Source organism: Struthio camelus, chromosome Z, assembly GCF_040807025.1.
Source record: "Struthio camelus isolate bStrCam1 chromosome Z, bStrCam1.hap1, whole genome shotgun sequence".
Classification (NCBI taxonomy): domain Eukaryota; kingdom Metazoa; phylum Chordata; class Aves; order Struthioniformes; family Struthionidae; genus Struthio; species Struthio camelus.
The window spans coordinates 88,912,679-89,021,824 of NC_090982.1; the positions used below are offsets into that span (position 1 = coordinate 88,912,679).

Here is a 109,146-nt window from a genome sequence, read left to right on the forward strand (position 1 = left end):
CTCTGGTTCATGAAGAGCCTTGTACAGCACTTCTTCCAGTTTACGTTAGCTCATGGCCTCTTCCACGATCGGGCTCCTCATTTTGCCTCTAGTAATTGTCCTCTCCTCCAAGGGCCACCTCCATCCCCTGTAACCCGGGTTATTCCCACCTCTGTGGACAGTCCTTAGGCTTCGAGGTTACGCTGGGTCTGGAAAGGGAAGGACATGGCCCCTGCCAGTAACACAGCACGCAGATGTACAGTGTTAATAGAGCAACATCAATATAAACGGTCTGTATCAAAATCCAGAAGGTCCAGGGGTCGAGGTCGAGGGTACCAAAGGTCCGCAGAGCATCTTCAGCTCTTGGTGAACCGTTCTGTCATCTGCCCTCTTTACGTGAGAAAGGCAGAAGCACAGCCACAGCAAAGGGGCAACAAAACCGAGTTCACCCTCTTTTGTCTCTCCGTTGAGTACGTTAAAGAGGGACCAGAGGTGCGCAGACTCAATTCAGGGAAAACAGATTATTGGCCAGGCTTTGCCCCTGCAAAAGCACATTTAACTGGAATTTTTTTAAATGTTGTTTTTATTTGTGTTTATGATGGGAGGTATTTTCACATGAGCTTTTACTGACAAAAACAAGTTTGACTGAAGTCAACACACACACACACACACACACACACACACACACACACACACACACAGGTGAAAGTAAAGCAGGGAAGGAGGGAGGAAAGCAGGGAGGGCGGGAGGCTTCAGTTTGGGAAGGACGCTCCAGTAGGGCAGCGCCTACTCGGAAACGGTGCTGAGCGCTCCACAGGGTCACGCGTGCAAGCAGCGCAGCAACGCGGCTGTAGCAAAGCAACGTCTACTCCTAGGCCTTTATTTACCCCTGCACTCGTACACCTTTCCGATGACCACAGGAAAAGTACTAGCCAGAACATGATATTTACTTAAACACATCTGATAAAATTACAGCGCGAGAAACAGCAAGCACAACAAGCGCCTTCCCGCCCTGAGGCTGCAGTAACTTCTGCAGCGCTTGGCACAAGCTGCCCACCGTAAGCGGGAGCGCACCACAGCCCGCGGGGCTTGGTCCGTGAGCAGTAGCGCGGCCTGGCCCGAGCGGGGCCGCAGGCTGGCGACCTGCCTGCACTCCGAAACGCAATGAACGCCTTGGTCTCGGCCCAACGCACACGGAAAAAAAATGGTTATTTACTGCGACTGCACTTCTGTGTTCTGCAGGCTGCAATCTTCTCTAACGCATAGACAGATCAGACGTTTCAAAGCGCAAATTCGGTCTTTGACAGGGCACAGGAGGAAAGCTCTGCAACGCAGCTGCACGTTGCACACACAGATACGCGCTGTGTTTACAGTCTGCATCATTTACGAGGAGATTTTCTTCACATGCTGGGAGGAACAGAGTTTCTCTGCTGGGAGGCAGATATCCACAGACCTTGATTTATGACCACCAGCACCTCCGCGCACCATTACAAAGCAACTTGTTTCTCCATTATACCGACACCCTCATGGCATTTGTGGATGTTATGAATCAAAGGCAGCGTGTTCAGTCAGACAGGGACGTACTCTTGGCCTTGCTACTGCCTTGCTCTTGCGCACTTTCAGGCGCTCGCTTCTTGTTCTAACGCTGTATTCCTTCCACCCCTTTTTCCGCATCCTAAATTTAGCCAGCAAAATGTTAGGACGTGTGCATATGCAGCAATGTAACTTGGGCAAGCTCCAGCTCACGGGGAACGCCACAGCTACCGCAGTTATAGAACAGATAGCAACAGCCTGCACCAAGGCAGGAGCTAAGCTCTGTGTCGGGGCTCTCGGCCCTTCAAGCGCACCGGTGCAGACATGCAAAGCTTGCCTGGTAACCTCCGCTCCCTGTACAAACACTAAGGAACAAATATCTGACAAATTAGGCTGCTCATTGATATCTAATTTGAATCCCACATCTTCTAGCAGCAGCTTAAGAAATTGCTCCATGAACAGCTTAAGGAGGCAAGGAAGGGATCCAGGGGGATGAAGTACGCATATTTGCTGACTACAGCTCCTACAGCGAAGACCTTTCTCAAAGCCCGTCTCAATGTTTTCAGGCTTACGCGTGTGCACACCCACCTGTCACTGGGCTGCGTTCAGCCCTGATAGACACGGGTGCTTTGCATTTGCCCTTCGTACGGCTGCATCCACTTATTCCAGCGCAGACCGGGCTAGAAGCTCAGCAAGTTAATTCCTCATTTTGGGATGACTCATTTATACGAAAGCAAAACCTTATGTTAATATATTCCCTACTGGTTTGAAAGTCCCCACGCCTGATAAAATTCTGAGCTGTCCATAAACTTGTGCTCGTCTCGAAGGTGGGAGGCAGAGCGTTTAGCTGCTCATTGCACAGTCCGGCACAACCCAGTCCTGCTTCCTGCCTCCAGTTTATCCATAGTGCCGGATGGGAAGTTAAAGGTGGGATATAACCACCAAACAGGCACCTGGGCAGAACAGCAGGGAACACTGAAGCACGCAGCCAAAGCAGTTGGTTTTGTTCAGGCAGGTCGGTGCCGCTGCCCCACGGAGCAGATGCTAAGCAGTTCTCCATGGTGGCACTGGGGAACGCAGCTGCAGTGGGCAGTGATGGTGGGTGAAAGGACCCCCGAGGGTCCCTGACACCAGGTGATCCAATTGACGTTTCGTTAGCAAGAACATGCTTCTGCCACCTCAGCTTCACAGCACTGGTCTAGGGTTTGGTACCAGTCTTAACTGACAGGTTCTTCAGAAGTTTGTTATTCAAACGAAGACCCAGTTCTCTTCTGTTTGTGAGACTCTCAGCAACCACTCAGTAACCCCAGGGCTGCACTACCAGCAGTTTATCTAAACACCCGCGCTTTCTTTTTGTTCTTCCAGTGACCTGTGAAATTCTCCATGAACAATTGAGCTTGGAAGCAGATTTCAGGCTGCCCCGCAGAGGGCTGAAGCCCGGACTGCCAAGGTAGTACTCTGATGTCCTGCCAGGTCCACAAGCGCGGCCCGAGGTCAGGTTCAATGAGTGGATGAGACAGTGGCATAGGGAGGGGGAACGTAGGCATATCAGAAACTAGAAAATCTTTGGGGACAGAGAAGAAAGAGAAACAAAAACCAAGAAATGTTGTTTATTTCTCAATTAATTTATTTTTTTTAACAAATAAAGGCCTGAGTTGTGCCTAGGCCATAAACCAGGGACTACACCAATCCTATTTAACACAGAGGTTTGTTTTGAAACAATACTTTACCACGTGCCTATCCACTAGGTTTTAATGGTTGGCTAAGACATTGGTCCTTAATAATCCACCAACAGGCTTACACAGCCTTTTGCTTAATTCAGGGATCCTTCTCATGCAGGAGCTGGCCCAGCACCGTCTCTGCACCCGAAGCAGATCAGGGAACTCCACAGCATTCCCTATGAAGTGAGATTCGATGGCATCTTTCATTCCAGTCACCTTTTAACCTCCTTGTCTGATCCGCCTCTTCCACTAGCATCTTTCAAGTCCTGAGACTCCTATAGGAGAACTAGAGGAGCTCTTTCCCAGGCTTCCCCTTCCCATCACTCCAGTGATTTGAACAAAAATTTCTGATAGAAACCCTTACACGTTCAGAAATTCTCCTTATATATCCATACATTCTTAAGTTTAAACAAATTGTGAATTACAGAAGCCTCTGGAGCGTATCAGCACAAAGCAGTGAAAAATAGCACTGGAAAATAGGTGGAAAGTGTAAACTCAGAGATACATGTAGACAGGAAGGAAAAAACTATCCTTGCAATTCTCATTTATTAGAGCATCTTTCATTCATCCTCAAAGTTTTATTCCTCACATCCCTTCTTCAAAGGCACACCACGGGTCACGCAGCAACGCCACAGTAGTCCCAAAGAAACCCCAAGATGACACACAATCCACACTTAAGAGCAGCTCTGGGCACAACTTCACTGCTTCCAACTACAGCAGGTGCTGTGACGGAGAGATTACATCCACTACAAAAAAAAAAAAAAAAACCTGGCCCTGCTTCTGACCTTGGGCCATCACAGCTGCAAAAGTACTAGATGCTTCAGTTGTCCCAGCAGCCAGAAGTCACGGCCCACTCCCTTGGGAGTTGGTGCCCTGGCAACTAATTATTCAGCACCTTAATTTCTCACTTACTCTCTACAGGATGTTTCTGAGGGGGATTATCCAAGTCATAAACATTCCTGCTTTTATGTTACTGGGGTTTAAGCTTAAAACTAACAAAGCCACAACCCACCTATCACAACACAAAAAGACCTGGTTCAATTTTTTCTAGAAGATGTTTGCTGCACTTAAAATTCACATCTCATGTTCTTCCAGTGTAGATATTGTCTAAGGCAAGATGGAGACTATTAAGCAAGTCTGCTATAAAGGGCCAGGGAAGGGAGGGGAAAAAAAACCCACAAGCATTACAGGTCAAGAACTATTGTCTTGCACACCAACTTTTCCATATTGCCATGAATTTAGTGATTGCTGATTTAGACTAGTTTGTGTATGTAACACGCTAGATGAAGGAAAACACCCAGTCTTTTACTATAAAAATACAGACATGAGACAGCTCAAGAGCAATTTTATGAATGGCAAATCCAGACAAAAATTTCGGTTCAAGCAGCAAATGATACACCTACTCATTTTTTTTCCCCCCACTGTAGTAAAAGGACTTAGTTTATTTATGGCTAAAAAGCATTCAGTGACTCAACAGGTTAAATATTTAATTAATTCTATTTGATAACCTGATTACAGCAGAGAATTTGCTAAGAAGCAGCAGCAGAAGAGTACAATGGGCCAGCTGGGAAACATGGGACTGCTCTACTAAAGCGTTCTTCAGCATGAAATGGGAAAGCACTGCTTAAACTACAATTCATCTAGAGAGGACAGTAATTCAGTCAGCATACAATGCTAGAAACCAATTCTATTTCACAGTTACCAATTTCTCCAAGTCATCAATCCGTCATTTCTTGTTTGAAACAGTGGGAAGAACCTTAGTTTTAAAGGCAACGCAAACATCCAGGTGTCTAACAGAACAGTAACTAGAACGGTGATTCAGCACGTTAGGTGTGCATGGTCCCACTATTGTGCTCTGTCTGCAAGAACCAGGGACAACTAACAGTGTGCCTCACAATCAGTCTCAATTTCTGACAATAATTAGAAAAAAAGTACCTTTCTTGCAGTGGAATTTTGCATTCAATACAACATACCTTGCTACTGAATAAATTCAAATAAAACTTTCTTTAAAAGCAGCAGGAGCTAAAAAGTGCAGCGCTTAATATATTTATTCTTAATTGATACTTCATTGAGCTATTTAGATGATAACATCTTCATAACATTCTCAAAAGTCAATATTTGGGAATTTAGAGAGCTTGACCTTCTGATTTCTCCAACAAGAAACCACAAAAGAGAGAACAGAGGTCAAAAAAGAAAAATTACACGCCCCAAGTATTTTAGTCTTAAACCACAGAAATTAAAGGGAGAAATGTTTCTGCTGCTTTTTAAATGCTAGCTTAGGATCTTTGTTTTATGGTGACTTGAGAGTATATATACACCAAAAAAATTTTGTAAAGTGTTCTTGCAGTTAATTAATAGCATTTTCCTTTAAAAAGGGTTCCCTCCCTTTTCAACTAAATTAGTGATTGCATTAACAACAAGCTGCAGTAAGTCTTGTTCTCAGGCAGGCCATAGCATGGTGGTGTGAATCGTTCCTTTCCAGTCATCAGTTGCTTGATTTTCTAGCATTTCATCACAAGGATGGCTACGGTTTGCAGCGCTGGACAAAGCGTGGATAGAGACAGACATCTCTGATATGGTGCCTGTTCAGAATCCAGGTCAGGAATCGTTCTAACCCCAAACCATATCCACCATGAGGACAGGTGCCATATTTCCTCTGTGAAATTAAAAGTAGAAAGAAGATACTAAACATGCAATTATCTAAATAACAAGCTAAATAACACCAGCAGGAAAAAAAAAAAACAGAAAAATCATTTTCTGAATGAATGATGGGGAAACTGGATTATGGTCTTCCCAGGCAAGATATTTCTGTTCAGTTTCTGAGGGGGAAAGACTAGAAAAGGAAGCTGAAAAAGAAGTCTTAATGACTCTTTTTCAATCTCATCCTTCTCTCCTCCTGTTAAACTAGGTAGAACTATTCAAATTTGAAGAGACCGACCTGTCTTTATCTAATGACAAGGGCCTCACAAAGGCAGTGAGTGCATTGCAGAAGGCATTACAAGAGGCACATACCAGCATAAGCCTAATGTCTAATGAAGGTGATCTGGAAGGGCAGGGTGCACTGCAGCAAACAAAAGCAATTTCAACAGAACAGAAGCTGTTACTCCATTTTGCAAATGGCTAAACAATCATCTACTTCTGGCCATAAAACTGATTCCAATTTAGACAGCATCATTTTAAAAGGAGTTTAAAAAAATTCAGATACCACGTTCCCCGACAAGCAGCACGTGGACTATTTTACGCACCTGATCAGTGTACCAGTAGTACGGTGTGGGATCGATGCCCTCTCTCTTATAGCCTTCTATTAGCTCATCACTGTCCCAGATACGCATAGAGCCTCCAACAATCTCACCAACGTTAGGCATCAACACATCAACCTACAGCACACAACATGAGATCAAGCTAGCATAAATAAGCTGTCTACAGAAGGTGGAGGAAAAATAGCCCAAACTCAAAAGCATATTTCCGTAACACTTTTTACCATATAATTTTAACTCTCTATGAGGGAGGAAGGGAAGGCAGCTCCTATTTAACTCAACTTATAGACAGAAGAAATCAACTGACCCAGGTTCTCTAATTTTATCTCCAATACCCCTGACAATACTGAACTACAAAAATGCAAGAACAGTAGCATTGCTGAGAACAACGTCCACTCCTCCTGGCTGCCAAACAGCTAGTTTTCAGACAGACTTCGAGAACAGTCAGAGGAGTATTGTCTTTAGATTATTTACGAGCACTTTAGAGTTGCTTTGCTTATTTCTTTTAGCACCAACAAGCCATGCTAACAGACTCCCAAAACGAAATTTGATAAGAATTCTTCAAGTTTTTGCTGTAATTCTCATTCATTTTATGCTCATTCACACAGACGTTCTCATTCTGTTTAGGGGCCTGTAACACTAGGTAAAACACCAACTTACAGATTCCGTAAGCCGGGAATCCTCAGAACAACGCAGCATATAAAAGGACTTTATCTCTGCAGGAAATCGACACAACAGGATTGGCTCATTAATGGTGTCCGTCATTAATCTCTCAGGAGCTTCAGGAATATCCTATGATTAAAGACTTTATTATGCAAAACCAAGTCCCGCAACATATCAGGCAAGAAAGAAACAAAGATAGTTTCAGAGCACTCATACCCACACATTCACCCATTGTACCTAAATTTTGATAACAACCTTATCTTAGAACTCAAGAAACTTTATATAAATAATCATCCCAATGTGTCAGACAAAAAGCTGAGGGGAAGAAACCTAACCTGGAGGGAGATGACTAGTAAACACTGAGGAGCCTCCATTCCTTCCTCCCCAAAACTGTTTTCTGCAAACCTTAAAACTAAGAAGTTTAAGTGCTTCCTTGTTATGCATACAGGCTTACTTATTAAATTCAACTGACCACTTACAGCCATGAGAGTATTTTGTTTTTAAAATTTTCTGACTGAAATTTGATAAACTGTGAAACATCTAGCAAAGTATTTAATCAGAAATTTCATTTTGACCAAATCAGCAGCTTTAGTGTTTAAGAGAGGGGAGGTGGGAAGGATGACGCCACAGTTACACAGATAAGACACAAAACACCAGTGATGATGTAACCATGGCTTGTTAAAACAAACATTGTGTGTTCACCTAAAAAACCTCCTCCTATCCCCCAAAGGTTTAACTCTTTCAGCCAATGGTAACACACATTTCTTAGACTCTGAGTTAAAGTCAGAATATTAGAGGGTTTTTAAAAAAAGAAAAAGAAAAACCACAGTCACACCTGCTAGTTACTTGTTTTTAATCCAGCCAAACACTGCATTGCAGCACTGACTTGTTGTACGCAGCAAGGAAAGGGTAAGGAAGGAATAGGAACATAATCCTTCTCACAAAGAAAGCATCCATCTGAAACAGGGTGGGGAGAGGAGAGCAGAATCCTTATTTCCCTATGGAAAAGCCTTCAAACTGCATTGAATGTAGGGCTCCTTCTCTTCATCTCCCTAATCCTTTCATACAGACGGGAAAAAAAACAGCAGAAAAAATACAAAACAAAAAAAAAAGCACAGAGATTTTGGGCAATCAGTTTTTCTTCAGACTTTACTCTGTAGGTTTTAAAGTTAAGAAAATTATATATTCTCTCCCTACCAACCCTGCTTCTCTTAAATCCTTTTATGACTATGGTGACACCAAGTCCTACTGAGCTCCTTCAAGGCATTCTGCCTTACATAGTGGCAAAAAAGTGAGGCAGGGAACAGATGGACAGATGACAAAAGAGATTTCTATGCCAGTGTTCAAAGATATTGCATGAAAACCCAAGCCCTGCTTACATCCCCCCAGTGCAACTGCAATACAGCATCACTACATCTCCCAGCACAGTCCAGGCCTGAGTTTTACAGCAAAATCCACTTTGACTTAAATGGGACTAGAATTTCACTCATCAGTATCACTCAAAACAGAACAGATTCCACACAGCAACAAGTCCAGTAGATTTATGGCTCAAACACATTGTTCTTCCAGTCACTGACTATTGCTATTTAGTGCAGGGCTATGGGCTTTTGTTTAATTGCTCAAGAGCCTCACAAATAATTACCTCTCCAAACTCATAGTAAGTGCCATCGTCCTTCTTCACATCATGTTCCTTTAACCATGCGATGGCATCAGTATAGTTCATTCGTCGGAAAGGACGTTTAGGGGGCTGGAAGCCCTGCAAATAAGGACAGACATAAAAACGATTAAAAGCCTATCTTTAAGAAAGATATTTTTCTAATTGATCAGCAAGTCTATTTCCAAATTTATACACGACTCTTTCCAGCTCATGCATCAATAAATGGTTAATTAAAAGATCAAGCTCAGAGAAGTGCTGAAGCAAGAACCAAAACACAACTGTCTACCAAATGCAGTAAAGTTCACAGAACAGATGCTGAAAAAGATGGTAGGAGAAGGAGAAGAAAGTGTTTTCAAGGCTGGTGCCTTTTGTGAATCCATTGCATACATGGTCAGTTTAACACCTATTCTGCAGAGGCTCCACACACAGGGCCACAGGGTACTAAGCCACGACAGAACGTTCACACCTTCCTGCACACAGAACTGTTTCAGAACCTGCCACAGCTGTACATTTGTGAGACGTTCACAGGGTGGCTTGTGCCTGTGCTATTTCCTACCGCTTGCCCCCATCTCAGCCCAAATTTAAAACTGAACCCAGCAGTAAGAATGTAGTGTTTATCAGGAAAATAATTCATAACAGCTGGGGATGACAGAGCCTCTAAAGCCTATGAGAGAAGAGTTAGAGATGGAGATAACATGGTTTAAGAGACTGCTGACTTTCTTTGCAGAGACGCAGACAGTGCATCTCTAACAAAGCAAGACAGATTTACAGAGCTCCAATTTTCACAACAGAAAGTAAAACACTGGAGTTGTGCGATTGCTCCCTTGTGCTCAATCTGCAAGTACCTGCTGGTCAACACTACAAGCTCTGGGACAGGTTTTTGTTCCACTGGTACAGTGCACATTACAATAAAATCCTAGCACGTGTGGCTCCTGGACCTTACCAGCCCACAACTTCTCACACCACAGGCCCCTGCTCCTGGAAGCATAGTTATCAACCTTGCAGTATCATCACTCTTTTGATATCTCTGAACACTGCTACAGAAGTAAGCAGAGCTCCCTGCCTTTTCCAAACGGACAGGCGTGCTGACCACGAAAGGCTAAAAGATCAGGCTTTCTTGTCTATTCATGACTGTTTTCCACGCTGCTGCCTACCGGGTTTATGTCAAACAGTAAGCTTGCTGCAGGTGATTTCAGAACTCTGTCCACTACATCACAAACCAAGTTCTCCAGACGGTCCAGCAGGTCCTCAAAACTTATAAAAGGACATTCAGCTTCAATGTGAGTGTATCTGAAACACAAGGCCATCCCATTACAAAACCACACATAAACAAGTTATCTTCAGCTATGGAAAAAAAGCCTCAAGAGAAAGAGCCTCCTTTGCCCCCTTTCCATTTCTCTCGCTTCTAAGTTGTAAAGGAAATAAGGCTGTAAAAAAAACTGTCAATGAAACAACAGTATCAACTGTTGCTTCTAAATAGCATTTTTAAGAAGTTTTTTCCAGCCACCCTGTTTAGCCCAAGTCTTCACTCAGTAGATGTCAACACATTATGACCTGCTGGTCATTCACTGAGACAAGATGCTGCCCCAAAATCACTTCTGATCAGTCCTTCCCTATTAGCCTAATGCCATCTTCTTACTGTACGTTCCATCATCCAACTGTCTGCTGCTTCCCTGCTTTATAAATTCACTTATACATGCATAATAAATATGTGCATTTTCTTCATACTCTGCCAAGTGTCTGCGTGTCCTGGATTGCTCAGCTCTGTATGACTGAGCAATACAAAAAACATCTCCTAATGCTGGAAGGCAGGTCTCCAGGTAGAGCTGGGATGATTGCGTCAAGAATGCCTCTTCACCAAAATAATCCAGCTTGAATAGGGTTGAGCCTCCTTCAACCTGTGTTTGGACTAACGTTGGTGGTGTCACCTGTTAAAGAACAGGACCGTCATTACTTCAGTGAAGAATTAAGTACAACGATGATAACGTGCAAGGGCAGTGATGTAAGACACATTCTTCCACAGCACCATCTAGCAGCTTTTGTATGTAAGCATACAAGTACTTCATTCTGATATCCTTCAGTAGCCTAAAAAGTAGCATGCAGGTTTTTCATGAATCATGCTGTAACACTTCTATGTAGACACTTCTGGGGCACATCTTTGGAGATCTCAGGCTATGCCTATAAAAGCAATCATAGTTTCCTAACAAACAGTTTTTCTTTTGCCTATTTTAGGTCAATCAGAAAGTCTATACTGTTCTTCTAAGAATAAGATGACTCTGAAGAAAGGCGATTAAAGAAGTCATTTGCAGACAAAGAAAAAGATACTTACTTCATAATATCCATTGGCAAAGAAGTGATCCCTGAAGGCTTGTACTACCATGGAGCGCACCTTGAAGATTTTGGACATATTCTCGCCTCGAATCATCATATGCCTGTTGTTAAGCTGCACATCAACCTCCGAATCCTCATTGAGCAGATTGTCAGCTCCTCCTGCTGGGGCTAGACCGATAAGCTCCCAGTAGTCACAGTTCAGCTCATGGCCTCCTGGAGCCTGCCAATTTGAAGAGCAGTAACAATTTTAGAAGTCCACTTTTTGCCACTTGGATGTCACCATGTGGCATCTTGACAGAGATGTTAATCCTTCCAGTTTAAACCAAAGATGCCAAAACCCTTCTAAATGCAGTCATTTTCAAAGCGGCTGGTTCATAACCCAGTTGTACCACTCTAGTCATACCACCTTGAAAAGCACCATTTGTAACCAACCCATCACGAGTCTTTCAGACTTAACTGCAGGATTGAGTGCTATTGCCAGATAATTAAAAGATAAACAGAACACATCTAGAACCTTAAGTGTAATGTATCATAGAGAACGGGGTTCATTCAGCAGGAAGAACAGAATGCTAAGCGGACAGGGGGAGCTCCTTACTATCTTCAACTACTTAATGGGTGGTTATAAAGAAGATGGAGCCAGGCTCTTTTTGGATGTATCCAGCAAAAGGACAACAGTCACGAATTGCAGTAAGGTGCTTTCAATTGGATATAAAGAAAAAAAATCTTCACAACAAGGATGGTCAAACTCTAGAGCATGGGCCTAGAGAGACTGTGCAATCTCAATCCTTGGAGAGTTTCACAAACTCACTTAGAGCCTGTGTTAGGCCAGGTTGTCCTCTTTAAGCAGGAGTTGGGCCAGATGACCTTCAGAGGTCCCCCCTGCAACCAGAATCATTCTATGTTAGCTTACGCAGGCACAAATATCTTCCCATATGCCTTTAGGAACATCACACCACACACAGTGAAGAGTCCTCCCATATATTAGAAGACAGCGCCGATTCAAGATTGCAGTACAACATTTGAAATATTTGGTTCTTTGTACTAGTCGAGACACATTCTGGACAGCAAACTCCAAAAGAAGTTAAAAAAAAAAAAAAAAGCTGCTTTGATCAGGACAGGGGAAGAATTAGCTCACTATGTATATGGGTACCTTTGAGTTTGCCTGTCAGAGACACCCGAGCAATCTTTCTGCACTAGGCAACATTTCACTGCTATGTGAGAGCAAGAAATTTCATACTAATTTCCCCCATTCTCGTCCCTACTACATAAGAAACAGAGGTCCCAGACCCAGGGCTGAGCCCTGTCCGGCTGCCTGGGCTACAGAACTGACCTCTGCACTTCTGGTGCCAAAAGTTCCCCTGTCTGAACCACAGGAGAGCATGCATTCATTCCCCAAAATGCACCCTTCCTCCATATTTTCAAGATATAAATGCAGTTTTACAAAAATCTAACGAACAGATTTTTGACTCACTGCAAACAACATACAAATCTGGTGTTTTTGTGCACTGAAAGCATTATACTCTTGTGATGAGACAAGAACACATAAGCAATGGACTCTAGTTAAACTGAGCTTGTCGCTCTAACCTTAAGTAGAGCTCTTGGGGATAGGACCTGAGTGGCAGGGAGAACTAGAAAAATTAAGCCTATCCAAGTCTCATTTGGAAGACCTGCCAGTAATGACCAACAGTACATGGCTTGCAAAACAATCATCTACAAAATACCACACAAGAGTTCCGCTTTGACCGCATATTATGTACTATGCAAAGCCACAGAGGGAACTACTTTGCTCAAATACTGTCTAATGCCTCTTGGGAACACTGTCTGAAACTGCACAACAATGCTCCAAGATGTGATTTTGTCCAAATATACTTTTCTCTTATCTTCTGAGAGTTAGTAAACTTACTCAAAAGAACTATAGACTATAGAGTGTCGATCCACAAGAAAGGGAAACTAACTCTCACTGCTATAGGTGATGACAGTTTTGAGCATATATCTAAAGGAAGAGGTAAGCTTACAGAACAGCAAGATTAAATGTTGAGATTTACAGAATAGATGTACATTACTGCTTTGCTTTCTCTTTCAGAAAAAAAATAGTGCCACAATTAGCTATCAAAAGTCCATGTCTTAAAGAAGACTACTTAAGATTTAATAAAACAAATGTGTCCTCAGCTTCCTTGCTGTTTCTGCATTATAACCTAGGTTTTGCAACACAGATGCACATTTACTTTTGTCTTTCAGTCACCTGTGTCAGTTAAGACAGAAGCCTTAAGGTAATTTTGACTAAACACCCTGATATAGGCCTATGTGTTCTGATGAGTATTTTGAGTCACTATCCCAGATAAGGGGTCCCAAAAGCTTCTCTGGTGCCTTGTTTGAATGCTTTTTATGGGTCATTCTTCACACATAGTTCCTTAACATGGCTTTAGCCAGATTCAAACAATTTCCTGAACAGTAACAGTCTGTAGATCGCAACTATGAGAGAGGTATGAAGCATAAGGACCATCATATTTTGAGGGTTAAAAATCACATCTGCCCAGTTGCTAATCTGAGACCACCATTAGGAACAGTGTTACAAAGCAAGTTAACAAATCGCCTTGCTCATACTCCTGCACTGGAGGACAAATGAATATCCTTACAACAAACAACATATTGAGATGTGCTTGTAGGCTCTTCACCAAGAGCTAAGCCCAAGTTCTTGATCTCATAAAATAAAAACTGAATACACCTTATTCACTAACCTTTCCTAGGAAAAATTAAACAATGCCATTTGTTTAATATAATTTTCCATTGATATACATCCTGTAGATATTTTATAGTTATAGAGTATCAGTGGAAAATTGTTTCAGGCGAAAGGTAAAGTGGAACAGTTGCTTGGTTCACACCCAATCACACACACACTGAACTGCAGGTGTCAGCAGCAGCTTTAGGAGGTTTGGGTTTTTGGTGTGTTTTTTTGGCTTTGTTTTTTCAACAAATTCCCACTGAACTCAACCAATAATTATGTCCACCTCTGCTTCTAATCCCATCAGGAAGATGATAAACTGTTACAGAGCAGAAGAACCCAAACACACAGCCTTATCTAACACCCATACCTGCTTGCCTTCAGGAACAAGGTTCAGCATCCCATACACTGCAACACTGCTCTCTGTAGAGAGAAGTAGCCCATTGTAACACTGACACTACAGACAGAAAAAGAAACAAAGACACAGTTGAGATAATTTTTTACTTTTCCTCCGCAATCTAACTGAATCATGGACAAGATTAAGTCATAATCACTTCTATTTAGTTTTCACACTGACAAAAAAAACTCTAGTGGTAGGAGACAGAATTTAACAACAGTAAGATTTAATCAGTAAGTTTAGGACAGTTTCCAATGGTCTATATAAAAGAAAAACAGATGAGGTATGAACTGTTCATGTATTTAAAAACAGAACAGAATTAAATCATGGCAACTCACCAGTTCATCTGAAAGGACACACTGTAGAAATCCTGTGCCGTCTCTCAAAACAACAAACATCAAATTTTTTCCTAGTTAAAAACAGAACAAATGCAGAGAGCCTCAGATTTATTCACTGATCCATTGAACAGACTCACTCCAAGAAACATCACTTACTGGCATACATCTTACTACCAAAGGACTGTGATCATGTTAAAACAAACAAAAAAGATGCTCTAGGTAAACACTGAAGCGTTAACTCAGTTATAGGAGCCTTTCACCGAATCACAGAATGGCCAAGGTGGGCAGGGGCCTCTGGAGATCGTCTAGTCCAACCTCCCTGCTCCAGCAGGGTCACCTAGAGCATATTGCCCAGGATCACGTCCAGGCGGGTTGTGAATATCTCCAGCCAAGGAGACTCCACTACCTCTCTGGGCAACCTGTTCCAATGCTCTGTCACCCTCACAGGAAAGAATTTTTTTCTCGGGTTTAGATGGAACTTGCTGTGGTTCAGGTTCAGTTTCTGCCCATTGCCTCTTGTCCTGCTGCTGGGCACCATGGAGAAGAGATTGGCCTCATCCTCTTGACAACCCCCCCCTTCAGATACTTATACACGTTGGTCAGATCACCTCTCAGTCTTCTAAGAGGTGATCTTCTTTCACAAAACTGCATTTTATATAACTTGAGCTAAAACAAGCTTCAGCTAAAACAAGCTTCAAACAAACATCAAGACTAAAGCCTGCTCCAGCCCCAACGGGGTTGGGATTGCACTGCCATACCATGACCTCAGCAAATGCGCTCAGGTCCAGAGGGACTACAAGTGTGTTTGACAGAACTGATGAATGCACAGGCCCAAGTCACCGCTCACATGGGGAAAGTGATGTCACCCTGGTTATCCAATCTTCACAAAAGCATCCAATTAAAAAAAAAATCTTTTTTCTAGGAACCAGAATCATCAAAAGAAGCAGAACCAAAGATAATTAACTGGTCAGGAGGAATCAAACAGCATTTATGCTAAGTTTCCAGATTTTGATAGCTACTGAATTTTTCCATCTTTTTGCATAGCTTTGATAACCTTTAAGTGCTTGTGGTTTACCTTGCCTACGTAATCTGTGAATCCAACCAAAAATCTTCACTCTTTGGCCTCTGTAAGCCTCCAGAGCACCAATCTTTACCTGCAGAGCAAGGAATAAAAACAAACAGTCACCTGGAGAAGAGTAAATCACCATTTAGATGGCGTTTTCCACATAATTACTTAGAATACATATAGATATGACATTCCCCTCCCCAAGACATCTCCTCGCAGCACTTGAAGGGAAGTTCCATTCAAGGTATGAGCTCAGCTGGCAACTCTAAACAGCTGTTTAGGAAGGAAAGAGTATTCTATCCAGTTACATCAAAGGCAGCACGTTTGGGCAATACTTGCAGACTTCACATTGAGCCTATTCTATTCAGCAGGCTTACTCTGCCATGAAGAGACTAGAGACTGTAAAGTCCTCGATCAGTCAAGAAGCTCACTTCGCCTTTGGCCAAACAGAGAAGTCAAAACACTTTAACAGCTCACACCTGAAGACCAGAGTGTTCAGGTACTACTGGAACTCCAAGATACATTAAGTCACCAGATAACTTAGAAAGGATTCCCAAGAAACATTTTCCAGGGCTCTGAAGCGTGAGTGGACTTCCCTGGAAGAATCTCTAAAAACATTCAATAGTCAAGTTCAGTTAGCAGTTCAAGAAGCAGAGGACGTCAAATCTGGATCTGACATAGGTACATCTACACACGTAGCTGAGGTACTAACACTGCTATGGTCAGAACAATTAATCCAACAGGCACCTTTGAAAGACCAGGCCTTACTAAGACTGCTGGATTCTGGCAGTCTAGAAGAGCTGGCAACTGATTTCAGCACAGCTGGCTACAGCTGCCCCTTTCACAAACAGCAGCCATGAGAGCGCAAGGCTCAAACCTTCCACACATGCTGCACCGAGCCTGTCCAGAAACATCACTCAGCAGCACATGTAATATCTGCTTACTAAAATTAAGGCCTGCACAGCGCCACCAAATCCAGCAGGACTGTAGAAATAACCACATAAGAACTGTACTCCATATCTCAACAACTTATGTTCTCTAGCTAGCAGTGTTTCTGCACTCTCTACTACATCAATGATCAACTAATGGGAGCAAAACTAATTAACTTTTTCAAACAGAAGCATGGTCTCTACCAGTAGACAGATATGGACACAAAAACCTGAGGCACGAACCGATGAAGCTCAGGCAGCCGTGAAAAAGATGAAAGCCATATACTAGAAGACGCAGATAACCAGAAAAACAAAATTACACTTATGGTTAGCAACAAGATAGCAGCCTTCCACAGCTGCCAGCACCACAAAGCAGGGTCAGAACCAATGTCTGTGCAAACAAAAGGCTGTAACTAAGGCCACGTATCAAGTACACTGGATCTTACTCACACATTTTGGCTCTGGAAGACTAGGATCATTCTTGATAATAACTTTCTTAGCTTCCTCTAGGTTCTTCTCCCTTCTCAAGAGATCTTCTACCTGGTTAAAAAAAAAAAAAAAAGGGAAAAAAATTAAACAACTGTTGCCAGGCTTTATAAGATTCTCACTCTTCGCAGTTACTGGAGACTATAACGTACGCTTACAGACAACACGCATGCTGAAAAGCCTTGACATTAACCCTACTAGGGCCTAACCTAGTAGGGTAATCGTCTCATCAAGTCCACGATGAGGAACTATACACAGATGCATTCCACGTTTTTTTAGAAAGTCTAAAGGCAATAGATTGCAATCATGCAAAACTCATCCAGTTTCAGTCATTTGCTTATCCTAATCTAAAAAAAAAAAAAAAAAAAAAAAAAAAAAGCAAGTTGTAAATAACCTACATAGAAAAAAGAATGATAGAGGGGAGGAACAAACTAAATGTTTTCTTTGGCAGGTAGGACTGTTTAATGTTTTTGGGAAACAAAGACAGCACGCTACTTCCAACTCGGCATCATCTGCAACCTACCTCTTTCTTCTCCTTAGCTTCATTCTTCATTTGTTCCTTCTGCCACAGTTTTTTGGTGTTCTTCATCTGTGACTTTGAAATAATGCTCCATCTCTAAACGAATCCAGAGAGACAGCAGAAAATAACAAATTATGCTTGTGTCCCTTCACACAGAGGAGCATTAAAACAACAATTTCTACTTGAAAGCTCTGTTACAGTACCTCATTTTCTTTTTGCGAATCCACATAAATAGTAGGAAACGGTTCCTTTCCTGCTGTCATTAAAGCCTAAGGGTTGGGGGGAGGAGGGAGGAGAGAGAAGGTGACACAGTGAATAGCACTGTAAGTGAACTAAAGCCATGCTGAAATAGAGCAGACTAAGTCACGAGAGACAGAGAAGATAATCTACTTCTGCTCCTTCTGGCCAGAGTTCAGGGGTAGGGGGAAAAAAGCTATAAGATTTACACCTAGGAGTACATTACATACACAAGGCCAGCCACTTGACCTAAGTGCAACTGAACTGTAACTGAAAAGAAATAGCATATATGTTTTCTGCAGTTACCTTTAAAACAGTTTTGAATGGTTTCTTTTGTGTCCCATCACCAGCGGAATCACTGCCCTCTCGTTCAGAGACATACAGCTCTTCTGTAACACAGGACAAATACAGACGGCTGCTTTAAAAAGTACTGACTATGACTACATTCAGGAAGAAACTGGATGCACACAATGATTTAAAGTCTTCAAGATGATCAGCAGTGATAAACCTTCAAAAACAACTGACAGTATAAGACTTGGTTAACATTTCCCATTTTAAAAAAATCAGCCCATGCAGTAAGTGAATTATGTCAGAGTTTAAGAGACTTCCAAGACACTGAACTCTGAAAAGTTACTGGCTAACATCAGAAACCAAAAGTGAAAGAGCTTCTTATAAAAATAACTTTTTCCTCGGTCAGCAGGAGGACGACAAGTTGAGAGAAGTCAGACAGCTCAGCTAAACGTCCAGCTGACTCATAACCAAGAAACGAATAATGAGTTACAGGAACTGAACATAACTCCTCCTTCTTCCACACCCTAACTACAAAGAAAAAACCAGAGCACAAGATCTACTTGCTCCAGGACCCACAAAGCACTTCCACGATCCCCTGCTCAGGTCTGGGCAGGTGAACCTTTCCTTAGAAACATTCTCCTCAAACGGATGGAAACGCAAGACACACTTATAAGAAGCTGCCATAACAAGTGACATCAGTGTTGTGTTTCCTACTAGCAAAATCTACCCCATTGAGTGAAAAACCGAAACTAATCTTAGCTTTTAACAGGTACATTCTCGGGAAATGCCTATCCTAGGCGGACACAGAACCTAAAACAGGAAAAGGCAAGGAATTTCAGGGCAGCAGGTTGCGCAGACGGTACCTGAACCGGATCAAGGGCACGAGCCGCGCTCCGCAGAAGGGCCCGGCAGCCCCCGGCCCGGCGGGTCCTGCCGCCGCCTCACGGGGCCGCCGCCGCCGCCGCCCAGGGGCCCCGAGCCAGGCTCGGCTCGGCTCGCCCCGCCGCTGCCTGGCCCGGCCCGGCCCGGCGAGCCGCCGCCATCTTCTACCCGACCCCGGCCCCAGTCCCGCGAGCCGCCGCCATCTTCTGCCCAGCCCCGGCCCCCATCGCGCCGCCGCCGCCGCCGCCGCCGCGGCTCCACTGCCCGGGTGCCGGGCCGGGCCAGACCAGACCAGACCAGACCTGCGGCGGCGGCGCCGCCGCCGGAGCACGCGGCCCCCCGGGCCTTACCCATGACGAGCGCCTCCGTCCTGCCGATGACTTCGCCCGCCATGCTGCTGCTGCTGCTGCTGCTGCTGCTGCTGCTGCTGCTGCTGCTGCTGCTGCTGCTGCTGCCGCCGCCGCCGCCGCCGCCGGTTGCGTCAGCCGCCCCGCCCCTTCCGGCCCCGCCCCGGCGCGGGGGGGGGAGGGGAGGGGAAGGGAGGGGCCCTTCAGCAGCGCGCGCCGGAATGGCGGTGGCGCCGCCCGCGGACCGGACCGGACCGCAGCGCTCCGCGCGTCGGCCTCTCGCCTGAGGTCTGATGCTGTCCCTTAGCAGCGACTACGGCTTGCTCAGCAGGCCCGAGGAACGGAGGCATTCTGCACGCTGTTTCCAGGAGTGAATTCAGAGTATTTCCCTGCTAGAATTTACTACCGCCTCAACAGACTCCGGAGGGAAAGAGTCCGTCCCTCTGTTGCACCTGATCTCCAATCTTTGCGTTAGTGCAGAAACCTGTGTAAGTGCCCGTAACCCACCTGGCTCCGCCGGGCTCCTAGAGGTCCGCAGGGGGCTCCAGGCTTCCTTCGTTTCCCCGCGTGTTGTCCTTACCCGCCTGCACAACCCGGGGTTCTCGCCTGGCAGCGCTTGCGGATCCCAGACAAGCTCTTATGAGGGACTTAACTCAGGAGAAGCGACCCGAATCGCTGTCCAAGGCGCACTGGAGTTCAGTCACTTAACCTGCAACCTGGTGAGACTTTCGGCACACTTTATCAGGTCTTCGGACTCATTTGAGGGGAAGGCGGCACCCGATTCTCACAGAGACGTCTTGGTTTTCAGTGGCCATAAATCGTAGCAACCTGTGTCCACTTCTGGGCTCCCCAGCACAAGAGAGACATGGCACCGCTGGAGAGAGTCCAGCGGAGGGCTACAAAGATGACGAGGGGACTGGAGCACCTCTCCTATGAAGAAAGGCTGAGGGAGCTGGGGCTGTTCAGCCTGGAGAAGAGAAGACTGAGAGGGGATCTCATCAACGTGTACAAGTATCTGAAGGGGGAGCGTCAAGAGGATGAGGCCAGTCTCTTTGTGGTGCCCGGCCCTGGGCAGAAACTGAACCACAGCAAGTTCCATCTGAACCTGAGAAAAAACTTCTTCACTGGGAGGGTGACTGAGCACTGGCCCAGGTTGCCCAGAGAGGTAGTGGAGTCTCCTTCCCTGGAGATATTCAAAACCCGCCTGGACGCGATCCTGGGCAATATGCTCTAGAGGACCCTGCTGGAGCAGGGAGGTTGGACGAGATGATCTCCAGAGGTCCCATCCAACCTAAACGATTCTGAGATTCTGTGACCCTGCTGGAGCAGGAAGGTTGGACTAGATTGTCGGAAGCAACGGGAGACATGCTCATCCGATGATGATCACAAGCCTCAGTTTATTTGCACATTTTCATGACTTATATAATAGAGTTAATTAGCTCATACATATTGCAACAGCCAAGCTCCTTATAGGTTGCTAACATTAGTTACTTATCATGCCCGACAGCCAGATACGGTCAGCCTGTTTGTACCGGCATTTTTGCTGATACAAAACCTAGCCTCAACCCCACATCCGCTCAACCAGACACTTCCCCAAATCCACGCGACCCAGGCGCGTTTCACATTGCCTTCTGACACACAGTTACATCCAAGCAGTTCTTGCAGCCGTGTCTTCATGTCTCTCGTCACGTAGCCGACTTCCCAAAATACCTTCCACACTAGATGATCTCCAGAGGCCCCTTCCAAGCTAAACCATTCTGTGATTCTGTGATTTTACCCAGCAGTTCAGCAGGTACCAGCTGTTGGAAGGACGGGTGAGAAAGAGGGTTGAGGCAGAAAGAACAGGAATCTGTCCTGCCAAGGAAAGGGATATTGCTATAGAACAAAAAGCATCATCTTTGCATACCTGCAGAGCCTGAATGGCAAAAGTGAATCCAGTAGGGCTGTTTTGGCCTTGAATGCCACATCTGCTCCTACCTGAATTCTCAGGAATTTAATGAAGCAGAAAGGACTTAACCCACCTGTACGCTTCAGTTAACGTAAATGGCTAAGAGTTTTAACTCAACATGAGATGCAGCAATTTGAGCAAGAGCAATCACTTCAGTACTCTATCGTGTTCAAAGGCACCCTGAAGGGAGAAGGTACCTGATGCAGTCAGCTTTTTCCAGCAAGTGTGCCTTCTTTCACGGAGCTCTCTCTCATCAAGTACTGACATTGCCAAATGTGCCAAATCTGACTCGAGCTCAAGATAATGACAAGAAAGATTCTCTCATTAAAAAGTCTCTTTCCATCTCCTAATACAGACCACGCTCCTCAGTATTCTGTTTAAAACGCACTGTCACCTTTTCAATACTACCTGTTCTTCTCAGGTAACATCCTCATCTTGCACTTGGAGATGCAGGGCACTGAGTATTTGGAATATTCATTTATGGTAGTTCCACTGCAGACACTTCACCTCAACGTTGTGTTTGATCACATAAGCTCTGTCTTTTCATAAAATTAAAGCTCACGTCTCAGATTCTGTTTGCAAACACCCTGTGACATTGTCAACTGTTGAATGAGGGACATCTTTAAATATTTGGAAAGTAGGCAGGAAACAGTAAGTGCTTTAGTAAGCTAACTGTTCCAAAAGCGTTCAGGACTCTATTCACACTTCCTTCCACCTCCTTGTTTTTGGAATAACAGACCGTTGCAGGCCTCTGTGGGCTAGGCGGGTATGAGATAATACCTTCCTTCAGCAGCAGAAATAGGAATGCAGTATACCACGAAAATGCAGGAGTGAATAATATAAAAATGAATTGCCACATTAGATAACTGACTTAAGTGATTGTTTTGAGGAATACCAGTCTTTTGGTCTGGTCTTTAGGTGACTTTTTGGTCACTATTCCTTCAAACAATCAAACCTTAGCTAAAGCAGATTCCTAACCTTACTTAGCTTTTGTAAATAGTTATTGCACAGGCCAGATGGCATCTAGAATCAGCATAAACTCACCTGTTGGTTCTCATTTACAACTATTTTGATGGGCTAAATGTAATGGCAGACTTTCTGCTAGAATAGCTGTCTTCCGGAGAGAAAACAAAAAACCTACAAACTATATACTGCAGTAATGAACATAGACTCAAAACCAGTGAAAAAGCTAGCAAGACAGAACAGCAGCAGGCAGAAGCAGCCAGCAAGTTGCTTCTCACTGTAACATTTAAAACCAAAGGCTTTCTTAAGGAAGTATTTTTGTAGCTCTCAGTTGCAGCTATTTGATACAGGACCATTCATCTCTGCATACGTACAAATGCAGTGTCTGCAGGTTGCTGGTTTGCAGGTTGCTGCACCATCTGGGCTGAATTTTCATACCAGGAGAAACTGTGGTTTCCCTGAATAAGCTATTATATTGTAAACAGTCTCTCAAATCCTGGGGTATCTGTCAACACAAACTTGGATTTACTGGAGCAAATCCAGCAAAAGGCCACAAAGACAACTGAGGGCCTGGAGCACCTCTCATACGAGGAGGAGAGCCTGACAGAGCTGGGACCCTTCAGCCAGGAGAAGAAATGGCTCAGGGGACACATATCAATGTGTATAAATATCTGATGGGGAGAGTAGGAAAAGACAGAGCCAATCTGTTCTCAGTGACAGGACAAGAGGCAGTGGACACAAACTGAAATAACGGAACTTCCATTTAGACATTAAAGCAAACAAACAAACTTTTTTTTTTTTTTTTACTGGGAGGGTGGTCAAACACTGGAGCGCGTTGCCCAGAGAGCCTGCAGAGCCTCCGTCCTTGGAGATATTCACAAACCAACCGGACACGGTCCTGAGCAACCTGGTCTAGCTGAGCCTGCTTTGTGCAGAGGGGTTGGACTAGACGATCTCCATAGGTCCCTGCCAACCTCAGTGATTCTGTGATTCTCTGAAACTGGTATAAACTGCTCTGCTTTTCATAACTAATTGAAGCCAAAAGTTATGAAAACAATCATCTATGACAAGTGTTTTTTTTTAATTAAGTCTCATTAGAAATAAAAGGAACATATCCACCTCAATTTGCATATTCAGTATTTCAGTGTCACACCCAGTTTTGGACTGCAATACTTTTTTAAAAAACTACTAACCCCACTTATCTCAAAGGGATTACAGCTATCTCTACTTTTTAAGCCCCTCTCACACTCCCAAACTGTACTATTCTTATCCATATACTTATCAGAAGCGAAACTGTAAGCTTTAGGATATTTATTTCCATTACATTTTTGAAATGTACATTTTCCATTGAAAAAGAACTGTATATCATGTTTTTACTATAAAAAATAGTTCAGTATTTGACCTTACTCCATGAGTCAGAAGTAGGTAAGAGTGAAGCATTCATACACCTCAACTTGAAGAGTGAAAATATGTGCAAATGTAGAGACGGTCATAAAAAACTTTTTACGCTCTAAGAAGAGTATTTATTCACTAGCAAGTGAAATATGTTCAATATAAAAAGCAAACTGTTTTCTAATGAACTATTATTGTTGATTGCTGTATCTAAAACAACTGAAATGAACAAACTTTTGCCAGTTCAAAGGGCAGCTTTCCAAAGATTGAATTACCTCTTCATAAAAATACTGTACAAGAAAGTAGACACAAACATATCCGAGAGAGTTAGAAAAAGACAGACAGACAGAGACAGACAGAGAAAAAAAAAAATCTGTTAACTGTTGACTCAGATCTCCATTCCAGGAATCACCAAGGAATTAGCTATGGAAGGAGTAATGCCATACCTACCACTCTTACTAACAAGGTGCAAAGAAAGATCTCTTCCAGTGTAGTGCAGCAAGTTGTAGTCAACCATTGAAGAAAAAGAAATGAACTGAAACCACACCTATAAATGTCAGAATACCTAACAAAATCTGATGCCGATTAAAGCTTAACACCAGATATATCTTAATCTCAGGTGTACAAGCTCAGATGAGACTATCTAGGTCCTCCTCCAAAGACACAAATCACCTAATTTGCCGTTATCACTGTAAATGGTGCACGCAGGGTAACTGCCTCTCTGCAGTTCACTTCAAAAGTCATGATATGAAATGTAGCTGCAATTTTATTCCAATACATTATTAAAATATGAAAAATTTGCAATTTCAGACATCACTAAAAAGAATTCCAACTTTGGGTTTTCATACCCTAGATTGCATATCCTTCAGTTTCACATTGAACAGAAATAGTTGCACAAGGAATAGTAGCTCTGTAGAAAAATCTTGGCCTTTCTACGTTTCCAGTAGTCCAAAACCAAGAAGTTTTCTGATAAAACTTTACAATCTTCACATCCATATGTCATTTGGTTAAAAAAATATCCTGAGTTTGTTTAAAAAAAAACACCTCTTTTGTGCAATCATTCAAATAAAAAGCTTCTCTCCTAAAACATAGTAAAAATCAGCTTGTTTCATGAGCTTCTCTGACTTCTGTCACACTGTTGCACAGAACCGCATCTAAAGGAGCACGCTTTTTGCGTATGCTGCGTCCAGAAGCAATAAGATCAGCGTATCCCCGCTGATGGGAGAAAGCGTAAGCAGAACGACGTCCAGATATCCCTCGTCGAAAAGTACTCTGTCTTCGCTTCCATTGTTGTTCTTCTGCCATGTACTTCTTACGGTTCTTCTGAATCTTCGTGTGGGCAAAAACAGATTAGATTACAGATACAGTACAACAGACTGGATTATAAGGGAAAAGAGCTTGTTTGCATTTACTGTCTGGGGAAATAACCTGATACTTTTTTACAGCATTAACTGCTTCACAAGAGGGTTTCTTGTTTAAATTTGATTGTGTTAGAAACAAGAATCTATACAGGAACACATCAAAGTTTCAGAAGGACTCACTGTGTTCTTTTTTTGCACTTCAATAATTATTTTCATTTATCTTTAAATGCCTTTCATTAAAGGGGTATTCTGTAGATTGAAGATACATAGGAATAGCTTTCAGTTGTGTTCTCACCCTGGCAACTTCTTTCTTTTTACACAACACTTTATCACAATTCTAACTATTTTTACGCCCACGTACAATTTGTCAGCTCTAGGCGAAATACAAGCAAAACAAAAACTGTCCGCTATATCCTGATACGTAATAATGAAACTCCAGTGTAGTCCAAATAAAAACGAAAGTAGGCTCATGTGGTTTTACAAAGGCAAGTGCTAAGCCAAGAGAAAGGACAAGTTAACTGAACTGTGTGCTGAGCTTGTACACATACTTCTACGTGACACAAGCACTTAAGGAGGATACGGGGCGATGAGAACTCATCGAAGTAACACTCCACTTTGGATGGCAAAATATCCTGGCACCAGTCTTTACACAATTAAAAGTCTGACTTTTGAAGAACCCAGCTGCCACTCTCCCTGGTCACAGGAGCCGAATTCTACAGTCTGGGTGTAATTTTCCATAGGGCACAATTATCTTATCTTATTTGTTTCTGAATATTTGAACTAATACTGGATCCTGTAAGTAAATACAGACCAAATTAACCAAACTACTGTAAGACTTTACTTACTCTATCACTTTCTGAAGGCCAAACTGTCATTGATAAGAAACGCAGAGCAACAGCAGGAAGTAAGCAAACAGCAACGGATAAAATCATGGTCAACCAAAGGTACGGCTGTCTCAGAGCATTTGGAGCAGTTCCTAAGAATAACAAGAGCAGAAATTAGTTTAAGAGCTTACATAGGATATGATCAAGTAAACTAGTCCTAAAACACAGATAACATACTAAAAGCCACAGCTTCTTCCCTGAGGACCTAACACTCAGGTAGGTATGCTGTAGTGTATCACAACATCAAGCTTTTATTTATAGAATCTGCTCTGAAGAGACTGTAATATCACAAAAGGTTACAGAACACTTCCATTACCTTTACAACTTAGCCACATTCCTGTTAAGGCTCTTTTAAGGGCCATGGGAGGCTGTGAGACAAATGCTTGGCTGAGATGCCTGGCTTTCGTACTGCTTTAAAACATACAAAAGCAAGAAAAACTCCTTCTGGTACCATTGCTGTGTATGTGGTCTAGAACATAAGGGATACCTTAATTTGAAAGCCAAACACTCAATCTTACAGAACTTTCTATCAAACTAAGTAGCAGTTACGTCTTTATGTACTTCTGAAATGTGGAAGATATTCAAGTAGAAGGAAGTTACTAAAAACAATTCTAAAACATTACTAAAAGTCAAAGATAAGTATTATATTAGAGGCAACTACCTTTCTTTCAGTTGGGTTTAGCTCAAAATTGAGACCTCATAAAATGAGGGGGTTTGTTTTCTCTTTTTGGAATATTTAGATTCAGGCAACAGAAGAATGTCTTATCACTAGGAAAATTAGGAAGCTCAATTTTCCTAAGAAAAGAATTGCCAAACGGCCTCTAGTATGCCTCATTGGACTTCCAACAAATTCCAACAAGGAGCTGGTAACAACACTTGGCTTTGACCTTTCACTGATCAGTTAGAGGAACTTGGCAGCATGTGAAACACACCCTGTGAGATAATCAGATTCACTTTATTTCAGGCTGATTTTCATTTGCAAACACCTACTGCTGTGCAGTGTCAAGTTCCAGCTCATTTTCACTGAAAGGAAAGAATTATTCCAGGAAAGCAACCTGGCCCCAAACATCAACAAAATCTTTCTTTTAAAGTTGGTTAGTATTTACCACCCTTTACTTTTACAGGCATCAGTTCATGCCATGACATTTTGGCAGTAGTTGTGCTCACAGCTGCTTGAGATGGGAAAAAGACATGCACAAAATAATGACTGACCTGTAAACTGAAAGGCAGAAGGAAAGAGAACATGGATTCCAGCACTGTGAAAGTCAAATGTGATACCAAAGTAAAGCGCAATACTCCCAAACACTGAGAAAGCATTAATGAAAGTCCAGTAAGATGTATCCAAACCAATCTGAAAGTTAAAAAAAAAAAAAAACCTGAATGAATTCATTAATTCAAAAGATATGTCAATTATTCTGAAGACTGCCAACTTTTCAGTCAAGTCTTCTCTCATGCAGTTACACTTCCAACTGAAAATTACAGTTTTGAAAGAGAAGAGAGAAGGCAAAAAATGTGGAAGCTTTTGTGCATACTGCTACGTTTTCAGTAAAAGCATTTAGAAACATGACCAGAAGGTGTTTTCAGAGCAGAGATCAGGAAGCTAAGCTTACTTGCCTGAAAATTGACGACAAATATAAGAGAAGATGCTGTTGTGACAGCAAATGACTGATAATCTGAAGGTGCTTCTCCATCTTGTCCCATAGTTTTAAGATAAGCTCCATATGGTATGAAGAAGATTATCAGTGAAGTTACAATTCCATGAATCAAACTTACAAAGAATTTCCTGTAGTTAAAAAGCAAGTCTTTCTGTCCCAAAACATACAATCCAGGGAACCGAAGACTCAATCTGTCGCTTACATCCTTAATAAAAGGAAAAAAAAGTTGATGCAATTAGAAAGAAGCAAAGGCCATAGACTAAGTTTCTCCCCTCAGCAACGTTCCCTCTCCTGGAACAGGAGCTTGGTGGGGCTACTAAGACAACAACACAACTTTCTTGTTCTCAGTGTGAGCTTTGAAGAGTGAGAAACTCCAGTGTCCCAAAGGAAACAGCTCTTTTCCTTTCCAAATAGCAGCGTGGGGCTCCATGCATTACTCTGTGGAAAGTCCTGCTACTAGGAAGAACCAAGACTACAGAACATTTGTCATGCAACTGCTGCATGACCTCTTTCCAGGCTTGTAGGTTTTTAACTCATTTGCAAAGACAAGAACGTCCACAGCTATGTTGCTCTTTGCAGCTATATATTGTGTAGGAGTCCTTTCACTACACTGTGAATAAGCAGAATACTAGGGCCATCATTGCATATCCTGACTTTAAGTCTCTAATGTATACTCAGGAGGCAGCTTAATTTGGTACAGAATTTATTTTAGCTTTTATCTCAGAAGTAAGCAGAAATATTGATTTGCCCCACCAGCAGGCAAGCCTGGTCTGGAAAAACAAGCAGAGAAGGCTAAAGCACTTGTCCCATTGAATTAAAACAAACAAACGCTGCACACCAAGACATACTACCAAATACAAAGTCATTCAAAATTGTTCAGTCCCGGCATCTTCAGCACAGAAGGGTAAGCAGGCGTATGTTTGCCACCTGTTGCTATTCCACAACATCATTCACACAACACAGCAGGCACTTAGAAATATTTTTAACAAACAACGTTAACACTGAAGATCTCTGACCTCATTAACTTTGGCTATTTCAATAACCCTCTGTTTACTGTCTTTTGTTACCACGTGCACTGAAGAGGCAAGAGGAATTCTTTTAAAAGAAAAAAAAAAAAAGCAAAGCCTTGTATGTAAAACAAAGCAACCAGTTCCAGTGTAATTTCACACTTGATGCCTTTGCATTCATCTGTTGTTAACAACACGGCACATACCTGGTCAAGCAAGCCAACTAGCAGGACTGGAAGGCTAGTATACAACACATTGTACAGTGTGATGAACCAGTCTTCATATGCTGTCTGCAAAAAGAAAAGGAAGTTCAACTGTTCATTCTTTCTTTCTGATTACACTTTTTCCTTCTAATTCTTGAGAAAATTCACACTCTATAATAGCATTAAATTACCTGTCTCAGTGTTTCCCCAAAAGGCAAGCAGCACCTTAGGTCAAAGTTCTGGGAAAACCATTTCTAACCTGTATTAAGCCGCCTCACTCCTTACAAACCACCTATGTCACCTGACCTGAAATACTGTCTAAACTGACATCTCATGCTGAGCATCAGTCTGGTTGATAGCTGCACTGGTGACTGATGAGCACTTGGCATCCCACATGCGAGTCTGGTAACCCGTGTCTTTTCTGCTCTGCCCTAGGTATCCACAATTTCCATCAAAACAAACACCATTAACCTCAGGCAGGGCTGCTTGTTTGCGACTATGGCCCTTGGCCCTCCATGGAGATGGTCTATGCATGTAGATCTGTGGGCCTTTTGGCATAGGCCTCTGGAGATGAGTTTCATCTCTCAAAGCCCTGATGGTGCACAGGTGACCACAACCTCGCAACACTACTTGAACTTTGAGCACTGCCATTTATAACAAACGGACTTCAAGCCACTCTAAGCAGCAGTTCAAGATATAAAAAAAAAAAAGTGAGGGGGAGTTATTTGGTTTCCTACTGATACATAAATGCACCACCTCTTCATCTCACTTCACTGAGGAATATCTTAAGCTGCAGGGCTGGGAAACACCTCTTTGCCTCTCCCTGAAACACACGCTTTGGCACATAGACTTTTGTCTTTAGGAGAAGACAGTCCTGAATTCTCTAAACAGTCCAAATTTTGTGGCACCTGGTTCACTTTCCAGGCTTTTAGAAGAAGGTAAACAAAACTGTTTTGCAAACAGCTAAAGACTGAGAGAAAAAAGAAAGGCTAAACCACTGTTTAACAATCTCTTCTTCCCTGTACAACCATGATACTGACTTTAAGTGTTCTGACATCATAACCTACTGCTTAGCTTATAACTAACTAGCTTAGTAGTTATTACCTATTCTCCTGCAGAAGTTACTGCCTTTAGGTCTGCTCACATTAACTTCAGGTTCCCATCACTTCCCAGGTAAAGCCTTTGCTATTCTGCACTGACAAAAAGGAAGATCTACTTGGTCGTATTAGACATGAGCATGCCTCTTACCTGGGCAGAAAAGCCATTAAAGAATGAATACCAGATGTGGGCTAGCGTAAAGGCAAAGTTTTTGTAGAAAAAAAATCTTAGAAACTTGCACATCCTTATGTAAGACCATCGGCCATGGACCAGCAACAGTCTTTGGAGGTAGCGGAATTGCCCAAAAGCGTAGTCACTTGACATGACAGCTTGCATCCCTTCTTGGCCACTGATTCCTACTCCAACATGGGCAGCTAAGTTCGTGAAACAAACACCACACAGTAATTGTACAAAGGGAGAGGAACAACACGACTGAGGACAAATCCTCCACCAATCCTGTTCGTTACTTCAGGTTCTCCTGCCCCATTTTATTTTTGTATACAGCGTAAAGGCTACATTGAAGTCTAACATAACAGTGCATAAGCCCTTCCTTCCTCTGTTTTTTATTGCTTACGAGACAGAGCAAGCCACCCCTGAATGAACTGACCAGGCTGTTTACAAATATAGATTCCTAATATAAGCCATATCCCAGAAATTTCTTTTTCAAAGGATTTTTTTCAGGAAGCATTTCAAAGAGCACCAGTTGCAGTACAGTATGGCTAATGCCTCTGAGTACAGGATAGCAAAGCTCTTGTTCTGCCTTTTATTATATCACACTTGTAACCCGCAACATGACAAGAGATGTAATCCAAGTCCCTTCTCAGGGAACATCGACAGATAAAGCTAGAATATAAGCATATCAGCAAAATACACTGACCATTTCATAAAAGTTTTCCTCAAAAGGGGAAAGCACGCACACAGAAGCTAACAAGAAGAACCAAACTAAAGTTAACATAGGTAATGAAGTAAATTCTAGATTCTTCTTAACGCCTTAAGAGTGAAAAGACTGTGAAAGAACTCCCAGAATGAAATCAGCTTTACAGCTTGCTTACTTTTAATCATGTTTACGTCATTGGCACCATCTCCGATAGCCAGAGTAATAGCTTTCTTGTATTTCTTCACGAGCTCAACCACCATGGCTTTCTGCTTTGGAGTCACTCGACAGCAGATCACAGCTCTGCATTCGCATGCCAAATCTACAAAGTTCTTTTGCTGCTGTTCTTTGTTAGCTTCAGCCCTTCTTCTATTCTCAGTTTGCTTTTGTTTCTCTTCTGCTGTTTTGGGGAATTTCAATTTAAGTTTCTTTTTCTTCTTTTTCTTCTCTAGCAGGATTTCATTCTGTGTAACCCAAGACAAAAAATAAGTTACGTTTCAAATAGCACTCTAAGGACTGCGTTTACACACACACACTTAACTTTTTAATTATGTCCCCTTTACAGTGTTTTTAAAATATGCTCATGCAGAGGAGGAACAAACAAAGAAAAACGGAAACAATGAATAAAATGTATTCGCTGAGATTAACAAAACCAAAACACTTGTATTTAGTGTCACCGCACTTCTTACGGAGCTTGAAGGATTATTTCTTCTGATAGGGGCTAGTTCACTGTTGAAAAACATTTCAGTATTTAAAACTTCTCTCCCTCCTATTTCCTCATCTCCCAAAGGAAGTATGACCATGCTAAACATAGGCTAAGCACATCACGGAGCATCACATAGAGAAATACCCAAGTTAGCTCTGAGGCAGTACAGCTGGAATAGAGAGGGTTAACGGGTGCAATTTTACCTAATGCTCCCGCTAGATTACCTTCAGGGATCCCAGCCCTGCTTATTATGCCTTAGGAAGAACTCTATTTACTTATTTTTGTACCAAATAAAGGTTTAGGGTTGGAACCCCAAGATGTAGGCAGACAGTTCTTAGCTGGTTTTGGTCTTCCTGCTTCATAGTTGTCTGCAGAGCAGCCTGCCAACAGTATGGGTAATAATCGTTGAATTGCTGCTAGTTCCCTCTCTGCTGGAAGTTCTTCCCTCTTCTCTAAGCTCCTGTGAGAGCACTATATTGCAGGACTAGGCAGGAAATAAGCCTCTTGCCTTTTGTTTCTGCCCTTTCATTCACACCTTTCATTTCAAGCATGATTTCTGTGCCTACACTGAAGTCATGCATCCTGTAAAGGTAGCAGCCATCTCTTTCCCTTTCTTTTTTTTTTTTTTTACATTAGACTGGAAATCCCCATGAAGAACCAACATCCTGGAAACCAGACTGATTTTGCTGGGGTTTGGTTTTACTTTGATGGCAGCTACCAAAGTGATTCCAAAGGCCTGAAACACTCCTTATTTCACAGAGCATTTTTTTTCCAACCTTCAACACTAAAAATATTTCTGAGCGTAAATATCAAAGATGTTCAGCTGGTGGCACAAGGGCCAAAGGATTTTCAATGACTGGTTTAGCAAAGCAAAGAAATGAACAGAGTCCTCAACAGAGGACTCTGTGACATGGTGGTACTCCTGGCCCCAAATTCTCAAATGCTCAGGAGAACCTCTTTGTACATACCAGCCAGGAGCCAGTGATTATTAAAGCACGATCTCTACCACTTTGAAAGAATGGTTCATTCATTCTTAGAGAGGAGTGTGTACTTGATCCAGCTCTGTTCCTCTGGTTTTCCAGCCTTGTTTGAAGAAGAGCACTGGAAAGAGAAGCAGATACTATTACAGAAAATTCAAGGATAAACTTTAAACTAAGCTAGATCAGTCCCAGACTGGAAATGTGCAAGAAAGAAATGCAATATATGCTACAAGAACTTTTTGCTATTTATTACGTGATGCTCTAGGGAGTGCTGGAGTAACAGCAAAGAGAGAGAGTCACATTAAATCAATATCCTTGCTGTTTTTCAAATGAGGAAAAGTTCAGACTACATTACTAAAAAATGGGTCAGGAATAGTTGTGACACGCTGTTACAAGGTCCTAATTCTTCTCCCAACCCCATGTAGCCCTTCCTTGGGTCTGAGCATTTTGACAAATTCTTTATCACTAACCTCTCAACACTTTGCAATACGTCTTGTTTATGTTTTTATAGCATGGGTCTGTGCTGCGTACAGGAGCGTGGGATAGGGTGAAAGACCAGTTGGGGTAATATTGGAATCCTGGGACAGGCTGTGAGAGCAAAATATGGCATAGATTTGCCTACAAATCCACAGCAGCACTCTCTGGGCTGCTGTACATACTGAACTAGATTTGGACTAGGGAGAGACCTACTTAGCCCACTCCAGAAGGGCTCTTGGGAGCACTCTGGAATGAAATCTCTGTTGATTTTCAGAGGACTGGGACAGTTCTACTCTAAAGGGCACAGGACTGAGTCTCACTTATTCAAACTATAGCACAAGTTTAATGTCAAGAGCAGTTGGCCTAGAACTTAAAGCTTCTCCGGAATAGTATATCATTACCTTTACCCACAATTAAAATGTTGCCTTGTAAAATTACAATTCCGGAAAAATCCAAAGAAACAGACAACATACAGCTGAACAACAGCCACCAAATGCTGTTCGGTTCACTGAAGAATCAGTGCAGGAGAAGCCAATGTTACTACTGGGATGATTTTGAAAATTAAATGTTGTTAACTTCCACGCAAGGAATTTCTTTGTGGTTTTCACTTGCCTTATATCCTCTCCATAGCAGATTGTTGTTTCATCTGTTAAGAGTTCACAGGAAAATCCAATATTTTCAGCAGTTTCTACAATTAAAAAAAAATAATGAAAAGAGAAAAGTGTCTACTTAAAGTTCTGTAATGTGTTACTGTTGGGAGCAGCTAGAAGTACCTGAAGTCCTCTTAAGTGGATTTTAAACTTGTGTTTAAGTATGAAAAGTTCAATTTCCACACAGCGTAGATAAATATAAAAATCATATATGGCTCAGAGAAGCTGGGGAAACGCTTGTTAATTATTTCTCATAGAACAAGAACTATGTGGCAATGAAGATGCAGTGGGTGATGGGTTTAAAGTCAACAAGAAGAAATTATTTTTCCCATGCAACACTATGGAACAGTATATTACAGTGGTGGAATACACTGCCACAAGATATTTTGTATGTACTATACTACAGTATATAACTATGCATGACCTGGCAAGGTCTGTTACCTTATTGTGAAAGAAAGATCTATCAAGGGCTATTTAACTTGATGGCAGATATGCCATCTCCATGGCAGAGAGCCCTTACACCAAAGACTATTGACAGAACTGACCACAGAGTATGCCTTGCTATCTTGCCCTGTCCTTACACCGGATTCCTTGAACAGTGTCTGATCACCCCACACATTTTGCTAATGCTCCAACCCAACTGCTGTATTAGCAAAATGGAACTGTCACAGCCACTTCAGGCTGGAATAGCTGGGATACTGAAACACAGACTGAAGAATGACCTTCAGCAGGTTCTCACTGATGTCCCAAAGCCAAGTTGAGAGTCAAATGCAGACTGGAGAGTTAGGAAGAAAGGAAAGGGCTGAGGCAGAAGTCTGATGAGGCTGCAACAGTTGGACAAGCAGTTAGGGCAGGAGAGGCTAAGCCAATGAGTTAATGATACCACAAAATAATTTTTGTCATCCAAAGATGCATGAAGGTTAATTATGGTCTGTACAACTCTTAACAAACATAAACGCTTCAACGGAAGTGTTAACGTAACATAGCACTTCTTGTCATCTTTAAAGAGATGTTGTGCTTTGAACTGCAGGTTAAAAAGGATAATATTCACATTTATGATATGAGTCAGTGAGGTTTCAGACCCATGACGACACGGAGCGCACGTAATGGAAGCAGTGCTGGCTTCACCAGTGTCTTCCAAGGAGGCGTTCCTACCTGCAGAGCCAGGCAAGCCTGGTGGTTAAAAGCAAATTGTCCTGCATCTACTTTGCTTTGGGAAAGGCAGTAGATGGGTATGTCCCTATAGCAAACAGTCACAAAATCAGCCATCTAGGCTAATATGCTGAAAGAACACAAATTACACAGAAACCCATCTAGGAAACTCTGGACTGGGAACAGCTGGCATGAAATACTGCACATATTGTAGAAATTCCTGAAGTTTTGATTTAAATGACTTTCATACTAAGCTTTTCTAGAAACATATGCTTTATTTCTCGTTAGCATTTGTCTCAGTCTATCTTCTAGCCATTATCCTTCTTTTGCTAGCTCTTTGGCTGTAAGTAAGCCCACCTTTTTTGTCACCAGTAAGCACCCAGATTTTAATGCCTGCTTTTGAAAGTTTGGAAATTGTTTCTGGAACTCCATCCTGTAGTTTGTCTTCAATAGCTGTTGCACCAAGGAGCTGGAAGTTATAGGAAACACGGGTAATTTAGTAGAAGAAATATGTATATAAAACTGATTTCAGATACAGAAGAGAATAAACCTATTCTGTATCAGAGCAGAAAGTGTTATAAACTGGACAACTCAGTTTTCAATAGTTTGCAGCATAATATTAATGATAAAAACAATTCTCTTCTGACAGCAAGCTTTCCCAATTACAGACAAAATTTTCTTGAAAACTACTTTAATTATAGTCAATTTTCCATTTCATGAACACAAAAGAAGTATTCTCCATTAAAAAGAAAATACTAAGTCTTGAAACTAGATTATTTAGAAACATTAACCCAGTGAGGCAAAACAGAAATGAAAGGAGCACCGTCTAGCATACTCAAACTGCATGATTTACTTGTTACACCAGGATTGCGACTGCAGATGAAAAAAATAATTAACCCAGAGACAACATCAGTAAGCAGAGCAAAGGAACTGTATCTCATATAAGCAGCTTCTCTGCAGTTTAAGTAGGACACAAATCCTATTTATAGTAACTGTTTTTTGAATTGTTTGCTCAGAAGTTTCTATGCAGGTTGCATTCCAGAGTCTTACATTTAGCAAGTTTAAAATGTCCAAAAATGACATAGGAAGTGAGATCTGATCTGAATAATTTTTAGATTAAACATTTAATAAATATTATCATCAACTAGGAGTTCAGAAATCAACTGTATGGTGACCTTCATAAACACAACTAACCAGTCTAAGCTTAAAATAAGGTATTTCTTCAGAAGCATCAAAGTATTCTCAAATTTTGACCAAAGTTCTCTAAAGATCATAGGGCAGGCACCTAAACAGGATATAGTGCAGAGCAATGAATTTCTCTACAGAAAACCTTTAATTTGAACACAATTAAAGTCAACTTCTATTCCAAATGCTGATAATTTGGTTTTACAAGTTTTGCTTATCAAAATATAACTTAGAGCTTAGTTCACATTGTTGCTTGTAAGATCTACTACTTTACATCACACTGTTTGGTCTGTTCACTCCTATATCACACACAACACTATATTCAGTCTCCAAATGAAACGAAATGAACCCTCTGACATATGAAAGTTGAATCACAGAGTAGAAATGCTTACTAAAATTACTCCAGGGCTGAAGAATGGAGTAACAAGTTTGGGGTTTGTTTGTTTGGTTTTCAAAAAAATATGTTTATAATGCAACTACTGGCATGAACTGGAAATAAACCTGTACATTAAAGAATAACAGAGAAGAAGAGGAGATGGGGAAAAAAACCCAAAGACAATCAGCTGAAAATAATACAATTTCTTTCGTTCTCTTAAGCTCTCTAGAATTTGACTTGGCCAACAAAATACTGAAAAGACCTCAGTCAGAAGGTCCCAGTAAGCAAGAATAATCTATTTTCAAAAAGATCTGTTCCTTTTTACATAAGAAAAAAAAAGTACACTGAAAATTTAAAGTTTTACTTACAATCAAGTTCTTTTCTATTTCCTCATATACTTTATCCAGAGCTTCATCACGGTTAGTTATAGCTGCGCTGGCCACCATGAACTTTTTATTCCATGCTTCAAATTCATCATGACTAATGTCTTTATAGCAGAGGCAGAGTGTTCTAAGAGTCTCATTTGCAAAAATCTGAAAAATTATGAAAAAAAACACATGCACAAAACAAAACATATCATTTTGAAACCAAATATCAAAGTTAAGATAATAAGCATTAGTTGTGAGCTTGATAAAAACAAATCTGACTGCACAATTAATCTCTGGCATTTCAAAAAGCTAAAAATCAAATTATAGCTGACAAGACAGTCTGAATTGAAAGACTAAACAGAGAAGTGAGAAACAGAACAAAGCTTAGTGATTGGAATATCGACAACTACCAATTATAGGTCTGCATTTGTTCTAATAGCTTAGTAAAAGGATATTAATAACATGAGATTATGGGTAGAAATTAACTTAAAAAATAATTGTGAAAATAGCAAGTAAATTGCAAACATACATCTAGTGCTTCTTCCGTAGCTTCTCTCTTTAGATTCCTTGGATGCAAGCGTTCGTATATTACTGTATCGGCTCCTTTGCAGTACAGCCTGATATTTCCCTCAGATTCTCTTACTGTTGAGTAAAATATGAGAGGTGGGACAAAACATTAGAGTAATCTCGACAGAGGAACTGTTTCACATTAGATTTTTCAGGCTACTGCTGGTAAGTTCCAAAACTATAAGATCATGTTTCTTTCTAGTACTTCATCTCTTAATATAGCTGAACTATGTATCCTCTTCCCTTTCAGGAGAGGACAATACAGTTGAACTCCCAAGAATTATGCTTTTGATGATGTTTCATATAATAGTAACATCTTACTTGCCCGTAGGAGCTGGGCAGAGACATACACCAGAGAAATGATGCACGATAATGTAAAAAATTTAGATCTGTAACTGATTCAAGATTGATTTCTTTAAAGGTAATTAAAATCAAAATTTTAAAGCTATTCCTATGCCAGCCTGCAAACCTAGTTCCTATAGCTATAGCTAGGAGAAACGTCCACGTACAACCAATTTGTTCTCTGGGAGAAAGGGGAACAAATCATCTTTGTAATATTTCTTCATGCTTCTTCTACGGTGACCTAAGATTGTCTTCAGCAGAGGCCGTGCTGGAACACCGAGACAGTCTAGCGGACACATTTGCAACTAATTACAAAGCCTCTCTTTCACTATCCAGAGCTATGTGGATTAAAACCTATTATAGGACTGTGTCACACAGCAGAACTTCTTGACCTCAGACTGCTTCCCTTGCATTTACTTTTTCACCTACAAAACATGGATTGCCTTGGGTCCCTCATACCATGTTGCTCCCAATTCTTACCTCTGCTAAGGAGCTATATAAGCCTGTCACTAACATTTAGTGTTGTCTTTGGTCTTTGAACGGCAAGCTGAGCGGTCTAGAAGTATAGGAGTCAAACACCATATGATCGCAAGGCACGATTTCTAGCCTCCAAACTTTTTTGTAAGAGGTCTTATAAATTAAAGGTTGGTTGCAATCAACTTACCAATGACAGACATTCGTTTCCTGTCACTGTTGAAATCCAAGATAGCAAGGACATTGTAAGTTCTTTCAATCCCCATCTCACTTATAGTGATGGTATTTTGTGTTCGTGAAAGAAAAACATAGCCAAAGTTTCTGGCTGCTGTAACCAAGGCCCCTTCATCTGGGGAGGCCGCTTGATAATTGAGCTGACCTGTATCATTGAAACAGTGAAAAGAAAAGAAAGCCACGGTACACTTGAGCATTACAGGGCAGCGCTCAGACAGCACAGCAAAAACTTCTCACCCACTCCTTAAAATAATTGAGAGCTGCACATGCAATGTCAAATCCTTTCCACTTCTGAAGTTGGGTCTAATAAACTGACAGCAGTGTAAACAGAGCACAGGAACAAGGAACTCCCCGTTTTCTATTATGTGTACTTTCCAAATGAGATAAATCAGTGAACCTCTTCCCTCCATGTATAAAAGCAAAACCTGTAACTTCTCTGCCTCAAAATAAGTATAATTTGAATATCTTTCCTTTCGTTTAAGCATTTTCAAAGGAAGCTCCAAAACACCAATCCTTGGCCACAGACACCAAACATGATGTTGTGGAAACAAAAACTATTTGTAGGAATAGCAAGAAAGGACAAGAAATGCTGGCTTCACAGAGATCTCAAAAAGACAGCTAAAGAAACCCCTAAAACAATACTCCTCTTCTGTTGTGTCAAGTACTTTTTAACTAAATCTTTCGTCCTTACTTTCCACATTCACCAATTCTCCTATAGCTGCTCACCTTTAAGTTTAGTTTCTGTCATCTTTTCATTATTCAGTTTGGTTATTTGTTGCAGATATTCTGAGACTAGACATACACAAATTCCTGTACGTCTATGGAGCTGTACCACAAGGAATACATGCATAAAACCCTCACACTGAAAACACTTGTTTTTAACCACACTGAAAGCAACAGGTCTCCAAAAGCATCTGTACTTGCACAAGCGTATGTGGAATCAGAGGTTATGCTAATGTCATTTTCATTTTATTTGGGGTTTATGCTTTTGATATATATGGATCTGCTTAGAGAGAAGGTCAATGACCAGAAAACACAAGACCACTGTATAAACAGTTCCACTACCTTTCCAAGTCTGCTGTTTTTTAAGATGCACGTTTACCAAAACCGTGACTGTCATAAAGATAGTCTTCCTTTCATAAAGGGACAGATAAATTCAGCACAAGGAGTTCCACTGGGTCTTGCTATTGTTTAGTTTAAAAGAACAGCCTAACATTCCCTCCCGTTTATGTGATAGACATTAGTTTTGGACCTCTCCCATGGAGGAGAGGATTCAACCCGGATTTGAACTGTTGTTTCCCCTTACACAAGAAAAATGCTCACCATCAGAAACATCAACCATGACCGTGTGACAAACGGCAAGCAGAAAAAAGAACTGTCGAATTTCTGGATCCTTTCCAGATTTTATTTGCTCTATCAGATAGTGATCATAGAAGGAGAGCTTTCCATCTGCATACATGTTCCAGCTAAAATCAACTTGCTGGGTAAAAGAAGGGAGAAGTTGAGTTATTTCATGTGCAATTGCTTCAGGCCTACCTGTATGTCTTCACGTTTTGGCAAGGGAAGGTTCACTACCCGCTCTAGGGACCTCAGCGCTGAACCAGAGTGACCTACCTCTGGGTGGTTTTGAAGCTGCCCTGATCCATCCCTGCAGTCTCCTGAAATGCAAGCACCATCAGTTGGAAGGCAGAAGAGAGAATAACAAAGATTTTACAACTCTTTCACCAAGTAAACAATCACACTAGAATATCACAGATTCAAAAAAGCAAATTTTTTCACAACAACAGTACTTTTGTATCCTGTCAGGTATCTCTGTCTACAGGAAGGACGTGGAATTGTCATAAAATGTCTTTGTTGGTTTCAGGCAATTTTCACTGTCAGAAGTTCCACCTCTGTCTTCAGAGGTAGGATGTTTAAAAAACACATGTCATTACCACACTGTGTTCCTTGTTGTTTGAACTGGTCAAACTATAGTTCAGTTTTGGAGTATGTTCACTGTGTATTTTAAATATTAAAATCCAAACAAGTTTGGAAATAGAACTAACAAGCATCAAAACAAAAACCTGCTCTCATTACACTTTCTTACTTGTTTCTAAATCAATTTTGGCCAAGGAGCGTTTCTACCCAAAGTAAAGCATTCTGTAAATTACTAATTTCTGAATTTTCTCCTGGAAGGTTTCCAGTCAGGTCCTTTATAAAGGAGCAAACAGTGGACAGCCCTCCAAGACTTCAATTTTACTGGATCTTTATTCATTTCCAAGGCTAAATTGTGGAAGTTGAGCTGAAACTAAAAAGACTCATAGAGACCTCATACCACATATTCACCCCTCCTGAACAGGCACTACGAATCCCACTCTTTTTTATAGGCCAGAAATGACAAATGGGTCAGAGGCTGCCGGCTACACTATATAGTAACTTTTAAGGTTTCGGCATATGTTCCCGTTACAAATTAGAACTCACACAGGCAGCGTTTCTGTTCTAATGCCCATTCAGGCCAGGGACTTGATCCCTGAGCCTCACGCTTAACCTGATTACTGGGACCTCATAAGGGGGTCAGTCTCCATCTCTTCCCTTCTCCAGGAAAGCAGAACCAGGAAAAGCTTCCACTTCCCGCAATTGCTGTTGATATCCTCCCGTGTTCTGCATCCACACATATAGGTCTGAGAGAAGAGAAAGGCTTCACATGGCCCACTGGGAATCCCAGTGTCGATTCAATCAATAAAACATGCTTCTGAAAGCAGAATAACTTGGCATTTGCTACTGAAATTGAAAACTGGTTTTTATTATGGGGCACAGCCGTAGTGGCATAGACTTACCGTATCTTTGGCCATTAATGCAACATTTTTTAAATGTCATGACGTTCTGTGTAAGTGTTCCTGTCTTATCAGAGAATATGTAGTGGATTTGTCCAAGCTGTTCATTTAGTTTGGTGGTTCTGGCCTTTGCAGCTGTATCCTTCTCAGGATAATACATTTGCAGGTCCCAGTCTATAAAATAGCTTTGGCCCAGACGAATCACTTCGACACTAAATGAAATAAAACAAAGTTCTTACTTCCGACAGCATCTCGTGTTTCAAAATGATCACACCGTATCAGATCCAGGGAGTTCTGACTATATTTTCAGGGATTCCAATTACTTATATAGCCCAGATGTTTAAGGTGAAACAACTACATTTTACCATCACGTTACAGAGTACCCTGACCCCTGGACAGGCCAAACCTAATGACTCAAACTACACAGATCGATTAACCAATAGTGCACTAAATGGTGAAAGGCCTCAACTGCCTTATCAATGCAAAAGTAATGATGGTGCTGCTACCATAACAAATACAAATCCCACTTGGGAATAGCATTTTAAGTACAATTTGGACAACAGTGGGTGGAAGGCTGGAGGACTTGAACTGTGTTGCAGACAGGTTTTCCAAAAGCAAGTTACTCCCACTGAATAGGACAGTAAGAAAGGCCTCTCTTTTGAGGTATAAACTAAGAATATATGATTTTTTCATTTTAATTTTATTTTAAAAGTAGCTTCTTCCACGCAGTTTCTTAACAAGACTGTAGAATTAAACAGGTTAGATACTGACAGGATAAATCCTGCAATTTTTTCAGACATCACTGCTTGGGAAACAATTTTTCTTTAATCAGGAAAAATTTGTTTTCTATGAAACAAATATGCTCAATATTGTAAGAAGAGTTTAATATCCTTAAATCCAAAGTCAAGGATCATGATTTTACACAAAAAATAACACAGCACAGATCACTTTCTTCCAAAATTCCAGTAAGGAGGGTGAGCAAATTCAACATCTTTTCAGTAAAACAGAATTACAGGGGATTAATTAAAGGAGGAATTAATGTGCTTTCCTACCCAACACAAAGCTCTATTTGTTACCTCCAATGGAGAATTAAGTTCATTCACCATTAATTCTGAAGTTAAGCATTAAACCCTGTCACCACATCAGCTATTAAAGGCTAAAGTATTTACCTACCTCACATAAAGGGAAATGGGAACCATGGCATTCAGAACAATGATATATCCCCAGAAATTAAGAAAGCCACGATAAGGAGGGCTGTAGTCTTCTCCATCATAGAGGTACCAAGAAGAGTTACCGATCTGCTGCTCCCAATAAGTATGTCCAATGGCAAGGCCAGCTGACAGCAGGATGAGGAAGACAAAAATCTACAATATACAAAGAGAGGGCCTGTGACACTTCAAAACCGTTTGCTAGACCTAATTCCCAAATCTCCATGTTGAAGATATAAAGAAATTTAATATTACAAGTAAACGGAAGGGAAGCAAATCATTCCCGAAACAGTCTCTTCCCATAATCAGGGTTCTAATGTTAGCCCATTCTCCAAGCAGCATTACATTTATTTAGGCAGGAGGTGAATAGGGTACATGAACATCTTTGGAGCAGAGGCAGAATGACAGTCTTGTTGAGATAAGTGCCAGCACTCGATGACAGTCTAGCTCCTTTTTGCTCTTTCCCTGTCCAAGGGTATCACTTCAGTTTTACACGCTACTTTCCAAAAGTGTAGTGCAGATTGGAGGACACTGCTTATTCCTCACACATGCATGCCAAGGGTACTTATCTAGAAGGAAAAGCATGGGTTTTTAACCTTCCAGGTCAAAGGTATCTTTGGACCAGGATCTAAGTTCAGTTCTTTATCCAACGGTTTAGTGAAAATAATGAGAAGCACCTGCAACTCTGTTTTTGAAGCACTTTTTTTGCATTGTGTAGGCTGCCTACATATGCAGTTTAGGGTCACAGATTCCACCAACAGCTACACAGCTTTTTAGAGTCCCTTCTACTTGAGCCCAGCTCCCAAGGCTCAAACAAAGTGGAAATACACTTAAACAAACAAACAAACAAACAAGAAAGTTTCCTAAACTTGTATTCATTTGGTTTGCTCACTTAAAGCGATCTCAAACATCTGGATTTTAAATAAAAAGGCTTACAGTATAAACCATGTAGTTCATAAGGGAGTCGATCTGTGTCCTTTTAAATCTGGTCTTTCCACTATTTTTCATTATTTTTGTATCAGCACCTAAAATAAATAAATAAAATAACTAAAATTGCATGCAAGCAAGTGTCATTACTATTATTTTATAAGACTGGGACATAAAATATAGCCAAAGTTTAAAAGCGACAGATGTAATGTCACTTCATAGGACATGCTTCCAGGCATTAAATACTGTATGTGTTCATTTCATAAATACCTGCAAATATGACCACTCCATGGCAGAAGTCTGTGTTCCTGATTTTACATCCACGTAATAAAATCTTATCAGCATCCAAAGGATAACTCATGTTTCTCCAGAACAATGTTCCTGCAAACTTATCCAGTCGGTTATTAGGTTCTTCACATTCAATCAGACCTAAACATTTGCAGGAGAATATGTTTAATATATAATAATTTAATAATACTGTATCAGTTTGTACCTACCATACAAGGAATTAACTCCATGCATTTTTTTTTTGAGAAAAACAACTCTTCTGAATTAACCATTTCTTTGAAAACTTAGGTGTACAAATATTCAGCACTGTGTTGCTGTCATTTTAAATATGGCATCTTCAATCATATTTTCCCTCCAGACTGAAATAGCAGAAAGAATACGCTTCTGCACCAATACCAGTACAGCATTTACTCATAAATAGGACACCTGGCATTCTCACACACCTTTTCTTTACTACTCTCAAGTTTTAACAGCCTGCATACAAAAGTGAGTCTGTCTTTGGATCTTACGCTCTAGGATGAATGTAGTGTTTGGTATCAGCATATGACGTTATTTTGCCATTAAAGACTTACCAGTAGCGATCCAACAGGGAAAGAGTGTCCAAACCACACAGTTCCAAGTTAGATTTTAATTTCCACCCCCCTCTCCTTTTATAAACTGTATGAAATACCCTGCTACTTATTCAGATATCTGTGAATATTTTGGATTAAAAAAAGTGACATTTGACTTTGAGTTTTAGGATTTGCACTTATGCCCGTTGTCCAATTTATGACTGGTCACTTGGTGCTATATATTTGCATTTACATCCCCAAAACTGAGCTCATCATTGTAAAATTTTGGTTCAAGCTGCACTTACAAAACAACAACATCAACACTTACAGCACTGCACTTACATCAACAAAATTCTGTCTCATAAAACACATACAAACAAAAAAAATTAAAAAAAAAAGTAAATAGCCACATGAATGCAGATTGCTACAGAGGAACACAGAACAGCAGTGCCAAGTCAAAATAGCAGCTTCTGCAGCCCAGAACCCTGTTTCTAATGCAGAATGGTGGATGGGCAAGGGAGAGTACAGGACCAGTGAACAGTCACAGTCCCCCAACAACCTGCGGCCAATAGATTTCCTGAACTAGAGGTGATGCCTTGCGGACAGATTCTCTTTCCCTAGGAATTTACTCAGGAAGAGTTCTTTGAAGGTACAGACTTTTTACATCTTGTGAATTTTAGCTTAACTACGTATTGCGTGAAAAAGTGTCTCCCTTTCTTTTATTTTGAATCTGTCAGTTGCTCATTTCATTTCATGCTCCTTTGTTCTTGCAGCTCAAGAAACCAGGAGCAGACATTACTAATTTTCTCCACCATTCCCCTCTATGCCATATAAAGGGCTAAATGAAGGGCATCAATGAAATGCGTTGTTATAACTTTGTTGTAAATCTCTTTTTCCTTTGAAGCATTTATAAGTTTAAGATGGCTAAAAAATGAATCTTGAGATAAAACTTTATTTCAGATTGCAGTAAGAGAACGGATTCCTCCCTTTCAAGTTTCACAACACACACAGAACGTAGCTGGATTATAATGATAACTATGAAAAGGACAATAGAAGCTATTTTCCAGATCCACTCCCAACAGCAAACATACTTTTCCAAAGAAAAGAGATAGGAACATGCTAATAAAGCTCTACTCAGTTCTCTCTGCTCAGTGTGTCATAGCTTACTCACGACATAGGTCTCATCTTCAGACAGAATGTTGCTCAGCAGCACAAACAATTTCCTTGTGTTACTTACACTGCACTGTGACAAAAGCCAAGAAATCGCTACCTCCAGAACCATATTTTAGTCTGTGCCCATGTTTTATTTTCTTGTACTATAAGCTGCTTGAGCAACTTTTGAATAGCTGTAAGCATAAAATATAACTGTACAAACCATTGAAGTCAGCCATTGCACTTTCTTCTTGAAGGTATCTGTCCGTTACCTCCAGTGCCATTTTGAATTTTAAGTTAGTCTCACTAAGAAGAAAGGATAAAAAGATCATTTTAATAAAAACACAGATACAGGGGAGACATCTGAACAATGTTAAATAAAGAAGCAAAGCAAAACGCCACAGATACCAACCTTCTAATTTGAAGCAATGGCAAAGATTTGCACATTTGCAAATCTATCATTCACGAACGTGAAACATCCGTGAACTATGTGAATAGCTTTTAAATGGTTTAGTCATTTTTCTTCATAATTGAAATCTTATAGTGTAGCACCCCTTTACCTCTGCTCACTATAAATAAGTGAAGCTTCTCAGAAGCATTGTTTTACTAATGCAACAGTTAAGTTTGAGGTAATGGTTATTTGAATACAATATTTAATAAGTGACATTGTTAAAAGTTCAGTAAAGAACAAACATATTCAGCAGACCCTTGCTTTGCAAGATGTTATAAGTTAGTCTTTAAGATCACTAAAGGTTGAGGGAGGAAGTCCCTGCTCATTCAGAAAAATTAACATTTTACCTCATTAGGTGAAGTCCATTTCATTACAAACTTTTCTAAAAGAAATTCAGTAATAGATTCTCTGACAACATGAACTAACTGAACATTCACAAAGCATATTGATAGAGACAGGAAGATTTATGCTATTCCATAATTTGGAATTGGAACAGTCCCTGTTCCATAATTTTTCCACAGACTGAAGTGAGGCTGACTGGTTTACAGTTTCCTCGATCTTCCTTTTGCCCCTGTAGGAGATGGGTGCAATATTTGCCATTTTCCAGGCATCTGGGACTTCCCTTATCGCCATAACCTTCTGAAGATGATTGACAGTGGCTTTACAATGATGTCAGCCAACTCTCTTTATGCCCACAGACGCATCCCACGAGGTACCCATCAGGTACAATTTGTATAGATGGTCCCTAATTCAACTCTCCTCTGCTACCAGTGGTTTGTCACTCACTTCACTGGTGCTTCTTGGCATAGAAACTTAGGGGCTGACGTTATCCATGAAGACTAAGGCAAAGAAAATAATTGTACCCTTACCCTGAAAATAACTGCATTGCTTTAGAACAACGTACTTCTCGCTCTTTTAATTTTAAGTCAAAAATAAATCTAAGAAATCCTTAAATAGAGCCTTACCCATCTAGTTCAGCTGTCTCTATGTAGCAGAGACTATTTGGTTCTGAGCTGGACAGCAGCAAAATATCAGCCTAGTAAAACAAATAAATAAAGAGCAAATAAATCCAAGCCAATATTTGGAAAGATCTCTGTAGAAACGTAAAACAAAAACATATCTAAACCACTTACAGGAACAAAAGTATTTTTCTTCAGACGAATGACATCTCCAACTTTAATATCTTTCCATTTTGTGTTTTTGAACCTAGTATGAAGATAGTTCAGTGATTATTACTGTTTCATCTAAAACAGTATGCACTTTATAAATCTTAAAATTTTGAAACTTCCTTAGTACAAAAACATCACAGCTTGAGTGTAAGCTGTGTTTTTCCCTTCTGGAAACTGCCAATTTAGTTGGGGTCTAAACCTGCCTCTTCCCTTCCCTCGCCACATACGTGTGAATTGCTGACTTTCTCTCCAAGAAAGTTGCTCTTAGCATAGATTTAGTACCACAGAACTAAATTTAAGGCAATTGTCTTCCAATTCCAATTGTCATAGACATGTGCAGAACAACGGAGAACAATAAGCTGAACTTTCACAGGCATCTCTGGCTCAAGATCTGTGATGAAACTTAGCAACAGGGCAACAAACACTACTTATAAAGTTAAAAGGGAACTGTACAAACCTTCCATCCTTGATGACATCACATGCCCTATTATTAACCTCATTGTCCATCCTGTGACAAGCCTGAAAATGAGGAGGAGAGAATGTACTCACTGCATATGCAGTATGCACAATTAAAAAAAAAAAAGAACACCACTGTTTTCTTTTGCTTCTAATATTAACAGAACATGTTTCTTACAATGTCATCCACTAGGTCTTTGACTGCAGTTATTCCCAGCACCAAGAGTAAGGGCACCAGTGTTGTATACCATGAAAGAGTTGTTATTTGGGGAATCGTCTACAAGAAACAAATAAATAAAATCAGCTCAATACAGGATTATCATCACATTCAACTGAGAGACATTAACAGGCAGTTGACTTATATTATAACAAAAAAAGCCAGCACATCCAAGAGAGAATTCTAGGTTGGGTTGTGAAGATGCACAAAACTCTCCGGGATGAGCCATACAATAATTGGAATCATTTATATTTCGTGTTGACACTTCCAGTTCGTGACTGGGACTTGAGAGCCATCATGTTTTACAGAGAAACAGTAAAAAGAAACATCTTTTCCCCACAAAATTCATGAACTATGTAACTAGCTTATCTTATCTAATACAGAAACAGGTAATGAATAAAAGCTATGTTGTTCCAGATTTTTATTGAAACGTCCTTAGTTTCTGCATAGCCAAAACACAGCCCCCTATGAAGTGCCCTGCAATTTCATGACAGGATAACAATGTATTGTGTCATAAGTATTCAGCTCAGTACATAAGCACCTCAAACTCATTTCACACTTACAAATTTCTCTACGTAAAATATATATTACCTGTAAAATAAGAAGAACAAGGAAATAGAAGTTGGCTGCTCTTTTAAACTGCTCAAACAGATTCAGTGGTAAAAAAGTGATTGGGTTGTACTTGTATGTTTTAATCGCATTTCCCTGTTGAAGAAAAACAAATGTCATTCACAACAGCAATACATGAATTGTGAATACATGAATACATTAATTATAAATGTACAATTCATATCTCTAAGCAAAGCATTTTACTAGTCTAATCATTCCTATAAATAGCTTTTTTAGAGTTCTGCCTTTCCTGAACAGTTTAATGTGGGTTGCTCTCTCAATGACACTAAGGCACAAGGATCCGCTTCACTGACTTGAATGTACCCAGAAAAGCAGCTTAGATTTCATAAGCTTCAATTCTAGCAATATGTTAAAATACATAAATCCAGAGCCTTGTAAATCCAGAGCGCTAGTAACGAGATACAGGACTTGTTACCACTAGGTCACACTTTTAAGTTTAGCTCAGGTCACCAGCAACTGAGAAGTTGTTGCTGTCTGACAACGTTCCCTGGCTTAGCTATACACCTGCAAGGAGATCAGGGAAATAGTAGTCAACTTATTAGACTTAACCGTTCAAAGATTATACAGTCTCCTTTAAGCATCGCAAACGAAACCAACATCCTCACCCAGGGTCTCGGATGACAGCTCTGCAGTGCGTTGGCAAAGGGCTGCATTACAATGCAAGAACAAAGAGCTGGCAGCACGGGCACGGGTTACAAGGGCAAAACTGTGCTCTTGCCCATATAACTTCCTCTGCAGCCTCCGCTCCAGGACTTATAAGCCCTGCCCTGTGAGAAGCAACTTTGCTGGAGGACTCTAGCTACACCAAGCACTACAGGACATCACAGCCACAGGGTGGACGGGACACAGCCTCTCCCCAGGTAAACGACACAGTGCGCGTGGCACTGCCAGACAGGCACAGAGAAGGGGAGGAAACTTCACTGATCTTATCCTCTCACACAGTCTGTTCTGAGGTGTACCACTTAGGCATTACATCTGCAGTAACATGGTCCTACCTGATATCACCATTTGGATGTAACAGGTCTCAGACATCAGACTAGAAATACCAAATCCAAACACAAAGGACTATTGATTAAACATTGAGGAGGGACAGTGTGGGACGCAGCAAAGGTTAAGTCGCATGAGAGTCAGTCCCATGCTTAGCCTGAGCATAAAGGACTTCCATTCTAGTAACAGCTCCAGTTGTAGTTTTATTAATAAATGTTCGTGCTTATGCATGAAATAACTCAAACTGCCTCAAGTCCACAAAGCAGGCATCTCAGGAGCCTCAGGAAAACCACATCAGCCAATGCCTCACAGATAAACCAGGCCAGTTCACATCAAACCCCACAGTGCTATCACCTATCACTTACAACCAGTAGCGCATACTAGCACCATAGCTTTATTACTTTGAAAAGAAACAGTTCTATTTAAAAAAATAGAAAAAAGAAATCAAGCTTTTGTCTTGATAAATGAGACAAAAACGTCTACTTGATCATAATCAGGTGGATTTAGAATGGGGGACATAACCCAAACTAGAAGGCTATCACTCTCTGTGTTTAAATGACTAGAGATTCCCAGTTTTTAAGACTATGCCAGTCTAGCTTGATCAGGATATTGCTTAATATTATACTAAGACTTCTTATATGAAAGACAAACATCCAAGTAGGTGTTGTCTTGTTGTAACAGCCATAGTTGAGCAGATGAAACTCAGAATTTGGATCAAGGACACCTGGCTTCTAATTCTCTGTCTCATCTTAAGTAAGTCTCTTGATACCTTGATTTTCCACTCACAAACTTGAAATCAATAACACTTCCCCATCTTTGTGGAAAACCTGAGGAAAGTGTGGCTTTCACACTAGTCAACAGTTGTTGGAAGTATCTTACTGAGATTAGCAAAGCATTCGCCCTGACAAGGACTTAATCTCCATCATCTGAAAATAAAAAAAACTTACTGCATATTTGCTTTTTTTAAAGCACAGGAATACTGTTCTCTTAAAATGGGGCTGTTCATGGAAGTGTTGATCATTTGCTTTAACTTGCCAGCTGCAGTCTGGAAGAGACAAGGCAAAATGGATCAATATCTGATTGTTCTAAAGATAAGGAAACAAATTTGCCAATTTTAGGTTTTCTTTCAAATGCCATCTCTTTAAGGTATCTTCAGTTGAAACAAAAGTGAGACTGTACCTGCTTTTTTCGTGTATTGTCTAAAGAAGTTTTTCCGAGAAAGTTTCAGGTTATTTGTCTTTATTATCAATTTCAATATAATCAGAGGTACTGACAACAATGTGGAAGTTCTATAAGGTCCTGAAAACTTAACAGAGTAACACTTAGTCATACTAAATTCCCTTCTTTCCCCTCTTCCAACACTTGTTAAGTACTAAGCACCCAAAACAGGGTTTCTCAGTCTTTTTAAAAATGAAAGGGTACACCCTTGGAAAAATAAATTCATAAAACCATATCATGCAATGTTTTTTGTTTACAGCTATAAAAAAAGTTAAAATCTAAAGTGCTCGTTTTATTTCCTCAGCCATCAATTTTGCTCAATTGCTTGAAAGCTCAGAAATAAGAATTGTATTTTGTTGCAAAATTTAATAAAACTAAACAAGTGATGTCAGCAACAGCCTCTGAAGTTTTGGACCACAAGCTGATAAAATCACTTACAGGACTCAGCAATCTTGCCTCCTTCTGTCACCTTCACTATTTGGCATTTAAAGCCAGACTTGACATACAACATTCCTAAGGGGAAAGTTTCTAGAACCCCTCCTAACAAACCATCTATCTCCAACTTAAGGTCCATTATGCAAGTCCTATGACCTCCACCTTTAAATGGGAGTTCATCTACGATGCAGATCGTTTTTCTCTGAATGATATTTATTGCGAGAATGACTCCTGCTGTCGAGATTCCTCCACCTGCCAAACCTTTAACGAAATGGGATGCTTTGCGACAAAGAGCACTATTAGAATGAACTTGCAAAACACTCTGATGCACTTTTAAAGCACACCAATATAGCAGACCTGTTTAGAGAGTTAATTTTAGAGTAGTTCAACCAACCTGAGGGGCTCAAGCAGTCCTCTGGATCTTTATGTGTCTCCCACCCTGCTCTACATTGCGTTTTGTCCCTTGTCTTTGCTCGCTTGCCTCAGCCCAACCCATCACGTATTTTCTATGCCCCCTCTTTCACTGGCTACCTGCTTTAGATCCCGTCTCTGCCCTCAGGCCTACATCACTGATAGCCCTATGAATCTTGTTACCCACACCTGCAATTTCAGGTCCTGCCGACATCAAAGAAACTCCCTGATGAAGTAATTCAGCAGGTTTTTAGGCTGACTCACATGAGCACTTCACCTGCCTGGGAAGGATGAGACAGAGACAGTATTTGAAGTATGCTTAAATCCAGTTTTCTTCACTCATCAATCAACTATTTCCCCTTTTCTCCAATCCACAGTAAGTGTTTTTAATTAGCGATCTTTTTGGTTTCATGGGATTCGCATGATCTCAGTGTATCCAACACTACAAAGTATCAAAGGTGCTGAATTAGAAACAAAAGGGGTGAAACTCTTGCAAGTAACGGCATGATTGGGGGCTGCTGGCCTGCAATGCCAGACACCTTCAGAGAAGTGTGAATTCCTTACTAGGCTACTGTAAGGGAGCTGATCACAGGCTGTCCCAAGACTTAAAACCCAAAACCTCAGATCCAGTCACAAAGCCTTTTTTTTTCCATCCAAAACATAAAGCAAGTTCTCTTTTGGCAAATCCAGGAGTAAGACCTTTACAGTCATTACACAACTTTGATTTCCATTATAATTTTTGCACGCTGTTAGAACACTTCAGTGCCATATGCTTCTTCTTCAGAGAGCTATTGCCTGACTCCACAAGCATATCAGAGAAATACTTATCTTGCTGTAGCACTTGTATTTAAAATTGCATAGATGAAAACATACATCAGATGAAGATGCATTGTCCATCCTTATCAGGGCTTACATCAAACCCCACAACTTACAGCACTTTTAGCTGTCTTGCATGTGATTTACAAAAGAATTACAAGGGGACCAGTTTTTGATTTATAAGGAGATAAACATTACTGAAGTCCATGAATTGAGAAAATGATTAAATTTTATCAAAATGGAAGGACTGATGAATATTAAAAACATCTACAAGAAAATTTCTTAAAAACATTCATTCACAAAAATGTTACAGCATTGATAAACTTAGTACCTCAGATCAAGAACTGGCTGATTAGGTCTTAAATAAAAGCTACATGGAGGAAAACCCCCAAAATTATTTTAAACTGTTTAACAGCGATATTAATACCTAATATTTGGGAAGACAGATCAATAATTTATCATCTTAAAGGAACATGAAGGGAAAACCATTTTGGTTGAAGGTGGGGAAAAAAAGCAAAATGAATGACATTTTTGCAGCACTGCCCGAAGGTAATTAGCCACTGTACCAGTCAACAGGTTCTACAAATCCTGCAATTTATGCCAGCAAATTATCTATTAACCAGAAAAAGGAAACAAAGAAGATTAGGAAAAAAGTCTGAAGGGAAAAAAAAATGAATGAGTAAGTTTACCAACTGCTTATAAACTCTTATGATTAGAATAGTGGCCTACCAAACTTGCATGGTAAAAGCTCCTACCTCCTTAAAGCTTTTGCCCTGCCTGGGAGCTCAAGGGGAATCTGCCATCTCCATAGCTCTATTCCATACTTTGGATAATAATTTAGGTAACAGATTAACTGTATAGGTGAAAGAATTTTGTGGCTATACTGAACTAGCAAGCATTACAACCTCTTTGGAGGGTGGAATCAAAATTCATCTCACTGATTTCAAATTCTCTCCACTTCATTAGGATAAAGGAAAAGGAGCATGTTACACTTCTGAAAGAGAAATCAGACGTGTAGGAAGTTCTGCTTTATTGCAGTTTCTTCCCCTCACCCCTTGGTGCTTACAGGAGGTCATAAAGTGTAATTTGGGTCAGTGTTTACCAGTGTATTGTGTCTTCTTTTTTTCCTGATATTTTATTTAGTAAAGACAATAGTCATAAAAAGAAGCCAAGAAAATATAACTGATGATGAGAAGCTAAAGAAGTGGTGTTTATTCTATAGCCTATACCACCTCAATCATCCAAGAAAGCTATGAACATATGTAATAGGTGGTTATAAAATAAACGGTGATTAACTGTCCCCCACTGCCACATAAACAGGAAGAAATCCATATATAAGAGGGAGTAGTTAAGTAAAAAGCAACTGCATTGAAACCCTGAAGAATGGATGTGATCCTGGGAAATATGCTCTAGAGGACCCTGCTGGAGCAGGGAGGTTGGACTAGATGATCTCCAGAGGTCCCTTCCAACCTAAACCATTCTGTGTGATTCTGTGAAAAAAAAGAAACGTATGCAAACCAACGGGCTAAACAGAGCAAGTTGGCTTATACTGGCTCAAATTTACAGATTATGGGGAAGACAACTAACTGAAGATTTCTTCAAGATTTCTCAAATCACAGACTGTGTACATTAAGGACTTGCTTTAAGATGAGCTCACTCTGCAGATCATTAGTTTTATGCAACAAGAAATGGCACAGCGTTTTGGATTTAGACTAGAATAAGTTGATTTTCTTATTGACCTTTGTTAAACTGAATTACCATCACTTACTCCTCTTCAGATTTACATAAGCTATCCATTCCAAACCCATTCTAACGGATAAAATACAAAAATCAAATTGATCTATGCGTGGCTCAGCCTATGTATTCAGAATTATTTACTACCCAAATAAAGTTTCTCTCATAACATTACCTTTTCTAAATGACTCTCGTTTCTCCTCAGCTTCTCTATTGATTCGATTTTGTTCTGGTTCCACCGCAGGCTGCTGACTGTCCAATTCATCCTCTGTTTCGTCATCACTGTATGGCATCACCTCATCGTTGGGCTGAGAATCCTCATCAAAGGTGGTCTCCGAATCCCGTTCGGAGTTCATTCTGCTAGCGCTCTGTGAACATTTTATAAAGACAAAGGAATGAGTTAACGTAGCAAGTGGTGGAAACTATGGCTCCATAAATTTAGCCTGTCAGTAGCTGTCAGCAAAATCACGTTCAAAACTGGTTCTCTGAGAAGAGCTTAGAGCACAGACTCAATTTTCAAACACGGTTCAAAGCCACGAGGCAGTATTTTCATAACAAGTCCTTCATTAACTTTCTGCTATATGCAATTATAAATGCTCACACGACAGACTAAAGGAACATCCTACTTTATTGACGTAGGAAATCTTTAATGGGTTGTAGAAAATAGTAAGTCCACGAACACCTGCACCTTAACAGTTGCCATTACGCTGTTCTTTATAGCAACATCAGGATGACAAGAGTTAAAGGAATTTAGGTCCTAGCTTAGCAGCCAGAAGGCTGAGCGGTGAGTGAAAGCCAACACGAGCGCTTGCAATTGGCAATTCAGGTCAGGCGATGGTTCCTCAGGTCCAGGTCCACCTGCTGAAAGACAGCAGGAACAGCTCTCACACAAAATAAAACTTCACTTCCCTCTCCCCTCTCCAAATCTTAACATGAACTTTTGCCATTACAAGATGTCACATTTTGGTGTCACAGAACCACAGGAGGTTTGAGGCTGGAAGGGACCTCTGGAGATCATCTAGTCCAACCCCCCTGCTCAAGCAGGGTCACCTACAGCACGTTGCCCAGGACCATGAGCAGACAGCTTTTGAATATCTCCAAGGATGGAGACTCCACAATCTCTCTGGGCAATTTGTTCCAGGGCTCAGTCACCCTAAACATCCAAATATCTAAGAAAGTTTAAAACTCATTTTTTAGATGTTCAACATCCACACACACGCACCAATCCAACTGTACCTATGCTATGTGTGCACGCATAACTGCCTGAAACTTTTCAAAAAGCTCACAGGGCCCCTATACCTTACATACAAATACATTGTCTTCCGAATTGCAATCTCTATCTTCCATACAGTGCATTTAAATTATAGCTCTTGAAAAATTCCTGACATTGTTATTTGGGCTTCTGCATCTTCCTGTGATCTTAGATACAAGCAAGATGCAAGAGAAGGTTCCAGCCTCCTTTAGCATTTTCAGATTGCGCAGAAAATTTCTACAGCTTAAGCCAGTGGACAGTATTTAATTTAACTGTTTGTAAACAAAATTCAGAAACTCATGTGTAACTTCTCCTCCAACCACCAGCCAGAAACAGCCATCTACACAAATCCTAAATGGTCTTCATCTACATTTGGTTAGTTAATCACTGTGCCGGGTAGTTTGGCATTTTATTAATTGATCTAGTACAGCAAATTAGATAATTTCAATGAGTGTACCCCATTCATTTCCAACTATTTAACACCCCAGTCAGTTATACTGAAGCTTACATTACTTGCATTTATTTCTAAAGGTCAATACTTCCAAACAGAGTCTGTTCTGTCTGCTCAAGGCACTGCACAAGTTGTAGGAATATTAAAAACCATAGTGAGAAGAATGGGTTCCATAACCTCTGCAATTTCAAAATTAAATTAAATTGATAGTTGAAGCCAGGTAACATAATATACATATTAGCTGGCTACCAGGCATCTGCCTATTGACTCATGTTCTAAAAAGAGCTTAGTTTTGTGAAATAACACCAATGCTACCCTATACCCCATATGCTGCTGCTAATGAAGCCAGCAAACAGCACTGCCAACACCCATCATTTGGGCTGACAGCAAACCCTGTCAAGATCCAAGTCGGCCTCTATTTTTGAAAGCTGAATTGCGTCCCCTCCCTAATATCTTTTAGCAGAGAGATATAAATATTAAATGAGCACTTAATATGCTACTCAAATGACACGACTGTCTTCTAAAAGCCCAAAACATGCAATGCTGTTTCATCGTCTGTAGTGCTGCAGTATTCTCCTACCGCACAAGCTTATGTTTCAGACCGCCAGGTCAAAAAACAAAACGAAAAGCAGATATCGCATGAACGCGTTGTGATCGACTACGAATTAGTACAACTTCTCCCAGGACCCGCTCAAGACCGCGGGTTAGAGGCCGCTCATCGACGCAGCTAGCTGGGAACGGGACAGCTAGTCACCGACGCACGAGCTGTGGAACCTGAAACTTCTGCGGAGAGATTATTTGCTTTCCTAAATAGCCTTGGATTTAGGCAATTCATCTGAGAAACAAGATGAATTGCCTCTTTTTACCGCCTTTGTTCTTCCTCGACCACCACCCTATCCCCAAAAAGCCTCCTATTTCACTTGATGTGGAAAGAAAGAAAAGCATGCACCTGAAATCGGAACTAAAAATTTATTTCCAGAGCAACCGGCTCACTAGCGGCGAAAAACGCAGGGCCAGTATAACCCGCACGCACGTCGCTGCGGGGTCCTGGACGCAATCCATGCAGCTCGCCGCGCAGACCGGCCAACAGCAGGCGAACTGCAGGGCCCTTACGCAGAGCTGGGCGGCACGGCTGCCCTCTGCCATCAGCAGGGCTCCGCCTGGCCGTGGCGTTCACCCTCAGCGGGAGCAAACGCCCTACGGGGCTGGGGGACAGGCGTCCTGTGGCCTCTTCGCCCGGGCCTGAGAAGACACAGAACTGCAAGGCGCTGAAAGGCAGTTCAGGCAGTCAAGAGACAACCAAGCGCACGCTGGCAGCAAGACCGAACGTATGCGGACGTAGAGAAGGATGGGGGGAAATCCAGGAAGTAAATAAACTCTGCTCGTTGCTGCTTCTGGCGTGACATGAACGTATGCAGTATCTAGTCTCCTCAAAAGCAACTTCAATTAGAACTATAATTAATACCTGGGTTTTTTAAGGATCTGGTACTACAATCTCCTCTTGCAGTAGCAAATAGACAGAAGATTTCGCTATGTTGAGAGAGAAGCCATCTCCAAATGTGATCCCAGAAGTTTTACAAGATGAGGCACTGAGGGATGCCAATTTACGGTACATCTGCCGCCTCAGGCGAGCGCCTTCATCGACTGCCACAGGTTTCCGCGACCCCGAGGAACGCTGAGGCCGAGCACAATCCTCACCTCTTTGCTTTGCAGTCAGGCACACCTTCCACCGTTTGCGTGCTCTCGGCTTTGAAAGAGGTTTGCTTTATTTTTAGTTTTCAAAGCCGCTGCTCGGGTTCCCGGGCTCGCCGCCGCTCAGCGGGGCTGGTCTGCGAAGCAGGCGGCCCGGGGGCAGGAGAGGCACCAGCTTTGGTGTGCTATCAATCCAATGTCAATTCTGAAGGCAAACAACACGCGCCCAGGGACCGACAGCACAGAAGGGCCTTTTCAGTAAAGAACAAAAATCCAGTATGACTAAATATTTATTCGAATGAAGTTCCTGAATTTGTCACTGACCAGCATCTATTATTGCCGCTGCCACTAAATGGGTTCCAATAAATCATAAAAGACTCCAGGAAAAAATCTTGGCAATAGTTACCATAGAAGCACTAGGATAACACTGAAATAAAACATACAAAAATATATTGGTAACTATTTGTGAAGCAGCAGAATTTCTTATGTTCTATAGCTACGTTATTTTCTTGAGCTGCTTTTTTTGATCCACAGAACTGTATTCAATAATCCACCACATGGAGGTATTCCCAAGCATGGCAGCTAATTTTTATCATCATCCAGTATTACTCTTAGAAACTGTATTTGGTCAGAGGGATGTTAACAGCTGATGAAATCTGCTAACAATCCACTGGCTAAACCTTTTAATATAAAGGCACACGCGGACGACAACCGAGAGCTCATGCCAGTAACCTTTCTGCTCATTAGTGGGCATTTACTGTTTCAAAATACATAGTGGGAAAGAAAAGTAAGAAAAGTAAGTAATGCTGTTAAATGTTATGAGCAGAAAGAAGAGGGTATCATAAAGTTATCGCATGTCTCTTATTTTTCCCTCTCCGCTCTGCTGTAAGCTCCCCTGAACTCCCAGCTAGTGTCACACATAAGGAAAGAGAGAGGGACAAGTCCTTGGAGGACTTCATCACGTGGTGGATACTACAAGTTAGCTCTGGCTCCCTGTCCTCGTTCCCCTCCACTGACGGCATCTTACACCTTGTCCCTCTATCCATCCAGCATGAGCTTCTCTCCTGCACCTCTTCCAAGAGACCTCTGTGCCCTGCAGCTCTGCTCCTGCTGTCAGGAGGAGCCAGGTGAGAGCTCACGACCTTCCTGCTTTACCTCATTCAGTGTCTCAGTATACCTTCAAAAAACTGGAATATGTATGAAGAAGTAACAGCTTCCAAACAATCCACAGTCACAGAATCATTGAAATCAATCTTGTCCACAATGCAAGGTCAGCCAATGGCATTTTTGGGTTACTTATGCTCAGAAATGTGTATTTATCACCACAACATTTCTACATGCAGTTTTCACGTTATTGCTGAATTTGTTACATGCTCATGCTACTTGTATTTTACTGTATTGTTCGTTGCATTATAAAAAAAGAAAAAAAAGGCAGATGAAACAAGAAACATTCCTCACTGAGGAGTTCCTCACCGAGTCAGCAATCATTAGTTCTGAACCGGGGAAGTGGGCAGACAAAGTTTACTATTTTTTATTTTCTGCAACTTAAGGGAAAAACAAAGCAGAACAAAACATACATACAAAAACCCCCACACTGATTCTGGAAACAGATTCTGTCTGCCCTAAAAGACAGAGCAAGGAACTGGTACAGTTGACTTAAAAAAAAAAAAAAAAAAAAAAAAAAAAAGACAAACGCTCAGAACTACAGAAGCAGCTCCACTTTGTCTTTATGGCACGGTCTTCTGACAATAAGATAGTAATATTGAGAGTGAGCCAAGTTTCCTTCAACATCATTTTGGGAAAACCTTGCCAGACTTCCAAAACACCCGCCATGAAGTCATTAAGGCAGCGTTCATGCTGCTATCACAACGGGAACTGACTCTCCAAAAAGCACTTAGTAATTTCCATGTTGAACTTCCTTCTTCACTCAACCACCTAGACTAGGTAAATGTCTCTGTAGTCCACAGTCCTCTGTAAGGCACTGCCGTAGTGAGGAGCTCCCAGCTTCCAGGAAACGGAGAGAAGGGCCCTCGTCGCCCAAGCCCTCAGAGCCTCCCAGGGACCCAGCGCGTCAGCCTAGTGACCTGTCTCTGCAGCCAGCTAAAGCAGCTCACCTGATAATCTGTGCTGAAGGCTCAGGATTCAGACCGCAACAATGAACAGCGCACTGAGGATGGAACTGCTAATTTCTACCTAAACATGGGAGTAGCGGAGGGGTGGCTCCCTCAGCCACAATACCTTTCAGGCAGTGAGGACAACATCAGAAAACTCCACTCCACTTGCCTTGTCGTATCTGCTTCCTTAGGAATCCATTAGTGACTGCTGGAGACAAGATTACAGATTATTTAGGTAAGCCTTAGCTCTAACCTGGTATATTCTTACTGCAGGACCTCATAAGATATGGATCTTCAGGGCATGCACAATGAACAAGAAACAAGTCCCTAATTAGACAAGTTTATGACCCAAGCACACAAGTCCACAGATGAACGCAGGCATGCACAGGGAGAGCAGGGGAACGATGGGACGACCTGCTTGGTGCAGCAGGCAACTGCTGCACTCAGACTATTGCCTAACCGTTTTCCAGATTCAGAAGCCCTACAGGTTAGTTCAAGGTTTTCACTCCCTCAGGCAAACTAGACAGACACTACTGAATCAGTCTTGGACACTACCTCTCAACCCTTCCGTAAACTCTTACTTAGCGAGCAGTTACAGCCAACACACACACTGACTTTTCCAAGTTTTTCCTATCCAAACAGGGGAACGGATAGTCCTGCCCTTAAACAATAACATCTTGGCTTTGCAAGCAAGCCACGGGCAGGCTCTTCACCTAAGTGTCTAATTTAGAAGCAGCTTTTATAAAGATGCTTAGATTTTCTTTTCACTGCATGCCTGTTCAGGGATAAGAAATTCCTTAGCCAGGGATTATGTTCTCAATCACAAGTTGCTTGAACATTAGATAATATCTTTTTAGAACAGCAAGTAATGCTCTATCTCAATTATTTTTTTCTTTTCTTTTTGAGAAAAAATGATATTCTTAGACTACAAAAAGTCCTACTGTAGTCAAAGATTCCACCACATCTTTGAATCACAGTCACTCCAAAGCAAACAGAATAAGCACATATGCCTGGCACATTTACTAACCCCTGACAGCATCAAATGCAAAGGGCACCATTTCTGCACCCAAAGACCCCAACACACACATCCCAGAGGGCTGGGAGAGTAACCTGGGAAGCATCACTGTATGCTTGCTCTGTACTTGCACTCCGCATGGGGATGAACAGTGGACTGTTCAAAGGACTTCGCTCTGACTCGTATGGCAACTCTTTTACCCAGGACCAAAAAGTCGAGGTAACGTACTCACAAGCAGTGCGGTCATCTATAGGAGTGCTCTTGCACAGCACTGTTAAAAGGATGGAAACAACACTCAAGTAGTCTACCAGTAAGCATTCCCAATAACGCCTTTTTCCTCACAGAGTCCTCAAGCTAGCCACATACTGACAACTAGGTCTTCACCAAAATGACCATCTTGGAAATGGGGTAAGAAAACCACAAGAGACGCTACTTTTTCTTCCAGGGGTCTGAAAAGGAATTTATGAGAACTGTCTTGAGAAAGGCACAGGACTTCCTGGAACAAAGGAAATGACTGGAGCATACAAGCTGGATGGGAGTTTAAGATGGAAAACCAACCAACTAACCAACCCCTAACTCATACAATACCTGAAGGTGTTACAAAGGTATAACAGATCCGAACAGTGCTGGGGCTGAGATGAGTTCCTGGAAACACTGCTGGAAGGAAACAGAACGGAAGGATTAGGAAAACGGGCAGGGGTTGCCAGTGAACGCATGCAAGTGAAGAAAGCCTAGAGCTCAGAGTCCAGGGACCAATTAAGAAAGTATACAAAAAAGGCAACAATAGTTTGAATAGAGCGGAAAAGCGTTTAATGGGCTGGCAGAGAAGGAGTTATCCAGTGACAGTTTGACAAATTGGTTTGGGGTTAAGTTTCTTGTCACCTGGTCTGCCTGCAAAGGGTTAGATGAGATGTCAAAGTGATGTCAGAAGTTCAGAGGAAGATGGAGGGTGATTAGGAGGCAAAAGAGGAGAAGAGAGAAACTGAAAGCAAGGAACAAGAGAGATGTCAACTAATATTCAGCCAACATAGGATGGAAAGAGAGAAGAGCATACGTCAGCTAATACTTGGATGAGGGAAGAGCGGAACAGAAAAATCAAAGGTGAGTTACACGATAGGAAGAGAAGAAGCCACGACTAATTTTTTCAATAGTCAGTATTCGAAGAAATAAAAAAGTCACCACTCAAGAAAAAGCTAGAAAGGCTATGCCGTGCAGGAAAAACAAATTCTCAAATGGACACTACAGGCAGACTTGATGCTATCATATTTGGCAGGCTTATCTATGCGGCTTTTTTTTTTCCCAGAGCTGAAATAAAATAAAAGCAGGAATCCATTTCAGAAAGGATCTACTCTCAGAAGAGAGAACAAAAAAGTTATTCAAGACAAACAATTTCTCACGTTAGAGCGCACAGCGTACATTCAGACTTGAGCTGAAATAACATTCACTTACAAAAGGGTCTTTCAAGTAAGGAAAAAAAAAAAAAGAGTTTGGTTTGCTGGAGCTGGGGATAAAACTGTTTCAAACAGGGTGCTACCTGTTTCCCTTTTTAAAATAATATTACTAGCAAAAAAACACTGCTTTTGCAGATCTTACATGGAATGGACTAATAAAACAAGCTACAAACAGGCTTTAGAAATTTCTGTGAAAGCATCATCAAGCTTAGATTTAACCAATTATTAGTACTGTTTGAACTTATGCAGAGGGAAGGAAAAATAACCTGCAAGACAAATTTCAACATGAGAAAAGCTCTACAACTGCTCACAGAGGCTGTATCAGCATTTCAGAAAACGTATCTACTTAACTATACTTAATGCAAACTATACATGTAATTCCCTTTGAGTGTCTATCTAGCTAGCCATTTTCAAAGCCGGGAAACTCCAGCCTGCCAGCAGTTTTGCATACAGATGCAGTCCGTCACAGCGACTCCCATTTTGTTGTTTTTGTCATTCCGAGAGAAAAACAATGGAGACAGAAAACAGTTTGGTGGTGGTTCACGCATGAGGGAAAAGAAAATAAACATGCTCAGACTGTTATTGAATAGCAGCAAGATAAGCAGGAGAGGAAAAACCTAAAGAGAAGAATGATTTGGAAAAAAGTCCATTTCCAACGTGACAATTCATTTGTATCCTGTCCAAACTTACGAAAACAGAAACAGTGCATGACGTTAGAAAATAAACAAACAAATTAAAAAAAGTAGGAAAAAGGCCAACAGCTCTGAGAAAGGGTTGGGCTTATTCGGGTGAGAAGGATTTGGTACATGGTAAAATAGTTCTAAACAGTTTAGAGAAAAACTACAAGAATTCTACCAGTACCAATAATTTCTACCAGTTGCTAGTGACCAACCCTGAACTACTGCAGTCACAGGCATCATCTTTAAAAAGTCCTCTTTCTAAAGAACAACGCGGAAGAACACACAACACAACACCAAGCTGATTTCAACCTGTTCCTCACCAAACACAGACAATCTTTCAGTGGCGTTACCAAGATTAGACACGTGTGACCCTGGGACATCCCGGGATGCCAACTAGCTTCCCAGCACAGCTCCCCGTTTAGCACGGAGATGTTCATCTACAGCTACAGACACCACGCTAGAGAACACACCACAAATCTCTGCTGAAGACAGGCGTTCAGTCAACGCGCACCGACTGGCGCTATGCAAACATTAACCGCTCTCATGCGTGCTCGGTATTCATCAAAGCACTTACAACTGTAAAGCGCACAGGTAACCGCCTCGGTTTCAGAACTCAGCTAAGGCACCGAAGTCGTGGCAGCCACCCTCCCGCTCTCCGGGCTGCTTCCCCGGCTGCGCCCGGGGCGCAAACGGAGGCGCGAACATACGCACGAGCCTTCGTGCTCATCAAGGGGAACCAAGCTGTTCTCAGAGCCCCCTAATTCCCTACATTAAGAATCAGCCTGGGCCGAACTCGAAACAGCTACGATTCAGTGAAATTTAAGAAATATCCTCTGTCTCATCAGTCATAAGCATAACTATTACTCACAAATCAGCACCGTTTTGTGAGGGCTCACCGCACTCGAGAGCAGTACCTTACAGTACTGCAGGTGACAGAGCGCACAACAAACGCTCCCAGGCTTTGGAGATGAAGTCCGAACGTTAGAGTAAGTACAGAAAAGCATATTAAAACAATAAACGCCGTCACTCTACCACAGCAAACCTGAGGCTTCCTTGAGGAGTACTTGCTCATCACAGACTATTTAGTTACTGAAATTTGGCCCATGAACTGCAAACTCATGAATTTCAATTTTTGTTCATTCAAATGTGTTATCTGGCCTTCTTCAGCAGTCTGTACTTCTACACTCAAGCAGTCATGCAAGAGATTTCAGTTCTAAACAAACTAACCAAACCTTGCTACTGCGGAAATGAACTTGAACAGGACCTGGTTATGCCTCCCAAATCCTTCCACACCAAAGAAAGCAAAATCGTTTGGAAGGATGTTCACGACATTTCAGTGACTGAAGCTGGCAGTACTCACAGTCAAGAATTGCCTTGATGAACCTGCATTACCCCTGTTTTCCCCCACCCACCTTCTCCACTCCTCAGTGCCTTGTTAAACTGCAAAAGCAATATGCAGCTGTACGCAGAACCTCCATCCCCAGAAAGCAAGAGTAAAGGAATATAACAAAACTGCTGGTCCTCATCTTCGCTTAATTCTGAATTTGCTTCCAGCGCTGCCAAAGTTCACAGAGATTATAGTGCTTGTGGTAACAGCTCTTCTTGGAGGGTCTGAGCAGGAACAACAGAGCTCATGCATGATGATCAGTAAGTCATTCAAAACAGACTTCAAACTGCTCATTACTGGTTGCACGATACTCCTTTTCTAGTTCCTGACTTGATAGGTAGGTTAGATTTATTGACGGACTGCATTCTTACAGACACAGCTCAATTATGTTCAAAACACAACTCCCAGGTGACGGACTGAGGAGCCAGGATGTGTTTGTTTCATGTCGAGGACATAAAAAAAACACCCAAGCCTTAACAGAAAACGTCTACTTTCGGCTTTTGCTTTTACCTCAGCTCCCTTTCTGTAATATGGTAACACCTTAACTTACCCTCACACACTGTCAAATTTATTAATCTTCTTAAGTGGTGCCTTTTTATGAAGAGGATCAGGACAGAAACTCATGAGAAGTGTTATATTTCTAAACTCTGTTTTTAACTGCTTGTACATAAGCCCTGGAGGACCAACAGGGGAGAACAAAACATTAGTGGCCTCATGACATGCATCACCTCTCCCTACCAAATACTTCCATTACATTCTTGCATCCTGCAGTACTACTCATACTATTTCATAATCTCAGACTCCTCCTAACACAGGCTTGAGTTTTAGCTATAAAGTCTTTGCTTTTTTTTAATTTTTATTTACTTATTTTTTACAAACACGCATCCATATGCACCTCTCGTAAGGGGAGAACATCTTAAACACCTGCTAGCTTGCATCTGGTATCTTCACGTTGCAACCTCCGAAAAGCACTCTGTGGTACGGCTGGGTTTTAAGAGCTTTCTGGATAGTATCATGTTGTGAATTTATAACAAAAGTCACAGGAGCTTGGGGTTCTGGTGGGCTTTTTGTTTTGCTTTTAAGCACAGCTTCATGAACTAACCAAACCATATATCTTGCAATCAGATATATTCTATTAGTTAAGCAGAGTTTTATGCAAGCGAAGGTAGAAACTCAAGTTTGCAGACCAAACAGCAAATGAACTGAGATATATACAATGGAGTTAATGGTTAACATACTGGGAAAAGTATCCAACAGACTGTTCCAGATGTTTTTTTCCTTTTCCCACCAACATAAAATACAGAGAGAATTTAAGACTCTCAAGACTTCTGTTAAAAAAAAAAAATCCACCACCTGCAGCATCCCTGAGACACCTCTAAGCCACTCATCACTTAAGTCTGACTACACTGCTGCAAATTTTCTCCTATCTACAGGTACCTCCATATCTTCCACAAGCTATGTTATTTTTTACAGGATAGTTATTTTAGTCAGATAACCTAGCATGGGGAGGAACAGAGTTAACATCTAACTACCTAGTGAAATAATTAACCTCCTGCATTTCCCAAAACACAGGTCTTACTATAATCCCTGCCCCACAATAAAACTCCTGGGCAAGAGGTTTCATTAGTGATGAAGACAGGGGTTTTCACTCTGTTTTAAACAGGTCACAAAAGCACAACTCTGGTACCATCCATCGGTATCTGAAAACTTTTGAAAACCGGCATTAAAAGTATCAACAACTTGAACTGCAGCTGCTTTAATCTCACTTGCATCATGCCTGCAGGTACAGCAGAGACCGTCTCTCTCGGAGAGACGGCAGGTCCCACCGCAGTCCAGCCGAGGCGCGGGGCTGGCTGTGCTTCCCTCTTTGACAGCTAGCACACGTTCAGCTCCTGGTTTTGGCACAGCATGCGCAACCCAGGCTTACGGTCTGCTTTTCTTAGAAAGTTAAACTGGGTCAACTATCTCCCTAGGTATCAATCCTGCAAAGGAGAGAAAAATATTATTAAGCACAAGCCTAATTTTATCTGCCTAAGTTTAACGATAAAACTATTTACTAAAATGGCAAAACAAAAAAGTGCAAATTTTACAGAGCTTCAGTCACTTGGCTTGCGGGCCTGCCCTTGCCTCATGGTGCCTACCACCTAACTGGGAATAACTTAAACCTTAGGAAAAAAGCACTTACAGCATTGCTTTGAAAGCAGTAAACAAATCTTACTCGAAACTCTCCTCCGGAGAGTCACTGCGGGTGACGCTGTCTGTTGCGTCGCAAGAAGCGCAACTTCGATGCTGCAAAATCAGAGAGTCACGCTAACCAACTTTTAAAACAGAGTTACAGATCAATCTAGAGCAATGCATATACAATGCATATGTATGCAGAACAATCAAAATGCTAATGAATCTCCGGGGTTTTTTTTATTTTAGATATTAAAACCTTTGACTCTAGAGGAATAAGCCTAACAATTAGATACCGAATTAGGTGTCAACCTTCGGTCCCTTCACAAAATGTGTTCAGGTTATCATCTGCCATAGCCTCCTTAGGATATTCTTCTGCGCAACAATATCATATGCTCATGCAGTGTTTAGTACAAAGGTTTCTCAAATCTTGCTGTCCACTGCTGTCTTAGACTACAGTGACCTCAATATTTTAAGTAAGAGTCAGAAAGCAAACTCAGCAGAAGCAAGATCAGACAGACCTTTCTGAACTACTCCAGGTCAGCAGCCAAGATGCTTCACACATGTTTAACGATGTATTGAAAAAGTCAATAGATGAGAAACCTAAACGTCAGATGTTTTTGTCCCATATTTCTTCTTTCTAGAAAGATCACAAGAATCACTTCTACATGTTAAAAAACATACAAATGTTGTAAATGCAAACAACCCTCCCGGTTTAGTACGCTCACAAATTAAGTCTTCCTTGGACACCTGTCAAGAGGATCTCGGAGGAACCTAAATAGCAGCTGACTAATCACTGCCTTGGCTGGCAAAGAGACAAATAATGAAACATCAATAGCTGCATCAACTAAGCGTTTATTGAACGCTGATCACCTGCCTAGCCATTAACAACATAATCCAAACATAAAGCTGTCAGGCTTCATATTGCTGCGAAATAAGGAAATACATTTTGCCAATGCAAAAGGGAAGTAATCTTCACCAATAAAATAGCAAAACCACAGCTACAGAACGTAGCCACACAAATATCCTATTCAATAAGATCAAAACGTATTTCAGTCGTGCTTGGGAAATTCCACTAAACACCTTAAAGTCAGTACTCTGGTCTGAGCTCCAGGAATAAACTAGTTGAATGATACCCAGCTCATTCCCAGCAAGAATGGTGCTGCAACAAAACAACAGGAAACAGATAAAAAAAAATTGAAATTTCTTCATCTATATAACATTTTTACATTCACCAACTTGCATGTCTGAAAAGCTTTCCTATATTTATTAAACTTGCTTCTTAACAACGCATTCCCGGAGAAAGAAGCAATTTTCTCCTCCCTTCAGAAAGTGTTTGGTTTTAACTGAAACCACAGTAAGACCTTTGCATCACATTTCTAAAGAAACCAGTTTTGACTTCACGGGGGAAATTTTAATTCTGAAGAATAAGCAAAAGAAGATGTACATCGGAATCAAGAATACTGATTTACAGGATTCTTTTTGATTATTTGTGATCATTCAGATGGATTCAGTCATCAACGAAGAGAAAGCTGGAGTGCAATTCATTGCGACAGCTCTCTTTCATTGCTAATGGAAGGGTGGTATGAGACATGCTATTCACAAAAACCTACTCACAGCAGGACTGAATTGCATATACACTTGCTAAATTGCAGGGAGTCTAGCACTAATCTTTTGGGGGTAGAGAGACCCCCTTCAGGGCTTTCGAGCAGATGTACGATTACTCCAATTATATGTTTCCCTAAAAGCTGGGAGTATTTATTCTGCCACCTTCAGTCACAGCATAACGCTCATCCTGCCAATAATAGAAATTTTAAGCTGAAAAGGAGGCATGAAATGAAGACAACCTGCAGGGTGAATACAGCGACTGAACGGACGCTCGCTGAACTGTAATCCAAAGAACCAATAACCCAAAGCAATCCAGAGAGCCCACCGTGTACTCGATGCTATATCAAAATAGACAGCTGCCTATGAGAGATGCAAGTCCCTTCCCCAGCTTATACCTCTGATAGTTTTAAGAATGATTTTTCACCCACAGGCACACGTTTAGGGAATGGCTTTTGCAATGCTTGAAAACAGAAAAAGGGTGTATAATTTGTGATTGGAAAGACAGCTCATGATCCATTCTTGCACAGGGCATTGTTGCAGTTTTGTTTCTTCTGAAATAACCTAGTCACCAGCATCAAGTCCTGGGGAAAGAGAACAGACAAAAGCTTCCCAAGAATACGTTCTTCAGCTATCGAGCCATACGCTCACACGTGCCAAAACTGAACGTGATTTATTAAAGGACAAAGCATTACATGGAAGAGCTGCACACAAAAATCCATATCTTTATTAAACAAAACATGTTACATTCACACCAAGTTATCTGTGTTGAAGTAGAACCCCTAGTTGAGGCAGCGCAACATAGCTAGAAAAACAAAAGACAAATACAGTGTCCTCCCAGGTTTGACATGATGGAGACATGCCAGCTAAAGCTTTAACTTCCGAGTCAGTTAAAAAGTCAGACACATACCCAGTAGTTTGGCAGAAGCTTGGCTAGCTATGCTTCAGGACAAGCTACCTGCTCGCTCTTCCCATAAAGCTCTGCACAACACCAGGCCGCGGGAGTACTACACCTTTCACTGCCATAGAGACAGAAAACGTTAGGACAATCATCCGTTCACCTAGACAAGGATTTCCTCTGTGTCAGCTGTCTCCGGGTGCTCCCTTCCAAGCAACGTCCCGGGCAGCCGAGTACCGCACGCTGACTGCCGTCTGCAGGGAAGCAAGCAAGTCCACAGCGGTCCCACCACTCGGCAAGGGAAGAAACAAGGGCCAACACCCAACGTGAAGTCAAATGCTGCCTTGCCATTTTTCAGAATAACCTGAAGTACAGCGAGTTAGGCAGTACACGTTACTGCAGTTTTGTATTGTTCCATTAGGAACTTCATTAAAAAAAATTAAAAACCCACAACCTGCTGCATTTGATGACATTCACTGATCTCTTAACCAAAACACAGTAGCTTTTTTGGGCCCACCACTGTTCAAAACAATCAACATGTAGAGACAGATTTCCGTACTTCAAGCAGTACTTTCTCCTCTCCCCAGAAGCTCTAACCAGCACATCATGAACAAGAAGCAGAGTTGTGTGTGAAGCTTAACTTCACTTCTGTTTGGTTTTTTGCTCTAGAAATGAGACCTTTAGAAGTTTCTATCTCAGACATGAGAGGAAAAAAGCCTGTTCTTAATCAACAGCCTCCAGAAACCCTCTAGCCAACCGAAGCGCTACAGAGGCACAAAGGGAGCTTCTGCCTCGAGTAGCTGGGGACCACGGACCGAGCCTGCGCAACCGCCCCTCTCCGGAGGCAACGCTGGCGAGAACTGGAAAATACAAAAATACGAATCTCTGGGTGGTCTCCTTCTCTAGACTGAAGAAACAGCATCCCCCAGAGCTTTAATACCAGCTGTGTGAATCTCACCGGACAAAGAAATCAAGCAGGCAAGCACTCCTACCTCCTTTTACTTTATCTAGTTCACAAACCCACCACTCAGTTTAGTTAGCCGTACTTCTCCAATTCTGTGACAGACACTTAAAACACTGTGTTTAACCAACTTCTGCCCTAAATTTGAATGTAAAAGGCTCTTTCCCTCCCTGCATACAGATGAGAAGTCATCAGGCGCTACCAACTGCAAAGGGTTCACTACCTTCTACACATCCTGCAGTCACGGCACCGACCCCCAAAGTCGGCGACTCACGCTAGCTTTTCTGGGCTGCTCCTTCTCTGGGAGCTCTCTAAATATTCATTTCATACCGATCTTACAAAGCTCTGACTTTGCTGCTACTTACAACCTCCATTTTGTATTTAAAAACGTGTGTCCCCTTGACCGTAGCTGTGCGCATGGCACAGCTACGTGATGCTGCGGTTGGTCAGTGAGCGTAAAGCTGTTAGAGACTAGCTGGCATACACTGAACTTCTGTCAAAAATTAGGGGGGATTTGTTTAGTTCCATATAAATTAGGGAACTTCGAGGGCTTACATGCTATGTTGCTTGGCTTAAAATTCGGGACATTTATTTAACGTCAGTTTGCTTTTTAAAGAATCCAACTGCCTGTTTGGAAGCTAATTCCATCTTGTTCACTGTCTTCCCAGAGCTGAAAACAGAGAAGGGGTATCTTTCAGAACAAAACTGTGTTTTGTTTTTCAGTACTGAATTCAAACAGCCACGAACACTGCAGCGACCCTAGGCGTGCACAGTGCAAACAAAAGGAACAAATCAAATTACAGCAAGAGAGAAATTACATGTTCCAAGGTAACGCAAATAAGGATGCAACAGGTTGTTAAAAATGTTAACTTTAAGGTAAATTCATCAGTTAAAGATGTTAAAAATATTGTAATTTATTTTTAAATGTCACAGTTATTGGAATCTTGGAATATCCCAGATATTACAATACTCTGCGGCCTACCGGTAATGGAATAGCTTAGAGTCCTCCTCAGCGCCTCACCAAAAGACAAAGTGGCTTTGCTATAAGCACAGAACGGTGAAGACTGAAGCAGCTCAGTTCTCCTCCTCCGAACTCTTAAACGCTTCAGGAAAGTCCACAACCAAGCAGGAAGGCAGAAGCACGGACCGTTTCTGTGGTCTGCCTGGCACAAGAACAAAAGACCGCAGAGCCTGCGAGCAAACACGAGGTGCGAAACGCCGACCCGCGGAAGAGCCGCGCGGGCGCAGCGCAGAGCGCGCCGCTCTTTCGCCGACGGCCGAATGCTCCGCAGGGTCAGGCGAAACCAGGCGGAAGCGGGTTGCCGGTGAGGAGCGGCGGCGGCAGGAGGCCGCCCCAGCTCGGCCTTTCCCGGCTGCAGGGAACGAGGCAGCGGGCAGGAGCGGGGCGACCGGCCGCGGGTGCCAGCCGGGCGAGCAGGACGCAGGAACCGCACGGTCCGATTTCACGAGCAACGTGCAAGGCCTCACAGGTCGGCAGGCATCATACAGTCACATGTGATTGTCTGAGATATACTACGGAGACTGAAGTTAGCGGCTTTCGATGAAAGGAGGAGAGAAACACACCGGAAAGGAGAAAACTGCACAAATCATTGGATTGAGCGTTCATGATAGCAGCTCACTGAGCCTTATTCCCACATGCTCACTGTATTTTTGAGCATCATACATCATGTTATACGAAATCAGAGCCACATTCCTGCATAATCTCAGAAAACATCAAAGATGTCCATCCCCACGTGAGGATAACTACTGCAAACAAAAACTACTGCAGCACTTTCAAATCATTTCACCAAAGATGCACAGTCACGGAGAACAGAAAGTACCAAAGCTGAAGGGCAGCCTGTGCTGTCTGTCTGCACATCTACAAAGATGAAGTAACACCTGAAAAAAGAAAGCCAGGCTGGGGAAACAGAAAGACACTGTCACAAAAATGAAAGCTTGCAGCTATTTTCCATTCATAAGAACTTGCAAGAAAAAAAAAATACTAAAGCACACTGGCATTGCTCTAGCTGATAAAAACCCATCATGATTTAATAAATAGAGAAGACAGAAACAGAACATTTTTGCACATAAGACTGACAGCCCAGGTTTTCAAGTCCTTTGCGGCTGGCCTCCACCATTTGAAGAAGGTCAAGCAACGTACATGTTTTAGAGCAGGATACTGTAGAGCACAGAGGCACTTTTCTCTCTCTGTCCTACGGTAACAGGGCAACGCTCAAGAGCAGACACAGGCACTCTGGCCCCCTTCAGTGCTCCCAGCACTTCACAAGCCACGAAGAATCTGGGGCTACTTCTCATCTGGGGCAAATTTCTTTCCGAAAAGCATCACACCTCAGTGCTGTTGATGCCAGTCCACAACCTTGCAGCCGTCTGGTACCAGTGCAAACAACTCATTGGAAAATATACTTTTTGATATAAGAAGTACTTTTATTATTCCTTTATAAAGCATCTATTTGGTAAGGAGCAATCAGCTGCAGCGTTATTTCAAACCTGCACTTCCACTGCAGAGGTAGGACCGGCACACACCTAATGGCCATGAACTGCATCTCTGCTTCTTGCACCTCCAGATCAATTGACCTTTTTTGACAATGCATATGTGAAGGAAAATATTCAATCCGGATGATTATCTTGTAAACCTGCTTCTTGCAAACAGACGCTGACATGACTAGGTAGGGCACAGGGGTACCTGACTAGGAGAACCCCCCCCCTCTTCGCACTACGAACAAGACCACCGAATCGAGCAGAACTCCACAGCATCCCTGGTTTGCGCAGCCGAGTAGGAGGCACACAGAGATGCACACGTTTTGCCTTCAGGTTGGCATTCCTGACCTAAAAAGACAGCAGTGGGCTTTAAACAGAAGAAAAGAAACTTAAGTTATGAGCAAAGGAAACTAACAGTATGACTCAAAACACAGGGAGACTCATTCAGTTGACACGCAAAGATTTCCCTGCCCCCGCTCCCCTGCCCATGGCTATTGCTATTTTTACGGCATAAGAGAGAAAATTCATTAAAGTTATGCAATGAACACATTCACTGAAGTTATTTGAAAGCAAAATAGTTGTACGCCACGAGTCCTAGAGGAAGCGGTAACAAAACACAACAGAATCCCACGTTCTCACCACACGAATTATCAGAGGTGTTCTGTAAATATCGAGGAAGAAGCAAAATATTATGTTTTATTTGTAAAGCGAAACTCCTGCAGCCGCCAAAGCAGTTGTCACGCAGCCTTCCACTGGCCAGTGCAAACAGCAAATTAGGTAATCACTGTAGGTGAGCATTACAGGACCTCTAAAAGAGCTGTGACTTCAGGACACCCCATGGCAGTCCATTTCCCAGCCGGATAACCATCACATCGCCAACAGGGGTTCAGTTAATGCTTCTACTGGTCTTGCTAGCTGTTCAAGCCTCACAAAGCAGCAGCCAGAACTGAAGGCCTTCAAAGGCAGGATGTTGTTTTTCTACGCTCACTTCATATTGTCAAAGATCCCAGCCAAATGCTTTAACAAAATATCATCCTTCATTAAAAATGTATTAATCAACTAATCTACCTGTAACAAGAGCTTCTTTCTACAAGGAAACAGGCAAAGAATAAAACTAGATTTGCTTCCAAAATTTAAGACGCAGATCACATATTATTCAAATCAGTATGAAGTATCAGCGGTAATGAGACACGTACAGGTACTAGAGAAAAGTTTCCTCTGAACAAACTAAATCTTCCAGCTAATCTTTATGATGTTTTAAGAAAAACAATTTCATTATTTGACAGAGCGTGAATCATCAGAAACCGTCCAAGGAAATAATCAGCATTCTGAACCCTACTAAACTTCTGTTAGATTTACATCTGACTTATGTCCTTCAAGCCCATCAACACATATAGCTACTTCAGGCATAACAGCTAGACTCACTTCACTGAAAGACTGCTTTAAAATAATTTAGCCTCCTAAAAATTACTTATATGAGGGGAATGATTTCCATCAGTCATCTCTTCTGAAACACATTGACTTTTTGTACAGTTTGCCATGTGCTATACTGTGCTAAAGCCCCAGCTCCTGAAATGCCTTGGAGAACAGAAAATTCAATAGTTTAGATACTGTTTTTTAAGAAAGTTTCCTGTCTTCCAGATTGCAGTGAATGGCCTAAAATACATGGAGTCTCAGGAGGCTGAAAGAGAAAACACACACACACAGATCGGAGGAGCTGAGCTTCTTCTAAAATTTAGAGATCATAAACCCTGTACTTCAACTGCAGCTGGAGACATAGTCTGCTCACGTGAGGCAGTTTTCATCAAGTACCACCAACGTAGTATATTAGAAATGCGGCAAAGCTGCCACAGAATCTACTGAATCTGTTGAAAAATACTCTGAAGTGATGGGCACAGTGGCTTGCTCCCCAAGATGTAACACCTAAAATGGTGTTTAAATTTCATAATGATTGCTGGTTCCTCAAGCATCCGAATCAGGGAGTTACCACCAACTCACTCCAGAAACCTCCTGGATTGCTTGCATCGTATTGTGTTGCGCTTCCAGCAAATATCAGGGTGAGTCAAGTCCCCCAGGAGGACCAGGGCCTGAGAACCTGCAGCTTCTTCCAGTTGTCTCTAGAAGGCCTCATCTACTTCTTCCTGATTTAAGGGGTCAGTAGCAGACAGCCACCGCAATATCATCCACGTTGGTCTACCTGCTAATCCTGACCCACAAGCTCCTGGCAGGCCCATCACCATCCCCAGGCAGAGCTCCAGGTGTCCCCGCTGCTCTCTCATGTAAAGGGCAACTCCCCTCCTTGCCGTCCCGGCCTGTCCTTCCTGTATCCAACCACAGCAACGCTCCAGTCGTGTGAGCTATCCCACCACGTCTCCGTGATCCCAGTGAGAACTGCGCACAGACCTCCACTTCCTCCTGTTTGCTCCCCTTGCTGCGCACGTTAGCGTACAGGCACTTCCGAGAGGCACCCGGTGGTGCTCGTTTCCCAGAAAAGGCCTGACAGCTTTCCCCATGACGCTGTCCCATCGACACTCCCTTACTTATGTGCATACGCGTGGGGTGGTCCCCCTTCAGCCCTGTGCTGTTGATCACGAGGTCTCTCCTGTCCACATCACCTTGCACCCTTTGCTTGCCCTCCTGGCCCACCCCTTCCTCACTTGACTGTTGGTCGTCATCTCTGTGAATTGACAACAGGAGTTACAGCTCTTATATCTAATGGAAAGCATTTCTTAAAAATGGTTTTGAACATCTTAACTGCACCCATTATGATGCACACAAGATACTTAATAAAATACAGAGGTACAGCTAGCTCTTATGTCAGGCCCTTGAAAATGTTTGGAAGGGATTAAAAACAAAAAAGAAACTGTAGAAAGACAGTTTTGCTGATTATTTGTTTGCTTCCCCGAAAGGTGAACAAGAGGAGTTCACGTAGAGCTAAAAGCTCAAAACCTAGAAAGGTTATCTAAGATGTAGTTCATCTGGAGTTTCTCAAATGCCAAAGGGTCCCTATGATGAAGCCTCAGCTCCTCCAAGCCCATCAAGTAAACTTTGCTTTAGACAAAACATCATAGCTTATAGCACAGAGTATATGATAAACAACAGTCTAAGGGCTCTGACTGTCAAAAATGGCACAGCTTGGTATAACTGACAAGGAAACTGTGCCCTGATATCCTGGGCAGTTAAGTTCTTAGCAGCTGACTGACAGGCACGCTCCAGTTCTCAGTGCTGTTTCAGGAAACCAGAACTGCCGAATGTTTACGCTACACTGTACGTTGCAAACAGGTCAGCCAAGAGGCAAGCTGTGCCACCAGAAGTACACTAGAACTGAGGGTACAAGCTGAGGTTTGCTTGTCCATCAGAGCTTCCCACAGCTGAACTTACACAGGCTGAGCAAGCCCATCTGCAGTAACGGGTCAGGCATGCCCTTAAGAAATAAGTGTGGTCAAACCGCATTTGACATTGTAAGCTAATTGAAACCGAGGTAATAAAGACAAAAACTTCTGATGAGCTAATAAAGACACAAACTTCAGGTCTCACGCAACTTCCTTCATTGAGATGTGACCTAAGAGAAAGTTCCCACCTCGAAACGAGCTGGAGTTAGGCAATGCCAACACAGACCTAAGTTGAGGTGACTCAGACTTCTCACCAGCAAGAGATTAAAATTCAAATGATTACAATATGGCTACGGATAAAACATCCATGGTAAAGAGAAGAGGAAACAACTGTAAAAATTCAGAGGCAGTAGTGACAGATACTGCAACTTTGTTCCAACTTTTTTTAAATATAAGGAGGGCAACACAGATACTGAGAACATCACCAAACTGTAGCCTTCTTTTACTCGAAAGCCGCTGCTGCAACTTCTGCAATTCCCAAGAATTTTCAGAACTAGTACATCTCTTACTGCATGTTTCTACAACAGTAAGACTGACCAGCGAGACAAGCATCGAAAATTATGCCGTGATTAGTCCCGTTTGTGGGATAAGCTGCTACTGTGACTTGATAACACATTCCTTATTAACCTGATAGGGTTCTCCTTCCTTTGCCTAAAAATGCTCAGCGATAATGAAAGGACACCTAGGAGATTATGTTTAATGGCATAACAAGATCCTTCAGAACTAATCAATAACTGCAACAGAAAGGGGCAAATGCTTGAAAAGGATTAAAAATCTCACAGCAAGGCAAAGTTTGTAGTGTTGTTTTTTTTAGTATAAAACTAAGTATTTAAAAAAAAAAAGTGTCACATACCTTATAAAGAACAAGTAGATAGAAGTACATTTTCATCTAGGGTATTATGGTAAATCACTGATACAATCATATAGCAGAAAGAACCTCAAAGGACTGAAAGAGTGCATTCAGACACTCAAGCCACCATTGCAAACTGAGAAAGCCTTGGGAAACCTGTTTTGTAACTAACACGTCTCCACTTGAGTCAGCTTGATTATATCAGTTTATTTCTGTTCACTCAACCCCACATTTTATACATATGTGCATGTATTCATATACACATTAGATACGTATTTCTATATTTTCTTCACGTGACTACCTCATCATAAAAATATTCAAAACAAAAAAAAAAGGTGCCATTTCAGGCAATTTGTGACCACAAACCGTGTACAGGATACCGGGAATTTAATCTGAACGGGAGAGGTTTGTTTCATTTTTCACCAACATTAGCGTCAGCAATGTTAACATCTTGTCGAATCTACTGATTAAAAATACCGCATTCTACACAATCAAAATACTAGCATGAGCAATAACGTTAGCATTAATATCCACCAGGGGAAGAAGAAAGTTCGAACTCTAGCGAATAATTTATTGTTTCCTCTTCTCCCCTCACAACCAATTGTGAAATTGCTACTCCAGGATAAAAATCTGAGAATACCACCCACAGCGTAGACATCTGATTCAGAGCTGCACGTGCGTAGCTACGCGCTAACGCACGGCAAGCCCACGTTGACCTCGCTCAAAGCTTTAACATTATGTTTATGGGCTCACTCATGTTTTGAGTCTGGAGAACAGGCGTGCCACAACCGTGCAAAATAAGAAAGTTGGAGAAATAAAGATCTAAGCAAACTTTAGCACTTACAGAAACAAAATGATTTTACCCGTTGTCTGCTCTAGGATTCTTCATTAATGGATACACAGACTTCCCAACATTTAAGGTCCATGTCAAGAGAAGTTATCTTTGAAGAAGATAATTAAGTTGGTAACCTTTGTTCAAGCTGCAGCTTGAGCGTACTCTGAAGGGGTTTTGACCTGCATTTTACAGAGATCACCACATTCCCCCCAAAGTTCACGTTATAAAACAATGTATTTTTGTTCTGATAAAGGAAAAGATAATCATTTTTGTGTACACACGAACTGTATTGTTTGACACGAAAGCTTTTCGGAGCTTTAGGCAGAGTTGTTCTCCTCAGTGCTCCCCTCCCCCCTCACAACCCATAGGTATTTCTAAGCGTAAAAAATAAAGGTTATTTCCTGCTAACAAGTATTTTCCTGAATTGACTTTCAGCCAATACAGTTGTGACTAAACTGCGAGAACGCGTTACGGACGGCCTTTGGAAATGCTTGTACCTGTCCGTTCACACAGACCATCAGGCCAGCCAAGAAGAAAGCCCTGTGTCAGACCTTAAATTAGGCTCCGCTCCTAACAAGATGATGCTACAGACAGGTTTCCAGGACAGACTTCTGCCTCGCAAGACTGTGCGCACACCACGGAAGAAGAAAATTTCTGCAAAGCCTTTTTAGCAAAAAGAGAGAGACGTTTCTGATTAAATATTGCAAGCGCTCTCGTGCTAACTCTTATTGCTCCCTCTACACTCAGACAGAAAGTTACTTCACCAAGTGAGCTGGCTCTTTGGTTTGATTTGTCTTCTCTCTTTTTTTTTTTTCCTACAGCGCTCATCTTTCTCCATTTCTTCACATGCCATTTTTGTTTCATACCTCCCTGTGCCCAACTGTACACCATTCTGCAAGCAAAGGCATCCCCGAAACCTGCCCAAGCTGTCCGACTCTGTCTAGCCAGATTAAAATTATACTTCTCATTTACGTATCTACACCTGAGGAAAAAATACAGAGCCCCCAGCACGCTGCTTTAAGAGACAGAATAGTTTCACAGGCATGCCAAAAAGCGGGCTTGCAGTCGCAGTGCTCCGTCGCACGGCACAGCATCTCCAAACACCGTCCAGAGCTCGTGCGTCACCCGTCTCCAAGGGACATAACGAGAACCACGTCCTTTACCCTTGACAAGAATAGGAACGCAGAGAGGGGAAGTGATTTGCCCAAGGCCATATGGCAAGTGACGGGCAGAGAGAGGGTTGGGTTTCAAGAGCTCCTGGCTCATACCCTACCTTCAATTAAGTCTACACATAGCATCTCATTTAACAGAGGCCAGATAAAGGAAACAGCAAAGGAGAACATCAAAACCCCTCAGAACAGCATCACTCAAACAAACTATATTTAAATGGAGGCAGCACATTACACTCAGGCCCAACATGATCAAAAATGCCACCAAAATAAAAGGTGCAACAGCAAAAGAGCATGGGAAACAAATTCAAGCTAATATAAATAAAGGACTTCAATGCAAAGCAAGCAAGCGGCTGATTAAATTCATCAGCACCAACTGCAAAACAAGAGACTGCAATAGTCACAGGCAGTCGCACAAGGGAGAATTAAACGAAGAGAACGACTCAGAAGCTACTGAAAACGACCTGTGTAATACGTAAAGTCGACAGAGAGGCAAACGCAGGTTTGGCACAGGTGCAAAACAACCATACTCTAATGTGAATTTAAGTAACACAGCTGGGGAGAAACTGCCACAGAAAAGCACAAGATGATATAATTTTACTACCACTAATTACTAAATAATTGTACTACCACTTGGCACCTGAACCATGCTTTGAAAAGAAAGCCAAATAAAAAAACAGAACTAAACAGCAAACTGTTAGTAAATCTGAGCCAGTAAAGCCACAGTAAGCAAGGAATTAAACCCAAGGAATCTAGGAGCAATTACAGAGTGAGGGTTTACCCAAGAACCAGGCTGGCTAACAGCCCCATTGATTTGACCAAGGCGCTCTTCGCTTCTCTTCAGCTATTTACACCTAGGAAAAAACCCTGCAATTTAACACACTGCGCTATTACTTATTACAGGAAACTTTTTACCACCGGAAGCCTCCTGCTCAGTTCTTCAGCTTCTTCGGTTTCAGAACGTTTCTCCTGACACTAAAAAGCTTCTTTGGCTGGTCCGCTTAATACAGTTTTACTCAGTCTGTAAAAGGAGCGCTGCTGCAGCTAGAGAGTCGCAGCAGCAGGAAACGCAACCGAGATGCTCGTTTGTTCCTGTCAGAAACGACTGTGACCTGCCAAAGGGGCGACCAACCCCACAAGCGACTTTTCCAGCATTGTCTCTTGCAGAGGAGCGTCTCTAGACGGTTGCCTAATAGGGACCCCTATTCCTGCTCCCAGGGCTGTATAAACATTGACTAGCGAGTAATTATGCCACAGCCAGGAGGACTGTTTTCCTCCTTTACAGATGTGGAAAAAAAAAACCCCGGGGGGCCAGCGCGAGCGGCCCGAGGCCACGCGAGCGAGGCGGCAGCGCGGGGCCGCAGCGCTGCCTCGCCGCCCAGCAAACACCCGCGCCCTCCAGCCCCGCGCTTCCCGCCACGACGCTCCGCGAGCAGGACAGCGGCGCGTGCCGGAAAAAGAAAAAACAAAACAAACTTTTTTTGGCTGGAAAAGGTCATCGCCACCTCCCCGCTGGTATTCCTGCTTGAAGGGCACCCGGACATCCATTTACAAATTTTAAATATCAAAAATAAATAAATAAATAAATAACAACAACCAAAAAGATTTGGGATGATTCGGATGATACGTCGAGAAAGAAAATGGTTTCGGGTTCGTTTCGGTGTCAAAAGCCTAATTTTTCTGTCCCGCCCCAGCCTGGAAAGAAGCCGGTAGCAACAGGTATCGAGGCCGCTCCAGCCAGGAGGGGCCCCCGCGCCGCCCCGGCCCCGGCCCCCCGCCGCCCTCCCCGGCCCCGGGCCCGACCCCGGCCCGCACCTGTGGCCGCCGGTCCCGCCGCGCCGCCCGCTCCCGGCTCGCTCATGCCGCCGACGGCCGCCGCGGCGCCGCCCCGGCCCGGCCCCCCCGCGCCCGCCCGGCGCGACCGGACAGACGAGTTCCCCCGGTTCGCCCGCCCGCCCCGGGCCACCGCCAGGCGCCGAGCCGAGCCGGGCCGGGCCGGGCCGAGCCGAGCCGGGCCGGGCCGGGCCGCGGAGCCTTCCCGCCGGCCGCGGCCGGGCGCCTGGCGAGCTCCGACGCCGCCGCGGCCGGGAGGGCCGGAGCGCCGAACCGCGAGGGAGGAGGCAGCGCTCGGCCGCGCGGGCAGCGCCAAAGCCGCAGCGCTCTGGGCGGCGGCGCTGCGAGCCCCGGCCTGCGCCGAGGGGTCCCGCCGCCGAGGGGCCTCGCTGCCCTGTCCCCGTCACCCCGCTGCCCTGTCCCTGTCACCCCGCTGCCTCGTCCCCGTCACCCCGCTGCCTCGTCCCCCCGCCGCCGAGGGGCCCCGCCGCCTCGTCCCCGTCACCCTGCCGACTCGTCCCCGTCACCCCGCCGCCTCGTCCCCCCGCCGCCGAGGGGCCCCGCCGCCTCGTCCCCGTCACCCCGCTCCCTCGCCCCCCCGCCGCCTCGTCCCCGTCCCCCCACTGCCTCGTCCCCCCGCCGCCGAGGGGCCCCGCCGCCGAGGGGCCCCGCCGCCTCATCCTCCCGCCGCCGAGGGGCCCCGCCGCCTCGTCCCCGTCACCCCGCCGCCTCGTCCCCGTCACCCCGCTGCCTCGTCCTCCCGCCGCCAAGGGGCCCTGCCGCCTCGTCCCCGTCACCCCGCCGCCTCGTCCCCGTCACCCCGCTCCCTCGCCCCCCCGCCGCCTCGTCCCCGTCCCCCCGCTGCCTCGTCCCCCCGCCGCCGAGGGGCCCCGCCGCCTCGTCCTCCCGCCGCCGAGGGGCCCCGCCGCCTCGTCCCCGTCACCCCGCTCCCTCGTCCCCGTCACCCCGCCGCCTCGTCCCCGTCACCCCGCTGCCTCGTCCTCCCGCCGCCAAGGGGCCCTGCCGCCTCGTCCCCGTCACCCCGCTCCCTCGTCCCCGTCACCCCGCCGCCTCGTCCCCGTCACCCCGCTCTCTCATCCCCCACCGCCTTGTCCATGTCCCCCTGCTGCCTTGTCCCCCTGCTGCCTCGTCCCCCCACCGCCCAGCAGCCCCGCTCCCTCGTCCCCGTCACCCCGCCGCCTCGTCCCCGTCACCCCGCCGCCTCGTCCCCCCGCCGCCGAGGGGCCCCGCTGCCTCGTCCATGTCCCCCTGCTGCCTTGTCCCCCTGCCGCCTCGTCCCCCCACCGCCCAGCAGCCCCACTGCCCCGTCCCTGTCACCCCGCCGCCTCGTCTCCCTCGCCCCGCTCCCTCATCCCCCTGCAGCCGAGGGGTCCCGCTGCCTCATCCCCCTCCCTTGTCCACCTTTCCCCGCCCCCTCATCCCCCTGGGGCCAAGGGACCCTGCTGCCTTGTCCCCGTCACCCCGCTCCCTCGTCCCCCCGCCACCGTGGGGCCTCGCTGCCTCGTCCCCCTCGCCCCGTTCCTTGTCCCTGTCACCCTGCTCCTTTATCCTCCTCACCTCGCTCCCTTGTCCCCCTCGCCCCACTCCCTCGTCCCCCTGGGGCCCCGCTGCCTCGTCCCCCTCGCCCCGCTCCCTCATCCCCCTGCAGCCGAGGAGCCCCGCTGCCTCATCTCCCTCTCCCCGCTCCCTCGTCCCCCTGGGGCTCCGCTCCCTTGTCCCCCTTGCTCCGCTCCCTCGTCCCCCTCGCTCCGCTCCCTCGTCCCCCTGGGGCCCCGCTCCCTCATCCCCCTCGCCCCGCTCCCTCGTCCCCCTTGCCCCGCTCCCTTGTCCCCCTGGGGCCCCGCTCCCTCGTCCCCCTCGCCCCGCTCCCTCGTCCCCCTCGCTCCGCTCCCTCGTCCCCCTGGGGCCCCGCTCCCTCATCCCCCTCGCCCCGCTCCCTCGTCCCCCTTGCCCCGCTCCCTTGTCCCCCTGGGGCCCCGCTCCCTCGTCCCCCTTGCTCCGCTCCCTCGTCCCCCTCGCTCCGCTCCCTCGTCCCCCTGGGGCCCCGCTCCCTCATCCCCCTCGCCCCGCTCCCTCGTCCCCCTTGCCCCGCTCCCTTGTCCCCCTGGGGCCCCGCTCCCTCGTCCCCCTCGCTCCGCTCCCTCGTCCCCCTGGGGCCCCGCTCCCTCATCCCCCTCGCCCCGCTCCCTCGTCCCCCTTGCCCCGCTCCCTTGTCCCCCTGGGGCCCCGCTCCCTCGTCCCCCTCGCCCCGCTCCCTCGTCCCCCTCGCTCCGCTCCCTCGTCCCCCTGGGGCTCCGCTCCCTCATCCCCCTCGCTCCGCTCCCTCGTCCCCCTCACTCCGCTCCCTCGTCCCCCTGGGGCTCCGCTCCCTCGTCCCCCTGGGGCCCCGCTCCCTCGGGGGCGTCATGTTTCTCTGTGTTTCTGGTGCAGGTCAGCCTGACGTTGGGTCACGCCGTCAGGAGGCTCCCGGTACGTCGCCATGGCCCCAGAGCCTTTGTGGGAGGAGGACGTCCGCGCTGCAGTCCCAGGGCCCGCAGGCGAAGAGGAGACGCCCTCAGTTCAGCTCCTCTTGGTGAAGAACCTGGGGAAAAGTGGTGCCGCCGCCACCCAGGGTGCTGAGGGCCCTGCGGCTGCGGTGTGCCCCCTTGTCCCGCCGCAGGACGGCACAGGAGCCGCGCGCCCGAAGCGGACCGCCTCTCCGTGCTTCCCGGCTTTGAAGAAGCTTTGAAAAGAAGCTTTGCCCGCAGCTGCCTCGCAAATAGACACATGCACGGCCGCCAAAAAGGGTATTTTCCCTGGCTGACGGCGGGGACGGGCTCCTTGGCAGCGAGCTGTGGAGCACAGGAAGGTGCTGGGCGCTCTGCCGCTGGCGGCGAGTCCTCCCACTCTCTTTTTAAGCAACTGCATTTTAAGACGGGTTTCCTCTCTCCTGTGGTAATTAGCAGGGCTGTACGCTGACCTCAGAGGGCTGTGGCACGCGGCAGGGTAATTAGCAGCCGCATGGTGGTGATGGACCATGCGTCAGCAAGCTGAAGGCTGCATGACGCTGCCCTTATAACTATATGAATTCAAAGTTGTCAGTGAGATCAGTGTGTCTGTGACATCCTACCAATCTCTGATGCTTGCTTTATTTATTTATTTTTATTTTTTAGCATGCAGTAGTCTTCAGATTCTGTGGGCCCTGATCTCAGCAGTCAAGGAATGAAGGAAATTTGATGTCTGCGGTGCCCACGTTCATCCGCCACCAGAGGAAGGGCAGGAAATCACGTTTCCAAGCGATCTGACAGCACCACAGAATCTGACCAAGGTAAGTTACTAAAATAACCAATAGATATTAAGAAAAAAACTAATTAGGCCATTTAAAATAGTTGCCTGTGCATACCTCCAATCTAGTTATCAATGTACAATGCAAAATAAATGTGTTTACATGTGCAGATAGCAAGGTGATTGCCCCTTTTAGGATTACAGCACCTTGGAGTACTCAGACCTTAAGCAAACCCAATATATTTGCAGACAGTTAGTAGTTAATATGGATCAATAAGAAGCACCTTATAAGAAGAGCTGAGGCTGGGTCTATAACACCTTTCTGGGGAGAAAAAGTTATGAGAAAGTATTCCCAGGGGGAGTTGGTGCTCCTTTCAAGCTTTTTTTGTATTTGGAGTTGTGAGGTAGAGGCATATTGAGAAGGGTTGAGCTTGGGTCTCTCTCGTGTGACAAGAGGTGATAAGCATAAAATGCAGTACTCGGATGTAGGCGAGTGCGCAGGTTTGTGAGTTGAAATACGTTGCCTTACAAACTGGAGGAACACTGAACATCTGGTCTTGGGGATTTGCCTTTCCTTACCCAGAGGGTTGGCCTGGCCCTCTAGCGCAGCGCTAAAAAACAAAGCAAAACGTGGGCAGATGCACCTGTTTGATTTTGTAGACCAGACATTGAGAAGTGGGAAATCTCTATACTGCCCAAATTAGAAGTAGGTAAAATGCACATATTCAGTCTCCCTGCCTCTTCCAGAAACCCCGTTAAACGATGTGGTGAAATGTGAATGACTGGTCAGCAGGTTTGTCTCTAGAAGGAAGAAGAGAGGTGCTGCGAGAGGAGGAAAGCCTACCCCTATTCATGCTCTGTCAAAATAAGCCATAGACTGAGATTACGTTAGCCAGCTGGGTATGCTTTTTGTACCTCTTTCATATGCTAGTTTATTCAGAAGCTTTCTGGCCAAGATTATATAAGTAAAGTTAAACCAGGTCTAGAGTTAAAAAAAAAAATAGACCTAATTAAATAAATGTATTAAATACGTTTTGTTTGGAAGGTGGAGACTGAGTAGCTGTAGTGACATCAGGGTCCTAACAGTTTGAGCATGGTTTCAGGTAAAACATTGCTTTTGGGGAGATCCCAGAGAAATGGAGGGAGGGAGATGGAATGTCACCTGTGTACAGCAAGGTTTAGCATAATCTGAAGAGCCTATGAAGGACTGAGAGCGTTTTTAAGCTGAGACAGTCACTGCATGTTTTCTCTGCTTGGGCAAATTTGCATCCTTTCTGGATTTTCTCCTGCCTGAAAAATTCCCAGCATCAGTTGGCAGAAGTCGAGGGAAAAGTGGGTGAACATTAACAGGATGCTGAACTAGGATACAAGAGTATGCTAGATATGTTTTTTTTTTCTTGCCAGCCATGACAACATGCCAAGAATGGACTGAATCAGAAGACCAAGAAGGTCAGCAAGGCGGTGAGTATGTGCTTTATTACTGAAGCCTTTTATAGTGTTAGTCTAGAAAAATGTTATTGTCATTCTATGTAACACTAAAAAGGGTATATAATCTAAATCACTGGTATGACTGAGTTGCAAAAGAGAATAATAATTGAAGGAGTGTGTAACTGAACCTGTATCATTCTAAAAGTCCAATTTCAGAGTAAATTAAAAAAAAATTAGTTGTATATTTTCTTTTTTTTCCCCCCCACGTTAAAATTCATTTTAGTTTAGATGTGTTTGAAGGAAGGAGTTGTCAAAGAAGTTTGCTTGTGGCTTCATCCGAAGTTTAATGCTTTATGAGCCATCCTCCATAAATTTTATCGCTCTTAACCATAAAACTTCTTATATTGCAGTTTCTCCTGCAGTACCAAGTGCAGTTAACACAGGAGCTCAGTCAGCTAGCACTGCGCTGGGGATTGACTACTTTGCTCTTGGCAGATCTCTGTAAAATCTGGAACAGGCCTTATGGAAATGAAACATCTTTCCATTTTACATGGGCCTACATGTCCTCCTTTATCAGCAACCCCATTTCATCCAGCCCTGATATTGTAGTCAAATCTGGAACATGCCGTACCTTTGAAATGCTTATATCTGAAACTGTGATATTTAATGGGTTAACATTTTCTAGGTATCAGGGTTATGAACAAAACTTTGTAAAAGGAATTTAAACTAGAGTCACGACTTCTGAGTCTTTTAAGACTGAGTCTTTTGGACTGCTGGTTTCTGAGTCTTTTGAAGAGTTGGAGGACACTAAATCATGATTTTGCTAACACTTGGAGCTGATAGTTTTGCTGATTAATTAAGCAATAAATACAGCAGTTATGTTTGAGGACGACAGCAGTGTGATTCCGCTATGTTCTGTTTCTTCTTGCAATCCTCCTTGTTACATATTTCTTCTTTCAGGCTGAAGGGAAGTTCATGTAAACATACATCTTTGGAGCCTAACAGGAACTTGTCAAATGAATGTGACAAACTCTTACCTTAAGTTTAAATATAGTGAGTTTTCATAAGCGTTAGTAGGAGGTCCTGGATGCTGCTGTGCTTGCCTACTAGTTCCCCTGACTTGACATCTGGAGCTTCAGAGGTTTTTACCAGTTGCTATGTATTGTGGATTTGTTGATCAGGTTGCCCTGTTTCAAATGCCTTCAAGCAGGTTTTTTCCAACATGCACGCCTGCAGCTGTATTCCTCTGGCAGCCCTGGCAACAGTTCTGGTAGTAGGAGGTGTTGGGAGCTGGCGAAGCCGGAGCCGGCGGAGGTGTGGCTGCTGCAGCTCCATGCCCCCAGGTCCCGCCAGTCGTGAGGCAGAGCGTGTGTCCCCAGTTGGCACACACACAAACACACACATACAGCACGCACGTACAACACGTGGCCGGCCACACAGGCCAGCACAGACAGGCACACTCAGCACTCACACACGTGTGCACACATGCATACACACATGCATTGCAGGCACTCAGACCTCCGTACACACACACAGACACAAGAATAGAGAACCCCTCACCCAAGAAAACAGTCAGAAATGGAGTTTACTGAGAAGACAGGACAGAACGATCAAGCGCAGGGCATGGCCAGACAAGCGTACCGACCAGCAGCCTGTTTGCAGGCAACCAGCCCCTTTTATCTCCTCCTCCTTCTCTTTTCCCACGCTTGTGCCTCCCCAAACCGCCGCGATCCCTCCCTTTCCCCTTTCCTTTGGTTCTGCCCTCAACATCCCACAGCAAGGCTCGCGCGGTCCCCAAACGCTCGTCCCCTGCGTCCCGTAACGCGCCCCACACCCTCGGCCGTCATCCCCTCAGCGTGTGAGGTGATCCGGAGGCCTCTCCCGGGACTCCTCGCGGGGGTGTCCCCCGGCCCGTGGGGCTGCTGGTCTCCTGGGACAGCCCGGGGGGCCGGGGCTGCGGTTCATTTCTCTGACCAGCTCGTTGGGGCTCCCCTGCCTGGCACTGTGCCGCCGTGCGCCTCCGTGCGTGTGGACGTTGGCTTTTCATCACATAACCTCGCAGCAGGAATTTTTCTCCCACCCTAAAATGTCCTAGGTCTACGAAGGCCCAAAGGCAATTTAGAAGCGGTGCAAGGTGCTGAGATGAGCAAAGAAGTTAATGTTTGGCCAAGAGATCAGGAATGGTGCTTTCAGGAGGGGCTGTTTTTGAGGCTGCCGATGGTGGTCCGTATGAGTCTGTGTAGGAGGAAGAATGTCTAGCCTCTCTTTTTATTTGTACTTATTGCTTTTTAGGAATCGGTTTCCTGGAATGCCTATACAGAGATTTTAAAAGTCTTATTAAATAGCCCAATTTAGAGCAAAATGGCCATCAAGCTTTTTAGTATTTAATATGTCCTTTCTAGAATAATTGGACTTAGTGACTGGCCGATGTAAGTTGAAAATGTACCTCTCACCTCTTCTCTCTAAACCAGTGGTGGCGTCTTTATTTTCTTTTGAATGAATCTTTATTTTTTTTACTTGACCTTATTTATATAAATGAAATCTTGAAAACTGTATTGAAAATACTTTCGCTGCATTCTAGTCTTTTTTTTTTTGCTACACTTATCTTGGTGGTTCCATTTTTGAAGCTATATACACTAATGCAAACTGAGACTATTTATCAGCATCCACAGTTCTATATCAATTTAAAGACACGGTAAAATCTGCTTGTTATGATATCATGGTATTCATTCACGATGCTTTGTTCCATGCTTGTTAAGGGTGTGTCTGCCTTTTGTGCCTTGTATTATCACTCTTCATATGTTTTGTAGTACCTACAGAAACTACGAATGGGTGCTAGACAGAAAACCGAGTCACGTCCTCAGGTTCCGTGGTCAGGTTGTCATTTTGTTCTGCTGATGTTATAATTTGGGATGTTCTGACGCGCACATAGCCTGAAGCTTGCTAGCACACAAAGTAGTTGTTCTCTCCACTCCCGTATCCTAGCTGCGTAATACCATCTTCTTACAGTGCTTTGCTTGTCAACAGCAACTTGTGCTGTCATAGTCAACTGGATTGAGGGGATTAATGAAGCTAAAAAAATCTTTTTTCACTGCGTTTATTTTCAGCTGGATTGGTTCCCTGCTCTAGATTATTCCGTGAACTCAAACGTTTGCGTTAGCACAGAGCACACAGTGATAAAAGGGTTGAGGAAAGCAGTTGGGAAAGGTGTTCAGAAGTGGAAAGAAATGACATTTGGGCAGCAATGCTGGTTTAAATCCATGTGCGGTATGGCTTTGAGATCTTTGCTGTGTTATCTATTTTCATGGATTGGGCTAATATCTCCTCATAAACCAGCTGCTGTTTTCTGACTCCACCTCTTCCCCACAGAAGGCCAACATCAAAGCTGCTACTAGTGCTTGCAGAGATTTCCAGCGTTGTCATCGGTTTTCGAAGAAGTATCCATTTGCCTCTTGGGCTGAAATTTTCCATATTGATCAAACCTAAATGGAATTAAAAGCTTGTTCACACACCGGGAGTATTTTATTAATACAAAATCCTCGTCTTTCAGCCAGTAAGGGATTCTGTGGAAGGCATCCCAGCTGTTTCTGTTTACACAGACCCTGCTCCTGAAGAGGATATTAGACATGTTTAAATGTGGTGAGGTTCAGGTGACTCTGTCCATGTGGTTGTAGTGATATCAGCATCCCATCTGTTACACCTTTATTACCCAGGTTATTACTAAAACAATGAAAATGAGCGAGAAAGAGCACAGTAGAAATTCTTCTGTTCTTGAAAAGAGAAATGTACTTTTCACCTTAGTATAGTCTCTTAGTTTGGCATGACATTAGTCAGATTAGGTAACAGATACATAAACAGATAAAAAAATAAATTCTTGGTATCCTGCAGCTTTTAATCAATACACCATCAAACCATCATATCTTTTGATCTTGTGCTGTAGGCTTAGCTAATGTAGTTATGTGTGTTTGATCATTAAGTATATAGGAGGCTGTGACTAGAGTTAACACTGTTTAGCTATTCAGCTCTTTGTGAATAGCTAAACACAATTCAGCTGTTCTGCAACAGCAGAACAGAAACAGAACCTGCCCTCGTGTGGATGCTGTTGTACAAAAGTGATCTTTATTTCACGTCGGCGGAGACTGGTTGGTCTGTTCTTTAGTTGCAACGCCAGTCAATTTCTTTGTGCCAAAAATAAGTCCTGTTCAAATAGGACTTTTTTTCCCTAGACCTAAAAGCTTAGATTAGATTCCTAAGTTCTGTCTTTCAGCGTCTTTCTCTCTTGCCACTTGCATCAAAATCATCACATATGAACACAACCAAAGTTAATTAAAAATTAAGGACATTTTGGGTTAACATAAAAGCAGAGGTTTACTCATGCCTTTGAGAATACCATTTCTGTCCAGGAAGTTAATTCATGTCCAGGGCTGAATGTTTGTTTGGTTTCTACATGAGTTTTCATGAGGCATCTGTATGAAGAATTGGGTTTAGCTGACACCCTATCATGAAGATTATTAGAGATAAAAGGACCCCTTAACAGTGATTAATTGCTATCGCAATGATTAATGGCCCAGCCCAAATATCACCTTTTACACATAACTGATTGCTGTTCCATGCTTGAGGGAAATGCACCAGCCGTTCTATAAACCAGGGGCATGATGAAGCAACTTCAAATGCTGCCTCTTACAGACCCTGGGCTTGGTGGGTCCCAGCAAATATCTGTAAATCTCTCCTTGGACCCTATTCCATGTCTAGATTTTTCTACTATATACTTCTTTCTCTCTTTTATTCTTCAGACTTATCTTTCACTCTTCTCAGGCTCCTTTGCCCCAAAATAGCAGCATGCTCTAGTCAAAAAATCACTTACTTCTACGTTAGCTTCCTGTCTCTTTCCTCTTTCTTCTCACTGTTCGTGTTTGTCCCTTTCCAGACTGCTTCAGCGGGAGTGTCCTCAAAAGCCTGTGTCCATGAGCTAATTGTACAGCTTAGGAGACAAAAGCCAGAAAGACTCAATTGCTGGTTAAATGTTTGGAAAGTTACTCAAGAGGGCATCAGGAGCAGAAACGAATGCTGAAAAAGTACAAAGTTTGTCACTGTTTGGGACTCTCTATCTAAGATAGGAGGCTTCTTGGGAAGATAAGAGGACTTGAACAGAAATAGTTCTTGTCTAGCCTTTGCTTGCTACAAATTCTATGAAAATACAAACCCTATTACAGTGCCTACGAGTTAATGCATGTTTCTGCGTACGGTGTGTCCGTGGCCCTGCTGTGCTACCTGCTTTCTGATCAGTCTCCCTGCTCTGCTCTAAGCTCTAGTTTTTCATGGAAGAGAAACATATAAGATGAGGGGATATAACCATCCCTAACGAACTGGCTTATCTTTCATTCTGTTGGCCAAAGCCTTGCAAAAGGCTGCTTCCTTCCCACTTAGGATCTAATATCATCTGAAGGACTATATTAATTCCTGGTGGATAGAGAGCAAGTTATTTTTTAACAAATATAATCACTTAGATAAACTGAAATAAACTAACTCGAAATAGATGCAAGTATCTAAGGTAGTGTTTTGAATCTGTCAGACAGGATATTACCTTTCCCATCAGCCTCCTTCCCTTTGCCATATAGTCCCCAAGGTGAATATAAATATACATGTCCTATGCTTTTTGGTTTTGATGTATTCCTCATCACCAGAAATTTTTAGAACTTCAGACATTAATTTATCCGATGAGAGTTTGGCATCATATTCAAATTTCAGGCAAGGAAAAAAGACACAAACACTCATATTCATTTTCTTCGGATCATACTAGCAGTCTGTGGCAGAACTGGAAACTGAACCCAAGACTGTCTGAGCATTAATGTAGTCTCTCGAATACAAAAGCTATCTTTTCTTTCGATCGTCAGTACAATCCTTTTCAGAATGGGTAGTATAAAATAGTGTTACCATGTTAACACTTGGTTGTTAATTGTAATTATTGTTTGATTTAAGCAATTAACAGATCTTGATTTAAATAATTGAGCACAATTTCAAGGCAGGGTTTACTCTTGCTGATAACTAATCGTTCAAACATATTAATGGATGCCTAATTTGTCCCTAGCACTAAAAATTGTTTCTGTTTATCAGGGATTATGTAGCTTGATGCAGATTTTCACATTCTTAATTTGAATCATTTCCTAATATGTAGAAAACAGTAACTGTTCTTTTTACACATGATTTATATATAATGCCATTTTTGAAACCTGTCATTCAACTAGAGAAGTTCTTATTGGGGGACGAGAAGGACACTACCATCCGTGTATTAAACACATAACAAAGTTATGCAATTACAGCATGTTCTCAGTTGACTTTGACTGGGTGCATTAAACAAAGGATGCAAACTACAAGTTTGTGAAATGACTGATTACTTCTCTTGACTGTGTGCCAGACTTCATCTTTGAAGATGGATTTCTTAATGCAGAAGTAATCAGCTGGTAGATCTTCTTCTCACTGAGTTCATGGAAAGATTAGGTCTCTGAGTCTTGCAGAGCACTTTGGAAGTCGATGTCCTGCAGGGCTTGCAAGAACGCCCTAAGTAGGATAGGTCCACCCCCAGGTTTAGGTGCCTCTGAAAGTGTGGCTCAAAGTCTTTTGAATTTGCAGACTGAGAAGTTTGAATCCTCTCTCTTTCACAGGTTGTGCTGTAAAAACAATCCTCTCCATATTCAATTGGTTTCTCAACTTTGAGTGAATTAACTCAAATGGAAAAAAAAAAAGTTCTCTTTATCTTTTAGCTAATCTGGAACCGAAAGTAACTGAGTATTTTTCCAAATGGCTTATATCCAGCATGGCAAAGATTCGAGTTGAATCACTAGGCATCACTTTGTAATGACATGAGTGAGAACCAGACCTTCCTCAGTGATGCAATCAGAAACATAAAAAATATGATTTCATCCATACTGTAATAATGATATCTTTAAAGCTGTAGCAGTCAAAGCTGTAAGAGAAACAAGGCTTGTATGGAGAGGCAATATCTTCTTATAAAAGCCACTCTCATATCTGAAGAAGAACTTTTTGGGCACACAAGGCCTTCCTCAGTTCTGAAACAGAAACAGATGATTTCAGGTTATTTGCAGCTTGGGAACATTTTATAAGGCTTAACTGAACTATGTTAATCGTAACTTAAATTGAGAGTGATTGCTCCTAACCCGTACTTAGTTTGTTGTTTGCTCCTTCTTTTTCAGACCTGAAGAAAGGTTTGAGATCCCCGGAGCTGTCTATCTCTTCATGCTACTTGATTTTTTAATAGTATTATTTCTCTTCTTCTTCTCACAGCAGGTTGCATTTCTTCATAGGCTGGTAGATTGAAATAAAAGATAGGCAGTTTTTGACCTTTAGTTACCTGGACCTAAGACATTTGTAATATTTATGACTTTTTTTCTCTTTTTGCCTTTTTTCACCATTTAAGCTAAAAGCTGTTAGACAAAATGGAGGATAGGCCAGAGGTCTTTTTAGGATGAAACCTTGTTTCAGTGTCAGATAGGCTGATTCCAGATCTCTAACTGCTTCAGCTTTGGACGATTCAATATCCTTAAGTCAATATTTAAAATTGAAGATGCTGGAAAATCAATAGTAGGCAGAACTCTAGGGATAATTCTTAGGGCATAAGAATATCCATGTGCTTGCCTCCATGTCTGTTTAGACAGTAATGAGATTTCAGATAGAATATCAGTTACAAAAGTTGAGAAAAGAGGTTGTTTCTGTGGCACAACCTTAAAAATTCTGCACGTGACAGAATAGTCTTAACTTTTGCAAGATTTTTTTTTTCCAAAGCCTGATAGTCTAAAAGTGTCATGAATGGGATAAGCAAAGTGAAGGCTTTTCTACGGTTGTAATTTGTAATGCAGGGATTCAGTGATCTAGCAAAATCCAGAAGCAGGTATCCCTAACTGTTGCTTGCTAACGTGTGACTTGTATGTTTTTAACATAAGTTTCTTCATGAAGGTCATCTTTGCACAGATACTTTTTTCTACCTGATGTTTTGCACTTCATAGAGCTAACTCTGCTTTAAATGAGGTAGTTTAAATGAGGTAGTTTAAATGGGCAGTTCCCCTTTTTGCAATTTGCTTGTTAATTAGTGGTGTTCTGGGTCGGTGCAGTTCAGCAGAGAATTCCACAGAGACGAAATCCCTGCTGAACTGCCTGTGAAGCGCGCTTAATTATTCTGTTTTAAGGGTTATATTCTTTTATATCATACTCATAGACATAAAGAAATGCTACTGCAATTTTCACGGCATATTCACAGAGAAGTGGAGGAAGTTTGACCCTGGAATCTAGAGAAACAGAAGTATCGCCCTCCGTTAGTAGACTGGTAGCTGTGGCGGAAGACCTGACGATTCAAATAACAGTGTTTATAAATTGAAATACTCGTGGGACACTTGATTTGTTAACGATGTCAGAACACATTTTCCCATTCTACCTTCTCAGGGTTTCGATTAGGTGGTACACAAATCTGTTCCCTCTGTGGAGGTGTTGTGTAGAGTGGCTATGCGCTGTGTAGCAGCAGCTTCCTTACACCTCAGGCTGGAGGTCTGTGCAGGGCAGAGTCCTCGACCCTGTGTAGTTCCCCTTTTTACTCATCAGTCTTACATGCTACTTTACAATAGGTTTAAAGATACCCAAATCCAAGACTCATATGCTTAACTCATTTCATAGATGTTATAGCTTGATGAGAACTTTTTTTCCCTGCTAGCAAAACAAGCTCTAGTCAAGGGTTAACACAACACTAAGTTCCACACTGCCCGGTTCAAAATACTAATAGTAACTTTCAATTTTGCAAACTAAATTTTGTTTCATTTAGCTATTCTTATGCCTTGCCACCTCACTTTAGGATGCAAGGGTACTTCAGGATTTAAATGAATTTCCTTTTGCAAAGTCCCGTTTGGTAGGTAAGATGTATCATTCCTATTTTAACAGACATTGCACAGAGAAGTGATTTGCTCAGTATTCTGCAAGATAAACATGGATTGATGAACTGAGATATCTTAACAGTAAGACCATCCTCAATCCTGTTAATGCCTAGCATGATGGTAGAATGAATCTTGAGGACTATCTTTAAGAGTCCATTGTACTTAAGGCATAAAAATAACCAAGCTTCACTGGGAGGGTACAGATGGTCATTTCTATATTGCAATACATTTGTTTATCATGGATTTCTTCATAGTATAGCTCCATTCATACTTCCATTATTGGCCATCTGGAGTTTCCTATCTAGCCTGTGTTTCCTATCTTATCATGTATTTTTCAAAGACTGGTGGTTTTAATTGCTCTGTGAATTCTGCTTCCTGTTCTCTTTATTTTCATACCTCTTCAAAATGTGACAAGCTAAAATAATACCAGAAGAGAAGGACAATATTTCTGAGGAATGTCTGTTGTAAAGCGTAGTCCAATACACACTTGGCACAACATTATTTAAAAATGTGTTTGGAGACTGAGATTTACACTTTTGCTATTTACTCTGTGACAGAATAGTCTGTTGCAAGCAGTAGTCAGTGCTGACCTGGACATAAGCAAAATGGATTGGGGTCTGGGCATGTGAGCAGCAGCAGCTGCATCCATAAGAACAGGGAAATGAACGTGGCTGAAGATAGAGCTTCATGCAGAAGCGTCCTGGCTTCAGGTTAAAGAGCAGCTGATAATCTTGGGAAGAATGTGTGGGAAATTGGGGAGCAGTAAAAGGACATCATACAAGGCCTTTCCAGGAAATGTCCCTCGTCCTCTTGAAACCTCAGTTGCTTTCCTCGCTCCCCCCATCTTCCAGCTCTCTTCCCCCACCATAAAAGCAGCCAGACTTCATTCCTTGCTGTCTCGCTGCTTAATTCAGCCACATAAAGCAAGAACATGTGGAAAACCTGTTCCAAAAACAGCTGTGTCTGAAAAGAGCCACCAATTGTAATGCACCTATGTTTTATACAGCGATAGGACAAAAAGCAGGTTTTTTGCAGTCCAAGTATTAAATCACCCTGAAATGGAACTGGAGCATGTCGTATTGCTCAGCAATAAATTCCAGGAAACCTCTGGCCTAAAAAAGTCGCTCTGAGGGGAGGAATGTTGGAGTGCCTGGGTTTTCCTCAGTTCATTCTTCCAAGGTATTGTGCAATGCTTAGGAAACGCAGTAAAGCCGTTCATCAGTCATCAGGAAAAGAACAGAGCATTTTTCTGGTGAGGGCTATTGATGGGACTCTCTTGAGAGCCCTGCTGGGTCCTCACTTTGGCCTTATCCGCACTTGGGAATGCCTAACGTACTTCCTCTGCAGCTCTAGCATTGGTGTAGTTCCACTGACGCTCTCAGTGGAAGATCTCCTGTAGTGAAGACTGGGTTTTTTCTCAGTTCATACTAGTATATTTATTGGTAGCACAGATGACGACTCAGTGGTAAGGGGCTGTAGTATAAACCATAGTATAGCAGTTTTGCATAGTTCTAGTAGCGAGGCAAGAGAGGGTAAACATTGCTTAAAATAACAGTGGACTGAACTGGTAACTGTATCCATTGCAGAGAATAAAAAAAGAATTGATTTCCAATTCCAGGTATTCAAAAAATTTAATTTCCTATGCATTCTTTTACCTGTGATCCTTCAAATACATACACATGGATTTTGTAGAAATGCTGAAATCTCTGTCCCTGTAAAGAACCTCTTCAGAGTCAAGCAAGCTACTGATGTTTCCCATGAGAATGAGTTTGTCAAAGTGTTGTAAAATCAGGGCTTAGTGTTTTTAACAGATACATGAGGCATCTTTGACTCCATCTGTGTGTTCTAAATCTATGATGATGTTGTTGGCTTTCAAGGCAATCTCATCTCAAATATTTTGTAAAGTTTTGGGAGGAGATCCTATTTTTATAAACCACAAGTAAGAATAAATCAGTATATGCTTTTTACACAGGGAATTAAATGTATCATTCCAACATACTTGTTTCTGTGCATTTTATGTACTAATGTTTTTCCGAAAATATTTTTTTCTAGCAAAAATTAAAAGATTCAGCTGTTATAACTGCATATTTGTATATCCAAGTAAACTGTTTTACAACAAAACGGCGAGTTTTCAGCCCTGGAGAGCATTATATTGTGTAGCCTTCCATTTTCACGAGCATTAACTTCCTTTTTTTGCTCTCTTGATTCCTTATTTGTCAGGAACTGTGTGTTATTCTTTCATCTGGCCAATAGATGGAGAACTACACCACTAAAATATGTGAAACTAGCTCTGTGTAGCAGCATTCAAGCATTGACATATTTGTAGATTCTAAGGTTACTGCAATTTATTATGAAGCATGCTTTACTTTAAGGTCAAGGTTGCACAGTCATTTCAATGGACCATAAATTTACCATTTCCTCACAAAGGGCGGTCATGCTATCTTTCCCACAACCGGCTGTTAATTCCTGCCATTTCCTTTACAATGTCAGTAGCGATTTTGCATCTGTGTGACGAGCTGGATCAACAAAATGACCAGGCTGAAAACTAATTTGATCTCTCCACCCCAAGAGAAGAGGCTCTTCTTCAGCTGGATCAGTTGCTTCGTAGGGTTTAGCGCTTTGCTGCGTGAACGGTAGCCCCGTTCCACCCATGGCGGGAATGAGCAGATGACAAGAGAGAAAGTGGGACTGCCAATTTTAGTAGCAGCTTGGATTTGTGCAGAATGAAACGTCTTACTCTTTCTTGGATCTGCGGAATTCCCGAGAGATGATAGGTCAAAATCTGGTCTCTGGAACTGGATTCGCCATATGATCCTATTGTTGTGTTAGGTGCCTTTGGAAAGTGGTCATTATTTGTGTTTCAGTCTTTTACAAACTCAATTTTAAGACACTTAGACAAAGTCAGATTTTTCCAGGCGGCAGGTACTGAACTGCCTGGAAAACCAATATTAACTGTAGGCTCCAGAGAAATATCTAAAAACCAATACAGCTACTTTTGTTACACACTTATGAGAATCTTGACTGTAACATTTTAAAATAATATTCTAAAGTATTAGATATATTTACTGTCACTTAAGATTAGCTAAGGGAGCAGAAGAGGTATGGGAATTCTGCATGCTTTGGATAAATTTCAAAAATACCTTCAGCTGTTGCAATGCCTTATGAGACTGTGCAAAAGGAAAGAGAAGCGAAATAGGGGTTTCTCTGTGCGTCAGACACCATTAAGCAGCAAAGGAGCTATGTAGACATTTATTACTCCTGCATTTTTATGACCAATTTGGGCCTTTGTTTTCTGTCATGCAGTTGCATAACTCAATATCTAATATAGTTTTCATGGAAGGTAATTTGTTTTCTCTTTTTTCAAAAGAGCTGAAATTATTTGGGCCTGGATCCATGCCAGTATTTAGGTACTTCATTCATACTCAGGTTTCTCTTGGGTATTTCAGCAGGAAATTGGGCTTCGCTCACAGTTGCAAGAGCAACTGTGTAAACCAACACAAGGACTGTTCTGCGCTCGCAGTCAGCACAGCCCCTGCGTTGTGCTAGTGGGGGGATGAGTCTGACCAGAGAGCTGATCAAAGAGAAAACCTACTCCCCTCCATCTCCCAGTGTTTCCTCCCTTGCTGGGTTGTTCCCTGATGTGGTTCATAAATGGCTGTGTCAGCGCAATTGGGCTCGTGGTGCAAGGGCAGAGGTGAGCGGCCGGGCACAGCTGGGCCCCGTCCTCGGTGTGCCCCTGCCTCCATGCTGCCCCTGTGCCCCACGCCGTGTGCGGCGGTGTCAGCTGCCACGCTCTGCCTGCCTCCTGCGAGACCGAGGACAGTGGTCAGAGGCGACTGGGGCATCGTCCCACCACAGGCCATCACAGCACCATGGGTCACCAGGACATCATCCCACCATGAGCCGTCACAGCACCATGGATGACACCAGGGCATCGTCCCACCACGATCCGACCACCCATCACAAAACCATGGGTTACACTGGGACATCGTCCCCCCGTGGGCCATCACAGCACCATGCGTAACACTGGGACATCGTCCCACCGTAGGCTGTCACAGCACCCTGGGTTACCATAAACGTGCACGTAGTAAGTATGCCTTTGTTTTATTGTCGGAGGATTTTTTTCTTCTTTTCCCTGTGAGTCTGTGTTACCAGCAGTCAAGATCCTGTATTTTCTGACTGTCACTTTTCTTTTCTGCAATCTGTATAGCAAGCTGTCTTTTGTGATTTTGATGTGCCTTTCCTGAAGGGAGCATTGTGCTTATATAGCTTCCGCATGATAGATTTCATTGTTCATCTTTGAGCAATTGTTTTGTATGTTACTGATTTTGTGGCTTGCACTGTTGGATACACAAGAACGTGTCCGTGTTGGGTAACTCACTGATTTCTTACTTTCTGAGAGAAGGTAACGTATGTTGGGTTGGTTGAAGTGGCAACAAAATTCAGCTGTTATTTTACGTAGCTTACAAAGGGAATGTGTCTTGTGCTCCCCTGCCGCTATCGTTGGAAGCGCTTCTGCGGTCAGAAACTGCTATAACATGGTTCATAGCGTTCTTCGTGCAGGGTTTACTTAAGACCGTTACCCCAGTTAGTGTACACTGGTTATTAGTGTGCTCCTGACTTGCTGTCCTGCTAGGAAGATGGCAGGAACTAGTCTGTCAGGCAATGTTAGCAGTAATTCTGTGAAATTTCACTGTAACAACAGAATCTCCCAGGAGAAAGGAAGGTATTAAAGCAATAATATTACTTACGAAGTATTGTACAAACACTAAATAATTAATCCTTACAGCAATTCCAAGAGGTAAGTTCCAGTAAAGTAATTTCAGTGACTTAAATGTTACTGAAGATTCTGACAGGCCTTGAATAAGATTACAAAAAAGGAAGAAGAAGAAGATCAAGGGCAAATCATTGTGGCTGGATGATATGGATCCAGAGGCTCTTAACGGATTATCATGTCATGGATTTGTACCCTCCAGTTGCTCTCTTGCCGTGGGGTCTTGCATATCTGGACAAGTTGCCACAATTTTAAGATTTACATGTAATTTTTTTTGTTCTTCTATTTCAAAATATAGCTTGGTGGTTTGCAAGGAGGACAGCTGGCACCGTGTGGTAAGCCACAGGCCACAAGAACAGTTTAGGAAAAACTGCTGTACTCGTGGTGAGCCTGTGTTTCTGCTACTGTGGGCAACAGCAGATGCTGCTGGTTGTACCTGCACACTTGAGCTTTGGGATTTATCTGCAGTCTTCTCTAGAATTCACAGTGTTTATCCGCCACATAACAACCGCGTGTTTTACCAGAGACATGCCATGTGAAAGTGAGTCAGTTTGTTTGTTTTTAAGGGAAGTTACTGCTTTTAGCAACCTTTGAAGAGTCATTTTGTATAACATTTTCATGAGTAGGTTCATATACAGCAGCCGTGTCTATATATATTTAGAGGTATTATAATAAAGTGGCCACATGCCGTCTCTTGTCATGGTGTCCTTCTTTTCCTGTCTTACAGCATCTGTAGTTCTTTTTCGCAGGCTGCATATCATTTTTTGTGGATATTGTCTTTTGTGCATAACTTTAACATGTGCATACAAAGCGAGCCAGCAGGGCAGCGGGCACTTTCCCGTTGGGAGTTTTGTACTGCTTAGTAATTAGCCGGCAGAGAGCATGCGTTCAGATGAAAAAAATTTCAATAATAATGGCAAGTTTGCTTCCATTTAACTGTAGTCAGAAAATCCGTTCAGTCTTTGCTAAAATATAACAAGAAAGAAGTGCTGAAGTGACTGACTAAACTTCATGCATAGTGAAAATGAATTATTTTGGTCTTTTTCCCCTTTTTGTATACCACCTCTCTGCAGAGAGAAAGGTGGTTTCTGGCAGTTATAATGCTGATCCCTATAGATAGGTTGTGAAGTCTGAAAATAGGGGAAAGTTTCCATAAAGAAATCACACAGCAGAGTTCTTGTTAAGTAACATGTTCCTGAGCTGTGAGAGGGAATTTTTTTAACACAACAAGGGGAGGGAGGGGTTGTGCCTGCCAGCCAGCTGAGATAATAACAGGGCTGGTGGGTGCACTTTTTCCCTTTCAGTGTTTAAGATATTTAACTTGGCCTCCCTTTTCAGCCGTTTCTGATCTTAGGGTAATTTATAGGCATTGGGAATAAACATCCCATGTGTTCTGTTGAGTAGTTATGCATGGATGATAAACGACCAGCATCTTCGATCATTGGTGATGAGTTGGCCACTTGGATTTAGAGTCAAGATTTTCCAAGGTGTTTATGAAGGGTTAGTATGATTGCCTAAAATGCCTAAAAAGTCAATAGACATTAGGCACCAACCTGTCTAGGTGCTTTTGAAAAGGCCTAGCTGGGATCTGTAGGTGCCCTACATATCACTGTAGCTCATAGTGATTAGCTTATTATTATTAGCTTATTTTTAGAACTAGAAGAACTCCAACTGCAGCATTTGGAATCGTCACCGTTTTCAGATGGGATGAAGACGTTGCTGGAACATTTCTACGCAATGCTACAGCATGGTATCTCCTAGAACTGGCTTTATGTTCTCTCAGAACACTGGAATTTTCACGGTACTTTTGGACTATATAAAGCAAAAATAATTACAGATTTAGGGCTGTATTAACTGAGAATTCATTATTCTCAGGCATCTCTACAGAAGAAAATATATTCCCTCATGATGATTTTTGACAGTCATTTGGAGCAAATCGAAGACTTAAAATTATTATGCAAAGAAGCATGAGCCAACTGGAAATTCTTTCATTCATGCTTCTTTAAGCCCCTTTCTTAAAATGGCTGATTTATGATTTTAGAGGTTGATAGCATTCAGTTGGTTAAACTCTCCAAGTAAGCAAAGTAGAAATGGCAAAGCACTGGATTGCTGGTAACTATGAAATGTGCTTTATGTATGGTATTCTCATAAAAATGTCAGCAATTTTAATGTAGGCACATCTGTGTCTGCATGATTTTTGCAACTTCTCCAAAAGTGCTGTTATTTGGACCAAAATATATTGAATAATATATTTACTAAGTGTGTGTGCACCAACATACACATGGATTCTATTTCTATTTCTTTTGATTTGTAAAACACACCATGTTGGAAATGCATCTTTTTATTCTAACTTTCATAGGAGGTAGTACATAATTATTAGATTTAGTGAGTTAGAACCTATTGGCTTAGCTTCCTTCAAAGGCAGATTTAATTACTTAGACTACTGCTGCTTAGCTAAACCAGTATTGTCTCCAGTATACAGCCCATTGTCTGGGTTACTTTCTGTGAAATATGCTTTATGTGTGGTATTCTTAGGAAAATGTCAGCAATTTTAATGCAGAGACATCTGTGTCTGCATGATTTTTTTCAGTTTGGGGTTGGTATTTAGAAGTAACATGTTTAGGTCTGTCTTGAGTAGATACTCCTCTGGCTTTCAAACCTTAAAGATATGTCCATCAAAGTATATAAAAGCAAGAATGAAGAGAATAAGTTAAGGAGATGGGGAAACTAGAAGAGAGAGAGAGAAATCGAAGAAGAAATCTGGATGGGAAGGAGAAACGAGCAGATGACTCAAGCTGAAAAGGAAAAAACAGGCAGGAGAGAAATGGACAAGGAGAAAGGAATTTGTTCTTACTCTGGGACGAGTAACTTTAGGACAAAGAGAGTCTGTGTGTTTGGAGAATGCAGACAAAGATCAGACGTAGGAACGGGACTAAATAAGGATATTGGGAGGGTGGGGGGAATACAGAAGACAGGGTAGAATATTGATAGGAATAAACAGAAAAGCACATGGAACAGAAGGACTGGGAATAAGGGAATGGCACCAGGCTGTAGAAAGACCTGAGGAGCTAAAGAGCGAAAGAAATAGGAACTTCAGAGAAGTGATAGTAAAGAGAGGTGAAAAAGAAGTAGGGGAAAGGGGAAAGGAAGATGCTTAAAAGAACAACATATGCGTAGAGCTTAAGAGAAGTAACACGAGAGAAAAAGTGAATGATAGCAGGTACATGTGTCCCTGTGCTGTAGAAGAACATCTTCTCACATGCCTTTAGCAGAGCAGGAGAGGAAGGAGCGAGGAGCCTTTAAGCAAGCAGTAACGTATAAGGAAGTACACGAAGTAAGGCTTTTTCTGGGTTGATCTTAGTTGATCTTTTATCTTTCTAATTCAGCATCTCTCTGAATAGAACAACTACCTTCTATTTATACTTTTTTAAACCAGAGAGCAGATTTACAGACTCGGTGGGTGGAATTCGCTCTTTGGCACGACAGGTGCTGAAACTATCCCGTCTTGATGTCAGAAATGGGGTGAGCCATCTCTCATTACAATTCCAGACACCTGCTCCTTTTGCGTCTGTTCTGCCATCTGCCGCGCTATCTCTAACTTGTTTGAATACAAGACCTTTTGTCTTATTTTGCACAGATTTATCATGAAAAGTGAGAAGCACACAGAATAGCTAGGGCCAACTGACATGTCTGTGTTTTCCTCAGTGGGTCTGAGGTGTACGATATATATCTCTGCACCAGTAAATCTTATGGCGTTCTTGGAGGTAGGTTCAGATGCCTAGAAGGTTACCTTACTGTTGCCTTGGTGCAAGATGGTGTCAAGAAAACGTCAATTCTTTCTTTTCCACAGTTTTCACTCATTTACTATTTTAAAGAAGGATTTGACTTTTTTGGAAAATGTTTATTATTTTTTGAAGCTGGAGGGCTTTTGTTGAGGTGCTTTCAAGCTTATTTGGTGGGTAGAACCACAATTTTTTAGTCCTTTAGCTTAAAAAAATCTACTTTTTTCAATTAAAATAATTCAAAAGTCATATCTAATAAAGTTATAGCTGATTAAAAAACAGGCAGAACCATGCCAAAATCTCTGTTGAACATGTAAGGATACATAGCCATTAGCAGAGTTATGCATACCTAAGTTTTTGACACCACAGAACGCTCAATACCTTAACTAATCTCTTTTTTGTCTTCATACCAGTCCTCCTCCCACTCTTTAGGAAAATTAAATGCAAAGGCTTACACAAATGTCACATTATAAGCCTTATTCTAGAATCACTTTACAGATCTCTGGAGAATTATTCCTGACTCTTACTTGAGTAGGCTGAGACTTGGGTTCTCTGTAGTGTTCAACCTCTACCATCACATAATCAAAAAGTTCTGATTGGCATCGGCTAACTCATAGTGCCTGCAGATAGTTGTTTGAGTAACCAAGAATCCTTCCAAGTTACTTGTGTTTCTTTCCCAGAAACTGGAATTCTCAGTTAAGACTCCGATTTTCACAGCAGTACTGCTTGCCTGCTGAGCTGACAGCCCCACCGTACTGCTGGAAAGCGCTGGAACTGCAGGTCACTGGAAGTATACAGCAGGGAAATAATGGTATAAGCATTTCATGTATATCTTACCATTTTCTCTTCTTTTGGCTGCATGTAAATGGCAGCCATCTTCCTCTCAGAATTAGTGCAGCTGACTGTTTTGGCAGAGAAGCTCAGGAGAGTCTTCCTCCAGTGGTTTAAGATGTCCTGTCTCCAGCTGTCTGCACCTTTCCTCTGCCAGATGTCCTGTCCCCATAGCAGTGTCAGCAGAAAAGAGCGTGTACTGGTGTGCCAGCCGCTCAGGTGTCACAGTGCAAACCCACCTTGGTCAGCGGTTGTTAAGTGAACTTCTGGGCTTTGCACTAGCAACGCTGAGGCAGGGACATGCGTTCCCTTCCTTCAGCTCTGTGATGACACGGTAACTTCTGGAGAAAGGACAGGTGCAAATGTGTCGGGAATGTGGCTGCTTCTTAAATTGATGCAGCAAGATTTATTTGCCTTTACTTTTCTGTCAAAGCCCTTATGTGCTCATCTGTGAAAAGCAGAAAATGTACGGAAAAGACAGAAAATATGCACTTTAGTCAAGATCTTAATTTATCATTTCTTTCTGTTTTCAGCAAGAGGTTACACAGTCACCCAGATGTAAACTGAAAGGCTATGTCTGCGGTATGTGATGTTGTTATGGAAGGAGCATCCTGTGCCACTAAACATTTTCTACATGTTATAGATACCACTTTTTGGAAAGACCGAGTGGAGTTACACAGCCAGAGGAGCAAGTGGAACCTCTAATGAAAGGGAGAGGCCCAGACCTCTCAAGTCATTCTGGAAGACTGAAGACATTAAATAGGATCACGGCTCCTGTCAACTGGCAATGAAAGCGTTTGCATCATTGCCTGAGATACTTCCTAGCAAGCTGTATTTCCTTACCAAGGCTTCGCTGTAGCACTAAGTAGGTGCTGAAGATTAGTCTGTGACTAAACTCTTTGGACTTCATGTTTTAGAGGTATATTTAATTGCTTTTTTCAGGGACGTAGTGCTAAGGTTCCACTTAAATTCTATATCGAGCAGGACTTGACTTTGTTGATCTGTAAGTACTACAAGAGTATGAGATCTCCTTTTGCTGTGAAAGGGGAATTCAGAATGGTATGTATAATATGCACAGTGGTTACAATGAACAATCAGAAATATTTGTATGAAATTTATCTGGCCTACTTAAGTTGTACAATGTATAGACTTGACACACCGGTGTGGCAAGCTGTTGCATAGCCTTTTCTGACCGCTCTTTATGCAGATTTGCACTGTACTAGCTAGGTGGTTAAACCTACATGCAGTGCTGAGATCCTGAAGTGCTCACTGTGCCCTCCTTTTTTTTCTTATTTCCTCATTTCTGTGCATTTAAAAACTATAGCCTGATTTGGTTGGCTTTTGTGTTTTGTTTATTTATTTCAGGCTTGATTCAGTAGGCTACCTTTGTTGATGACATCATCAGTTTGCTGCCATTAGAACTAGTTCTGATTTCCTCATATTTAAACGGTATCCGGTAATTTTCAAGCCTATCATAGATATGGATAGCAATTCAGTAATGTAATTCAAAAGCATTCTAGACACGATCTGAACAGTTTGCTATGGGAATGTAGTCTAGTCAGTGCCAAAGAAATAAAGAAACGACTTAGGCAGAACTCAGTTTATAACCAGTCAAGAGCTCACCTATCTCTTTTTTCTGCGTATATGTACGTTCAGAATTGAAAAAATAGTCAAGCAATAAATATTTGTCTGGTAGAGAAATGGCAAACCTGTTGAACCTTAGGCAATTTAAGACTTAGTGTTTCTAATGTCTTTGTAGACCTTCCTTGCTGACAAAAATTTCTCTACAGATCTTTCAATATCAGAAGAGTTTGATCTTGTGAGGGTTGTATGAGTCAATGAGCTATGTGGTCCCCTTCCTGAAGGCATGTCCTTTCATTGGCATTATCTGTTACCTGGAGGGTCGTCTGGCAAGAAGAGGTGTTACTCACTGCATTCTTCTGGCTCTTCCTCCAAGTGGACCAGATGGAGGTGAACATAGAAATGGCAGGGAAGCAGTCTCCACATAATGTTTAGCCAATCATATCTGAATTTCATCTGGAAAGATCAACATCAGAGTCACAGACTCATTTCCAAGCAGAGCTGATACCCTGACTCTCTTGCAACATGGAACTGTTTTATCTTTGCACATACCAGAGAAGTTTTACTCTTAGTTCTGTTGGGTTTATGGTTCCAGCCTAGTAAGATTTGTACAGTGTAAAGCTGTATTCTCAAAAGCAGGCCTTACATTTCTGGTTAAATATAGATGAATTGGCAATTTTCAGGATTTTTGAGGGGTAACACTTCCTTTTATAATCTTCCTTTACGGTACCTCACTAGGCTGTATCTATTAATAGAATCTGTGGAGGAGAAAAGGCTCTTCCAATCCAATCCAAGAATATTTATGTAAAATCCTGCAAGGCTTTCAGGGTAGTTCTGAGCTGCAGAAACAGCTGTGTTTTCCACTGGAAAGTGTTACGTTCTAGACAAACAGATAGCATAGATATGTAGAGCAGCGTGATTTAGTAAAAGTGACTGGAGATATTTTATCTGTCAAAAGATACCTTCCAATTTTAGGGTTTTTTTTTTCTCCCTGAAATAGTAAAAACAGGAATAGAGACAGGCCCAGGTACTGTTCTGTGTTTGGAAGTGGAAACCTGCATGGCACGGGTCTTCGCGAGTACGAGGGGGATGACTTACTTAACTGTGCTGCCAAGAGGAGCGGGCCAGCAGGCAGGATGCCCTGACTCGTTTCAAAACCATTCCCAAATGCTTTTTAAGGGAAGGACGAGGAGAGTGACGAGTCTTTGGAATAACGTCTCAGTCAGGTGTGATAGGGATGATTTGGTTTCATGAAAGTGCCTCCTGGAGATCACCTCTGGCGAGCTATCTCCTGCCACCTCTGCTCTTTCCCTGGGCCGTGTCGGAGGTGTTTGGCTTTGCGAGCTCTTCCTTCTCGCCCTGCACAGACTTGTCTTTGGCTCTGAGCCTGCCCTTCCCTGTGCCTCGCTGCGGGCAGCCCAGCAGCCTCGTCCCGCGGCTCCGGCAAGCTGCATCTTTCAGATGCTGTATTTTCCCCTGCTTGTGGTGCTGCAGTCTTTGTGAGTACCAAACCCTTGACTTTCGCACAAGACCCTGTGGCTGCTGTACTTCTTCGAACATACAGAGCACATTATTTTAGTAGCCTTGATTATAATTTCAGACCTATTTTCAGTAAAATAATGAAGGCTTTAATAATGAGGAGATGTTCTACTAACAGAAATATGTCCTTGTAATAATAAGCATTTGCAGTATCTATTGTCAGGTGAAGTCATTTTAAATGCTGCACAAACCTCACAAAATCTCTGCAAGAAAAGTTACCAGTTCATCTGTTCTATAGAAAGGAAGATGAAGAGTACAGAAATTGTCAGAATAGAATGGATATTGGTTTTATCCCGTTCATAGTAGTTGGTATAAAAATCACTAAATTGGCAAAGGCAATTCTTATGTAAAGTAATAATCAACACCTTTGGGAGGAAAGAAGAATACTGAACCGAAACTAATTGTTCTAATATCTTGCCAAGTTTCAACATCCTCAAACGATTTTATTTGTAACTTCATACGGTCTCCTATTTTTACCCTATGCATTTACAAGGACAATGTATGTGCTGTTTATGAAGAATTAATATTACTGTACACTGCTTCACACCAACTCCAGTGAAAATTGCAGTAAATTCTTGTGGCATCTTATAATTGGGTTACTGGATCACTTTATTTAAAATCAGCAGACCTACAAACTCTTGTTTCAGTTCTACTGCGTTGCTAGCAAACTAAAATACACAAATCATTTGAAATTTTTCAGTCTGGAATTGGCAGTAATATCCTCAATTGACTACAGCTATTAGTGTTTGTTATATAAGTTGGATTCAAAGAACAAACAAGCCAATACAGTGGAAAGAGGTGGAAGTTTCACGTGTGTTTCACACATGTTAGAACATTGTTTTTTGTAAAAGGAGGAACAACTTACATTTCCACTCTTGGCTCTGCAGGACAGGTACAGTGTTCCCCTGCTGCACACATGGCATCCAGAGTCAGCAGAGAAAAAGCCTCCAGTGAGTGAGAATGAAGCAGAAGTTAGCCGAGAGGCATACAGGCTCGATCAATACAGCTAATGCTGCAGCAACAGATGCTGCCTCCTCTGCTGCCAGAAAAAGCTACTGCTCTTGATGATATTTCACATTGCCAGGTCATGGATCAAGTGGCCAGCACGAGATGTTTACAGAGGAAGGAAATTAATTCCAATTTCAAAAGTCTTTCACTCAGAGCGTCCTTGGTTATTACTTAGTTCTCCATGGCTCTGCAGTTCTGAAGAAGGATTTTGGAAAAATGTAAATATGGAATGAAACCCTGAATTGCTTTAATTTCCTACAGAAGTAGTATCCTAAAGGGAGAAGTGAAACACCCACTTAAGTGCCTAACAAAGAAGGCAACATTTCTCTCATCCAAAATCATAAGTGATGCTCTACATCTTTTGCAGTGTGTTTTACACACTATGACATCTCTTAACGTTGTATTTTTGGTCTAAAAACTCAGTGATGTTTCTAGCAGTTGAGAGGATGAGCAGCTGTGAGACGCTAGACTAGTCCTATATTGCATTTAATATATGACCGTGTTTTGAAATACTGTGGTTTGCAAACAGTGGTGGTCTGTAAGACCATGGTTAGTGATAGGCAAACAACCCACATGAATATATGAAACATAAAAAAGGTAATTAAAGATATGAGTATTTGGTAGTCTGGGAAGAAAATTGAGTTGACCACTGTCCATCAAGCCAAGAAGTTTAGGAAGTTCCGTAAAAAGGTGTGAACTTACAGAAATGAATAATAAGACATGGGAAATCAAACCCTGACCCTGACCCACGGGCCTCGGCCCGTCCACATCCCTGTCCCCGCGGTGGTGCCCAATGCCCCGGGCTGGGGCTGCCCCACTGCCCCCGGCGCCCCCCGCCGCGCCCTGGCAGATGGGGTTGTACCTACCGCCTTCGTTTAAAAAGAAGTATAATTTCTGTCATTCCCTTTTCCCCAGGCGCGCAGAGGAGAAAGACACCTCTGCTGAGAGGTACACAAGCACCAAACTGCTGAGAGGGAAACCAGGTCCTGAGGAGGGTAATTACATATTCTGGACAGTTGATTTCAGTGAGGCATTAGACCCTTGGGACAATGGCAAGATCCTGAAAAACTGGACTTACCTGGCATGTAAGTTCAACCTATGCAAATTCCTTCTTTTTCAGGGTGAGAGTTTTCAGTTTTCGTATTTTGCACAACATGTTTCTTTATATTTAATCCCGCTCTTTTCCTGTATTATATCTTGCTTGCATTTTGAACGTCTGTAACCACTCAAACTGCTGATATATTCATCAGCTATGTGACTCACTCATGGCACATTGCTTAACCCACAGTGATGAATATTGATTTTGCATAACATATCTCAGGCAGGGAGTGTTATTTGCAGAAGTTTTAGTGTGAGTTAGAAGGATCTGGGATACCCTTTGTAGACTTGCTTCATGCCTCAGTGTTTGACTCACGACTTTGTAATCTGGTATCATCTTCATGGCTTTATGTACCTCTCACCCACCTACATCTCAGATTTATTTTCCTCCTACTCACCCTTTTGCTCATTACACTCCTCCCCGTTCTCCTCTAACTAATCCCTTCATCTCGTTTTCCCTCCTCTGCCCTCTTCATTCCCTTGTCTCTTGTGCTGAGTGCGACTTTTGGGAAGCTTGGCCAAGGGTCTCACGTGGAATGTGCATCCAAGGGCCAAGTGCCTTTCTGGACTCCTTGAAAGACTTGTACCAAATGCTTCCCTGAGCATTTTGGTATCTGGATTTTTCCAAACTGTTATTCCTTATCCCACCACACCTAAACCCTTTTGTAATGTTAATCTTAAATAGCAAGTCTTTTAGATGGCTTTTGTCTACCTTATTTATATTCTTGCAGAACCGTGTAGGCAATAGTGATTTTTATGGTAGCTATCACCAGCTACCCCTGTGATACGTGCTCTTAAAGTGCTGTTTCCTCATATGCACTAAACGTTTGGGTTTGAGAAAATCTGATGTTATATGAGGTTTTGTTTAGAGATAGTATTTCTTGGAAAAAGAGCTGGTGAATAATCAGTG

The 109,146-nt window shown here is 42.6% G+C and overlaps 2 protein-coding genes across 8 annotated transcripts; both read right to left on the reverse strand.

Annotated features, from left to right (window-relative positions):
- Window positions 1-3,116: 3,116 nt before the first annotated feature.
- Window positions 3,117-19,440, reverse strand: LOC138064847 (asparagine--tRNA ligase, cytoplasmic). The gene is made up of 15 exons (XM_068928986.1): window positions 19,360-19,440; window positions 18,143-18,225; window positions 17,803-17,868; window positions 17,603-17,695; window positions 17,044-17,133; window positions 15,674-15,752; window positions 14,599-14,669; window positions 14,234-14,320; window positions 11,140-11,361; window positions 10,539-10,738; window positions 9,965-10,100; window positions 8,796-8,909; window positions 7,151-7,282; window positions 6,479-6,610; window positions 3,117-5,889 (listed from the first exon to the last, which is right to left on the reverse strand). The coding sequence occupies exons 1-15, from the start codon at window positions 19,400-19,402 to the stop codon at window positions 5,758-5,760; spliced, it is 1,680 nt and encodes a 559-aa protein (XP_068785087.1). The 5' UTR covers window positions 19,403-19,440; the 3' UTR covers window positions 3,117-5,757.
- Window positions 19,441-23,039: 3,599 nt separating this feature from the next.
- On the reverse strand, window positions 23,040-80,044 carry LOC138064846 (phospholipid-transporting ATPase IC-like). Of its 7 annotated transcripts, XM_068928980.1 has the most exons (29): window positions 79,957-80,011; window positions 65,524-65,739; window positions 53,891-54,083; window positions 50,049-50,146; window positions 48,076-48,189; window positions 47,446-47,544; window positions 47,269-47,330; window positions 46,776-46,848; window positions 46,608-46,678; window positions 45,415-45,497; window positions 43,471-43,629; window positions 43,210-43,298; window positions 42,239-42,429; window positions 41,069-41,277; window positions 39,867-39,910; window positions 39,576-39,732; window positions 38,209-38,397; window positions 37,165-37,277; window positions 36,636-36,800; window positions 35,064-35,175; window positions 33,517-33,592; window positions 32,416-32,548; window positions 30,920-31,205; window positions 30,018-30,241; window positions 28,773-28,856; window positions 27,519-27,764; window positions 27,117-27,255; window positions 25,866-25,996; window positions 23,073-24,988 (listed from the first exon to the last, which is right to left on the reverse strand). In XM_068928980.1, exons 2-29 carry the CDS (start codon window positions 65,530-65,532, stop codon window positions 24,758-24,760), a joined length of 3,780 nt encoding a protein of 1,259 aa, XP_068785081.1. In that variant the 5' UTR covers window positions 65,533-65,739; window positions 79,957-80,011; the 3' UTR covers window positions 23,073-24,757. The 7 variants fall into 7 exon arrangements, with proteins under 7 accessions (XP_068785082.1, XP_068785081.1, XP_068785086.1 ...); XM_068928981.1 differs by lacking the exon at window positions 65,524-65,739 and having other exon boundaries at window positions 23,040-24,988; window positions 79,957-80,044; XM_068928985.1 differs by lacking the exons at window positions 65,524-65,739; window positions 79,957-80,011 and adding an exon at window positions 79,739-79,909.
- Between the last annotated feature and the right edge of the window lie 29,102 nt (window positions 80,045-109,146).

Excerpts from the sequence above, each read along its gene's own strand:
- LOC138064846 (XM_068928978.1), bottom strand. The coding sequence starts at position 79,689 with ATGGATGTCCGGGTGCCCTTCAAGCAGGAATACCAGCGGGGAGGTGGC. Across the intron at positions 48,190-50,048 it reads TTAAAAAAAGCAAATATGCA|GGAAATGCGATTAAAACATA; the intron begins GTAAGTTTTTTT and ends TTTCTTCAACAG. Across the intron at positions 30,242-30,919 it reads TGACGTAAACATGATTAAAA|CTGCCCATGTTGGAGTAGGA; the intron begins GTAAGCAAGCTG and ends TCACGAACTTAG.
- LOC138064847 (XM_068928986.1), bottom strand. The coding sequence starts at position 19,402 with ATGGCGGGCGAAGTCATCGGCAGGACGGAGGCGCTCGTCATGG. Across the intron at positions 17,869-18,142 it reads CATTCAAAACTGTTTTAAAG|GCTTTAATGACAGCAGGAAA; the intron begins GTAACTGCAGAA and ends CCCAACCCTTAG. Across the intron at positions 11,362-14,233 it reads TTGTTCCTGAAGGCAAGCAG|GCTCCAGGAGGCCATGAGCT; the intron begins GTATGGGTGTTA and ends TCAAATTGGCAG.